At 46.8% G+C, this 102,910-nt stretch overlaps 1 protein-coding gene across 7 annotated transcripts; it reads left to right on the top strand.

Moving 5' to 3' along the window:
* Positions 1–10,801: 10,801 nt before the first annotated feature.
* KAT7 (lysine acetyltransferase 7) lies at positions 10,802–76,625 on the top strand. Of its 7 annotated transcripts, XR_014783836.1 has the most exons (16): positions 10,806–11,111; positions 15,475–15,622; positions 16,630–16,806; positions 17,380–17,619; positions 17,720–17,802; positions 20,966–21,055; positions 22,710–22,808; positions 23,804–23,914; positions 29,455–29,646; positions 30,694–30,783; positions 32,942–33,082; positions 36,370–36,463; positions 39,385–39,531; positions 42,497–42,603; positions 44,423–45,593; positions 47,645–48,124. XR_014783836.1 is itself a non-coding variant. In XM_084804784.1 (15 exons), exons 1-15 carry the CDS (start codon positions 11,097–11,099, stop codon positions 76,122–76,124), a joined length of 2,307 nt encoding a protein of 768 aa, XP_084660910.1. In that variant the 5' UTR covers positions 10,802–11,096; the 3' UTR covers positions 76,125–76,622. The 7 variants fall into 7 exon arrangements, 4 of the variants coding, with proteins under 4 accessions (XP_084660910.1, XP_084660911.1, XP_084660912.1 ...); XM_084804784.1 differs by lacking the exons at positions 44,423–45,593; positions 47,645–48,124 and adding an exon at positions 75,552–76,622 and having other exon boundaries at positions 10,802–11,111; XR_014783837.1 differs by lacking the exons at positions 44,423–45,593; positions 47,645–48,124 and adding an exon at positions 40,207–40,403 and having other exon boundaries at positions 42,497–42,585.
* Positions 76,626–102,910: the final 26,285 nt, after the last annotated feature.

Here is a 102,910-nt window from a genome sequence, read left to right as displayed (position 1 = left end):
TGTTGCTTAACCTACAGCAGGGGTGAGTAACATGTTGCCCTCCATGTTTTGGCCTACAATTGCCATTAGCCCTAGCTAATAATAAAACTACCACCATCATACTGCCCTTATATGTGAGGAGGGTTGTGGCCCTCTAGATGTTTCAACCTACAAGTTGCCCACCCTAACTTACAGAATGTACATAACACATATATTCATAGGCAGGGCTAACTAAATATGTTAAGATCCGTTATATAAGAAGCTGCCTTATACTAGTTCAGGCCAATCTAGGCCAGGACTGTCTGTTCTGTTCCAACTAGCTGCAGCTTTCCAAGGTTCCAGGCAGAAGTCTTTCCTAGCTCTGTTACCCAAGATATTTTAGCTGGAGATGCCAGAGACTAAGAATGGGACCTCAAAAGATCCCAGGTTCAGTCTTTCCTAGCTCTGTTACCCAAGATATTTTAGCTGGAGATGCCAGAGACTAAGAATGGGACCTCAAAAGATCCCAGGTTCAGTCCCTAGCATCTCTTGGTAGGGCTGGCAAAGTTCCACCTGAAACCCTGCAGAAGCATTGCTGCTCAGCACAGACAACCCTGAGCTAGATGGACTAACAGACTGATTTGGCATAAGGCACCTTCCTGTGTTCTCTCAGTTCTGTTCCATATTTCAAAAAGTAAAACCAAATAGTTACAAGAATTCCTAGACATCAGCATCACATTTCCAGGCCCACAGATACTCTATTTCGTTCACAGGGGCCTGGTAATCTTATTCTTGGGTTAGAAAGATTTCTGATTTTCATGTGGCCCTAGGTAGCAGACTCTGCAATACTCCCTCTCTCCCCACTCCGCCTCCATGGGCAATCATAGGCAGGAAAGAGTCACCCAGTCCAAACCAAATCCAAACCACAGGCCAGCACACACAGACACTCAAATTGCAGTCTATCCTGCTTGCTTTATCTGCAAGTTACTGGGTTCAGAGTGTTTGCCTAGATGCTTAGTGACAGTCGAGGGAGAAAAAAAAGAGATGAGCCATGGCTAAAAGGTGTCCCCAACCAGTCGTGTCCGACTCTAGGGTGTGGTGCTCATCTCCATTTCTAAGCCGAAGAGCCAGCGCTGTCCGAAGACGCTTCCGTGGTCATGTGGCCGGCGTGACTGAACAGCGAGGTGCACGGAACGCTGTTACCTTTCCCGCCGAGGCAGTACCTATTTATCTACTTGCAATTTCTTGCTTTCGAACTGCTAGGTTGGCAGAAGCTGGGACTGAAGACGGGAGCTCACTCCGTCACGTGGCACTCGGGTCTCGAACTGCTGTCCTGCCGACCTTCTGGTCTGCAATTCAATGTCTTAACCACTAAGCCACCGCAGCCCCCAGCCATGGCTAACCCCTAGTTATTGCCAGCCCGGAACCAATTTTCAGTTGCTGGTCTCAGCCTTGGAATTTGTGGAGCAATGAACATGTGTACATTTTCCTCAGTACGGAATAAATAGAGCCCATCCCTACACATCTGGAACTGAGAGTTCAATCCCTTCTAATATCAAGAAATGGCTGAGCTAGATAGGATGCCAGCCACTTGGCCTCACATTGGAGGAAAGATGGAACCAGAAGTCCTAAACCAGTGCACAGAACATGCAACTCAATCCTATGCATGTTTAGAAAGTATTATGTTCCACAGGAATTACTCCCGAGTAAGTGTACAAAGGATTGCTGCCTTAGGCAACCCAGCCAAAGCCATGTAACTACAAGAGGGCAGCACATCGATTCAAGGCCTCAGATGATGCCCAAGTGGGTTAAAGGAACATATAGTGTGGGAGGAACATGGCTTCTAAGTTCATTGGCTTTCGACCCCCAGTGCTAGGACTGGGATCCCATCTTGCATTTGGCTGTGCTCCAAAAGCGTAAGTGTTGACTCAAAGCACAGAGCTGACAGCAATGTACACAGACCCATAAGAGAAACAGCACAAACATTCCACAGAGAGAGAGGAAGACAGACAGAGAACATACCACACATGTTCAAGACATCCCCCAACACATCTTTTTCTCATCAACAGTCTCCAAATGCAGCCCCCCCCCAAAAAAAAACCCCACACAGGGCCCTGACCCATATCCCATGCTGTCTTTCTGGGCCAAGACATTGGAACACTTGAGCATGGGTCAGGGGACCAAACACACTTTTCTGGACTCTCTCTGAACATTTTGGTTTCATTCTGCCATTTCTTATTCAAAATGCTATTACAGCTTCCTAACCAATGAGTTATGGGGGAAATAAGAATTTAAAACCCACAAACAAGGCAAGGTTTTCTGATGGCATTTCCAAGCAAATGAAAGAACCTGTAAAGACCCCTACTTTCTTTGCTTCTGTCATGTGTCCACCTATTACAGTGACATGTCTGCAGGGGAGCGGGTGTGGTGAGCGTATCTCCTACAGATGTTACAGCAGACTCACTGAAGCCTTACACAGATAATAAGGGGGTGGGGTGAGTAGTAGGTGCCTCTATTTTGGCTGAACTCCAGCTTATCTGGAGACAACTTCCACAGACAGCACAGCAAAGATAGAGCTCCTCATCCGATTCCCCAATCTCACTCCACCAGTAGTTTGTAAAGACCCAGACATTAGACCAGACAGTCTTGCAACGTGATTCATAGCCCAGTTCAGCTTTGGATTTAAACCAACTCCCAGACTGTTCCTAAGGGCCAGAAAGTCTGTAAGACCACAATCCCTGTCATATTTGTTGTTGTTGTTTATTCGTTCAGTCGCTTCCGACTCTTCGTGACTTCATGGACCAGCCCACGCCAGAGCTTCCTGTCGGCTGTCACCACCCCCAGCTCCCCCAAGGTCGGGTCCGTCACCTCCAGAATATCATCCATCCATCTTGCCCTTGGTCGGCCCCTCTTCCTTTTGCCTTCCAATCTCCCTAGCATCAGCATCTTCTCCAGGGTATCCTGTCTTCTCATTACGTGGCCAAAGTACTTCAGTTTTGCCTTTAATATCATTCCCTCAAGTGAGCAGTCTGGCTTTATTTCCTGGAGTATGGACTGGTTTGATCTTCTTGCAGTCCAAGGCACTCTCAGAATTTTCCTCCAGCACCACAGTTCAAAAGCATCTATCTTCTTTCACTCAGCCTTCCTTATGGTCCAGCTCTCGCAGCCATAGGTTACTACGGGGAATACCACTGCTTTCACCATGCAGACCTTTGTTGTCAGTGTGATGTCTCTGCTCTTAACTATTTTATCAAGATTTGTCATTGCTGTCCTCCCAAGAAGTAAATGTCTTCTGATTTCCTGGCTGCAGTCAGCATCTGCAGTAATCTTTGCGCCTAGAAATACAAAGTCTGTCACTACCTCCACATTTTCTCCCTCTATTTGCCAGTTATCAATCAAGCTGGTTGCCATAACCTTGGTTTTTCTGAGGTTTAACTGCAACCCACCTTTTGCACTTTCTTCTTTCACCTTCGTCATAAGGTTCCTCAGCTCCTCCTCGCTTTCAGCCATCAAAGCGGTATCATCTGCATATCTGAGACTGTTAGTTTCTTCCAGCAATTTTAACTCCAGCCTTGGATTCATCAAGCCCAGCATGTCGCATGATGAGTTCTGCGTACAGGTTGAATAGGTAGGGTGAGAGTATACAACCCTGCCGTACTCCTTTCCCAATCTTAAACCAGTCTGTTGTTCCGTTGTCTGTTCTTACCATTGCTACTTGGTCGTTATACAGATTCCTCAGGAGGCAGACAAGATGACTCGGTATCCCCATACCACCAAGAACTTGCCACAATTTGTGATGATCCACACAGTCAAAGGCTTTAGAATAGTCAATAAAACAGAAATAGATGTTTTTCTGAAACTCCCTGGCTTTCTCCATTATCCAGCGGATATTGGCAATTTGGTCTCTAGTTCCTCTGCCTTTTCTAAACCCAGCTTGTACATCTGCCAGTTCTCGTTCCATGAATTGCTGGAGTCTACCTTGCAAGATCTTGAGCATTACCTTACTGGCATGTGAAATAAGTGCCACTGTTCGATAGTTTGAACATTCTTTAGTGCTTCCCTTTTTTGGTATGGGGATATAAGTTGATCTTTTCCAATCTGGTGGCCATTCTTGTGTTTTCCAAATTTGCTGGCATATGGCATGCATCACCTTGACAGCATCATCTTACAAGATTTTAAACAGTTCAGCTGGGATACCATCATCTCCTGTTATTGGCAATGCTTCTTAAGGCCCATTCAACCTCACTCTTCAGGATGTCTGGCTCTAACTCACTGACCACACCATCAAATCGATTCCCGATATTATTATCCTTCCTATACAGATCTTCCGTATATTCTTGCCACCTTTTCTTGATCTCTTCTGCTTCTGTTAGGTTCTTGCCATGTTTGTTTTTGATCATACCCATTTTTGCCTGGAATTTACCTCCAATGTTTCTAATTTTCTGGAAGAGGTCTCTTGTCCTTCCTATTCTATTATCTTCTTCCGCTTCCATGCATTGCTTGTTTAAAAATAATTCCTTCTCTCTTCTGGCTAACCTCTGGAATTTTGCATTTAATTGGGCATATCTCCCCCTATCACTGTTGCCTTTTGCTTTCCTTCTTTCTTGGGCTGCTTCCAGTGTCTCAGCAGACAGCCATCTTGCCTTCTTGGTTTTCTTTTTCTTTGGGACTTTTTTGTTGCCGCCTCCTGAACACTGTTGCGAACTTCTGTCCATAGTTCTTCCGGGGCCCTATCTACTAAATCTAGCCCCTTAAATCTATTCTTCACCTCCACTGCATATTCATGAGGAATATTAGTGAGCTCATATCTAACTGATCTGTGGGTCTTCCCTATTCTCTTTAGTCTGATTCTAAATTGTGCAATAAGAAGTTCGTGATCTGAACTACAATCTGCTCCAGGTCTTGTTTTTACCGAATGTATAGATGTCCACCACCTTTGGCTACAAAGGATGTAGTCAATCTGATCTCGGTGTCGACCATCTGGTGAAGTCCATGTATAAAGTCGTCTTTTAGGTTGTTGGAAGAGAGTGTTTGTTATGCACAGTGGGTTGTCTTGGCAAAATTCTATCATCAGCCTATGTCCCGCTTCATTTTGTTCTCCCAGACCATGCTTGCCTGTAATTCCAGGTGTTGTTTGACTACCCACCATAGCATTCCAGTCTCCTGTAATGAAGATAACATCTCTTTTTAGCGTATTATCCAGTAGGTGCTGCAGATCCTCATAGAACTGATCTACTTCTTCTTCAGCATCTGTGGTTGGGGCATATATTTGGATCACTGTGATGTTAAATGGCTTACCCTGAATTCAAATTGAGATCATTCTTTCGTTTTTTGGATTGTATCCAAACACTGCTTTAGCCACTTTATTATTAATTATGAAGGCTACTCCATTTCTTCTGTAGTCCTCTTGTCCACAGTAGTAGATCTGATGGTCATCTAATGTGAAGTGGCCCATTCCAGTCCATTTCAGTTCACTGACACCCAAAATGTCTATATTTAATCTTGACATCTCCCCAGTAACCACATCCAATTTGCCCTGGCTCATAGATCTTACATTGCAGGTTGCTATGGTGTGTTGATCTTTAGAACATCGGATTTGTCGTTTGCCACCAGCACCGTCGGCCGCTAGCCGTCCTTTCAGCTTTGAGCTAGCTGCTTCATCACATCTGGGGCTAGTTGAACTTATCCTCTGTTCCTCCCCAGTAGCATTTTGACCACCTTCCAACCTGGGAGTCCCATCTTCCGATGGTATACCGACACATCTCTGGTTGTACTGATACATTTAGTTTTCACGGCAAGAATACTGGGGTGGGTTGCCGTTTCCTTCCCCAGGGATCGTATTTAGTCTGACCTCTCTGCCATGACCTTCCCATCTTGGGTGTCCCTTCACGGTTTAGCTCATGGCATCATTGAGGTGCTCAAGCTCCAGCACCACGACAAGGTAACAATCTCCTTTGCTTGGGCATAAATTCCACTGAAACTGATGGTTCTTATTTCCAGGCAAGTGTGCTGAGAATTGAAGCTTTGGGCTTCCTAAGCACAGTTATCTGGGTATGCCAATCTCTGCTGCTTTAAATTGTTTCACAGCACAATCCTATGTATGTCTACTTCCAGGTATGTGTGCCCACTTACCTGGGAATAAGCCCCATTGAACGCAGTAGACTTACTTCTGAGTAGACATGCCTAGGACTACACTGTTAAGTGTTTTATTTATATAGTTATTGTTGTATTTTTATAGTTCTATGGTGAATCATCCTAGGATCAATTTGATGACAACAGGCAGTAAACAGAATTATAACAAATATAATAAAAATAGAGGGGTAGCCATGACAAATCTGTTGCAGCAAAAACAAAGAGCCTTGTGGCACCTTTAAAACTGAACAAATGTGTACATCTTTAAGGTGTCTCATTTATCTGAGCAGAGATGTGAAGGTCTGTGGGGAAAAAAACAGAAAAATTTTGGGGAAAATGGGTTTTCCCATTTTTTTTGTGGAACATTTTGTCCCCCTACCCCCAAATGGAAAAATTGAACAGCTTTGGATTATGAAATATTTTCTTTTAGAATTTAAGACAAAGTATTTATGTATTTTTACCCAGTCTTTACTCCCCCCAAAATGATTTCTAAAAACTATGTAATAAGAACACTTTTATAGAAAGACTAGAGATGTAAAATGTCTGGAAATAACGAAGCTATGGGAGAAAATATTTTTTGATCCTCTCTGTAAGATTCCCAGCATAGTTAGTTCTCTCATTCCTTCTTAAAATTATTGACCTAAGGTATATTTTACTGATAGACAACTATGCTTAGTTTCTCAAGATGTGAGGAGAGTCACCATTGTGCATTCTTGACAGTAAATGTGCATTCTTGACAGCTTTGGTTTTGTTCTATAGAATCCTGTGTTTCTGATACTGTAGCAGCCATTTAATGTAGCTGTAATCTATTCAGACAATAATTACAAATTTACTGTTTACTTTTAAAAGTTTTAAAATATCATGAGAATTTATGAGCAAACTAAGTTATACATAAAATAACGTTTGGAGCAGAATTTATGTTCCTAAGGCAGCCCTCCCCAACCCGGTGCCCTCCATATGTTTTGGATGACAGTGCCCAGCATTCCTGACCATTGGCCATGCTGCCTGAGGCTGATGGGAGCTGAAGTCCAAACTATCTGGAGGGCTTGAGGTGGAGGGAAGGCTGTTTTAAAGCAACAATGTGATTTTAGATCTGTAAAGTATGATAAAAAAATAAGTATTGCTTATTTTTCAATTTTTCCAAAATGTCCAAATTTTCCAGAAAAATCATTTTTTCCATGGCTTCAAAATTTCCAGAAATTTTACATCTGTCTGGCAATAATTCCCACTGAACGCAGTAGGAACGAAAGGACTTAAGGTGGGTCACACATTTGCTTTTAATTAAAAAAAATTAAAATAGGATTAAGATAAAGGGTGAGAGTGAGGCTATGCCTACACCACAAGTGTATACTAGTTCTATACAATTTGAAATATCATGGCTTCCTCCCACCCCAAAATCCTACGAACTGTAATGTGGTGCAGATATGGCAGAATGAAAGCAAAATGTTCAGAGAGAAGAGGTTGTGCCTCATTATGCTTGAGAATGCAGGGGAAATTCAAACTTCTAAGCAAAATGAGAATAACACTGACTTCAACTTCATATTGAATTGCTAAGCTTCAGAAACACTGCCTTAACTGTGCCCAGTCCAAGTTTCCACCTCATCTAAGATGGCTGCTATCGCACTTCGTCTTATACCTGGCAAGCTAGTCACTATCCTATCTTCCAACCTGTATTTGCTGTTCGTTCACTTTGCGTGCAATTCTTTTGTACTGATGATGGGCTAGTATTCCATTCCATGCCCTCTGTGCTTACCCAGCAAGGTGTGTTTGGTCCCCTGACCCATGCTCAAGGGTTCCAATGTCTTGGCCTAGAAAGACAGCATGGGTCAGGGCTCTGTGTGGTTTTTTTTGGGGGGGAGGCTGCATTTGGAGACTGTTGATAAGAAAAAGATGCTTCGGGGGATGTCTTCTAGGATGTGTGGTGTGTTCTCTGTCTGTCTTTCTCCTCTCTGTGTGTGGAATGGTTGTGCTGTTTCTCTTATGGGTCTGCATGCACTGCTGTTAGCTCTGTGTTTTGAGTCACCACTTACATTTTTGGAGCACAGATTGCAACTGTTAGCAACCTGTTCTCCTTCTTACAGCTATAGTTCCCAGGATTCCAGTATGTCTGTAGATTAGATGTGCCCATGAAGGAGGAAGCATAGATTAAAGGCAGATCCCAGACCTGAAAAGCTGGGAAAGTACTGCCCTAAGCCCTCCACACACCTTATTCACAAATGCTTTCATGAGTTTTTACACCTTGGAAGTGATGACCATTGAAACTAAAATGAAGGGGAATGCTAGAAGATTATAAGAAGATTCTGGGGTTCCAATGATGCTGGTGCAGAACTTAGGGTTTATGGGACCATAAACAGCATACGGCCAAATGCATTTTGGCTTTGCCTTATTTTCTGGATACAATTCCAAAGGGATGTTTCATCATAAAGTCTTTGAAAGCTATATATGGATACCCATTTTATATGGATAGCCATCCAAAGCTCAGGTACCCAGATAGTACACTTGACACCTATCAGCCAGATGGGGACCATGCTTATACTTACACCTCCAAATGGCAGAGCAAAAGGACAGCAAGGCTGGCAGAGTCCAGGTGCCCAAGATTGTTGGGAAACTCCCAGGCAACATTGTACCCCTCTAATATCAGCTATTTTCACCTGCAGTTCCTATTTAGCATCAAACTGCAACACCACCCATGTAGGAATCTGTGACCTGAACCCAGGAAAAGAGATGGCAGTCTGACCAAGGGTCCCATCACGATCTCTTCAGGATGACCAAGCAGTCTCTTAAGGTTAGCATGCATTCACCATTCATTGCCAGAAATGCAAGGCTATGGTGAGGATGCACCAACATATGGCTGACCAACAGCTACTGAACACCCTCTCCTTCAACATCAAGGACAGAGATGGAGAGTGAATTCACAAGTGGTGACTTACCACAGTGTGCATGCAAAAACCTGGCAATATCATCATTTGTACCATCCTGCCAAGCACCGAGGAGAATTTTACCCCTTTTCTGTACCCGATCTGAAATCTAGAAAGCAGGGGAGTGGCAAGAGTCTTGTCACTGCTTGGGAGGAGAATACAGCTTTCCAAGCAGTTACATGTACTGCGGTATACTGTATTTGTTTTTATCTTATTTTATTGAAAGGTTGGGTTTTTAATTGGGAAGCTGCCTTAGGGTCCCTTTTGGGAGCCAACGGTGGGGTAGGATTAAAAAAATATCTATCTAAAATGGAAATAAGACAGAATTTGGTTTCTCCTAGGTCACTTATTTGACATTTTGGGCCAGATGCTCTGATAGTGCACCTCATGGGTTACGAAGAATGGTGCTGATTGGGGTGACAAAGCTTATTTTATGTGCACAGGGGTTCAAATTTCAGTTTGAACTTCAAAGCTAAATGACATCAGATTCCTGAAGACACTCTACTTGAGCCAAAGCAAAGCTGTGGGATGGACATCCTACTAGTGAATCTCATAGAGGCACCATCTCTTAAGGAACAGCCATATGAGTAGGGACGGCTCAAGAGCATATTTACATGTCCAAATCCTGGTTCTGTTATACGGACTTCATCTGCACCTCTGAATATGGCACCAGGAACTGTAAGCAAATAACCTGGAACAAGCTTCAACCGCAAGAGGGTTGTGAAAGAGAGATTATAACACAGACGGTATTGTTGCAGTCTGGTCCTAAGCATATTTACACAGACTTAAGACAGTCTTTCTATGCATGCTTACATGGGAGAAAAAACACTATAACCAATGGGGCTCCTTGCAACAAAACATGCAGAGGAATGGGTTGCAAATCCCAAGTGCAGCCAGACTTACTTACCTAGTTACAGCATTATTGTAAAGGCTGTATTAAAAGTAGGGATGTCACTTAAATAAAGAATGTTAAGTATGCTTCAATTCCATATACATTTATCTGGGAGTAAGCACCACCAAGCAATGAGACTTCTTTCTGAGCAAACATGCATAGGGGTAGGGAGCTGTTCTTTGGAATGCGTCACTACATTAAGCAGCAACAGGGGTCGGCCGTTAACTGATTAACCTGCATAGGGATAAAATAATACTTCTGAAACAAATGCATTCTTCCTTTAGATTATGCATCACAGCAGCCACTATAACAGAAGTGGCAAGTGCCTCTTAAAAGAGGCAAGGGGCAATGTTTATTTGTTTTTAAGACAGCAAACGCCACTTGCAGTTTGAGTACTTGCATTAACTTCTTTTAAATGGTGTTACCAAATTAATCCAGACCACCTTTTCAATACAAAGCAAGCTTTTATCGATTAATCTTTCCTACTAATCGACTAACAGCACAATCCTATGCATGTCTACTTAGAAGTAAGTCTCACTGAGTTTAATAGGATTTAATTCCAGGTAAATGGGTGTTGGATTGCAGCCTTAATGTAGCCCAGATGCAACTGAACAAGATAATCATGCCTCCTTTCAGGACAACCCGGGGGGTGGGGAGAGACCGCCTCCCTCGCCCAAATCAAAGATGGCTTTTTTCATTATGAAGAACGTAGGCTGGGTCCCAAACCAAAGATGGCGGATCCAGCATTCGGGAAACATGCGACCCCGATGGCCGCTATGGTCGCTCTACCTCTGCTGTAGGGAACCACCGCGGTGCCCAGCTCAAAAATGGCCGCCTCCGCCCTTGAGAGCGGAGGCGCTGCCCACAACCAAAATGGCCGCAGCACTTCAAGGGCGCCCGCTTCTCCAAGGCGCCAGTCCCGACTCCAAGATGGCGGAGCAACGTTGGCGTGAGGTGAGGGTTGTCTGCGTCACGTGACAGGCGGGACGGGGGTGTGTGTATCCCCGTCGTGTGTCCCGGCGGAAGAGTGAAGGGAGTCGGCTGAAAGGTCGCAGCTGGAAGAAAAGGGAAAACAAAGCGGCGCGGCCTAGCGCTGGAGAACCGGAGACACGCCAGTCACCACGGATACAGCCGGAGCCAACGCGGCGGCCGGGGCGCAGCCACCCTCGCTGCCTCCGCCGCCGCCTCCGCCGAGGATGTCGCGCAGAAAGGTGAGAGCGCGCGGACCGAGCCAACCCCCTTCCCCTCTCTTCTCCTTTACTCGCTTAGACCGTCAGGCTCGAAAACCAGTTAAAAACGTAGGCCTTCAAGCCCCTGTTTCATCTCGCGGCTTGATTGGCTGCGGCTGCCTCCCGCCGCTACGTCAATGGCCACCTTCGCCATCAGTCAAGCGCAGCCCCCTCCCTCAACGGTTATTTGTTTCCCTCCACCCCTTCGGTGATTGTTGTATCCCACCTCCTTCCGTTCCTCATTGGCTCCACGGCTGAGCTGTCATTGGTTGCCTCCCCTATCACTTCCTACTGGCGCGGTTTTCTTCTCCCCTCCTCCCCCGTCTCTCTTGCTTCCCAACGACTTCATACTTGGCTGTGTGCCTTGGGAGCGGGTGTTGAGGTGGACGCTGATTGGCTAGGGATTCTGGTCAGAATTGGCGTCCCCAAAGTCCCGCCCCTCTCCTCTCCCTCTGCTTCCCATTGGGGCGCAGGGTGATCTAAAGGCCCGCCCTCTCGATGTATGATTGGAGGAGAGGGAAAGTGTTATAGAAGGTTCAAAACGTAGCCTAGTCCGTCTTGCTTGTGTGGGGGATGAGTGGATGGTTGATCAATTATGGTAGCAATTCTGTGCCTACTTGGGTGCAACTCCGTGGGTTTGCTTAAGTCCGCATGCTTCGGATGCAGATTTCAGCGTGCATGAAGCCTGTAGCCGAATTTCCCACGCATCTGAAGCTTATAGTATAAGCTACAGAGAGTTCTTGCAGCGGTCTGTTGAAGGGTGCAATCCTGTGCATGTTTAGGCAGACAAAAGTCCTACAACTCCCAGCATACCCCAGCCAGCCTTGGCTGGCTGTGGCATGCTGGGAGTTGTAGGACTTTTGTCTGTCTAAACATGCACAGGATTGCACCCTGAGACAGGACTTTTCTCTGTCTAAACATGCATAGGTTTGCACCCTGAGACAAACGTTTCTCTGTCTAAACATGAATAGGATTGCACCCTGAGACAGACTTTTCTCTGTCTAAACATGAATAGGATTGCACCTTAAGAGAATTGTACAAATTGCAGAGGAATTTCATTGTTAGTCTGTTGCAGCAGCAGTAAAAAGGAGTCTTGTGGAAGTTTAAAGGTTGACCAATTTATTCTGGTATAAGCTTTTGCAAACTAGAGCCCACTTCATCAAATGCATGAAGTGTCATCCACAGCTGGAAGGTATTTGTGGGTGTAGAGAAGGAAAAAAACTAAACAGTGAGGCCAAAGGGCCACGAATGTAAGAAGTACTGTCTGAGGATTGTATTTCTGGGGGGAGGAGGCCAATGTTCCTTACAGCAAAATCATCACACTTGCAAGACTGCAGCTTCCGGTGTTGTTTCTGGGGACACCAAGACTAGAGTAGAATGGTCCTAACAGAGTGAGTTTCAGAGTCCCTATATGCAGGCATCTTACATGTACATGAGTTCTGTTGAAATTAATGGGTCTTATTTCCTAGTAATTGGACTGTCATCTGGTTTTTGAGCCATCGAGTGTTGAAACTTAATATATAGCTGCAGCTACATATTAAATATGCAGGTGTTGTTCATAAGAAGCCCAGAAGGCTCAGTCTTTCAGCCCTTATATTATTTCCTTAGAACATGCATTTATTACACTCATAACCTTCTTTTAGATGGGACCCCACCTGTTCTCTTGTCCAGGGGGCTTGCTGGATCCACTCCTGTTTAAGGTCAGCATTGCTGCAGCTGCCCTTTGGTTCTTATATTAAAGTGTGCCCTTTTCTGTTAAAGGTTCTTAATGGCAACAATTGAAAGATTGTTCAGCAGATGGACTTTGTCATAAAGGCTCAGAAAAGAGTCAGGATGGCACTTGTAGTTTTCAGGGACATGGTTTCAGCAGTGTTTGGAGTTCCATCTATATAAATGAAATTCTCATCTCCTGAGACTGTACAGGTTCCCTTCTCTCCCTCCCCGGCACCTGTTACATTTGTAGTGTCACAGATACACACATCATTACTCTGTAAGTGGGGAGAAAGGATCTCAGGAAAAACGAGGAGGAGGAATTGTGATACAAATCCCAAAGCAGAACTATGGAATTTGTTCTAATGTTATAACTTAAGGTGCTTGTGAGAACTACAAGTCTTAGGGAGGGTGTTCCTTCTACGTAGATCCTGAAGGGAGGCTGAATTGAGATGCTTGCCTTTCCTTGCAGTGCATGTTTGGATCCTCTTAGAGCCATCTGGTTTGCAGATCTCTTCCCTGCAGTGCACCTGGTGTCTGCTAGTGCTGTGACTACCAAATATGTAATGTCAGCTGTATGCGAGGTGGGGCGTTCTCTGCTAATGGCCTGGATTGTGTATAGGTTTGCTCCCCCCCCCTCATCACAGAGCCTTTAATAGCTCCACAACACGTAGAAATTGAACAGATTTTCCCTGTTACAGCCTTTCTGTTCCAGAAAGCACTGCACCTGTAAAATTCCTGCCTATCACACACATACTAAAGGTACATGAACCCTGACAGAAACAGGTGGCAGCCCTAATTGCGTTGGTTGATTTGTGGTGTGGGAGGGGAATGGTGGGTGATGGGCTTTAGCCCCTTCCCATTTCATGATCTTGTAAATAGGGAGCCATTCAATCAGAGGTCAGAAACATGTCTTGATAGTAACAGAACGCGAGTGCAAGAGACTGTGCCTGTATCCTGCTGAGTTGGTAGAAAAGGGGCTGCCTTGTTTGCAAGCAGGAGATACATGGTGCTGTGATAAAGGAAAGAGTTGTTCCTGGCTTGAGACCAGCTACTGAGAAAGCAATGGCAGCAGTTTCTACAAAGGTGACAGTTGTTTCAGGCTTGAGGCAAGCCAGGCTTCCAGGCTTAAGTAGCTTACTGCGTCCCTCCAGACAAATGTGTAAATGACAGCTTCTGTTGCTGGGCTTTGCATTTGATGGGAATTGCAAAGCGAGCTTTTGCTCTGAGTATGTTGGTTCCTGAAGGGTGAATATGGTGGTATACCTGGCTCCATTCACAGGCAGCTTCTGATAAATTGGAGCTTCAGAACAGGACTCCTAGGTAGAGTTGCCACTCCCCCCCCCCCCCGTTCTGTGTCTTCAACAACAACCTGACATGCAGAAATTAGGAAGGCGATGCTTTTATCATTACCTATCTCTATGCCAGGAATAGGTTTTCATGTTCATTCTCTGCATGTCAGGCTGCTTGTTATCTGGATTAGGACCAGATAAAGAAGATGGCAACCTTGCCCATCCTAGAGTAGAGATTCTCAAACTGTGGTCCACAGACCACTGGAGGTCCATGAGCTCCATTCAGGTAGTCCACGGAAAGATTGCAGAACAGTTGAGAGCCAGCATGGTGTAGTCGTTGGAGTGATGGACTAGGACTGGGGAGACACAGGTTCAAGTCCCCACTTGGCCCTGATGCTCACTGGGTGACATTGGGCCAGTCACCAACTCTCACCCTAACCTACCTTGTATGTTTGTTGTGCGAAGAAAATGGAAAGGAGGAGGATCACGTGCCCTGCCGTGGGTTCATTGGAGGAACAAACAAATACATAAATTTGTACTTGGCTTTGAAATTGATTTTTTTTTGCTGATTGCAGTAATAGAGGCTGTTTTGACCAGGGCTGGATTATCAAACAGGCTAACAAGGCCCTGACTTTCATAAATATGATGCTGGTTTTGACAATGATACCATCGTTGAACAAAACAATGTTATTAAAATACAGTTTAGGTATGTGCCTTGATTATTTGTAGACCAGAAGACATTGGTCACCTGAGATCCTCAGCAATTTTCAAGTGGTCCATGAAAAAATTAAGTTTGAGAACTGCTGCCCTCTGGTATTGTGATAGCCTCTCCTGCCATGTTGATTAAGTGGGCAGGCCTGTTAATCTTTCCTTTTGGCTGAAAACTGTTTTGAAATTGTGGCTGGCATACAGCTGAGTGTGCTTCTTCTGATGGAATTGCTCCTGGGGCCTTCCAGGCTCAATCTGGGGGAGCTGGGTCTGTTCGACAAAAACGTCAACAGTTTGACTTAAGAGATCACTTCCATCACCATGTACCATTGCAACCCTTCAAAATTGATTGAGAGCTCCCACTTAACAGTATGCAAGGTTTGGATATCAGGAACATGTGGAGAGATGTTCTTATACGTGTATGGAGATTCACCCAAGCTTGAGCTATTTTTTTAAAAAAACATCAGCATTGTAAGATGTTTCTGGTTTTGGCCTTGTGTTATGCAAGGAAGCATTACCTTGAATTCATGATGTTTATGTTTTGTTTAAATGTGTTAGTTAATGCTGAGCCTCAAGGAGTGGATCCCAAATAAATAACCTGATTGGCTTGTGTGCCGGGGTCTTTGGTCTTTCAGAGAAATGCAGGCAGCAGTTCCGACGGAACCGAAGACTCCGATTTCTCTACAGACCCAGAACACACAGACAGTTCGGAAAGCGATGGGACATCTCGCCAGTCTGCACGCGTAACCCGCTCTTCTGCTAGGCTCAGCCAGAGTTCTCAAGGTAGATCACCCAGTCCCTTCAAAATAGTTCAGTGGGCTGTCTTATATTCCTGATTATTTGCAGGGAAAAGATGCTTGCAACACTAGAATGTACTCTCCCCCAGCCCCATGGCAAGTGAAACATGGTATACAATAAGCTGGTGGAGAACCCCATCCCCCTGTTTCTTACCAAGGCAGAGGTGAGATCTTACTTGGTGATGTCCTGGGTTTAGCCTCACACATTCCCATGGCAAGGTGCGGCTCTGGAGCCATGTATGTTGTTGAGCATTCTGCATACCCCCCTTGGGGGGCGCACAGCAAGTCTATAAGAGAATGTCCTCTTAATTATACCATCTTTGCATTGAGTTTGTACATCAGTTGATGGGTCAGTTGCTTGAGTTCTCTTTCCCTGGAAGGCTGCGGGAGTTCGCATGTTGCAGTAACCCATGGTTTGTTAAACCATGGCTTGTTGTGAATGGAGTAGAAGCAAGTGAGTGTACTAGTCCTCACCAGCTGCAGCCAGGTGGAGCTAAACAACCACCTTGTTGTGGTTGTTCAGCGCAGTGGGAGCAGGCAGCCAGGTTGCTCAGTCCTGCTCGTTCATGACTTCCCAGGGTTTGTTTACCCAGGGTTTACAGCCATGATATGCAAACCGGCCTAGCGGCTTGCCAAAGGCCATCCAGTGAACTGATAGCTGAGCTGAGATTCAAACCCAGCACATGCCACTTCATGTTTGTAACTTACACAGTCTCTCATATATTTAGTCTGAGTATGGGTATGGAGTAGGATCAGAAAGGAGCTCATCTGTCAGCTGGGAATTGTTTGCACTGTACCCCTTACTTCTGAAAACCCTGGCTATATTAACTGTCTGAAGACGTCAGAATGCATGTTGATGTAGAGAGGGCTGCCTGCACTGAGGCCTTCTGTGCAGCAAGGAGTAGATGGCCTGCCAATGTGGGCATTGAAAGTGGTGTTTTCTTCAGTGAAACATTGTTTCTCCCTGCTAATTCCCCCGCCTTATAAAACTAGATTCCAGCCCGGTTCGCAACCCCCCATCATTTGGAGCAGAGGAGCCTGTTTATTCGACTAGGAGGGTAACCCGCAGCCAGCAGCAGCCCACACCCGTGACTCCCAAAAAATATCCACTGCGACAGACCCGCTCATCTGGATCAGAAACAGAGCAAGTGGTTGACTTTTCTGACAGAGGTTCGTAAATGGCGGCAGGGGAGAAAGGGGGGCTCCTCATAAATGAGGAACTCCTAGTAAATGGGGCATCTGGGGCATGTTGAACTGATTCCTAGAGCATTCTTTGTTGGACTTCCTATACAGCAGGTTGGTTATCTTGTAGGCCAAAACATCTGGAGGGCCACAACTCCCATCAGCCCTAGCCAACATAGCCAAAGGTGAGGGATGAAGGGACTTGTAGGGCAAAACATCTGGAGGGCCACAAGTTGCCCACCCCTGCTATACAGTGCTTTATTGGTGACAGGCAAGTTAGGTTGACAGGCAGTAGCTTAACCAAGGCTACCTTCAACACCCTAGTAGCTGTGTTGATCCCATAGATGACCAGTTATAATCAAGGGCGGTTCCAACACTTTTTCCTTGGCTACCTCTGTGATTTCTTTCTCCCTTTGGAGATCATCCTCGGAGGGCATTACTATATTATTTTTTTTAGGCTCAGTATTGCCACTTAGAAGTGGTTCAGGTAGAGGAGTTTGTTAAGTTTTCCGGGGTATTGGGTTCTTTGCCCTCTTTCTGTAACATTGTCCTTCCACACAGACACTAAAAACGCAGCTGACCATGATGAGTCCCCGCCCCGCACGCCAACTGGGAATGCCCCGTCTTCAGAGTCCGACATTGATATCTCCAGTCCCAACATGTCTCACGATGAGAGCATTGCCAAGGATATGTCCATGAAGGATTCTGGGAGTGATCTGTCCCATCGTCCCAAGCGCCGTCGTTTCCATGAAAGCTACAATTTCAACATGAAATGTCCCACCCCTGGCTGCAATTCTTTAGGTACAGTGGAACCTTCCACGATCCGAGCTTTGATGGTTAGGATCTTCTGTTCCCCTTTCTGATTACCAGCCATAAGTCATGTTCTTTTGGCTCTCCACAGGACACCTGACGGGAAAACATGAGCGACACTTCTCCATATCTGGATGCCCACTGTATCATAACCTTTCAGCTGATGAATGCAAGGTAACTTCTTCTCTGTGGATGTGTGGAATGGAGGGTAAGCTTCTGAGGGCATTGCAGAAGGAAAGGAGCAAGAGGGGAAAGGCTTCAGCACTTACGTTCCCCACCTACTGCTTCTCCCCTGCAAGTTGTGCTCTTTTGACTTTGGTTTGCATCAGCAAAGTGGTGACCAGAATTTGGACACACAGCTTTGCTGTGGAACGTGTCACTTCTCCCCTGGGTGTTGAGATAGGTCATAATAAGAGGGAACTGCACTGGCTGCCAGGTTTAAGGTTCTAGTACTAGTGTGCAAAGCCCTAAACAACATGGGACAAGGATACCTGAGAGAGCACCTTCTCCATTACCAACCTGCCTGGTCAGTGAGGTCATCGGAGGGCCTGCTCCTGATGATTCCGCATGGACCTGTGGCCTGATTGGGGTCCACCAGGAGAAGAGCCTTCAGTGTGGTGGCCCCCTTTCTTTGGAACTCCCTGCCCCTGGAGGTCTGGCAGCCACTAACGCTGTGCTGTTTCTGGCGCCTCCTGAAAACAGCATTGTTCCAGGAGGCATTCCTTAACTGACCAGTCACAGTTTTTATTGGTATTCTGTTTTTAAAAATAGCATAATTTTAATCTGGTGTTTTAATCTTTTTATCCTTTTGCTGTTTTATCTTTTGTGTTCACTGCTCCAAAATCTGTTCTAGATATGGAGTGGTATACAAATATTGTAAATAAATAAATAAGCAGCGCTGGGGGCAAAATTCTTGTGAAAAGCACCGTGTTTGAATTGTGCGTAGAAGTGTTCCTTTGTATTGTCAAATTTGCTCATGGCTGTCCAGACATCGAACAAGCAGTAAGACTTGCGTTTTAATTCATAATAGCTTATTATTATCAGCAATCATTGGCTGCAACAACAATCGTATAGTCCCATCTTCCAGCTCTTACAAAGCCACAAGTCAAAAGAGGTTTGAGTTTTCAAATAGTTAATTTGAAACTTGACTTGAACTTTCAGGTTGTGGGCTTCGGGTGAGCCTGCATCTCAGTGTTCAGAGCTTCATGATACAAATTTCATATTTCCTCCCCCTGTTTTTGGTGTGCAGGTGTTAATTTAAAAAAAAGAAAAGAAAAAATGATTGAAAGCCCTGGCTCTCTAACGTTCTATGCTGTTGAACACCAAATGTTTGTAGCAAGCATATGTGTGTAATTTTTGTAATTTTAGTACAATTTTTCAGTACAATGAACATAGGCTAATCATAGCCTGTAAAGGTTAAAGGAAACAATAAAATGCAGTTCAGTGAATTTGGATGCATAGAGTACAGAACTGCAAAACCTTCAAGCTGAAATTATTTTCTCTTAGTAGGTTAACAAAAGCTTATAATGATGGGTACCACACTGCATAGAATGATTCAGGTTTTGCATAGCCTTTAACAACCTTCATATGCTGGGTAAGCTTGTCCATTAATAAATGATCCCAAAGCCTCTGAAACCAAGCCTTGATAGCAAAGTCTATTGAACTTTTCTACAGGCTTGTACTTGTTGCTCTTGCTGCTGCTAAAGGGTAAGAAATACAATCTTTATGCAGGATAGATTGTAAATCCTTTGGAAAGATGCCCAGAATTGCAAGTACTGGAGTCTTGATGATGTTTTATTTGGTCATATTGTTAATTTCTTTGAAGACTTTGTCCCCAAATGCCTTTACCAGAGGATATGATCACCACATGTGGAAAAGTGTACCAGTTCTGTGACACCCTCTCCAACATTTATTTGAAGCTGTTTTGAAAATCTTCTATGCCTTGATGGCAGTTACATGCCACCGAGAAAATACTTTGAAAGTCAGTTCCTTGCCCTTTCATTAACTACCTTCATTGAGCCAGAAATAAAACACTTGTCCCAAAGGGACAAAGCAATGTGCTTTGGATGACCCACAAAATAAATCAAACAAGAATATGTATAGCTTCAATACGACGCTCTTTAATGCTAGTGTTTTGGAATTTAAAAGACATTCAGAATTAGTCAGTGGGCGTGTTACCTCTGGCAATACATGAGGACTATGCATAAGATGACGTATTTGCATATACTGGAACCGGTCTTCCAATTTCTCCTTCATATCAGCCATGGTTATACACTGTTGAGTATGAATAATGTTCCAAAAACAACCTTGTCCCTTTTCCTTCCAAGCTTTATAGGCTGTATTAATGCAATTGTCTTTAAAAGCTGGATGAAACATAAAGGCCAGAGATGCGCAGGGGCTGTAGAAGGCACCCTTCTGCAGCATGGAACAGCTGCTGGTCTTGCACGCAGGGGTCCCAGGTTCGCATCCAGGGGAGAATCCCCCACTAGGAGGGGCAGGGAAGGGGCTCCAACACTCAGGCACCCCTGAGCCAATGAGGAGGAGTGTTGCATGGACCAATCACCTGGCAGCTGTCCCCCTGGGAATGTCCTTTCTGCCAAGGAAGGGAGAAACAAGATTTCTGTGGCTGCTCCTTCTCTGGCTGGTGGAACGGGCTGGGCTGGTCACCCGCTTGCCATGATGTTATTCCTGGGAGGTGAGGGGACAGGCAGCCTCCCAGTGGCTCTTGAACACTGGCTGAGGCCAGAGGCCAGAAAGTTGTTCCCCTTCCGCTCTGTGGTCCCAGGGCATCCTAGTTCCCTCTGTGTCATCTGGCCTGTGTGTGTGTTTGACTCCTCTCCATTGAATGCAGCAGCACACGAGGCCAGCTTCTGGTGTATTGCCTTTCACGCACACTCCTCTGTGGAGCAGAAGCTTTATCGCAACCAGTCCGGGAAGATACTAGCATGGCACCATTCAAGAAGGTGGCCTAGGAGGATGCCATCCATGCTACTTAATGTGCCTGGGCACTTTTCTCTTCCCACTGGCTCTGCATGATTCTACTTGGAATCATGTGCCAGACATTCCTGGTCAGGCAGTGTGGCTTGCACGGGAAGATGAGCACTGGCTGGAGATCGAGCCCTGCTCAGTCAGCTGCGAGTTCAGGCCTTGCGGCCACAGAACATTTCCCATCCTGTCTGCAAACTCCAGAGATGCCCAGGGTCAAGGCCAGCTTTGCTTTAGGTCCCCGATCTTGTGCCTCTTGCCTGGATCACGTTTATGTTGTCTGAACATGAACTCACATAGCGTGGGAAGGGACGGATTTATATGATCTCTCTTTCTCTCTCTGGATTTCGAGGTGAGAGCACAGAGCCGGGATAAACAAGTGGAGGAGAGGCTGCTGTCTCATCGACAAGATGACAACAATAGGCATGCCACCAGACATCAGGTAGTCTTTTTAAAAACCTATTTCTCAAGCATCCGCTGTCTTTGAAACTCTAACAGCACTATATATTTCCATTGATCATTATGTCTCAAATTTCACTGAAAAAACATCCAAAGGCCATTTTATGTAGAAATTATTTTGTCTGACCATATATAGGCCCTTACCCAACTAGCCACATTTCTGAGCAGCTTACTTAAAAAAAAATCCTTTCTTCACTTTTACCAAGAAATGAGTATATGCATCTGTTTCTAAAACTGTTAAATATAACATATCCCATTATAACTTTAAAAGAATGCACACCTTGTACCATCTTGTTCACATGACATGCTACCTGGGGTGGGGTGTGACACTGGGTATGTTCACATTCAGTGACTACAGCAGTGATGATCTGCATGTGTGATGGACATCGGCATAATCCCTTGCATCCAGCACAATCCCATGCAAACTGGGCTCCTGGTTTGATGCGGTAGTGCTAAACTGGGAGGAAATGCACAAAAGCAGATATAGTGACCTGGATTACACATAACACTTACCCATGGTTTATTTAACCCATTGTTAATCCATAGTTTGTTGCCCTACCTGGGATTTGTCTTGCAGACAACTGAGAAACTGGCTTGTTTTCTCAATCCCTGGGTTGTTTGTTTTTGTTCTCCTTTGCCCGCTCCCTCTGTGTATTCCAAATGCCTTTGTGGTGCTGTAGAGTGGCTGTGTTTTTTTTTACCACTCTTGCCCACCACCTCTGTAGCCTGGCAAAATAACCCACAAACAACCCATAGTTCTAGGTTCACACATAACAACCCATGGTTGAAACAACCCAAGGGTTCACAACCCAACAATAAACCATAGATTCTCTTTCTGGGTTGTTAATGGTTAACAAACTATAGTTTGTTAGCGTGGCCAGCTTCACACATTATGACAACCCAGAATTCAACAATCCATTCTGTGGATTAGTGTTATGTGCGAACCCAGCCAGGTCAACACTGCTGAACCATGTCCTCTTCCACCATCCTGGAATATTGCACAGTGTAGAGGATCACACTGTTCCTGCAACTTTGCAAGGGCTGATCTTGACTGCAGGGCACACATGTGTGTTAGAGATGCATCTAACTCCCATGGAAGGCTTCCAGGAAAGCATACTCCCAAGTGTTTACATTTTAAAAACCCATCGGAGTCATGGATCTCTTTGCCTGCAGGCTTGCTGGCAGGGAGTGTGCCTGCGGGCACGTGGAGAGAACCTGATCTCATCACAGCCAGCCCCTCCTATGGAATTTGTTATCTTGTTTAGCACATGCTTGATAGAAGATATTTTTCTTACACGAATTGACTGTGTGTGTGTGCGTGCGCGCACATGTAAGAAACGTGTACCCTGTTATGTATGAAATGTAGTGCGAGAATCTGATCTATTGGTAGAGCATGCATTTTGTCACTGCACACCTGAGCTGCCAAATCTACATATACTGGGAGAAAGTAAATTCTTGTGCCATGTTACACATATGACATTCCACGTAGATAAGATATAATGTAGGAAGCAGCCCTCAGCTGACAGTTGCCCTTCTTTGGGTTGGAGGAATAGGGGCTCCATTCCAGTTCAGGTTTGAACTGGCCCAGCTCCTTTTGTTTTTCTATACACATGCTCTGTCTCTTATCACCTACGTAGGCACCAACTGAAAGACAGTTGAGGTACAAAGAGAAAGTAGCAGAGATGAGGAAGAAGAGGAATGCAGGGCTGACCAAGGAGCAGAAAGAAAAATACATGGTATAGAAACTTCCTTCATTATTTTTCTCCTGGGGATGGGAAAATGGGGACATCCCTTTTTGGCTCCACAAGGTGTATTCCATGTATACAAGGGACATTAATTTTTCACCACATCCATTCCCCAAATTCTGGGATAGGTAAAACAGTCGTTCAGAACTCAAATGGCAACTGGGGAGCTTGAGCTAAAGACTTGAACCCGGTTATTCTGAATTGGCATGTGAAATCCAGCTGTACCACTTCACTTCCCTTTTCACTCATGGCACACGGACCTTCCTGTCCTTAGTTCCTGTGTGAGATCATAGAGTTGGGAGGGGCCTTCAAGACCAACTCCCTGCTCAATGTAGGAAATCCAGAGCTAGAGCATCCCCAACGGATGGCCATCCAGCCTTTCCTTGAAGACCAGCAGTGTGGGAGAGTACTTTGTTCCATTGTCAAAGTTCTCTTACCATTGAGAAGTTTCTCCTGATGTTCAAGGAAAATCTACCCTCCTGTAACTTAATCCCATTAGATCTAGTCCTGCTTCTGGGCAGCAAAGAACACGTCTTTGCCCTCTTCCATATGATAACCCTTCAGGCCTTTGAAGAGTGGGATCTCTCAGTCTTCTCCAGGCTAAACATCCCAGGTTCCTTTGATCTTTCCCCATACTACTTGTTTTCCATATCACTGACCATCTTTGTTGCCTTGTGAACCCGTTCCGGTTTGCCTCCACCCTTCTTATTGCGTGGTCCCCAGGAACTGGACAGCAGTAAATGTTTCTTTTCATCTCTTTCCTAAATCCTTGCTCCTCCAACTTCAACATCACACAGCTCTTCCTATCCATAGAGTCTATGCAAGCTCCCCGCCCCATGAAACTAACTTTGTACTTAGGTTAGAGCAGCATTTGTTAGCATTCCTGCGGCCAGCGAAAAAGGACAGAGGGTGGTGGAGCTGTGGAGATCCGTTTCTCCAAGGCCAGGCCACATATTTTTAAAAGGTGACTTCTATTGTTGCTTCAGGAACACAGACAAACCTACGGTAACACCAGAGAGCCCCTTTTAGAGAACCTGACCAGCGAATACGACCTGGAGCTATTCCGGCGAGCACAAGCGAGAGCCTCCGAGGATCTGGTAAGGTGGGCTGGGCGAGATGCACACACACTGTTCCACATTCGAGGCTTGCAGTAAAGCCAGTTGTACTTGTATTACAAAGGGAGCATGGATCCCTGTGGCTAGGTTTAGGCAGAATCAAATGTATGAGCGAGGGCTGGAGGAAGGGAGCAAAGGAGGAGGGTTGATGTATGCTTTATAGTCTGCCCTTTTATCCCAATAGTCTATCCTAATAGTCTAGAGCAGGGGTGGGGATTAGCTAGATCTCCAGGTGGGTTGGACTACAACTCCTTGCATTCCAGACCATTGGCCATGTTGGCAGGGGCTTCTGGGAGTTGAAGTCCAAAATAACTGGAGACATGCCTTCTGCCCACCCCTGGTCTAGAGGTAGACTGTGACAGTTATATAAAATTAGATGGGTTCTTGTCCTCCAAGGGCTCCAGAGTCTATGTTATGCATGGCATGGAGGGGTAAAAAACAGGATAATAGAGAAACCAGGGCAGCTATTACTGGAGGCAGTTGGTGTTCACCAGTTGGGGGCAGCTGCATAGGGAGGACAGGAGAGGGTGGACAAAGAATCAGAAGAGATGCAGTTTGCTCAGCAGGGTGTAGAACCTCCAACAGGGACCAGTGGTCTTGTTGCTAAAGGTGGTGGGGACTTTTTTGGTGTCTGAGCCTGCTCAGGCCTGGAGACAGAGAGACAGTGGCTTAGTTCACACAATCACCGTGGCGTAAACAAGCCACTGTGGCATTTGCCTAATTATTTGACAGTTGTTCCCCCCTCCAACAAGCCGTGCTGCCTGGGTTCAGCGAACACAAGCTGTGCCCAGGTGGGTAATTTGGCAAATGGCACCTGGCATGTGCTGGCATGCACCATGGCTTAAACAAGCCACCATGGTTTGTTTAAGCCTCAGTGATCATGCAGTTCAGGTCAGTGACTAGGGTCAAGTCCCAAGTTTGACAGCTGAGCTCCTTGATGGCTTTGAATCTTCCTCCACAGTCATGAGGACAAAGCACTTAAAGAGGGATGTGTGGATTTTTCTCTTTTAAGTTAATGTTATTTCACATCTACTCAGTACACTGAGCTCACAAGCAAATTCCATTTGCCCGGTCCCTGGGCATCAGAGCTCTCGACCCCAGAGCTCTTCCCCTCTTTTTTTTTTTTAAGCTTTAAGCAAGCATGTCTCTTGCTTTTACTAGCCCACCCTTTGTCTCAGGGGAACCTCAGAGCAGCTAATCCTGAAGAAATTAAGGGAAGATTGCTGCCTCTGGGTACAGGGAGTGTTCCACCACCACCACCATTTCCCATTCCTTTGTCACTGGACATTTAGATGAACATGAACATATAATGAATTGAAGACCAAGTTTATCGAAGACAAAACTTAAATGAGATAAAAGAAGGATGTGGAATTGGTTGCATGGCAAACTGGAATGCCAGCTTCTCATCAACTGTTCATCTGTTTATTTATTCACTTAATGAATGTATGTCCCAGTTCACACGATCAAACAACCCATGGTTAACAAACCATGGGTTGTTTGTGAGCATGCTGGCTCCCATCTGCTTCTCCTTTCTGAAACAGCCCAAGAACAACCCAGGTTTGTTGTTGGGTTAAAACTGGGTTGTTTAGCCCTCAACCCAGAGTGGTGGGTTCATACGTCATGGCAACAACCCAGGAATGGGGTGCTCCTGGGTGTTTTGGAAAGCTGATTCAAAGTGGAAGTGGCGAGCAGGCGGGGCGCAGCTGTCTTGCTATTGCACAGCCACACTAATTCCTGGGTTATTTAACCCAGGAATCGGTGTTGCGTGCGAATTGGTGTTGCGTGCGAACCAGGTATTTTTCTGAAATAAGGACTGTTTTAGGACAGCTTACAAATAAAGCAATAAGAGACTCTAGAGGCGCAGCTCACCAGTACTTGGAAAGCTGAAGCCCCTCTGCCTGGTGTGTCCTTGATCAAGGTGAACAAACCCAGAGTTCAAACCCTTATTCTTTTTATTCTTATTCTCTGTCCCACAGCCACAGACAGAGCTGGCTGTTTTGGCCCTTTGTTGGACTTTTCAGCAGCCAACCCTTCACTAGATTACTTAAGCTTGTTCTCCCTTCTTTGAGCTGGGAGCTGGGTGTGTCTCTCCCTAATGGCAGGTGTGAAGGACTGAGCTATTCCAGCTGTGGATGAGTCCAGATGGCTTTGGCCAATTATAGTGTGTATGGGGAGGACATGGGGGTGGGGGCTGATGCACCTAGACCTGTGACAAATGTCACATAATGGTAGGCTTATGTATTAGAAATGTGTTGGTCCCTTTTTAGATTTGTTAAATATTCAAAGCAACATACCCATAGTGTTGGATGAAACCAGTGTTTGAAAACTTACTGGAAAACAACTTACTGGCTTGGATCCAGATAAAGGTTCATGTGACTGGGCTGGTAGAAGCGGACTTCTCCGCCTCCTCTCCCATGGCAGCCCCTCCAGCCTTCTGAAATTGTGCACAGAGAGTTGGGGGGAACCCTGCTGAATGAGGTAAGCTAGGAAGATGGGGGATCCCTGAAAATCAACCAGAAGCGTCTTCCGTGAACAGAGCTCTTCTGTCCATGGAAGGCAGATCTTGGATCCAAGCCACTATTTAAAAAGTGCAAACAAAGGATGTGTCAAAATCATAACAGACAGGCAGGTAAAAATTGGACCCCTCAATTTTGTGGGAAAGCTTTGAAAATAAAGCAAGTTGTGTGTACATCTTAAAAAAAAACAGAAAAAACTGCCAATGGAAACCGAGTACTGATGTAGTCTGACGGGGGGGTAGCATGTCAGCTTGATGACAGTTTCGCTCTGGACATACAGGTTCTTCCAAAGGACCTCCAGGTTTTTTGTCTAGAGAGAAAATGACAGACTTCTATCTGTTCATGCAGATCTGGAGTCACAGGTTTTAGGTTGCCTGGGGCTTGAACCACACATTAAGCCACGTTGCATGATTCTTTTAAAATTATTTTTGCTTTGCTTTTGCTTTTGTAAACTCAAAGCAGCTCGGGACAGGCTTTGCCTGACAAGCGTAGGTGGGAAGATGTGCCTTTCCCTTCTGGTCCTTTTCCAGGTCAAAGCCACCCTCCACAAGCCACTTTTTCACCTCCCTCACCCCATAAGTGAAAAAGCAGCCTGGAGAGGGAAGTGTTGAACTGAAACAAGAGCAAAGTGCAAAGGGTGAAGCAGTAACTCTCGACAGGCCCTTTTTCCGCTCAGAGCAGACCAGGCTGCTTTTTTCAGGTTTTAAAAAAAACACGCGCACAAAAAAATACAGAGGAAAAGATAGTGGAAGCTTGTGCAGCAGCAGCATCTTTGGAAGCCAAGTTGCGCCCAGTCCCACTATGTCTGAGCCAGCACTTCTTGGCTCTGTTCTTGGGGTGGAGAAGGCGCCGCAAGGGCTCAGGCTGAAAAGCAGGACAGATCAAGACAGCTTTGTAAGTGGTCTGATGTGGAAGAAATATCCTTACAAGTGGTGACACCTCCACTCAGAATCAGCCTCTCTGCCACACCTTGCCATATTTGGCTCTTGGCAATATCAGGAGGTGTCAGACCTCCAAAAGCAGTTGCTGGAGGTACAGGCTGGACCCATCGGTTTCCCATCTTGGAGAGTGCCAGAAGCCCTGGGGCAAGAGAATGAAACTCTTCTCATGTTTGATTGCAGCTCATTGGATGCTTTCCTTGTGAGGGGCCCCCTCAGGCCAGGAAGATATATATGAGAGAGAGGGAGAGAGAGAGACTGACTTCCAAAAAAAATATATCAAGCAAACAGAGCGGATAAAATTATCTTTAAAGGGATGCATACGCTGGTGGAGAAGCAACCAAGATTTACCTTGAGAGTGGACCACCGCTTCCAAAATCCCATTTCGAAAGAGGGGCTATAATTTTTATTCAGCTGGATGGAAGGAAGGGCTGTTCCCACGCTGTTTGGTAACAGAGGCAATGGGTTAACAGCAGGTGATTTCTTCAGATCTGTGTCAGGGTTCATCAGAAAAATGACCATAATCTTTGGGATCCCCCCAGCCTCTCTGTGTTGTTCAGGTCTTGGGGGGGAAATGCACTGGCTGGGCTGTAGGCCTTCCAGATTTCCTGTCTCCAGTGGCTAATTGTGATCAAAGCTTCACAGTGCATCAGGTTAACCACCGTGATGCCCGGGGATCATAATTTACTGCCCACTTCCTCCCTCCCCACCACCCTGGTTCCACCCTCAGCATAAATGAGACGTGGAAAGAGACATGCATGCCATTCTTACCTACCCTGGTGCTGCCATCTTCCCCTTTCTCTATTTGGGAAGTAGGTGGGGAGCATTTCTGCTTCAGAGTGAGAGAGGTACTGATGGTGTGATAGCCTTGAAACAGAAAGGCAAGTGTCCTCCTTTGGATATTTCCCAGTGCCTACCAAGGCCAGGCGCAACATGCTCAAGGCCAATGAAACCCAGGTGATGCTGGTAGCTCAAACAACCCCCACGACAAGCCATGGCAAGCCAGGAGCCTGTGGACACCATGAAAAAATGGCGTCCAGCATGATGCATTGAGCCCCACAGGTAAATTAACCCATGGCAGGTTGTCATGTCAGGCAAACCAGGTCTTTGTTTGTTTTTTACCCTCAAAAAGACTCCTAAGACCCCTGGGGCATTGTGTGTGTGGGGGGGCTGGGGTGGGGGGGGCTTTATACAAGCAGTGAGAGCATTTTAACACTTCAATGGATTGTGTCATTTTTGTTTACCACACCTGTTTTCCAAAGGTGGTATTGTGTCTCCGGGTGGGGGAGGGTGGGAAGGGAAGGCGGGGACTGCATCTGCTGTCTAGAATGGGGGGGCAGAAAGTAGATCTCCAGATGTTTTGGACTTCAGCTCCTAGCATTTCTCACCATTGGCCAAGTTGTCAGAGGCTTCTGGGAGTTGAAGTCCAAAACATCTGGAGATCTACGTTCTGGCCACCCATGCTCTAGGAGACAATCTCACAAAGAATTTGCACACGCTGGAGTTGGAACTAGTCTAATTTCGGCTGCAATCCTATACACGCACTTACCTAGGAGTAAATCTAGTTAGTGGGACTTCTGAGTAGACATGCATAGGCATGCAGTATAAGTAGAACTAGGTTTCCATTGAAATCAGCGTGACAAATCCCAATGATTTCCATGGGAACAAAGTGCAATTAACTTAGTCTGGATACAAACCAGAGGTGGTTGATGCTATATTTCGCAAGCTGTAGAACTCCTACCTTAAGGCTAAAAAAAAAAAAAGCTTGAGTATGTGTGTGGCAACTAATATTTCCAGTCATCAGAGTGTGGCGTTGATGCCTTTTATATCTCTTTGCTGTTCCTCTTACTAATGAAATAATGATAGAAAATAAGCAGCTGCATATACATGTGCCAATCTTATTTATATGGGATGCAGAATTCACCTCTTCCTGATGGTGGATTTTCTTTTTTATGCAGAGGGTTTTTTAGGGTATGGTTCCAAGACAGATTTCACTAAAGGGCAAAACATTTCTCCCTATTTCTATGACGCTCTTTTTTTAATGCTACTTTCTCTTCTCTGCCAATAGGAAAAGCTGCGACTTCAGGGCCAAATCACCGAAGGCAGCAACATGATCAAGACTATTGCTTTTGGCCGCTACGAGCTGGATACCTGGTACCATTCTCCCTACCCGGAGGAGTATGCACGGCTGGGGCGCCTCTACATGTGCGAGTTCTGCCTCAAATACATGAAGAGTCAAACGATACTGCGCAGGCACATGGTAAGCCCCTAAGTGAGCATCTTGCCAGTCAAGTTCACACCGTCTGTTAGGGTGCAATCCTATGTGTGCTTAGGCAGAAAGAAGACCTGCAACTCCTGGCTTTCCCCAGCCAGCCAGCCAGCTCCTCCCTGAGCTGCTATTTTGTTACTGCAGCCTTCCCCAACCTGTTGCCTTTCAGATGCCTTTGACTGTAGCCCCCAGGACCCCCAGTCAGGCTTGGGACAAAGGCTACTTTTCCTCCACCTCGGGAGGCCTAGTTACCATCCTCTGGCACTGCCATCTTTCATTCTGTTGGGCATAGCACAGTCTAGCCACTAGCCGCTTGACTGGAAATCTTCAAGACCAGCCAATCCTGAGCCAACTTCCTGAAGTGGTAGTGGTTTACCTCATCACCCTTGTTGATCACAGCTGACAATCTCTCTCTCCCCCCCCCCCGCCCCATTCTTTAGAAAGCTCTAGTCAAGGGAGGGCCCACTCTTAAAATCTGGGATTGGCCAGTTTACTTGGGGAGGCCAACAGTGATCCTGTTTTCTCTAATCAGCAGGAGGTAAACAAATGCTCTGTACCAAAAGGCCCATATAATGCAAACCAGATGGTGGTGTAAGTATGAACCACTCTGGGAAATAAATAAAACTACAGAGTGTGTGTGTGTGTGTGTGTGTGAGAGAGAGAGAGAAAGAGAGCGAGAGAGAGAGAGCGTGCGCATTACATGTAAAATTTGGGGGGAAATGACTGGATTGCCTAGTCCGAGATTTGAACTTGCTTTCTGCACCTGGGAAGATTTGATCTGCACCCGCCTTCACGGATCAGCTCCTCTAGCCCACGCTGATGCACATTGGTCAGTCACCTGTGCTGCATGGGCACTCCATTGTTTTGATTACAGAACGGAAGAGGCGCCTTTGCTTCTGCTCCAGAGTGATGGTGTCCCCTGTCAAATAACCTTTTCTCCCCCTGGCGATTCTCTCTTGCCTCTCCTTGCTTCCAAAGCCATTTGTTGTGTTTGGTAACCCGTGTTCCCTGTAACGCTGGTCTGTTTTCTGTCCGTAGGCAAAATGTGTCTGGAAGCACCCTCCAGGAGATGAGATTTACCGCAAAGGCTCCATTTCGGTGTTTGAAGTAGATGGGAAAAAGAACAAGGTAACGTCTGTATCTGGAGCTGACTCCTGGAGGGCATCTCTTTGGGAAGGCTGGTCTAACACCTTCCCTTTTGGCGATGCTGGACTAGTAGGCCTGTCAAGCTCACGGAATTCGGCTGTGCTTCCAGCAGAATTCTTCCCAGCCCTGCAACTTCTGATCCTTGTCAACTGGAGACTAATTCCAGAAGGAATGGTGGTGTGTCAGAATATGGGTTCAAAGAAGCAGATTTGGGCCAAGGGGGATGGGATGAACTCCTTCAGGGTATTGAGGGGAGATGACTATGGATTCCTGGAGCTTGCCACTTCCTTCCAATGTCCAGACCCTTTTTGTCAGGATGACGATTCTGAGGCTGTCCTCACATCCTGGCTCAGGCATTCCTTTTCCCTGGCAGTGGCTTTAGCTTGGGAGCCTTCCTGCATGGGCTTTCTTCAGGGGCTTCCTGGAGCTAAGAGGTGGGGAACCTCTTTCAGCACAAGGGCCGCATTCAATTTCGGAGAAGCTCTTGGGGGCCACATTCCAGCAGTGGGTGGGGCTGAAGCCAAAGTGGGCGGGGTCGAAGGCAAAAATGGTGGGGCCAGAAATATATAAATACCAGCATATTTGAGCTTAAAGCTCTTACTGCCACTTATTCTTAGGAGAAGCATTTCAACCTTTTAGAATGGGGAAAAAACCGCACAAAAGCCAGGAAAACCACCAAACAATTGGAAGTTGGGGGAAGGGGGTGTGGTTCTCTGGGGACCTCAGGAGGGCCAGATTGGGACCTTGAGTCTGATGTTGCCCACCCCTGTTGTAGCTCTACTGGACTCCAGCCCTCCAGGGTCCCTCCCTCCCAACAGTCATCTCCTCATCCAGCAATCTACTTCTCCCGCACCCTCCTCTGACTCAGAATCCTCATGCAATCTGCTTTCTAAAAGGCTGGATCTGCACATGCAGTGGCATGAGGAAGCAGAGTCCTGAGACAGGAGAATGGGCTCGTAACATCAGGCTGAAGGTGGGGGAATCATTCTTTTAAATGCTTTCCTATGTTAAAAAAAAACTCCCTGAAAGTAGAAAAGTAGCTTCCAGCAAGAAGAGCTCTGGTCTAGAATGTTCCTCCCTGATGAGGTATTTTTCTAATTGCGGGGAGTTCTTAATGTGAGGAAGCCTTCAAAAATATTATTCTCCCACCTGTGGACTGAAGTAGACTCTATAGACCACCTTACTTTGTTGCATATAAGGATCTGGGGTAGAATGAGACAATAAAATAAGAAGGTAGTATTCTTGGATTGTACTGCTTCAGATTGCAGATTCCATATCCCTCATGTATTTTACAAATGCAACAGGGGAAAGGGCTGTGTTAACCCTTTATCTGTACAAACAAGGATTTGTGTGTGTGTGTGGGGCAGAGGGAGCATTCAGAAATATGATTGCCTCACATACACACGTATTTACCCCTGCAGTCTGAAGTGGTGCAGTCCAGAATTCTGCCAAGTTCAGATTACTGCCTTGTTCTGCAGAATGTCTAGAACCGCTCTCTGGCTCTGTTCATTCTCCATTCATGCCCAGAAGGGCCACAGAGAACCATTGAAAAGTGTAAGCATGACCTGTAGTGGAGTCCTTTTTCCCCTTTCCCAAGCACATCCTTTATGTAACCTCTGTGCCATGTGCATTTCTGACCATTGGGGTTGGAATGACAGGAATTGTATATAAACCATGTACTATATATATACTAGGTACTCTACTACACAGCTACGGCCTCTGATGGATTATGCAAATGTTAACATCCTAAACAGCCATTGTGTGTTAAAATCTATGCTTTGGAGAGGTTAAGTTTGAATGTTCAGATTCAGTTCATGGTCTGAGACTTCTCTGAACTTGGTTTTCAGTTTTCCATGTTCCAAAGCAAGGGCCGGGGGGCAGCAGGGAGGTCACCTGCGCCATTAAGGAATAGTGGTTGTGGAGTTGGCCTTAATTTGTGACTTGGCTTGCTGGCTTGAACCATCTGGAGTGATCTACACTGGCGGTACCGTGTGAGCTCCTTCTCTTTGTGGTCCACTGCTCTTGTGGGATAGTTTGTGGGGGTTCCTTCTTGCGACAGAGTGTTGGGAATATTTGACCGTCACCCACCTCCCAGCCTCATGATGCGTGGGTGTCTTAACGCTCCTTCTGCATCTTCCAGATCTACTGCCAGAATCTTTGCCTCCTGGCAAAGCTCTTCTTGGACCACAAGACCCTGTACTACGACGTCGAGCCCTTTCTCTTCTACGTCATGACGGAAGCCGACAATACCGGCTGCCACCTGATCGGTTATTTTTCCAAGGTCAGTCATGCCGCTGGAGGCCTGCTCCACAGGCAGAGCACTTTCCATCACGTGTGCATTAAGCCAAGAGCTATGATGGGCCCATTGTGACGGCCTCGCTTTGCGCTTGGAAGTGGCAGGACATCCAGGTCAGCCCCTGCATCGCTCTGCACCATTCAAAGGCAGGGCAGAGCGTTGACTCAGGCAATCCAGTTTACAGGGACAAGCAAGCTTGGAGTCTAAAGGCAAACCCAGGCCAGCCTGGCCACTAGAATTCAAGCGACTAGGCATCCTTACAGATGTAAACTTCTGCTGCTAGAATTGATGATTTTTGGTGTGCATAATGTTCTCTACCCCACATACAAGCGTATGCAAACAAACATATTTCCAGCAATGTTTGCGAAAGTAGCTGGTTTTTGGTGGTATGATAGCTTCTAACCAGGAAGCAGGACTTTGAGTGTGCTCTTGTACGTGTGGCAGAGAGCACCAGACGCATGCATCCTTTGGGAAACAGTGCGCTGTGTTGGAGTCCAAAGCTGCCCTCACAAAGTAGCAAGGGCTGGCTGCTTTCTGAGCCTTCTTGTAAGGGCTGGGAGGGAGCTGGCCTGCTTATGAGCTGGCCAGCCTAGAATTACCTCACGGTACGGTTCACGGATCCTCTCCATTCCTGAGCTTTTAAACAGGGAGGCCCAGCCTGGTCCTGAGTAAAGGTTTGTTAGACTGGCCAGCCAAACATCCCATTTGAGGCAGTCTTTCTGCTTTGTTCATTGAGGAATATTGGAAGCCCTAGGTTACATTGAGAGATCACATAAATGGAGCAGCAGAAGGCCTGATGTGGGACATACTGAAGATCATATCAGTCATTACTTTATGTTTGACCCGGATTTCCAGATACAATTATTGTTATGCTGATCAAAATAAGGTACAAGAGGCCAACTTGCATTTGGCCTGGCTTGGCAGGGGAAGGCCATTTTCCAAAATGGTCACTCAGGTGATCGGTGGATTTCAAGCAAGGTGGTGGTGACCTTTTGTCCTCGATATGGCTGCTTGGGGCACTGTATCCCAAATGTGTGAAAACGGACTGCTAGAAATCAGCACTTTCAAATGTTTGCTTTGTACGGTTTTATTTCAGCATTTGATAAAATATAAGTTCTTGTATAGTTGGGTGAAAATATTACAGGAGCAAATTTGATCTCTTTAAAAGAAACTGACAGCATTGCAGTCTTAATGCAGTTTTGGAAACAACACTCCAAGTAACTGTTTTAAAGTGTCAGGGTTAGCGGCCAGTGTCCTGACAAGAGCCCCCCCCCGCCGCCGCGCTGCCTAAATTGGTCAGAAGCAAGCTGCTTGCATCCAGGCAGTGCAAGAACACTTGGGGCACCCTGACAATGAAGTCAGCACTGGGGACTGACCAGGAAGCGGGACAGAGACGGGAGGCGGGAGGCGGGGGGGGAGGAACTGCTGTCAAGCTTGCTTGTGTATTTTTCCACACTGACAAGGCATGGGGCTAGGGGTATCTTCCGCAGAGCTCCCAGAAGGCAAGGACTGAGCAGCAGAATAGGAAAGCACAGGGTGGGAGGAGGGGGTTCTTGAGTGCCTTTATGCCCTCCCCGCTCAAGTCCAAGGCCTGATCTAAGGCAGAACCAGCAACCGCCATTCTGCCGCACATAAAGGCCATCAAAAATGCACAGGCACAGTACTGACAGACAAGACTTCTTGACCAAAGGGAAATCACCAGTATACACTTGGGTGTTTCCTGCTGCTTGGAAAATTGAAAAGGAGAGCTTTTGCTTCCAGACAGAGCTGCTGTGAAGAGTAGAAGTCTTTTCTCAAGATGGTTCTTCACTTGCCAGTCATGATCCAGAGATCGCAACGACTTCTTCAGACACACACAGCATCTCTGGTTGCCCATTCCTTTCAGTGCTAGGTGAATTCAAGGTCTCTACGAAGTCTGCCATAGTCAACTGTGTCTCGGTTTTTACAGAAACAGAGAGCTCTCATCTTGCTGTCTAAGCAACACTTACTGAGAGTTTTGCCTTGGTGCATGTGCTCGACACCAGCACTGCTCCAGTGATTCAAGAGGATTCTGGGTTGGTTTTCTTGCCACCCATGCTGCACCCGGCTACAACCCCCAAAACAAATGGGTGCGGTGTGAGATGTGCATTGCAAAGAGAGCCTGAAGAAGAGTGTGCAAGGGATGAGGGGACATAGGTGTGTGATGGGAAGTGACTCCCTCCACACTGCTGCTGCCCACCAACCAACCGGCTTCTTAAGCTGAGGAAACCAAGACTGAACTTGTTCAACTTCCTTACAGAGACAGTTTTGAAACATCATTGTGACAAGCTCCTAATCTGCATCAGCGTCATTCATTTTGAGCAGATTTTCTCCATGCAAACATGAAGGCGTGAGCATGAGAATAAAGCTCTGCATGTGAGGTGCTGCTCCAGCCCCTGAGGGTCACTCCAGAATTCTCATCAGGACCGTTATTCCCATATCCTAGTCCTTGCCATGCTGTTCTTTTTGTAGATTGCCACTGAACAGCTTCAGGTAGGCTTTGGTCCCGGGAAGAACTCCGGATCCATGGCTGCTGCTCACAGCATTGTAATGAAACTAGGTGAGGAGAAGATGAGGAGGCATTGGAGCTCTTCTGTGCATTGCAACATTATTTGCCAGAAAATCAGTGGGTACATTCACCCTCCTCGGCCTGGGGTTGAAATCAGAGTGGATTATTCTTCCACAGATTCAGGTCACACATCAGTGTAGATATCAAGACAGCCTGTTCCAGAAACTGTTCCTGTCAGAAGAACGAATTGCAGTCTGTACATGATTGTTCATATCCATGTTAGCATCGCCGATGAAAGCGTGGTATGTAATGCGCTTCTGAGAAAAATAACTACCTTCCAGTTACACATGTAGTATTGTGTGCATCTTGTTCCAGATGTTAAGATGGCTCACTTTATTTTCCACTCCAGCAGCTACCGTAACAAATAATTTGAAATCCATCCATCACCCAGGCAGACTTTTGGGAAGTGACCACCAACAGCCAAATGAGGCCCAATTTGAGGTTTCCCTTTATGGGCCTGGATCCAAAGAGCGCTCTTTGGCATGCTCAAGTTCTCATGAAGGCAGATGTTGGAGAAATGCAGGTCTAATTGTTCTTTGGGCATGCAGAACTAGGTATGTGATTTTATTTTTAAAGAATTGGATCACAGCCATCCTCTTTTGATCAGCTTGTAAAATCATGCATTTGCCCATGTGACCAATTCTCATCAACCATGACCCTTAATGGCGATACTGTTTGCTTCCAGGAGAAGAACTCCTTCCTCAACTACAACGTTTCCTGTATCCTCACAATGCCTCAGTACATGAGGCAAGGTTATGGCAAAATGCTCATTGACTTCAGTAAGTATAGACTGATGTGTCTGTGATTTTGTTTTTAATAACAGTTGCTCACAAATATGTGGCAACCAGATACTGGAAGAATGAATGCAGTCAAAAATAGTGCAATTGGCATTTTAAGAACATGAGAAGAGCTATGCTGGATCAGACCAAGGGTCCATCTAGTCCAGCGTTCTGTTTACACAGTGGCCAACCAGCTATCGACCAGGAAGCCACAAGCAGGGCATGAGCGCAACAGCATCCTCTCACCCATGTTCCCCAGCAACTGGTGTACATAGGCTCACTGGTTCTGGAGGTAGCTCATAGCCATCAAGACTAGTAGCCATTGCCTTTTCCTCCAGGAATTTGTCCAGCCCCTTTTAAAGCCATCCAAATTGTTGGCCATCACTACATCCCATGGTAGCGAGTTCCATAGTTTAACTATGCACTCTGTGAAGAAGGACTTCCTTTTCTCTGTCCTGAATCTCCCACCAATCAACTTCACAGGATGACCCTATTGGGTTCTAGCATTTTAAGAGAGGGAGAAAAATGTCTCCCTATCCACATTCTCCACACCATGCATAATTTTGTAGATCTCTGTCACATCTCCTCTTACTTTTGATAGAACACCATTTTTTTTCTTGATAATGCCACTTAGCCCTCTGTCCAAGCCCATAAGAAAGGGGTGCGGAACCTCTTTCAGGCCGATGGGCAAATTCCATTTCAGAGAAGCTCTCAGGGGCCACATTCCAATGATGGGCAGGGCAGAAGGCAAAACGGGTGTGGCCAAGGCAAAAGGGGACAGAATATCCCAAATATATATTTTAGCTTAAAGCTCTTACTACCAGTATCTAAGCAGAAGGAGAGTCATTTCAACCTTCTGGATTGGAGAAAAAATCGCTCGAAATCAGGTGAATCACCAAACAATCAGTGGAAAGGGGGTGGGGCCAGGGGGAGGGGCCATCTGGGGACCATAAGAGGACTGGATCTAAATCCCAGGTTGGCCAGATTTGGCCCCCAGACCTGAGGTTCTGCACCCTGTCATAAGGGCTGCTAGGTGTATGCAAAAAAATGGAGCCACCCAAAAATAAGGCAGTGGCTTTTACATACTTGGGACATGCTCCAGCTATGCAGAAGTACACAAGTTTGTCAATTAAAATAAAACTCTATTTAAGCTCCCTGGTAGATACCTGTCACGTTCATACGCCCTCTCCCTTCGCAATCAACACAATGCAGGAAACAAGCCTTCAGGCTAACACTACTTTATTAGTTAACCACTAGCTTCTTTACCAATGCAAATTCTAGGAAACTCAGACTGTATAGAACCAGCTAATGGACACATCTACAAATATCAATAGAGGGGACAAAGTGGAAGTTAGAGAACTTGCCAGCCGTCTTGGCATGAATTTCATGGCCAGACTTGCTTCGCAGGGTTGTCCCTCCTTTAGGGTGGCTCCCTCCTACGTTGGCTTCCACGAGTGGTGAACCTGGCAGAGCGTCTGAGCCCTGCCTCTAACTTTTCCTGCTTTGCTCTGCGACGAACCCCAGCATCCCTCAAGTCACGCCCCTCGCCCTCCTCCTCCAAAACCTGGGTTCTCATGGTGGAGGAAAGGGGGAGCAGTTCAGCCTGGGCCATCTGTGTCAGGGTCTTGGGAAGAAAGTCTCGCCATATCTGGGCTCACTAGGGAGGGTGCCTCCCTCTGTTCTTGCTGTTCCCATTCTGATTCCAAATCTGAGCTGCCAGACCTCGCCACACGCTCAGATTCATTCCTGGCCATACCTAAGAGCTTACGCTGAGGTGGACAACTTGTGCTCCTCCAGATGTTTTTGCATCTAGCTTCCATCAGCCCTAGCCAGCATAGCCAGTGGTGAGGGATCATGGGAGTTGTAGGCCAAGGCATCAGAAGGGACACAAATTGCCCACCCTTGGCTTACACAATGTTGATGGCAGCTGGGAAGCCATTGCATGGGGCAGGGTGTGTGTGTGTGTGTGTGTGTGTGTGTGTGTGTGTGTGTCTGTCTGTCTGTCTGTCTCTCTCTGTCTCTCTCTCTCTCTCTCTCTGAAGAAACCAGAAGTCAGCATTCTGCCAATGTTGTCTATGGCTGAGGGCAGTTTGAGTCAGGGAATGTTCATGTGTCAGATGAAAACACGCCGCACACGTGCACACAAAGGACCTTTCCCATCTCCAGAATTGCACCTCCCCCCACCCCCAGCTATAAAATACTTGGGTTTGTGGCTGGCAGCCATCTAGTGCTATATAGCACAAGGGAGGGGGGATCCTGTTCTCCGGAAACTCACCCCCACTCCTAAAGTCCTGAACAGCACCACAGTGGCTCCTGTTCCAGGCTGTCTGGAGCCATGACCAGGAACGTTCCACTTAGAGAGTGGGAATACACTGCAACATTTTGTTGCACAGCCCACTTGTTATTTTTAATATATTCACCTGCAAGCACCTCACACAGAAATCACATGAGATCATTAGAGCAGCAAGAATAGGGGCCCCTCGCTGCACCAATTTTGAGCAAATACACAAACTTTTCCATGCTTACATCAGCCTCCCCCAGCCTGGAATCCTCTAGAAGTTTGGACTCCAGCTCCCATTAGCCCCAGCCAGCATGGCCACTTGTTGGGGATGATGGGAGTTATAGTCCAAAACATCTAGAGGGCCCCTGGTTGGAGAAGTCTGCCATAAGCACTCTGCAAGCTGTGGGTGCGTTTATCACCCAGCCAAATTGTGTCTCCAGTGATTTCTGACTATGCCAAATCTCAGCCCTGAGTGACTTTGGGGAATATTTGCCCCCTCCACTGCTCTAATGCCCAGGTATCCAAAGCCCCAGGTGATGGTGAGATAGGAGATTGGTCCAGTGTATTGGGGTGTGGTGGGAATAGTAGATGAGATTACTTGGATCAGATTGCGAAGAATTTGCTTTGTTCTCTTCCACAGGCTATTTACTCTCCAAAGTGGAAGAGAAGGTTGGATCCCCAGAAAGGCCCCTCTCAGACTTGGGTCTTATTAGCTACCGTAGTTACTGGAAGGAGGTTCTTCTCCGTTACCTGCATAACTTTCAAGGCAAAGAAATCTCCATCAAAGGTGGGTTCTTTATCCCCCCCGCCACCCGTGCATCAGTAGCAAATTGCATCTCTTTTTTAAAACTCCACATTCCCCCCCCCCACCAACCATGACTTAACTTTTAAGCTTGCTTGGTGCAGTTTATTTATTCGTTTTACAATTGGACAGAAAATGGGGACTCCTCTAGAGGTTCCCCTAGAGCTCTAGTTGGGTTTGGGCAGCCATTGAAATATCTCCCCACCCCACCCCCACTGTGCTATATAGCACTAGATGGCTGCCAGCCACAAACCCAAGTATTTTATAGCTGGGGGGGGGGGGGGGGGCATTGGTTGCTTCAGTTTTACCATGTAATAGTTTATGCTGGTGTTAAGAATGTGGTCCCCCACATTACACCTGGATAAAACAGGATTTTTTAAAAAAGGATTTTACAGCAGGATTTTTTTTTAAATCCAAGAAGCTAGAGGGGAACTGAGTAGGACTTCCAGTGGTTAAAGTACTGAAGTTTCTCTTCTATCCTCCATGGCTGCTCTCTCATCCCTCAACTCCCTTTATCTGTCCTTTTCCCAGGACTTGCCAACAAATGCAGAATTCTTCAAATAGCCTGGAAATTATGGAGAATAGTTAAATATATGCTGATGTGCGATAGTTGTGAAGCAACCCGCGCCCCATCACTCCAACCTGTTTCTCTCCCCGCAGGAGGAGAAAAGGCCTGATCCTGTCAGGTCCCCACAGAATGGAAGCTTATTATTCCCCCTCCCCATCCTGTCTTCTGCTACAGGCGAAGGCAGGGTGAGCAGAGGGAAAACAGGATGATGCCAAAGTCTCTGGGAGGATCTTGGTCCGGCTCTCCTTTGTTTGCTCCAGGGCTCGGAGCTACAAACAGTTGGAAAGTTGTAAGTGGAAGCCGTAACTAAAGCTGACTTGGCGCTTCTTGATGACATCATCTGTCTAACTTTTCGTACCACAGAGAATCTTGGGACAATCTAATATGCGATGTTCAGCTGATTTTTAAGCAGTTAGTTTAATAGATGAAAAGCATTTTCATTTTTTAAAAAAAGTGTCCCCAATTTAATCAAGCAGCAATTTCTAAATTATTTTTTAATAGAGGTGCTTCTGAAAACTATTGATGGCCAGTGCCATCCTTTCAGTATGAGATAGAAGGCAAGTTGCCTCTTCCAAGAGGGCAAAGAAAAACAAAGATGGCAGCACAAAGCACATGGAACCCCGCCCCTGCCCCCGCCCCGGAGGTAATGCCTCAAAATGGCTCTGGAAAAATTATAAAATAGTTAAATGCCCTTGTAAAATACCTGATGCATTTTGGTAGGGTTTGCTTCAGAGGCACAAAAATATAGTTTTCTTATTGCCTTAATGGGGTCTTAACAAAGCAAACCATGAATTTTACAAGGCGATTTTACTACTTTTATAAATGCTTGTTTCCAAAACCATTTTGCCCCCCTCCTTTTTTGCTTTCTTGTTTTTGGTGCTACCCTCCTTTTTTCCCTTCGTCATCTTAGAAGAGGCATTCAACCTTCTCTACATCATCTGAGAACAAAGAAAATATTTTTCTTCTAAAGCTTGTTTTTATATGCACATATATGCAGACAATTAATTATTTGATTAATAAACTAAAACGCATACGGTAAATCAAATAAGATTTGTTTAATGGGCTGAAAGTTCTATTAATATATATAATTATGATAATCTTATCCTCCATGAATTTGCCAGGTTGGTGGCCATCAATCACCACATCTTGTGGTTGTGAATTCCATAGTTTAACTGTGCGCTATGTGACAAAGTAACTCATTTTGTCTGCTTTGAATCCCCTACCCTTCAGCTTCATGGGATGACCCCAGGTTCTAGTATTATGAGAGAGGAAGACTAATGTCTCCCTATCCATTTACTCTCACCATGCATAATTGTATACATCTCTGTCATGTCCCCCCTTCCTTGCCTTTTTAAAAAAAATTAAAACACCACAAATATTATAACCTTTCCTCCTTAGTGGAGTTCCTCCAGCCCCTTCATAATTTTGGTTGCCCTTTTCTGTACCTTTTCTAGCTCTACACTATTCTTTTTGAGGTGTGGTGACTGTACCCAGTATTCAAAGTGTAGTTGCACCAAAGATTTGTATACTGGCATTGCAGTACTGGCAGTTTTATTTTCAATTCCTTTCCTAAGGATCACTAACATGGAAGTCACCTTTTCCAGAGCTGCAGTACACTGGGTCGACATTTTTGTTGAACTGTCCGCCATGATCCCAAGATCTCTTTCCTGGTCATTCACCATCAGCTCAGACCACGTCGGTGTCCATGTGAAGTTAGGATTTTTTGCCCCAATGTGCATCATTTTACACTTATTTACATTGAACCCCATTTGCCATTTTATTGCCCACTGTCCCATTTTGGAGAGATCCTTTTGGAGCTTTTCACAATCCCTTGTTGGTTTCATCACCCTGAATCATTTTGGTGTCATCCGCAAACATGGCCACCTCACTGCTCACCCTAACTCCAGGTCATTTATGAACGCGTTAAAAAGCACCAGACCCAATACACCCATCCATTGTGAGAACTGTTCATAAATCCTTAATCTCTCCTTCCTGTTCTTAAACCATGGAAGAACCTGTCCTCATATCCCCATGGCTGCTAAGCTTACATTTGCTTGATCTTGCTGCTCATCTGGATGGGCAAGGAGCTATGCAGGCCACTGAATCCCTGACCACTGGAAATCTTATTCAGTCTTTCCCCTCCATCTTCTGAGATCTTGCTAGGCTTGTCCATGTGCTTTCAGCCTATCTTTGCCGCCATGATTCTCAGCATGCTCAGTTCTGTGCTTGCATGGGATCGTGCGAGACATTTGATCCAGATGCTCTTGCTTCGGTATTTAAAGCTGGAGTTAGCAAGAGACAGGGAGAGCTCCCTGGCAGTTCGTCCCATGCCTCTGCTTTTTTTTTCCTAGTGTAACACAACTTTTTCTCTCTCTGTTCCAGAGATCAGCCAAGAGACAGCTGTCAACCCTGTCGACATTGTTAGCACTCTGCAAGCGCTTCAGATGCTCAAATACTGGAAGGGCAAACACCTGGTTTTAAAGAGACAGGTAAGGTTGTGCCTAAAAGTTTCAAGTGAGCCCCCCGCCACCCTGTATCCTTGCTTGTGTTGGTATTGGGCTTTAACGGAATGCTCTGTGTTTTCTTTGGGGGAATTTTCCTGCTTTGGATTCCATCACTGTTCTCCCTAGATTTGCTGCCAGTGAAAAGCAGGAGTCTGTGTGTGTTGCTTTAGTGTAGAAATCTATTACAAGGCTGTTTTTCTGGCTGTAACCCAGGGATGGGGCACCTGGTGCCCTCCAGGTGTTTTGTTGGACTCCAACTCCCATCAGCCATACCAAGGGTGGCCAGTTGTCAGGGGTGGTGGGGGTTTGAGCCTGACAACGTCCGGAGAGCCACCCCTGGTCTAAAGCTTGGAGATTATTTGATTCCAGGCTGCTGAGCTACAGTTACTTATGAAAGATTGTAGTGAACGTGGATGTGTTGAGTGCCCCACAAATTCCGTTCTCTTTGCAGAATGAAAGTTTACAGAGTTTTACTGGGCAAGCAAAATGTACAGGGAAGATATAAATGAACTGTCTTCAAGTTACAAAATAACAACACAAACATCCTAGGCAGAACGAACATATGCCTCAAGGCCACGGGTGTTGAACCAAGAGCCGAATTCCACTTTGGAGAAGCTTTCGGGGGGCATGGGGGTTAAGGCCACGGGGCTTGAACCGAGAGGGGCTACAGGGGTTAAGACCATGGGGGCCACAGAGTTAGGGCCATGGGGGGCATGGGGTTGGGGTCATGGGGCCACAGGGGTTGAACCAAGAGCCAAATTCCACTTTGGAGAATCTTTCAGGGGCCACTTTCCAGTGTTGGGTGGGGCCAAAATACCAACCTATTTTAGCTTAAAGCTCCTACTGCCACTATTTAAGCCTTGTGAGAAGCATGTCGGGTATTTAGAATGGGGGGGGAACTGCACAAAGGCCCAGAAACCACAAAACGTTTGGTGATTGGGGGAAGGGGGTGGCATCTGGGGAAGTCCTGGAGGGCCAGATTGGGACTTCAGGAAGATCAGATTTGTCCCCCAGGTCTGAGGTTCCACACTCCTGTCCTACTCTCTAGCCTAGTATGAATGCATCCAAGATGTTACAGCCTCACAGGATCTGCTGTCTAAACATTATTTATTATTCATTAATTTATTTATTGCATTTATATCCTGCCTTTTTTCCTCTTGCAAGGAACTCAAGGTGGTGTACATTAACCTCCTTCTCTCCATTTTATCCTCACAACAACAACCCTGTGAGGTAGGTTGGGCTGAGAGCTTGTGACTGGCCCAGAGTCACCCGTTTAGCTTCCATGGCTGAGTGGGAACTAGAACCCAGATCTCCCGGCTCCCAGTCCAACACTCTAGCCACTACACCACCCTGGCTCATTTGAACTGAAGTCTGAGTTTGTCTGAAGCCTCACTGGCAAAAAAACCTCTCTAATAGGATCTGTAGAATAGAAGCAAGTTACAATGCATTTTATGAGGTTGCTTTTAACACAGGGGTGTCAAGTTCAGTTTCGAGAGAAACTCTTGGGGATGACATTCAGCCTGAAACCCGGCAGTATCCAGGCTCCACCTGAAGCAACACACACACCCAAAAGCAGGAAGCTTCCAGTAGATGCTTAAAAATTTGTCTGAAGCTGCCAATCAGGGCTGTTTTTAGGGATTCACAGAACAACAGTTCCCTTTTGTGTGGCATAAAACTGTGCCTATGTTTCTTTCAACTTTGGGGGGTCTCCCCTGAATGCCAAATGCAGCTCTGTCTTCTCTTAATAACTTTTCCCAAGCTTTTAACCAGCACTTTCTTTTTCTGTCTTTTTCCCTCTCCTCAGGATCTGATTGATGAATGGATAGCCAAAGAGGCCAAAAGGTCCAACAGCAATAAAATCATGGATCCCAGCTGTTTGAAATGGACCCCTCCCAAGGGCACTTAATTTGACCAATCTCTCTAAGAAGTGTGGACAGCCCCCCCAGTCCCCCCACCTGCTGCCTCCGTCACCACTGTCGTCATGACCCTCTTTCCTTTCCCAGCGTGAGGATCTGCCTTTGGGATCGTGGCTTTGTCACTGCTGTTGATACCAGTCCCCCTTCCCCCTTTCCACATGCCCCCAACAATGCTTCTCTTCTTTTTGGGACCGTTTTGACCCAGATCCTTTGTACCCATGGCAAGGTTGGAAAGATGGGAGGGTCCTGGATCCCTTGCTAATGTTGCTCCAAGAAGGGCTGGTAATACCTTGTCGTGTACCTGTCCCTTCACTGCTCCATCAGCCCCACGGTCCTAGCCCACCAAGGCTGTCTTGCATCCCACATTTTTCCGTCGTTTCAACCTGCTACTTCTACTGGAGCCGTGTGAGGCCTGGCCCACACATGCAGCAGAATGAGGTGTTAAAATCCTGAGTGGGAGAGAGGACTCTACTGTTCCAAATTGCAGGTGGAGGGGTGGGGCACAATTTTTTCATGTTCCCCATTTAGAAAGTTCCCTGGCAGAATAAAACTACCAGTGCCAGGGCAAAGAATCTAGCTGGCCCTGTCTCCTCTGCTAGTTTTCTACCTGCAAGGCTTTTTTATACATAGGAGAGCTTTCAAAAACCATATCCCCCCCCGTCCTCTGAAATGGTACAGTCCATTCTAACCCCCCCCCCCCACACACACACACACACAGACACACGTCTTATTCTGCTGCATGTTTTAGATCCAGCTTAGGCGTGGGTTCATGAGACCATGTCCCACTCCCCAGGTGTCAAGGCGCAACTGGAAATGACCCCACACCCCCTGGGTTCCTGGTCTGCCTCAGGATCAGCCATTTCTCACATCCATTCGCAAGTCTGAGCACTACCTGGATCCTGTGTCTGTGCAAACCTCCACACCTCTTTTTCCTTTTCTTTCCCCCTCGGCGAACAACAGGGAACTCCAGGCAAGGCAACGGCCAAAGAGCCTTTGATTTCGGAGTGTGGGAGCGCTGTTGGATTGCTCCCGTTCCCCTGCTGTCCAGAATTTTAAGTGGTAAGCCTGTGCCAGTCCTTTGTGGCTTCGGCTGACAGCTTTTGTAGCTGGCACAGCTGACTCCCAGCAGGGGAGGAGGAAGGCGCTCCAGCAGAGAAGGTGCCATGTCACCTGGCCCCGGTTGCCTGTTTGCAAAGCCTCAGTGGGAGCATGGGATGCCATCGCTCAGTGTGTCTTCATGCCGGGCAAGTTACCCCTCCTATAGCTGCTTTTGAATATACTGACCACAGCTCCTTTTCAAGTGTCAGTTGAATTCACTTTTTCTTTGTGTGGGAGGGGAGATCCCACCATGAGGTTCAGCCCTTGGCAATAGTGCCTTCTTGCTGCTTTGGCATTTCTCGCCCTTTGGACCTCCTTCCGCTCCAAAGAAAGCGCTGCCTGCAGCCTGAGGAACGTGTGTTAGCAACACAGCAGTAGCTGCATAAAATGCTGTCACTTGGAGGCTGTTCCTTTCCCCAGCCCGTTCACCACTGACGTTTGTGGGGGTGAAGCTGCCGGATCTGGTGGGACCAGACCCACGGGACAATTTGCTGTAACGGAATGGGGGTAATCTGGTGGCCATTCAAATGCCCACCGTGTTGTGGCCTGCTTTTAGGCAGTGCATTTGCAGTTTTGGAACTCTGCTAAGAGTGGGACCATCCTAGGCCAGTGGTTTTCCCCAGTGCCCCTCTGTTTGATTTGAGCAGTGGTTGTTTTAAAAGGAGTATGTAGGGAAATTGCTTTAGCTCCCGTCTTTTCCAGCATTTGTGCTCTTGCTTGTGTGGGTGATGCGCGTCCCCGAAGCCAAATTGGGCAGAAGGCCTATCACAGGCGTTTCTGAAGTTACTTTCTCTACAAATTTTTCTTTTTGCTGGTCTCTCAACCAAAACGTACCCACGGCGTGAGGTCTCCCAAAGGTGCTGGACTTCTCCCACATTCCAAGACCCGGCACCTGGCTGCACGGGGGCGTCTGTCACAAGGTGACGGTGGCCTTTGAAAATGTGTGAAGAAAGTCCCTTGAAAACAGACCTGTGGGTGGACCAAGAGTTTCAGATGTGTGCCCGTGTGTGCATAGGATCAGTGTAACAGAAACCGGGGGTGGGGGGTCCCTTTGCAAGGGGAGCCTGCCATGCGTCCCATCTTTTAAGTGATCTTTAACTTGCTGAACTGAATTGAGACCACTACCTGCCCTTCATGCTGTCTGTTGGCAGTGACTGGCAGAGGTGGAGAGAGGAGAGGAAGAGATGGAATCTGGTGTGGTAGGTGAAGATCAGTGGGCTCTCTGTTAGGGTGGAGAGTTCTTGTCCACTATAAATCGGGTGCCAGTGGGACCTTGATTTGGCCATCTAATGCTCCTTTGCCTGAAGTGTAAAAAGAACAAAGGGGAAAGTGCCATCAACACACTTCATTCATCGGCCGAACTCCACTGTTCAGAGAGATCACCCCTGGGCCTCCAGAGCTTTCACTTAGTGCGTTAGATCGGACAGGTTCACACTTCAGAGTTCCATCTCTTGTGTACACTCATTCACCACCAGCCCAAAGCCGTTGCTTTGAAAACTGAATCATTGGACAGTTCCTCCTCACACTCCCAGTGGATGATGTTTGGCTACCTCTTGTGCTCAGTAACAATAGTGAGCATTTGGGATTAAGAGCCAGCTCCCCTGAACGTTGAGGTGCTGATGCACAAAGCAGCCAGTGCACGGTGTCATGAGCCACAGAGTAAGCTGCTGGGGGGGGGGGGGTGTCATATGCAGCACGATCAAAGAGGCTGCAAAGGGGGTGTGTGAGTCATATCTCTGCCACTGCCACCACCACCACCTCACCGCAGGCTGGATCTTAGCATAGCTTGCTGTGCTTAGACAATTTTCCTTCATTGAAATTCTCTTGAGATGAGTCTTAGGTGGGCTTTGCAAATGTCTGGCTAGAGAGTGCTATGTGTTTTCCTTGTTCTTGGACTGCCTTAAGATTGGCTGGCTGGGTGTGTCTTGCATATCAACATAGTTTCCAGCTAGCGTTGGGATATGGTTTCTGATTGTCACGTTTGGTGAAACCCTCTTCCACTCTGCTCAAAGGAAACACCCTGGGGACTTCGTAGCCCTCCACAGGCCCTGCCTTTGACCTCTGTCCAGTGTGATTGCATGAAACACAACCTCTTGTTTTCTGCTGGACTTTAAAAACAGCAACAACCCACCAACACCATCCGCTCCTCTCCCACCTTGGGACAAGATGGGTTGCAGTTGAAAGCCGCTCCCTTTCCAGCATGGATCTTTCCGCAAGCACTCCTGTGGTTGGCTCTTGTGTTTTGGTTTTGTCTTTTCATTGCCATCCTAAATCTGCCGAAGTTTCTCTTTCTGTGCACATTACTGGCAACTGTCATCTAGTGCCCTCAGCTTCTAGATTATAGCAAATGGTGGGGGTGGGAGGTGGCATTCTCTTTTGCGGGGCGGGGAGGTTGGCCGTTCTTGTACAGAAGCAAATCTCTCCGTTTTCTGGATATGTTAGAATATGCTACCAGTGTATCTACTTCTCAATAAAGCATGTTCTCTGCTCTAGCTTTCTAGTCCTTGTTCTTACTCTGAAGAGAGTGCCTGCGATGTCTCGATCTTTGAGTAAGACTTTATAAGCAGTATTCCACCCTCCCCCTCGGCCATTTCTGCACCAAAAAAACGCATGCGACCAGTTACATTCTGCAGGTTAAGCCATTTGCTTATATCTACTTCTGTTGCATGTTCTCTCATGCACACACGCACAAATGCACACATGCACGCTCCTAAGTTCCAGCTGTCCAAAAGGAGGAACAGAGGGGCAGGATCATTGCTTAATGATAGACCATGTGTTGCATGCAGAAGATTCAGGGTTTGATCCCTGGTACTCTCCAGTTAAAAGGATCACTGGCAGTAAGTCTGGGAAAGTCCTCTGCCTGAGACCTGACGGAGCTGGAATAGTACTGCACTAAGTAGAAGGCAGTATGGAGAATTGGGGGCAAGGCCAGTTTAAATGCTGAGCCCAGGCCTAGCCCAAAGGAGCCCTGGGCACTGCAACTTCCTTTGGCCCCCTTTCTTCACCACCCCTTACTGGAGGTAGTACTCTGCTAGTGGCCAAGGGTAAATTTTTCCATGTTCACTTCTGTACAGTGAGCTCCTGCCACGTGTTTGACATCAACATAGTTCCTTTGTCATTAATGTTCTTAACTGCCCCTCCACCATGGCATGAGGCACATGGATAAGTGGCTCCTAACCTTTCATTTGGAGAATATCAATTTCTTATTAAATGGGAGGCACAGTGAAAACGTTAGCCATTAAATAGTTACAGATACCTGCTAGTGAAAGTTCCTGGTGGGGGGTGGGGTGGGGAGATGACCTTAAACTTCCCTTGTGATTATCTTCAGTGCATAATGGTAGCTTAAAACCTTGGGGCATCATAGTGGTTAAGAGTGTGAGCTGGACGTCATTGCTCTTATACAGGGCTGGCCCTACCATTAGCCAAAGTGAGGCGGTTGCCTCAGGCGGCAGATGCTGGGAAGCAGCAGCAAGATGTTGGAGGAGAGAATTGTGTGCCACATGGCTTTCTCCACATCCCCTAAACTAATCCTCTGCCTTCAGGTGTGGTAGAGGATGCTGTCCCATTGTTGGTATTGAAGAAAGATGTTCAGTCTTGAAGAAAGGGTTTTGTATGTGGAATTGGGGGGGTCGCCATTTTGTTCTTTGCCTCAGGCAGCAAAATATCTTGTGCCGGTCCTGCTCCCATCTAACCCCCTTCAAAACCATGCAAGCGTGGTGGACCTTTGTAGTGAAAAGAAATCTACAACAGTCCAGTGCTTGGCAAACATGTTTATCCTAGTCTAATGCTTAACAAGGGAAGGAGAGCAGTGGGGTTGTAGGACACCCAAAATACTTCTTGTTCATGGCATGTGATGGTTGAGGAGAAACAGGCAAGGCAGCAGAATATAAACTGGGGCTGTAGATCAGGGGAGGAAGTGGTACGGAATGAAGGATCTCGAAGAAGCCCATGCTGGAAGTAGTTGGCTGCCTGACCAATCCTGTGTTGGCTCTGTGAGAAGACATCTGAAGTCAACGTTAATTGAAGGGCATATTTTTGCATTACCTGTGGCACTGCTTTGTTGCAATGCATTTATTTAAAATATGTATATGCTGCTGTTCATTAACCAAATTGCAGGGTTGTATGTAATATTTGTTAAAAAAATTAAAATTGAGCTTAAAAACCCACAAGAAAAAAAAATCTAACAAAACTAGTCATTAAAATAAGCAGACAGTTGGTTAAACGAATACAACTTTTGCCATGTCAGGGTTGCTGCCTGTCATATGCCAGTGCCCCAGCTAATGCATAAAGGAAAGATGGAGCCCCAAACTAGATCCGATAAACACAAAAAGGTCAAACTGATTATATAAACAAATTCAAGCGAATAATATAAAGCAGCCGATATACAAACAAAGTCTATCAAGGTGTTTTCTATAATTAGATCTATTCTTTTTGCAGTGACTAAACTACTTTGTTGCACAGTGGAAATCACCTCTGCAAATTGATTTACGATGCATCATAAAAGGCCCCGAGAATCTCAATGTCTATTAAAGAAAATGAGTAATGTATTTCAGGATCATGTTATACCAAACAGGGTTTGTTACTCCAGGTGAAATGGGCATCATAGAGATTATATTATTTTAACTTGTACTTCCTCCTGGAGCTCAGTATAGTATGCACCTTCCCCCCTTTTTATTCTCACAATAACCCTGTGAGGTAGGTTAGGCAGAGTATGGGAGTGGCCTCAGGGCACCTAACAAACTTTATGGTTGAGCAGGATTTTGAAGCAATCTCTTGCCATTCTAAGGCTGCAGCCTTGTATGCTTTCCTTAGAGTAAGACCTCATTGGATGCAATGGCCTGAGAAAACTTGCATAGGATTGTGCTGTTTGTCCAGCACTGTCTCTATGCCAGCTTAAGCTTGAAAAACAGATCAAATCCAGATAATGTATCCAACAGAAATTGAAGGTTCTCTCCTCACCTGTAAATAAAGTTTCATTTTTAATTTGTTCTTTCAAAACACGCCATTCTTGGTTTCATTTGTTACCAGTTTTTACTAGTAACAAATTAGATGAATCTAGGAAAGAAGCAAGCCATGGTCTATGAATCTACACCCACACACAGAACTTGAAGGTTCTCTCCTCACGAGGAGGAAGGTGGTGGTAGCGTCCTAATGAAGTGGTTGCTTAGGCTATAGTTGATGTATTCCTTCCACACACACTCGCTCTAAGGTATTACCTCAAGGAAGAGGTACTGAGAGATTATAGAGGTACTGAAATCCTGGAGCTAGAATCAGTAATTGGCGTTGTAAAAATGTTTATGAGGAGTTATAATAATTACAGGTGGGGAAGGGTGATAACGTCACATCTACCTTCTGCCCACCTCTGTCCTATGTGGCTGTACAGGAGTGTGACTTGCACACCGCAGAGCGTAACACGTTTCTATGTTTGTTTAGACCCAGTCTATCCTGCTGTTCAGTCAGAGGACTTTCAATGTGGCTTAAATGTTAAAGCTGTAAGAAGTAGCTCAGCGGTGCAGAACCTCAGACTCAGCGACCAAATCCAGCCCTGTGGGGTTCCCCAAATGGTCACACCCCTTTCCCCCAATGGCCAATGGTTTGGCGGTTTCCTCTCTTGAGACTCAAGCTACGATAAGCTGGTATTTTGGCCCGCCCCTTTTGTCTTTGGCCACACCCACCACTGGGATGCAGCCCCCGAGACTGAATTAAAAACTGAATTCAGCCCTTGGGCTGAAAGCGCTTCTGCACCCCTCATATAGCTATCGAGCCAGTGTGGTGTAGCGGTTACAGTGTTGGGCTGGGACTTGGGAGGTCCGGGTTCTAGCTCACTGGGTGACCTTCAGCCAGTCCCTGACTCTCAGCCTAACCTACCTCACAGGGTTGTTGTAAGAATACAATGGAGAGGAGGAGGAGGACGACAGTGTAAGCTGCCTTGTGTTTCTTACAAGGAATAATTAATGCATACATACATACATACATAAATAGATCCCTGTGTCAGAGAAATGCGGAGTCTCCCTTCAAAATCATTTATACGGAAAAAAGAAAGCACACACGTATGTACAGTTCACAAACTTTCCGAATGTTCATGGCTTCTTCTGAGAACGAAACAAAATCACTGGGTGGGTGGGAGGTGCAAGAATCAAGGCAATCTTATGCACAACAATAAAGTCCCTCGAGAGGGATGGTGTCTGGTGCTGGGGTTAATAAGCAAAAAGAAAACTGGTTAAATGAACCCCTTCAAAGATGTATTATGGTCATACAGACAAGCATAAAATAAGCGGAAACACTCTGGTGTCCCATGGTCGATGGCTGCAGTGCCTCTAGTTCAGCTTTCCACAACCCTCGTGCCCGCCAGACGTGTTGGACTACAGCCCCCATCATTCCCGGCCATTGCAGTGCTGATGGGAGTTGTCCAAAACATCTGGAGGGCAGCCAGTTGGGGAAGGCTGCTCTAAGAAATGCAGAGTTTCAATTAGCACAGCTGTTCCCAACATCAACACTGCAGGAAAAAGCAGTGCCTTGTTCATTTTTAGGCATCACATTGCTGTAAAAAAGGAACAGAGCCTTTCCTGAGGCATCATAATGGAAGTTGTGTCCAAAACAGGGGTGGGCAACTGGTGGCCCTCCAGATGTTTTGATCTACAGCTCATAACCATTGGCTGTGCTGGCTAGGGCTGATGGGACTTGTAGGCCAAAACATCTGGAGGGCCACCAGTTGCCCACCCCTGGTTTAAAGTGAAGGGTTTGTAGCTCAAACCAACCTCCACCCCACCTGCCAGTTCCAATGCCAAAAAAGGCAGGGGGGGAGGAAGGGATTTCAGCTACCCCAGTGGTCTGAAAAGCCTGTTGTTTACTTACCTCTGGCACGTTTTCCCATCAAGCCATAGAACTGGTGGAGTTTCCCCCTCTTCACCAAGTCAGTAAAGTGCTGGAAGGCCCTCCTTTGTGGAGCTTCATCCTAGAAAACATTTGAGCAGTGGGTGGCTTGAAAGGCTTTAGAAAGGTGGGCAAGGGCCCCTCTAAGGAAAGTGTCACCAGGATCAAGGTGAAGGATCACACTCTTATCAGCTGTGATGGTTTTGGAGAAGGCTCTTGGAACCCACAGAACATATGAAAAATTGATTTTTTCATTGTTATAAGAAACAAGTTTCATTTTTAATTTGTTCTTTCAAGCCACACCATTCTTGGTTTCATTTGTTACTAGTGAAAGGGTTAGCTGAATCTAGGAAGGAAGTAAGCCATGGTCTATGAATCTACACACACACACACACAGAGTGAGAGAGAGAGAGAAATTGAAGGTTCTCTCCTCACCTGTAAATAAAGTTTCATTTTTAATTTGTTCTTTCAAAATACGCCATTCTCGGTTTCATTTGTTACCCATAAAAGGATTAGATGAATCTAGGAAAGAAGCAAGCCATGGTCTATGAATCTACACCCACACACAGAACTTGAAGGTTCTCTCCTCACGAGGAGGAGGGTGGTGGCAGCGTCCTAATAAAGTGGTTGCTTAGGCTATAGTTGATGTATTCCTTCCACACACACTTGCTCTAAAGTATTACCTCAAGGAAGAGGTACTGAGAGATTATAGAGGTACTGAAATCCTGGAGCTAGAATCAGTAATTGGTGTTGTAAAAATGTTTATGAGGAGTTATAATAATTACAGGTGGGGAAGGGTGATAACGTCACATCTACCTTCTGCCCACCTCTGTCCTATGTGGCTGTACAGGAGTGTGACTTGCACACCGCAGAGCGTAACACGTTTCTATGTTTGTTTAGACCCAGTCTATCCTGCTCTTCGGTTGGAGGACTTTCAAATGGATTAAATTTAAAACCAGAAACCTCATCACCAATAGTTTAAAACAAATGGATGTCTGTGACTTATGCCACAGCTGGTTGGCAGGGGTTTCCCACTAAAGCTGTGCACAAATGCCCCCTTCAGACTCTCCTCTTTACTTGTGGGCAGGTAAATTTGGGAGACAATTTCACCGAATTTCTCCAGGGGAGGAGAAATTCTCAACTGTTTCTCCCAGGAAGGGCTCCCCATTGGCAGGGCTTGTAGCACAGATTCTTTCTTTTTTGGTAAGGGTTTTTTTTTGGGGGGGGGGTGTCATGCTGCAACAGCATCAACTCTCTTGGCAGACTGGCCCCCAGTTTGCATCCACTGCAGTGCAAGTGGGGGCAGTTTGGTGTCTAGCTCCAGGGATGAGGTGGAGTTAGTGCTCTGCCAAAATCTGTCCTCCAATTTCCTGAAAGTTTTCTCCCCCCATGAAACAGGCTTCCAATGTTCTGCCTCATTCAGGATGGTTTATCATTTATTTCTGTGGTGTTTTTGAGCTTACCTAATCAAAGCTAACCTCCCGGGCTGCCTGCAGATCCTGATCTGAAAAAACTCCCATGGGAGGAATTACCTCATGGTGCCTTAAACAGGGCTTTAATTGAAGTGTAGGAAACAGGAGGCTACAGATAGCCAGGGAGATGATGGAACGATGAAAGACAGGACACTCGTGCTCACTCCTTTGCCACCCTCTAAGTAAGGTAAGCCCAAGAAACCCAAGCCCAACCCATGAGAATTTCTCTGAAATTTCTTAACCATTGAATGTCTTTTCAAAAGCAATTTCTCTTCTATCAAATTGAATGAGAATGGTTAAAAAAAAAATGTTGGGAGAAATTTTCAGCACAGCGCTAGTTCCCACTATGCATAGCAAACTATTTTGGGGGGAAATAAATTTACTTTTGCGTTACATGAAAGCTATTGTTTTACATTTTGGTAACCTGTCTTGTAAAGGGTTACCCTAAAAGGTGAGGCATCAATACACAACATTAAATAGATACACACTGAGAAGGAAAATTGCCTTGCGTGAAAAAGCCCTCATTTTCTGGATGTGATGCAGCACAAACTGTGGACATCAACATTTTCAACAAAAGAGGGATGAGTTCAAAAATCCGCACTCACTTTCATTGCTTCTGTCTCCCAATCTCTGTAACCATTAGTGCTCTATTATAGCCTTTCTCAACCTGGTGCCCTTCAGATGTGTTGGACTGGAACTCCCAAGGGCCATGCTGGCTGAGAATGATGGGAATTGCAGTCCAACACATCTGGAGGGCACCAGGTTGAGGAAGGCTGCTCTGTTATGGCTCTCAAAGTGGTGTCTGTTGAGCATCTTCTGTTTCAAAATCAAGCAATTATGCAAAGTTACCTTTGGGCCCAGAACTGTCCATGCAGGCTCCTCTTCCGATGCCGGCACGACAGCAGCTGCCCCTTTGAAACGCAACACTTGCAGGCACAGAAAGATCGCCACAAAGAGAAATTTAGATGTGCCCATCATTCCTCGGAAAGGATTCGTTCATTGAAGTTGTCTTTTGCAAGTTTCAAAAGAGCAGCTCTCTCTCTGTCTCTCTCATTTATGTCTAACAGCCACAGAGCTCAGACACTCCAGGGGCATCCGTTTATGTCTTCTGCTATCTCCTTTGCTCCACCCAGTCTCAGCAGTATCCCAGCTATTTTGGACTCTACACCCCTAAATCTGAGGTCACCCCCTTCTCGGCCTCTTCCATTTACCATCTCCGGCAGGGGCTGGGTGTTCCAGATGAGCGAGCCCACCCACCTACCCACCCTTGCCCCTGTGAATTGAAATGCCAGCATCACACTCTGATGAGGATGTCTGGTTTGTTTGTTTTTCAAACAAGAGCAAGGCAGAACCACATCTAAGCCAGGGACTGCCTTGGTTTCAGAACCTCTATGGGAGATCTGTTGATATGCAATTACATCTAGTCCTCAGAGCAAGGAAGACTTCTGTATAACTCAGAAGTCTGCAGTCTGATCCTAGCTGAACATAGGAAGCTGCCTTTGACAGAATCAGACCTGTTCCAAGTGGCAATGCTCAGCCACTTTGCATCTGCAAGGTCATAATGAAGAAAGCCTACAGGGCTATGGCGAGTGCTTCCCTCCCCTCTGCTGAGCAAAGAAGCAGTACTTATGGAACTGCCAGGATGGCTGACTACCATTAGACAGACAATCTCCATTGGCAACCAGAACAATCATATTACGTGGACCTCAGGCTAAGCAAGAACTCTGTGTAACTCAAAAAGCCTACATGCTGCATTGTAAACATCAGTTGATCCTAACTGAATATGAAGTTACCCGCTATTGTCAGACAATTGGCCATTTGGCCCAGTATTGTCTACTCCGATTGGCAGTGGTTTTCCAGGGTTGCAGCAGGCACTGGTCTTTCACATCGGCTTGTTACCTGAACATTTAAAACACACACACCTGGAGATGCCTTCAGCATTCAGCATGCAAAACATGCATCTGCCACTGAGCTGTGCCCCCTTCTCACAAAAGGCCGAATTAAGGGGCCTTGTTTTTTTACCAACCCTGAGAATTGTTTTGTAATGAACTCATTCCACTGTCGGAGTTTCATTTGATGAAGGTGGTGCAGTTTCAGCCACTCAGGATGGCTAGGTGTCTGACTTTACAGAGGACAGTCCTCTATTTCAGAGAGCAAGCAGAGGACAGTCCTCTATTTGAAGGCATCCTCTATTTGTAGGGGTTTCCAGTCCACGTCTGGTTTAAAGATGAGGAATCGCAAGAAGGGAGAGGCTTGGCTTATGCAAATGTTATGCAAATTGGTGTCCTCTTTTTTGGCAACATGTCAGTGGCCACCCAATTAAGCATCTCTTTTTAGAAATTCCATCATGGCTCCTGTCGAGCAAGCATCGCATATTTGGAATGCGCCACAGTACAACAAGTTTGGGTGAAAGCCATTTGGAAAGCAAAGATCATCCCTTCCTCCCACCACAACTTGCTTGTGCTTTTCTGCTCCCCCCCTGCCCACGCCTCTCTGGTTCTCTTTGCTCAGCTAGGGAGGCTGTTGCAGAAAGAGATCCTTGTATGGTCTTTGCAGGGTAGGGAAGCCTGGTTCTGTTTCATCGGACAGGAGGGAAGCCAGGAAGGCAAAGGAGAACGGATCTGAAGTAGGCAGCTTCTGGTAGCAAAAAGAAGCCTTTGAATTTCAGTGGAGGAAAAGCCCAGTTCTAAACTCTGGGCAACAATCCTTCTAAGAGCAGAAATAATTTAGTGTACCCTTTCCCCCCAATCTGTTGCCCTCCAGATGTGTTGGACTACAACTCCCATAAGCCCCACCAACTGCCATGCTGGTTGGGGCTGATGAGAGAGTACCAGATTGGGGAAGGCTATTCTATTCAGTTCCTAGAGAAGGTATATCTGGGAATTAACCTGTCACTCCAAAACAATGAAAGGCGAAACTTTGCTTGGATTGCAAAGTAAGGTTTTGGATTTTGCTGTGCCTAGAGATTTGGAACACACACACACACACACACACACTTTTTTCATTGCATTTTTAACTAACTAACTAACTAACTAACCAACCAACCACAGCCCCCCTTATGTGGGATGTAATTTAGAATAACAGAGTAGGTAAATTAAGCATCCATGATCAAAATAATCAGGAATAGTGAAAGATTCAAGAAAGGGTTGTTTGCGCAGGGCCTCAATGCTTGATTTGGTGCCCCTGCATAATTGGTCTGTTTGTAATGAAAGAAATTGTGAGGAAGACAATGGAGTTTCCTTTCCTCCAAAGCAGATGCAGATGGAAAGGAAGTAACTGCGTTGGCCCATTGAAACAAACATTAAATGCCAAAGATTTGGCGGATTATTTCAAATCAATACGCGAACACCAGCTTCACTCATTTCCATACTCTGCTCTTTCTCTCCCCGCACCCCCATTTCCTTCATCATGATTCTAGGAGGATGATCCAAAGGCTTCCCAGGAAAGGTGAGTCTTCAGGAGGAGGAGGAATGTAAAGGAAATAAGGGAGGTGATCACACAGAGGCGTTCCAGGTGCAAGGGGCAGCAAGGGCTGAACCACTTCAGGGAGCAAGAGATGCTTGGACCACTGAGCGAAGGTCCCAGGAAGCGATGTGTCAGGCTATATGAGCAGAAAGCGGAGGAGGAGCAAGGCCAGGGTGGGCTTTGAAAGTGAACATGAGAAACTCGTGCAGGATCTGGAAGCAACAGGACTTGACCTTTTTCTACCACAGTCCCATCTATAGCGGCTAGAGTGCTGGACTGGGAGTCGGGAGATCAGGGTTCTAGTCCCCACTCAGCCATGAAGTTCACTGGGTGACTTCGGGCCAGTCACAGACCTCAGCCCAACCCACCTCACAGGGTTGCTTTAAGGGTTAAATGGAGAGGAGGAGGAGAATGTAAGCCACCTTGGGTTCCTTGCAAGAGGGAAAAAGGAGGGATATAAATTAATAAGAATACCAATAATAATAACAACAACAATAAAAAATAGTCACAGCAAGGATTTGTGCTCTAGCTGCATTAGTTCCAATCCTCTGGTACAGTGTGTGTGTGTGTGCCTGTGTGTGCACAATTGTGTGTATGTGTGTACACGTGGGGGATGTACAAAAGCAGTAGCCACAGCAGCTCTTGATTTGAAGTTATGTTTCCAGGACTTTAAAAATAGCTTTTTGCGGGGGAATAGGAGCAGTTACCCTGAGGGAACATCGTGTTCTTTCTTACTTTTTAAATGTTAGTGTCTTTTTAAAAATAACTCGCTTATAGCCCAGCCCTATGGCATTGCTCAAAATCAACGGTGCATCGATCTGTTTGCACTGCTGCAGCTAAATTGGGCGCATTCGAGTCAGTTTGTCAGGATGCACCTGTTTCTTACTTTGTCACAAATGAGAAGCTTTTAATTCCGGAGCTGGCTGTTAAATGAAATGTCCTTGGCAATATCTCCACCTGGTGTTCCTAAGTTGCCTTGCAAATTGTTTTCATTGAAATCAATGGGGTTAAGTTAAAGCCATTGAAGGCTGGTGGCTCTGAGTTCGGTGGGGCTGTGAATCGATTCTGGGTTTCCCTCAGAACCAGCCAGAACTCTAAAAGAGCTATCCAAAGTGCTGAATCATATCCCCAAAACAGGTTCAGCACCTTGGATAGTTCCTTTAGAGTTCTGGCTGGTTCTGACTGAAACCCAGAACGGAATCACAGCCCCAGTGAAATCAGAGCCACCAGCCTCCACTGGTTAAAACCATAGCTATCTTTTTACATTTATTTCAATGGGGCTGAAGTTCAACCTTGTCTGGATCCAACCCATTGAAATCCATGTGAAAAACTAGTTATGACTTAGGTCTCATTGGTTTCAATGAGAACTAAGTGCAACTAAACTAGCCTGGATTCAGTCTAATGCAGGTAGCGTTTGGTAGAGGATCCATTTATCTACCCCACCCTAACACGTTTCCTGCCGCATACACATGTTATCAGTATAATGTCTCCTGTTTGCCTGAGGTGGAGGACTCACTCAAGCCTCTATGCCCCAATCAGTTTTGCTCTCAGGTCAACTCTCAGCAGAGGCTGGTAGGCTGAATGAATGTTGGGGGTGAGGGGTAGAATGGAGTGGCTGGAACAGGAATAATCTACGCTGCAACATTTTGTTGCAAGATGTTTCATTTGCCCCACTGTTTCTCATCCCCCTAGTGCAGCCAGTCTGAAACCTTTGTCAGTATCCATCTACTGGCTTGATGTGTTTCTTTCATTTCTCCTGTAGATCAAAGATTTTTTTCTGTCATAATGTATGCATTCTTCTGATGGATGAACATAAAACGTTGTTGTTGTTCAGTCATTAAGTCGTGTCCAACTCTTTGTGACCCCATGGACCATAGCACGCCAGGCCTTCCTGTCCTGCGCTCTCTCCTGTAGCGTGCTCAAGTTCATATCCATTGCATCGGTGATGCTATCTAGCCATCTCATCCTCTGCCGTCCCCTTCTCCTTTTGCCTTTAATCTTTCCCAGCATCAGGGTCTTTTCCAGTGACTTTTCCCTTCGCATTAGGTGGCCAAAATATTTGAGCTTCAGCTTCAGTATCTGTCCTTCCAATGAGCACTCAGGGTTGATTTCCTTTAGGATGGACTGATTTGACCTCCTTGCAGTCCAGGGGACTCGTAAGAGTCTTCTCCAGCACCACAGTTTGCAAGCATCAATTCTTCGGCGCTCAGCCCTCCTTATAGTCCAGCTCTCACAGCCATACGTTGCTACTGGGAAAACCATAGCTTTGATTAGACGGACCTTTGTCGGCAAGGTGATGTCTCTGCTTCTTACTATGCTGTCTAGGTTTGCCATAGCTTTCCTCCCAAGGAGCAAGCGTCTTTTAATTTCATGGCTACAGTCACCATCTGCGGTGATCTTGGAGCCCAAGAAAATAAAATCTGTCACTGCTTCCATTTCTTCCCCTTCTATATGCCAGGAAGTGATGGGGCCAGATGCCATGATTTTAGTTTTTGTAATGTTGAGTTTCAAACCAGCTTTTGCGCTCTCCACTTTCACCCTCAACAAGAGGTTCTTTAGATCCTCTTTGCTTTCTGCCATTAGGGTGGTATCGTCTGCGTATCTGAGGTTGTTGATAATTCTCCCAGCAATCTTAATTCCGACCTGTGATTCATCCAGCCCGGCGTTTCTCATGATGTACTCTGCATATAAGTTAAATAAGCAGGGCGACAATATGCAGTCTTGTCGTACTCCTTTCCCAATATTGAACCAATCCGTTGTTCCATGTCTGGTTCTTACTGTTGCTTCTTGACCCTCGTACAGGTTTCTCAGGAGACAGGTAAGGTGGTCTGGTACTCCCATCGCTTTAAGAATTTGCCAGAGTTTGTTGTGATCCACACAATCAAAGGCTCTAGCGTTGTCAATGAAGCAGAAATAGACGTTTTTCTGGAATTCTCTTGCTTTCTCCATGATCCAGCGAATATTGGCGATTTGATCTCTAGTTCCTCTGCCTCTTCTAAACCCAGCTTGTACTTCCGGTAGTTCTCAGTTCACATACTGCTGAACCCTAGCTTGTAGGATTTTGAGCATAACCTTGCTGGCATGTGAAATGAGCACAATTGTACGGTAGTTTGAGCACTCTTTGACATTGCCCTTCTCTGGAATTGGAATGTAAACTGACCTTTTCCAGTCTTGTGGCCATTGTTGAGTGTTCCACATTTGTTGGCATATTGAGTGCAGCACTTTAACAGCATCATCTTTTAGGATTTTAAATAGCTCAGCTGGAAGACTGTCATCTTTGTTGTTACTCATGCTTCCTAAGGCCCACTTGACTTCACTCTCGACGATGTCTGGCTCAAGTTCAGTGACCGCACTATCATGGCTATCAGGGACATTAAGATCTTTCCTGTATAGTTCTTCTGTGTATTCTTTCCACCTCTTCTTAATCTCCTCTGCTTCTGTTAGGTCCCTGCCTTCTTTGTCCTTTATCATGCCCATCTTTGCACAAAACGTTCCCTTGATATCTCCAGTTTATTTATTAATAGTACTTATATACTGCTTCGTACAATAACATCACTAAGGGTGCAATCCTATGGGATCCGTTGTGGGTACTCATAAGCCTCTGAACTTGGAGGCTTATGAGTCTCCTATGCAGAGCCAGAGGCGCATTGCACCCCCTGCTCTGCATTTAAGCTAAACGGGCATTTCCGCCTGTCTAGCGGAGGCTTCGGGGAGGGGGAAGGAAGGAGGTTGGGACAGGCATAGAATGTGTCGCATGGCTGTCGCCCCGGTCCCTCCTCTCCTCTCCCCCGGGAATGCCCCCTTTCACTCCCTATGAACTCACGTTTGTGAGCTTGTAGCAGCAGCCAGCACGGGTCTCTCAGGAGCATGGTTTCCTGGCTCAGAGCTCGGAGTCAGGACACTGAAATATCCTGTGTCCCCCAGATGGTGCCTAGAGGACATAGGGTTGCTCCCTCCATGGCTTTGTGTTCCCTGGTAGCACACAGACCACGAATAGGTTTTTCAGCAAATTTCCTCCCCCCCCCCCTCGGTGAATTTCATAATGAAATCTAAACGAAAAATGACAAATTCAGTGGGTTGAATTCAGGATCTGCCTTCTGTGGACAGAAGGGTCCTGCTTACAGGAAGTGCCTCTGCCTGATTTTGTGGGTTACCCCTCGCCCCACACCACAGCTCACCCAATTCAGCAGGGTCTCCCGACCCTCTGTGGTAGCATTTTCAGAGGGTGTAGAAGTCTGCTTCCACCAGCTCAGTTGCACACACCTAAATCTGGATTCAACCTAATATAGTCTTATGGAATAGAACCAGAACAATGATAAAAGTATAGATAGAACAAACACATCAATCGACACATTTAGGCAGTGGAGGCCGGTGGCTCTGATGTCAGTGTGGTAGTGAATCCACTCTGGGTTTCAGTCATAACTCTAAAAGAGCTATCCAAGGTGCAGAAGCACCTTGGATAGCTCCTTTGGAGTTCTGACCGGTTCTGACTGAAACCCTGAGTGGATTCACCAGTCCACTGACATAGGAGCCACCAGCCTCCAGGGCGTTTAAGGTGATGTTCAAGAGGAATCTAACACCAATGGAAAGCAAGATATTTTTTATCTAACCGAGAAAAACATGTTCCTCTCAACTTAGCTTACCTTGCGACTTACAGGTAAGGCTGTGCAGGGACCCCTCGATCTGCCTCGGATGCCGCTTCAGGGCTTCTGAGGTGGGCCCCCTTTGCTTCTGGCTGCTTCAGGGTGCTTCACCCTCCAGAGGCAAAGCAGGATTCGGATGGCAAATCCTGCTCCCCCCCCCCGTGACGTGCGAGCCCCCAGTTCCTTACCTGGGCCCTCAGGATGCACACTGGCAGCTGTATTCTTCTTCCAGGGAGTCATTGCCGCCGCCAGCTCCTGGGCCTTCAGAATGTGTTCCGGCAGACCTCTTCCTGCCTCCTCTTCGGCAGGGAGTCGCCATTTTTAAAATGGTGACTCCCTATCTTTCCAGAAATAGATCCTGAGCGAATGGTGCAGGATCTATTTCTGGAAATACAGGGAGTCGCCATTTTTGCCCATGGCCCTGCCCACCGTTTTTAAAATGGCGACTCCTAGAACAGGAAGAGGGCTGCTGGCACGCGTCCCAAGGACCCAGGTAAGGAGCTGGGGGCTGGGCGGCAGTGTGGCTGGGCTTCCGGATCATTCCAAAGTGCCACTGAAGCGATCTGATCCACTTTGTGCCCCCTCCGCCTCTCCTCGGAAGCGGCCCAAACTGGCCTGAAGTGCCCTGCTTCAGGTCAGGATTTGGGATTTGGGGCTGAAGCAGTGAACAGCCCTACTTAAGAGGCTGTAGAGCAGGGGTGCAGAACCTCTTTCAGACTGAAGCCGAATTCCATTTTGGAGAAGCACCTGGGGGATACATTCCAGTGGTGGGCAGGGCCATGGGCAAAAGGGCCAGGGCAACAGACGAAAAAGACCAGCCTGTTTTAGCTTAAAACTCTTGCTGCTAGTCACTGAGCCTTTGCATTTCAAGTTCTTGGAATGGGGGAAAAACTGTACAAAAGACTGGGAAACCACCAAACAGTTGGTGGTCAAGGGAAAGGGGCTGTGGCTCCTGGGGAAACCCAGAGGGCCCGGTTTGGCCCCCGTGGCCAGAGGTTCTACACCCCTGCTGCTGAGGCAGAAGGGCAGAGGGGCTGGGGGTCAGTGAGACAGGTGGGGTGGGAATAACAAGGGGGTACGCTGGGCTGAAATAGCACATTGGCTTAGAAACCAGCCAAACAAATCTCTCATTGCCATTTTTGAAGGTAGTGCAGGCCCCAGACTTTTTCCTGCCCTTGGTGAATTATTACTCTTTTATTGCATTTATAGAATCATAGAATCATAGAATAGTAGGGTTGGAAAGGGCCTACAAGATCATCGAGTCCAACCCCCTGCTCAATGCAGGAATCCAAGTCAGAGCATCCCCGACAGATGGCTGTCCAGCCTCGTCTTGAATGCCTCCAGTGTGGGACAGCCCACTACCTCCCCAGGTAATTGGTTCCTTTGTCGTATTGCTCTAACAGTCAGGAAGTTTCTCCTGATGTTCAGCCGGAATCTGGCTTCCTGTAACTTGAGCCCATTATTCCGTGTCCTGTACTCTGGGATGATCAAGAAGAGATCTTGGCCTTCTTCTCTGTGACAACCTTTCAAGTACTTGAAGAGTGCTATCATATTTCTTTACTGTATTTCTGGAACCAACACATTTTTGTGAACCACCCAGAGAGCTCTGGCTATTGGGCAGTACAGAAATGAAATGAAATAAATAAATAATAAACCGAGGTGGTTTACAAAAACTCAGAAAAACAACACATGAAAAACAAAGAAAGGCATTCTGTTTGTTTGTTTTTGTCCCTATTGCCCAGGTGCATCTTACAGTCTGTCTTGCAGCCTGAGACGCTATGTCAGCCTTTCCCCAACCCGGTGTTTTGGGCTACAAACTCCCATCATCCCCACGGGCCATGTTGGATGCAGATGATGGGAACGTATTTTATTTTATTTATTTGACTTGTACCCCACCTTTCTACCAAAAATGGCACTCATGGAGGCTTACAATCACTAATACAACTTAATAAATCAATAATAAAACAAATACATCAAACACAATCAAAAACAATTTAAACTTTTTGTACTCCAATGCATCTGGAGGGTACCAGGTTGGGAAAGGCTGATGCCTGCAAAATTCCTCCTGCATTCCAACTCAAGGTTGTTATAAACTGCAAACTGGGGAAGTAACTACACCACACCCAGCTTTTTCTATCTCTCCACACCCACCCACATCCAGTCTGGTAAGGAAGAGTTCTGGAGAACGCAAAAGCTTGCTCACAATGTTGTGACATTTGTGTTGGTCTTAGCAAAGGTATTGTCGTATGGTGGTTTTTGGATTCCCCTAATGGGCCAGCATAGCTGCCTATGATTTTTGCATGTTACAAAGGAACCTCAAAGCGTGTGAACCGGTCCTTGCCCTTCAGTGTTGGTATGTGTGCTTTTCTGGAGGGGGACCAACAAAAGGGAGTCAGCGTCTCCCCTTCCTCCAGATGTTAGGAGATATTCTAATCCAGGAGCGGAGTACCTGAGATTAGGGATGTCGGAGAAATCCACAACGGATTCAAATGAGTTCAGATTTCTATGACTCCAACCCACAGATTCCACAGCGGAACAGCTTTTCTCAAGGCACATAGATTCCGCAGACTTGTGGACCATTTTTTTTTAACTTTCCAGAATTTTACGCAAAAATACGTAAAATTAAAAAACACCAGCCAAAAATACACATTTGCCCCATAGGCCAAAGGATGAAAATGCACAATTTGGAGGGATTTGAGCATTTGCACAGGTGCGAATTTGCGCAAATTTGGGAAATTGGAAAAAATCCAGTTCTGTCAACGAGCAGACAGTGGAACAAAAGGCACCTGACAATCTATGAAATGCAGATGGAACAGATTTTACAAAATCTGTACATCTCTCCCTGCGAGCCTCCTCCAAATGTTGTTGGACTGAAACTCCCACCAGCCCCAGGCAACATTGTAGAAGGTCAGGAATGATTGGAGTTGTAGCCCAACAAGATCCAGAGGGGAGCAGTGCTCCACCCCAGTTCTAAAGTTTTGCCTCAGGCCCTGCTATTCTGGAGAATGTCGTCAATTTGTTCCATGCCATGCCGCCAGTCCTCTTGAACTCTTGATACAATTAAATTGATCTCCTTCCTCAACATTTTAGAAATCTGATAAAGAAAAGTCTCTCTCACTCACTCTCTGTCACGCATAAAATGACTCCTTCTTCTGCACTGTACTTGTTCTGCCCAGTGGACGTGTCTTTCACGCTCTCTGGATTGTCAAAAGCAGAGATTGCTAATGGATGGAGGGAGACGAACCCCTTGCCCAGAGGATAACGTGGTATAATTACCTTGATATTTGTGCCTTTGAGATCCTGTCTCTCCCAATGATCTGCATGGCCAGAGCCTGGTTTCTTCATGTCGGTCCTGATCAGTTTTTTGCCCTTTGCAGCCAAGCAGAAAAGCCAGCATTTGATCACGTTCAATCCCTCACCTCACCACCATGGTGCTTTCCAGATCGGACACAAACCCCCTCAATGATATGACATTTGCCTGGTCAGAAAGGATGCCACATTCTCCCAGCTAACAGCAACTCCCAGCATTCTTGACTGTCAGCCATGCTAGCTGGGGCTAACAGGAGCTATAGCCCAAAACATATGGAGGGCACCAGTTGCTTCCCCTGCCTTAGGAGGTCCTTGGACACAGGATGCCTTCAAATAGGAAACTGTCCTCTGAACGCCCTTCAAAGAGAGGACTGTCCTCTATAAAGTAGGACATATGGCCATTCTCTCCAGCACATTATGAAACAGCAGGGATACTGTGAAGGTCACAACATTAGAGAGATCATTCTCCCTATCTTCTTTTACAACCTGTCAGTGGCTTCTAGCCATGATGCCTAGGAAGTGAACATTCATGTTCAGGGGCAGCCATGGTGAACTAGATAATTTTAGAACCTGGACTGAACAATCCTAGGGTGCAATGCGATGCATGTTTAGACAGGAAAAAGTCCTACAGCTCCCAGCATTCCCCAGACAGCCATGCTGGCCAGAGAATGCTGGGAGCTATAGGACTTTTTCCCTGTCTAAACGTGCCTAGGATTGCACCCTTGGATGGCCATGTGTATTACTTCAGTTGTGAAGCACACAACTAACATTTCTCTTCGCCCCTTCCAGCCGGCATCCCGTGTTTTCAGACTGCTTCTGCATTCCTCATACATTAGATCAACAAGAGCAGCAAGCCTGTTTGGGAATCCTGCTTGAGAAACAAATAAAATCCCCCTACCTGAGCATGTGCAATTTTGCATTTTGAACTCACTCAAATCATATCACCATCATGACTACAGGAATAAAATGGAGTTTGCTTCTGCACTTACGTCTCTCTGGGAGGTCATTTGGGGGGCCCTGGTGCACAGAGAGCTTCAGCGAACTGTCGGAGGGCAGAGTTCTGTGGGTCGTGCTACTACCTGCCCCACTCAGCAAGCCTGCTGCCCCTCAGATGCTGTGGAGGACACAGACCCATCACCAGAGTTGAAGGAAGTTTCAGCTGCCCATCCAGTTGGCTTTTGTACATGGGGGAGGTGCTATCTTGGTTTTTGCCTCAGGCAGCAAAACGTTTTTGGCTGGCCCTGACTTACTACTCCATTACCTTGTTTCCCTCACTGTTTGCTCACTTGAAGAGGGCGCGAACAGGCAGTGATATCAAGGAGAAACAGAAACAACAGGGCCAGAAGGCTCTACTGATGGGTAATGAACCCCTCACTGGGGTGTGGGCCTCGGCAGATGCCCCATAATGCTGTGCCTTGATGCCAGCTCTAAGTTGGTCCAATCAGCTTTGGTACATGGAAGAGGGGGTGTGGTGTGGTGGAGGGTGCCATCTTGTCCTTTGCCTCAGGCAGCAAAATGCCCCTGGGCTGTGGTGACCTAGATGTTGGCCGCACGTGGTTCAAGATGCACCATTAAAAGGCAGCATAAGCTCTGATTGCCAGGCACTGGGGCCAAACAACAGGGGATGGTCCCTGCTGGAAGTACATTCTGGACTAGAGGGACCTTTGGTCTGATGTCAGAAGGGGATTCTTAAGTCCTGCTGAGGAAAGGGAGGAGTGAGAAGTCAAATGAGAAGGGAAAGCCTGGGATGCCCTTGCTCCTAACTCTGTTGTGATCTCTCTCACGATCACAGAAGAACTGGTGCCAGTCTCTCTCTACAGCCTACCCTCCTCCCTCGTGTTATTTCTGATAACACGGTGAGCCCGAGGAATCACACACTCATTTGTACCTGAGGAGGATGCAGTGACAGCGTTGTGTTGGAAAACATCCCCCCTGTAATTAAACCCACTTTTAATCTCCTCTCCCCTGCTCTCCGACTGAGGTGTCACAAGGACGTTGCGGGGGCCGAGGGCGCGGGGTGGGGGGAGAGAGAAAATATACCTTATCAGAACCTGGGCTGTGACAGCATCCAAAGGAAAGGTAGGAGGTATGTGAGTGGGAAACGAACAGAGGACAAAAATAGAGAGAGAAAATAATGACCTACAAATAATTCCCATGAGGGGGAACCAAGACCTCCCCCTTGAAGGGATTCAGAGCGGGGGGTATATCCGAGGGCACATCTGCTACTGTGGCTATGTAAATACATTGGCTCCTTCTGAATGGCCTTAAGAATTGCCAAGTGGCCCCTGGCATGCATTAAGTCCCAGGTGAATGGTGATTTTTAGGGACCGTCCACAATAGTGGACCATCCACAGATGCTGGTGTTTAGGCCACAAATGGCTGAACAAAAGAGTAGGGATATTTGTTTTAGTGTGTCCTTACAGGGTGTGCATCTAAGGCCGCTGCCTGCCCTGGGATTCTTTCAGCAGTGAAAAGGGTTCCCCCTTGCCAATGCTTGGACCCTTTTGGGATAGGGGTGGGGAAACTGGGCTCAAATGATGCACAACTGTGCTCTCACTCCCTTGAGCTCAGTTCTACACACATACACACACACACACACACACACACACACACACTGGGTCCTTTTATTGGTACAGGAAAAAGCCCCCCCACTACACTCCAAGGATCCTTTTTAGGTAGGGATATGGGGCTCCAAGGATGTACTCTGCAGGATGCAAGTCTTCTTAGCCTCGTTTCCCACCACTCTGGCATCCTCGCCCCAAGGGCTTCACATCCCAGAGAGAGCCAACTTGCCCACACAGGCAATGCCCCTGGTGAGAAATAACAGAGAAGCCATAGAGTGCTAGGATCCAGCTCAGAGGGCTGCCCCTTCAAGGCTTTGTCCTCCACAGCAAGGGAGCAGATCCTATGAGGGCTTGTCAGGACCAGGCTGAACATTTGGGTTCAGCTGGGCTCTGGTCCTTGATGGAGCAAGTGGCTAACTTGGAACTGTCCAAAGTCCTGCTACTTTGGTCCAACCCAACCTGCTATGTTGTCTGATAAATACCCTTAGGTGGCTGGGGAATGCTGGGAGTTGTAGGCCTTTTTTTCTGTCTAAACATGCATAGGATTACGCCCTAAATGACTACCTCTGGCTAGGTCTGCCTCCCAACAGCACCTCATGCTCTGTGGACTCCTGCTCCTGGTGAGGACATAGCTTCCATGCTCTTGCACCTTTCCACTTAGACTACTGTAATGTGTTTTGTGTGGGGCTGCCCTTGAAGACTGCATGGACTGCATGCAGTTAGCACAAAATATAGCAGCTAGATAGCAGAGAGCTTTGGCTATTGGGCGGTATAGAAATAAATAAATAAATAAATAAATAAATAAATGTAGATTGCTAACCAGAGCTCGGTCAAACAGAACTGCTCTGGCTACTGGCACCAAATTGCAAGCACAGTTCAAGGTGCTGTTCCTTACTTTTAAAGCCCACAATAATGCGGAGGACCACTTGCTCTCAAATGAAGCTGCCTGAGGATGAAGAAGATCATGCTCAGAGACCTTTCTTCCTTTCCTCCCTCCCCACTTCTGCCACCATCTTCTGAAATGAAGTGGGTAGGGACTAGGGCAGTGGAGGCTGGTTGTTCCGATGTCAGTGGGGTGGTGAATTCCCTCTGGGTTTCAGTCAGAACCAGTCAGCACTCTAAAGGAGCTATCCAAGCTGCGGTAGCTCCTTCAGAGTGCTGACTGGTTCTGACTGAAACCCGGAGTGGATTCGCCGCCCCACTGACATCAGAGCCACCAGCTTCCACTGGACTAGGGAAATGGTCTTTTATGCTGTGGTGCTCTGACTTCGGAATGGTCTTCCCAAAAAGGCTCACCTGGTGTCAACAATAATGCCCTTTCATTGTCAAGTGAAGACACTTTTATTGGCCTGGCCTTTTAGCTTTTTCATTCTGGATTATTCTGTAAATTAGGAAGGTGTCTGGTTTTTTTTTATGCTAAGACTCTGGAGCTGCTGTTTTTAATTTTTTTTTAAATGATGTTATTTTTGTTTTTAACTTGTAAGCTGCTCTGAAAGCATATGGATTACAGAACAGGGAAATGACTGTCTGCTAATCATCACTCTTTCTAACAACACACTCAGATGGTGAGTGCTGGCAGGACTGTCGCCAAACTGGAGCCTTTGAGAAACTAGAGGGAGGAAGCCACATACTTGGGGGAAGAAGGTTTGCCAGAGTACAAAGAATCTTTTAAAAAGGAAGTTGAAGAGGGCGAGAAACAAGCAAGCAAACAAAAAGCCTAGTTAGGAATAAGCATCCTCAGAAGCCATGGAATGAATGAATTGATTTAGTTATATTACGTGTATATCCTGTCTTTCCTTCAAGGAGCCCAAGGCAGTATACCTGATCCTGCCCATCTCTATTTTATCACCACAACAATCCTGTGAGGTAGGGTAGGCTGAGAGACGGTGACTGGCCCAAAGTCACCCACTGAGCTTCATGGCCCAAGTGGGGACTAGAACCCAGGTCTCCTGAGTCCCAGTCCAACACTCTCACCACTACACCACAAGAAAAACTGAAGATAAGATGTCATGGCCCTGGACTGAGTACCCTCAGAGACTGTCCTCCAGCAGCAGCTCAGACTTGCTCTGTGGCCCACCCACGGAGGGCTCTCCACCTTGGGTCCTGCACCCCATGTGCTAAATTCTGGGGAAATACTGCTGCACTCTGACTCTGAGGAGTGGACCTCAGACTCTTCCAGTCCCCCAAACCAGATCCCCACTGTTCAGACCCTCACCTGCCAGAAGAAGCAGGTGACTGCAAAGGCACTAGCCCTTTAAGGCAGTTAGATGCAGCACTTGAAACAGGCATGGAGCTTCCAGAAGGACTCTCCAGGCCAGGCTATAGAACCCTAACAGTTGCTCCTGACCAGTGCTGGGGCATCTTGCCTCTTACCTTAGCTGTATGATTGCTACCGATGGCCCTGGACTGAAGGCAGGCGTCTCTGGGCCAGTACCTGCGCTACTGTCCAGGGTCCTGCACCTGCTCCGCTCCTGCACCTGTTCACAGCCTGAGCTCATGCCCTCTCGCCTGAGCCATCATCACCTTGCCGGGATGCAGGAATCACAGATGGGTCAGGACAGCGTGCAGAGGAGGGGGGTGAATGCTCGGCTTGGAGGGAAGGGCTGGGTTTCAGCAAGATTTTGTTGCAGGTCCATTCCTATGATCGACAGAAAAATAAGTACATAACATAATTAATAAATTATTATCATTAATTAATAATAACAATTAGCACAACTCCCATCTGGAGAGCTGAAGGAAGCTGGCTCAAGACACTTTGCTGCCTGAGGTGGAGCCGCAAATAATACACCCTAACTCCTTTCTCTTGTCATGGTATATAGTAACAGTGATCAAGGTATTTTGGCATCTGAGGCAGAAAATCCCACAAACAATTCCTCCTCCTCCTCCTCCTGTTCTTCTTTTTCTTCACAATTAAGCATTTGCTGCCCTTTCATCAGCTGCCTAAGGCAGCTGCCTCACTCTGCCTAACAGTAGGGCCAGCCCGCCTCCCCCCCCCCCAGCAGCAGTGCTCTATGGCAGAGCATGCCATAAAGATACACGAGCAAGCCATTTTAATGCAGTTCTGCAACTCTTGGGATTCAGGAAATAGTCAACATCCTGCTAGGGTGGACATGTGTCCTACTTTACAGGGGACAGTCCTCTATATGAAGGCATCCTCTATTTAAAGGGTTGTCTGGTCAAAGTCCAGTTTCAAGATAAAGAGCTCTAAGATGGGAGAGTAGCCAGGGGCTTTGAAGCTGCCCATCAGCAGTGAGCCCCTGGGCAGTAGACCGAGCAGGTAAGCAGCTCACCTGGTCACAGCCATCCCCAATGTGGTGAGGTGTGTTGCATGTCTGCTTAAATTATAGCGTTATTTCTCAATCTGGCATGTATACATATAAATGGACACATGGAAATGTCATGCAAAATTGGCATCCTCTTTTTGGGGCACCCAACACACTGCTTTCAGGCAGTACTTTTATGGCTACATCAACCTTTCCAGGACTAGGAGAGAGCTTGGGTCTAGCTCAAGCTAGAATATAGGCTGGAAGCAGAGTTTTCTTGCTTTCTTGCATGTGTTGCACAAGTCTAAGTTTGGGGCCCAGATTTTCTAGACAGTTGGTAACAAATTGTTCCTCCTTGAGTCCTGGTGTGTCTCGGATTGTTTAGGCTGTTCCCATCACACAACAGGCTGGCCACACAGAGTGATGGCCACAGGTGATGGTGCACAAGCTTGGGAGAACACAGGATCCCCGGGGTAGTTTTGCATGCATGTCAAGGCTGTTAGATGTGGTCCATTTCTCTCCCTGCCTCTGGCTTCAGTGTACAGCAGATCCATGCTCAGGCAGTGGGGCTGTTCTTTTGTGTTTGTAGGATAAGATCTGTTAGCCTCCAGCGCCCTCTCTGCTGCAGAGAAAACTGACCCTGTCAACTCAGATGTGTCAAGCAGCTTGTGTCCTCCAGATGTTGTTGGACTACAACTCCCATCAGCCCTAGCCATAGTGAGACATGATAGGATTTGCAGTCCACAATAACTGTAGGACATAAGTTGCCCACCCCTGCTGTTAAAGTAACAAATAAAACAGGAGTGAAAGATGTAGAAACATCTTGTTTTTTAGTACATTTCCATCTGCAAGGCAGTGTGTCCTACACTTGCTAGCCTCTGGACCCTGCATCAATTCTGCCCCAAGCACAATTGTATTGACTGATTGATTGATGGATTATTTTGTATTTATTACTACATTTATATCCTCCCTGTTTTCCTCTTGCAAGGAACTTAAGGTGGCTTACATGGTCCTCATCCTCTCCACTTCATCCTCACCTCAACCCTGTGAGGTGGGTTAGGCTGAGAATCAGTGACTGGCTCAAAGTCACCCAGTGAGCTTCTTGGCCAAATGGGGAATAGAACCCAGATCTCTCAAGTCCCAGTCCAACACTCTAACTACTACACCACACAGCAGCTCTCCAGTGTTTCAGGCACAGTTCTTTCCCGTCACTTGTTACCTTAGCCTTTTAACTGGAGGTGTCAGGATCAAATCTGGGACCTTCTGCATGGAAAGCACATAGTATACTACTGAGCTGTGGCTACAAAATGGAGGTGAGCCAGTGTTATTTTCCCCTGTGAAGGTCTGAGGCCTCCAGAGGCAAGGAAAAAGGTCAGGCCTAGAGGCCTGGAGATTTTTTGTTGTGAGGGATTCCCCTGAGGGAAGTAGTTTCATTTCCCCAGTTGTTTCATTTCTTCAGGTTTGAAGCAGTACTTTCGGTTTTGAGGGAGGAGGGTATATAAAGAGAGGGAGACAGCCAGTAAGAGTCAGAAAGATCAGGCTGCAGCCAGAGTGAGACAGCCAGAGCCTGAAGTGAGAGCAGAGTCTGAAGAGTGAGCAGGAAGAAGCAGCCTAGAAAAGTCTAAGGACAGCTAGGGTAAAGGAACTTGTGTTTTGCAGCTTTTCTTTTTTTTTCTTTTAATGCCTTTTGTGTGACTCAGTTCCATTGTGTAAATATCTTTAGTTGTGATTTGCTAGCTTAAAATATACCAGTACACTGTTGTGGTTAAACCCTGTGTCTAGAGTGTCAGTGACCCCATGTCTACAGCCTAAACCCCAAGTTACTGGGAAGGGAAAGTTTAAAAGAAGGAAAGTGGGACTCTTAAGGAGGGAAGAGATCCTTAAGAGGTTGCTCAGGGGGTCCAGGCCATAAGGAGAACCTTGACAAGGTATATATGGAAGGCATAACGATGGTGCCATTTAATCCATTCCTTACCCTCTTCCCCACACAATGCACAGGCAGTCTGCCCCACCTCATTTCCCATCATAGCTCAAAGGCAGGGCTGTACACAGAACGCATGGCCTTCCCAGGTGAAGGACCTGAGTGCAGCTGCAGTGCCAATGCTCACCCACAGCCAGTCTTCAGAATCAAACCAAAGCAACTACACACTCGTCTCGATGTGTTCATGTGATGGGGACAAGCATTTCAGCAGCACACCTGAACAAGGAAGAATGAACACCACAACATCCAGGCCACTGTTGTGGGCACCGTGGACGTGATTGGTAGCTCAGTGGTACGGGGAATGTTCCTAGTACCATTGCCCAAGATCTTTTTCACTGGAGAGATCGCAGCGGCTAACTGTGGGCTCTTTCTGGACTCAGCTGGGGTATTGAAGGGTCATGTAACAAACAAGATGTCTTGAACGTTAGACCACATGGCATTGATGCAGTTTTTTTATTGTTGTTTAGAACTGGCAGGATAGGAGCTAGGGATGTTGTGGGCATCCAGCTGCGGCTCAAGGCCCAGTAAGAAATCACTGGCTTGGACCCCCAGATGCCAGTCTGTGGATCCGGCACTTGCCCGACTCGGTGTACACTGAGTCGAGTAACCACAGGAATCCCCGATTCCTCGCTGAGCTGCAAAATGGCAGCTCAGCCATTTTTGTAAAGGCTGATTTTACACAAATGGCAGCAATAAAGTGACAATTTACGCAAGATTACAGACATAAATGGCCATTTCCACCTGCAATCTTGTGTACTTAGCTGCTTTACGGCCGCCATTTGTGTAGAATTGGCCTTTAAGATTAAGGCCAAGCCTCAATTTTTATGCAAATGGCAGCTCGGGAAGGGATCAGAAGGCTGCTTGCCAGGCGCTTGCGGACTGCCCACTGACTTGCCACATGTGGCGAGCAGGGGCAGCCAGCTGATGGGGGTCCTGCAAGTCATGTATGACCTGACCGTGGTAAGTTTGCCCATCCCAAATAGGAACTCACATCCAAAATAGGAACTTTGTGGCTCTCCAAAGGCTTTGGCCTACAACTCCCATAAGAACATCAGAACATAAGAAGAGCCCTGCTGGATCAGACCAAGGGTCCATCCAGTCCAGCATTCTGTTAACACAGTGGACAACCAGCTGTCGACCAGGAACCCACAAGCAGGACACAAGCTCAACAGCGCACACACACACACGCCCATGTTCCCCAGCAACTGGTGTACACAGGCCCACTGCCTCTGGTAGTGTAGGTAGCAGACAACCATCAGGACCAGTAGCCATTGATAGCCTTCTCCAGGAATTTGTCCAACCCCCTTTTAAAGCCATCCAAATAGGTGGCCAACATGGCATCCTGTGGTAGCGAGTTCCATAGTTCAACTCTGCGCTGTGTGAAGAAGTCCTTCCTTTTCTCTGTCCTGAATCTCCCACCAACCAGCTTCATAGGATGACCCCACTGGGTTCTAGTATTTTGAGAGAGGGAGAAAAATGTCTCCCTATCTACATTCTCCACACCATGCATAATGTTGTAGACCTCTATCATGTCGCCCCTTACCCTCCTTTTTTCCAAGCTGAACAAGCCCAGCTGTTGTAACCTTCTCTCATAGTGGAGATGTCCAGGCTCTTGATCATTTTAGGTGCCCTTTTCTGCACTTTTTCCAGCTCTACGGTATCTTTTTTTAGGTGTGGTGACCAGAACTGTACACAGTATTCCAAGTGTGGTCGCACCATAGACTTGTATAGGGGCAGTATGATATTGGCAGTTTTATTCTCATGATCCCTCACCACTGGCTGGGGCTGATGAGAGCTGTAGGCCAAAACATCTGGAGGGCCACAAATTACCCGCCTCTGGCTTAAAACCAGTTTTAGAGCTAGGGTTCAATTTTGGGACATGGTTAGCTATCCTCTCATATTGAGGATTAGGGCATTTTTCTGTTCAGATGGTGGGACCTGCAGAGGGTAAGGTGGCCACTTACACATCACCAAAAGAAGAGAAATGCATCACCAAAACAAACAAAACGGGACAAAATGGGACAGGGATCCAGGGCCAGATGAACTGCATCCTAGACTAATAAAGGAACTGGCAGAAGAGCTCTCAGAACCACTGTCTATTATCTTTGAGAAATCATGGAGGATGAGGGAAGTGCCAGATGACTGGAGGAGGGCTAACATTGTCCCTATCTTCAAAAATGGTAAAAAGGAGGAACCTGGGAACTACAAACCAGTCAGTTTGACATTAATCCCTGGGAAAATTCTGGAGCAGATGATAACTGTGAAAACAATGCAGTAATTACTCGAAGCCAACATGGATTTGTCAAGAACAAGTCCTGCCAGACTAATCTGATCTCATTTTTGGATCAGGTAACCTCCCTTGTGGACTGTGGGAATGCTGTGGACATCATATACCTCGACTTCAGCAAAGCTTTCAAGAAAGTGCCCCATGATATCCTGATGAGCAAACTAGCTCAAAGTGGGCTAGATGAAACAATGATCCGGTGGATCCACAGTTGGCTACAGAATCGGACTCAAAGAGTGCTTATCAATGGGATCTTCTCAAACTGGGGAGAGGTAACGAGTGGGGTACCGCAGGGCTCAGCCCTGGGCCCAGTGCTCTTCAACATTTTTATGAATGACTTGGAGGAGGAGGTGCAGGGAATGCTGATCAAATTTGCAGATGACACAAAAGTGTGTGGGATAGCTAATACCTTGGAAGACAGAAACAAAATTCAAAGTGACCTGGATAGACTGCAGTGCTGGGCAGAAAACAACAGAATGACATTTAATAGGGATAAGTGCCAAGTTCTGCACCTAGGAAAAAGAAACCAAATGCACAGTTACAAGATAGGGGATACGTGGCTCAAAAACACTACAAGCGAGAAGGATCTTGGAATTGTTGTAGATCACAATATGATGTGGCTGCAAAATGGCAAATGAAATTTGGGGCTGCATTAATAAAAGTGTAGCTTCCAAATCCTGGGAAGTACTAGTTCCCCTCTACTCAGCACTGGTTAGGCCTCATCTGCAGTACTGTGTCCAGTTCTGGGCACCACACTTTAAGAAGGATGCAGACAAACTGGAGAGGGTTCAGAGGAGGGCAACAAAGATGATCAGGGGACTAGAAACAAAGCCCTGTGAAGAGAGACTGAAAGAACTGGGTAAGTTTATTTATTTATTATATTTATTTATATCCTGCCTTTTTTCCAATACTGGGACTCAAGGCGGCCTTACAACGTTAAAACTGCTACAATTAAAACCTATAAATGGAAATATAAATACAACTGTACAAAAGTTAAAAATGTAATTAAATCATCAATATTAAAATTGTAAAAATATTAAAACATTAAAGGACAACAATGTTTAGCCTTGAGAAGAGAAGACTGAGGGGAGATAGGATAGTGCTCTTCACGTACTTGAAAGGTTGTCACAGAGAGGAAGGCTAGGATCTCTTCTCAATCATCCTGGAGTGCAGGACACGGAATAATGAGCTCAAGCTACAGGAAGCCAGATTCCGGCTGAACATCAGGAAAAACGTCCTGACTGTTAGAGCAACACGACAATGGAACCAATGACCTAGGGAGGTGGTGGGCTCTCCCACACTGGAGGCGTTCAAGATGAGGCTGGACAGCCATCTGTCGGGGATGCTCTGACTTGGAGTCCTGCACTGAGCAGGGGGTTGGACTCGATGGTCTTATAGGCCCCTTCCAACCCTACCGTTCTATGATTCTATGATCCATATAAAATGTGCATAAGCTAATTTAGATGTATAGGCGCACATTTAGAAATGCAAATAGAAATGCAAGATGTCTCTCCATAGTGGAAAGACTGTGACCAGGTGACCTGTGTGCCTTGCTCAGTCTGCTGTCCAGGCGCTCACTGCAGATGGGCAACTTCAAGGCTCCTGTGTTCCTTTCTTATGGTACTTTAGCCTTTCCCCAGACTTGGACAGGTCAGCCCTTCAGACACAGGGTGCCTTCAACGAGAGCACCGTCCTCTGTACAGTAGGACACATAGCCACCCTTGCAGAGGCAGGTCTGAGCAATGGAACTCCTCATTTAGAAACAGGCAAGGGCACTTATATTTGCTTCACAGCTTCCAATCTTTCCAGTCTACCCCAAGGCCTCATCCTGCACCCTTAACAACGTCCTCCCTCAGTCATTCCTCTTCTGGTCCAGTTCTGGTCCAAAGGACATTCCAGCATCTACACAAATACTACGGAGAAGATTCTACTTAACCTGGAAGAGTTGCATCCTGGCCTTTGTTACTGCTTGATGAGAGGTTGTGTCCAGTAGGTGGCAATAGACATCCACCACTGGATCTCCCTTTGGTTAAACGAGGCCCCGCCCCACCACAGTTGCCCACTGAGTATCCACCAAAGGGAAAGGGAACCAGATTCCCAGGCTATAGGTCAGCCTTCCCCAACCTGACACCCTCTGGATGTGTTGGACTACAACTCCCAGCATCCCCCAGCCAGCCATGCTAGGAGTTGTCATCCAACAGATCTGGAGGGTACTAAGCTGAGGAAGGCTGAGAGAGATCAACTCTGCCAGATTCCTTTCATAAAAGGGTAACACATGATGGCATTCAGGATCAATGTCACAGCTATTATTTTTAAAGGAAGAGGATTCTTGCATTAAGACAATGACCTTGAAGGCTTAGTCTAGAAAGAAAGAAAAATGCAAACACATGTAACCAGGGCCAGCAACACTACGACCCCGCTTTAATTTTCTTTTCTGGCTGGGCACTTCAAGCAGCCACAGACAGATGGATCCAGCTGCCATCTGCATTTCCCACAATACCCCCAACATACGATTACTCTGGGGCATTCTGGGAAATCAAAATGGTCCTCGCCAAAAAGAAAATGTATCACCCAAACAGAGAACAAAAGAGTAGACAGGATTGCATTAAATCTGAGTATGCTAATTCATATGTCTATTATAAATAATGACTGGAATTTACACTTTATTAATTGATTATTAATCTAACAATTTATTATTAATTTGTTATTTATGAAAAGTATTTCTAGCCCACCTTTTAGTCAAAGACTAAACCACAGCGAAGAAGGCTGTAACCCAGTGACCAAGCTTGCATATGCTAATTTATATTATAGATGCAAATGTCAAAATAATTACTATAATTTAATAGGTTTACAAGACATCTAACCAGAGTGGGGAAGAGTGTGACCAGGTGAGCTGTGTGGCTTGCTCAGTCTACTGTCCTGAGGGTCCCATATCAACGGGCAACTTCTAGGCCTCTGCTCTTTTTTCTTACAGTTCATTATCTTACAGGGCTGTAAAGTAGGACACTTGGCCAGCCTACAGCTTATTTATATAGAGGCAACTGGTGCGAGAGAGAGAGAGAGAGAGAGAGAGAGATGGAGAAGTGCGGTTGTTGGGGGCCTCTTAAAAAAGCTAAAATCCTATCAGTCAGTTATTTGGTGGGTGAGGGAGGGAGTGACTGCAGCTTCTCAGTCTCCCTCCCAGACTGGTAATGGCTGGGATTTTAGCCTTTAGATAAAGGTTCCACACGTGCAGCCCCAGCAACTGGATTGCAGAAGGGAAGTGCGGAAGGGCACTTCATTGCACCATGTGGTTCCCCAATCCTCATCCAGCTTGGGATACCTGTGTGGCAGCCTCCCCTCATGTTCCTGCTAGCTGGATCATGGCTGGAGATAACTGCAGTCTCTGTGTTTTTTCTGCTAGGAACCAATCTCTAGGCATAGTTCACTAGACGTGAACGAGAAAGACACCAACCTTGGGGTACCTTTGGTCTCCTTCTTGTGTGATATAGGGAGATAAACAGAGCAAAACTAATTTGTCTCAGAAATTATTTGTTATTAATGATGGCGATGATTCATCAGGCATACTAGCGCTGATCTCAACTCTCCAAGGCCCCATCTACAGGAGACACTTTCTGAGGCGATTCCATTCAAATCCGGGTTTTCATGAAATCGGGTTTGCTCCTCCCGTGGCAAACATAGCCAGTAAAGCAGTGTATACATTTAAAAAAACACTTTTTCACAAGTCAGACGGCACCTGAAACTGCATTAATTGGGGGCTGGGTGGGTGGGGTCCCATGAGTAGAACAGAACGTCATCAACTGCATAGGTGCGGGGCAGCAAATGAGCAAACGCTTGCTCCCTGCCCCTCTCCTTGTCCCGTGCCCACTGAAGTGCAATGGAAGACACTGAGTTACTTCCGCTTTGACATGTTTAGCCAACACCTCTCCTCGTGTTCACCCTTTCAAGATGCAACTTTCCCTTCTGCCTATCAGTGCTGCTCCCCACAGCCCGCGCTGAAGCCAATTGAGGCCACACAGACTCCCAAACCTCATGGAGGCCTCTGCAACGGGAAAATCCAGCGCAAAACAACTTTGTAAAGAAGCGGCTTTTCGGGCAGAAAATGTGCAATTAATGCAGGGTGAGGGTTAAGTCATCTGCCATGATCGTCTGTGAGGTGCAGTAGAACCAGAGTAAATCCTCCGTGTAGATGAGGCCCAAGTGTAATACTGATAATACTGTAATACTGATCTCAACTCTCCAACACTCCGTGTGTAGCCAAACTGACACTGTCCACAGACAAGAGCAAGTTAGCAGCTGGCTTGAGGGAACCCCAAGCTTTGCAGAAGTAGCAAAACAATCTTTAGAAAAAACTACCCTATGGGAGGGGGGAGAACATAAAAAATGGCTCAATGAGGACTGAGCACGCCCAGTGGCCACAGAATGCTGACAGGACTGTTGGGGTGGTGGTGGAATGGGATGGAGTGTCTGGAATCTTGAACAGAAGCACTGCACACTGCAACATTTTGTTGCAGGTCTCTCTCGTTTATTTAGATAAGTGCTATCAATGTGCATGGTGGTTTACAGAGTATGAGAGGACAGGGCCCTGCCCCAAGGAGATTACAATTTAAACTTCAAAGTAGGGGGAAACAGAGGAAGAGGAGGGAAGTATAGTCAGGGCTAAACAGGATATATGGTTGTTTCAGTTACACATGCTTAAGTTTGGTTACAGGTTTAGCTGCAGTATGGTGTGGGGAACTAGTGGGTTGAGTCAAAGGCTTCATAGAAAAGGAGGTTTTGAGATGAGATTTGGAGGAAGTCTATCTCAGGGACAGCCCTCCCATGAAGCAGGGTGAAGCCCCTGCCTTAGTTGGCGGAGCAGGACGAGTGGTGAATTGCGCCGCTCCCCCTGCCCCCGCCAGACGGTCTGCTGCTGCCTCCTCCAATGGGTGCTCTGGAGAGGCCTGCCAGCTGATCTCCTGCTGTGACATGTACTGCAGCGAGAGAGTGGCCTGCAGGGCTCTCTGGAGCAGCCACCCTCTGGAGAGTCACATCAGCCGAGGAAGTGGGCGATCTCCTGGGATACCCCTCCAGTGCCTGGTTCTGAGGAAGGAGCCCCACAAAACCAGGCATTTTGGCCTGGACAGCTCATGCTGGCTGCTTCCTCCAGCTGCAAATGTCAGGGGAAAGGGGGGTTGGAGGCATGATGTAGTAAAGGGAAGGGGAAGGTGGTTGCGGGGGCAGCTGCACAGTGGCAACATGTGAGCTTGCACCAGGGCTGGGACTCTCTCTCTTTCCCAACTCATGGTTTAACCAAACCCTTGGAGTGGCTCACAACAGTACATGAAGAAACAATATATATTAAAAAGATTAAAATCATAACCAGACACCGGGGACAGGGAACCTCTGTTGTTTGCATTGCTTTGCTTCTCCATTGTTGGAGAAACCAGCTGCCTAAGTCCATTATCCTGGAGGGCGCTGTTGTACTCGTGTCCTGCTCGTGGGTTCCTGGTCAACAGCTCATTGGCCACTGTGTGAACAGAAGGCTGGACTAGATGGATCCTTGCTCTGATCCAGCAGGGCTCTTCTGATGTTCTTAAGTCTTAATCCCATAGAACCTAACTATCTGGAGGCACGTTTTGGTTATTCAGCTACACGGGAGGACCGCTCTGTACGCATTCCAAGGCATTCCTGTTTCTTATCATTTCACAAGTCTTAGGGCTGAGCGTTCCACGCAGGTTCTGGGCTCGAACCTCGGTAAGCCCTGGCTTAATTTAAAACTCTGCTGTTGGAGGGTCTCACCGCAACAGGCGCCTGTCTTGCAGGAACCTTCCCCGGGAGGAGGAAGTGTGGTTTTGCTGTTGCTGTGTGTCCGTGGGAGCTATTTGGAGATGTGGCCCCACCCTCAAAGGCCATGATGGATGACCAGCCTGGAGGATAAAAGGCTTTCCTCTGAAATCAGCTCTGCTAAATATAAACCATTGCTGGCTTTCATGTGTCTCGAGACCTAAATGAAACCAGCTGCCAGGGCAAGTTCAGCCTTTCCTGTTGCCGCCTCGCCTGTGGATCCAGAATGTTGCTGCAAACCTGAAATGGGGAATGGAAGCTGTTGAAATCAGATGGCTGAACCTATCCAGGTTAGTGGGGTCTAACACAACGACCTAAGAAGAGCTCCGCTGGACCAGGCCAAAGGCCTGTCTAGTCCAACATCCTGTTTCACACAGCTAGAGCCAGCCCAAGATGTCCTAGGGTGGCTGAGTGGCCTATTTTATAGAGGACAATCCTCTATTTTGGAGAGCTGGTGGGGGACAGTCCTCTATTTGAAGATGTCCTCTAATTGGGTGAGCAGTCCAGTCCAAGGCCAGATCTATACCTCATGTCATATCAATACAATCCCATCATGGTGACACCATATCCCTCTTGTGCGTGTCCACCTTGTAGCATCTGTTGTGCTATTTTGGATAATATGGAATAAAAAATGGGAAATAACGCTAGAAAAGCAGTATTCTACACCTCATGTCATATCGATATGATCCCATCATGGTGACACCATATCCCTCTTGTGCATGTCCACCTTGTAGCATCTGTTGAGCTATTTTGGATAATAAGGAATAAAAAGTGGGAAATAACGCTAGAAAAGCGGTATACGGAATGTGTAATATGCCCCAACAGTTATCAGAGCACTTCAATATCGATAAAAAGCACTAGTGTAGATCTATCCCAGGTCTGCTTTAAAGTCAAAGAACCCTAAGGAGGGAGAGCAGAAGCCCTGAAGTCACCCATCAACAATTAATACTTGGACAGCAGACTAAGCAGGCAAACAGTTCACCTGGTCATAGGGATTGTGCGAGAGTCCGTGAAGGGAGTGGAGTCTGACCGACTCCCTCCCCTGACCACCCAGACCCCACACAATGGGCTGTGGGGGGCTCACTTGCCCACTCGGTGACCTACAGGAAGCGCTGTGAGGCCGACGTGGCTGTGGCTGCATCTGTGGCTGGCTTATGGGGCAATGACTCAACATTACAGGCGCAAAGGGCCCTTTACACCTGTAATGTTGATTCATCGCCTCTTAAGGCAGCCACAGACGCAACATTAGATTTGCGGAAGTAACTGAACCGCCATTTCTGTGCACAATGGCGACTCGGTAAGGCGATGGATGGCCTTACAGCGCTTTCCAGGTGGTTGCCGAACCATCCCATAGCTCCCGCAGCGCAGCTCGTATAAGTGGGTGGCGACAGCGGCTTGTCAATCGCCTGATGGGACCAGATGGAGATGAGTCCGTCCATCCCTACCTGGTCAGTCTCTCCATGGTAAGAGGTCTTGTATTTCTATTTAAATAAAAGTTATTATTTCTAAATTTGCACCTATACGTCTACATTTGCATATGCAAATATTATACAAATTTGCCTTCTCTCTTTTTTGTTGACGCAGTTCTTCATTTGGGGGGATGCATAAGTGGTTGCCCTATTATCTGTGCCCACCGCGAGCTGACTGGACTTTATGCTTCCTGAGCTGAAGGACAAGATGGCGCCCACCATCACCATTCCACAAGCTGACTGCACCGGCAGGTGCATCCTACCTCCAAACTGAAGCCAAAGCTGACTTCACATGTGAAAACGCTCTTAGGAAAGGGCTGGGGGGCCCTGTGGCCCTCCCGATGTTGTTGGACTCAAACTCCCACCAGCACCAGCCAGCATGGCCAATGATGGAGGACAATGGGAATGGCAGTCCAACCACATCTGGAGGGCCACAGGTTTCCCACGTCTGCTGTAAGGACTGAAATCCTAAGCACATTTGTTTGGGAAGAAGCCCTGTTTAGCTATGGGGCTAACTTCACATTACTCGCAGTTGCAGAGTGGGGAGCCAGTGTGCGAAGAAAGAGTTAAACACGCCCTTTCCTGTTGCCTCTCTGCTCTGTATCCACACCCGCACCCCTCTGCTGAAGGCATCAGGCTCAGCTACATATCATCAGCCCCTTGGTTCGACTGATTTCTGAGTAAACATGCAGAGGATCAGGCTGTAAGTCTCCGTGTAGAGAAAGGGGCTCATGTCATTATGGACAAAGCGTGACATGAGAGTTCATTTTGTTACCTAATCCATGTATTTGCAGCAAACCTCAGGGCACAGAAGGAACAGTCTATCTAGTTAGTCTCCTATTTACCACACTGGTCAATCAGATGCCTCCAAGGAAGCCCCCAAGCAGGGCAGAAATCAGGGGCCTAGAATCTTAGGCCCAGGAGCCAAATCCCAGATTGCCACACCCCTTTCCCCCAGACCGGTGTTTTCCCGACTTGTGTGCAGTTTCCCCCCATTCTAAAAAGTTGCGCTGACTCTTCCAAGGCTTAGTTCCTGGCAGTACAAGGTTTCAGCTAAACTATGCTGGTATTTTGGCCTTGCCCATTTTGTCTTTGGCCCCGCTCACCCCTGATATGCGGCCCCTGGGAGCTTCTCCAAAATGGAATTTGGCCCTCAAGACCAAAAAGGTCAAACACCCCTGCTTTATAGCCATTGAAGGCCATGGCCATTACCACATTCAGTGGCAGTAAATTATTCCAAGAATCTGTGATGCGTTGTTTGAACAAGGACTTTTATCTGTCCTGAATTTATTGCCAATGCCATTGGGTGACCCCAAATTCTAGAATTAGGAGAGAGAGAGAGAGAGAGAGAGAGAGAGAGAGAGATGATCTCAATTCACCCCCTCCACAATATGCATCATCTTATTTATTTATTTATTTATTACATGTCTATCCCGCCTTTTTTCCTCCTTAAGGAACCCAAGACGGCGTACATAATCCCCTTCCCCTCCATTTTATCCTCACAACAACAACCCTGTGAGGTAGGTTGGGCTGAGAGTCTGTGACTGGCCCAAAGTCACCCAGTGAGCTTCCATGCTGAGCGGGGACTAGAACCCAGGTCTCCCAAGTCCCAGGCCAGCACTCAAGCCAGTATACCACACTGGCTTTTATTTATTCTATGGTCCTCCCCTTCACTTTAAGTCATTTTTCCCTAAAGGGTAAATCCTCAAATGCTTTTAACCTCTGATTATCTGGAAGGTGCTCCACATATATCGGGCTATATATGCTTTTCCTACATGGAGTATTTGGTATATGTCAACATGCTAGTCCCATACAGTAACAGCAAACTCATGGTCCAAGTGCTCTGCAAAGAACTGATTTTTTAAAAAATGAAATCTTACATTTTGCTGATGTGTTTCAGACAGTAATATTATTTGATATTTCCTGAATTCAAGGCCTTTCCAGTTTGCTTCCCATCCCACCATCTTGCAGGACAGCGAGTGCCGGTGAAGGGGAAATCAAATTAGGCTGCAGGGCAGGGGAATACTGGGAAGGGGGAATCAAATTAGGGAACAATCAAGTTGAATTAGGATAATAAATGTGCTTGAGAATCCCCCCTCCTGCACACAGTTTGCCCCAGATCTACAGGTGGTGCACAGTGGTGCAAACGGGTAACCTTACACACACCCTTTTAAATGGCCATGTGTATTACTCCAGTTGTGAAGCACACAGCTCTTCCCACCTACCCTCAACGGCCATTCCCAGGGGCAGCCCTAGATTAGCTGCCAGCGATGGGCACCCTAGGCAAACCATGCAACCGGTGCCCCCACCCCCAAACCCCAAGGACAGATCTAGGCTGAGGTTTGGGGTAAACTGGGAAACACTTTACCCCTATTTTCAGTTCACTGTTTTTAAAGCCTATTTATTTAAACAGAGTCATCATTATTTGGTTTTCCCATCTGTCCAACCAATGTTTCTGAGATCAGATGAAATAAACATAAACATTCGTTTTTATTTGTATTTTTTAAAATTTATATTCCCCCCTCAAATTTGGTGCCCCACTTAGCTTGCTGCCCTAGGCGACCGCCTAGCTCGCCTATATGGATGGGGCACCCCCGGCCATTCCATGCTTAAAACTGCTTCCCTGTTCCTGATTATGCTAGAGAGTTTGCCAACCCTGATTAAAAAAAGAAATAAATACTCTGAGCATGTGCAGTGTTGCATTTTAAGCTTGCTGAAATCATGACTGTGGGAAGAAAAGGGGGTTTGCTTCTGCTGCCCTCTGGGTGGTCAGTTGGGTGGTGGTGCTGGTGGGGGGGGGGTGTCCACTGGGCTGTGGGGCCCTGAACGGTGGTCCCAAGGCCCAGCCTTAGCTGCATCGTGGGTAGTGCAGAATGCGAGCAGCAGGCCAGAAAGACAGTAGACGCCAGTAGCTTGTAGGCTGAGGCCACCTCCGACAGCCAGAGCTGCAGCAGGGGAAGAGAAGGATCCGCCTGAAGCATTTGTCCCTTGCCACCAGCGAGCTCCACTTTGAACTCCAGTCACCCTCTTCCTCTGTAATTACGCTTTATTTTTAGGCTCCCCTTCCTTTTTCTATTTAAAGCCCAGCAGCCTCCTCGGTGCAAGGCAGCACAGAAGCCTTGCGCTGAACCTGTGGTGGGCAGGGAAGGCAGCACAAACGAATCCCCTAAACGTGGAGTGGGAGGCACCAGCTCCCGCTGGCAGGAAGCCCTTGGCCACAGCGCAGCCTTGATAGGGTTGCTGGGGAGCAGCAGGCACAGTGGGCCCGGGGAGGGGGTGGGAGGGAGTCTCTCTGGCCTCTTTTCATCCAGCGAGTGGGCACCGACTGGAGACAGATTTTCTGTTATCGTACGGCACGATCTAGACAATTATAGGGTTGCCACCTTTGTCTGTCTGTCTGTCTTTCTTTCTGGCCCAGCCCCTGCGCCTTTTTAAACAGCCGCGGCACCCACTGACGAGCTGAGCACTTTTCCTGGTACAGCAAGAAGTGTGGCAAAAGCTTCGTCTGCTGTAGTTCCGTGTGGCGGGTTGGTATCAAAAGCGCAGCTGTAAAAAAGAAATGTGGTAACCCTAGAGTAGCCTCCCCTGACCTGAGGCCCTCCAGATCAGCTGGAGTACCACTAGTCCCACACACATGGTTGGGGGAGGCTGCCCTAGAAAGGATGCTGTGCAGCACTTCTGAGCCAGGGCGTTCACACAGGACACCTGCAGAGTGCCTCTGTAAGCAGTTGGAGGGGCGCCTGGAGGAAGTTCCCATTACTCCGTGCTCGTGCTTGGCAGCAGGCCATTTACATTAGTGTGACACCATTTTGGTGGTACTAGAACATTCAGTTCTGGGGCAAAGATCATGCCTGTCCAAATATGCACAGGAGCTTTGGAAAGCCTTAGAATTCTTGCAGTATTGATATGGCTGCTGGCTTCTTAAAGGCCCAGGATATAATGATGATGATAGACAGACAGACAGACAGACAGACAGACAGATTTAGGGTGCAATCCTATGGATATTTAGACAGAAAAAAGTCCGACAACTCCCAGCATTCCCCAACCAGCCATGCTGGCTGGGGCATGCTGGGAGTTATAGGCCTTTTTTCTGTCTAAGCTTGTATAGGATTGCACCCTTATTCATTAAATTTAACCATAAAGGAGAGCTAAAAACAGTCCAATGATGACTGAGAGCAAGCTCAGTCGTTACAAAATTTTGGCTGCCTGGTGTGTGTGGGTGTGTATGAGAGAGAGAGAGAGAGAGAGAGAGAGATGGAATGGAGTAACATGGAAGAGGAGATAGCTGGCTGGTTGGCTGGCTGGAACACAAAACAGGAGCGTTCCAACCACAACATTTTGTTGCAGTTCCCACTTGTATACTAAGAATACCCTGTCTTTCTTTCATGATGGAACTCAAGGTGGTGTACACAGGCTACCCCAGACAGTCACCCATTCAGGCACTGAATAGATGCTGACCTGCTTGGCTTCAGCAAGGTTGGGTATGCACCATGTGCCTGCAGTCCATGCCCTGGGAATGTAATAATTCCTATACGAAATATGAGATTTTTAAAAAAGTTATTATCAAATTATTTATGGGAATAGAAAGCCATCTCTATTGTTCATAACCAAGTTTATGAAGCCAACAACAGTACCCTGACTCATGAGTTGAACTGATGGTTTCGGACATTCTTCCAGCTGACCACACTATGATTTAATTCCCCCTTCATACTGGAGCTCATGTCAAGGTCCTCCACCAGTGCATAATAACCTATGGGAGGGGTGCAGAACAGGCTCTCCGGGCTTCCTCAATGCAACTTTATGCGTGCCTACTCAGAAGAAAGTCCCACTGCCATGGAGTGTTTGTTCAGCATTACTTGTCGCACGCTGAACTGTGGTAAGGGTTCAGTGTACCATGCAACTCACCTGAGTCAAATCCAGCTCCCCTGCAACTGTTTTAGAGGTAGAAGCCAAATAAATACCAACCTTTACCCCAAACTGATCAATGGAGACTGACACTGTAGATGGGTCATGATTGAAAACGTTGGTGTAAAATCGAATTAGGAGAATATGCATTTAAATCAGGGAGAATTTGAATAGAATTTGTCAGCCTCTCACCCTGAATTCATCTGAGCTCTACTTTTAGGAACACAATACTGGTTTATAGTGCGGTCTTATACATCTTGTCAGCGCCACGTTAAGACTTTCCTCTGCTCTCAGGCATGTGATGGCATGTGATGAAGCTTTTAATGTCTGTGTTTTATCAGGTCCCAATATTTTATTGTAACTGGTTTTTAGATTTTAACTGTTTTCAAATGTTTCTACATTAAAGTTTTTATATTATATATTTTGTATTGAAATTTTTGTGAACTGTCCAGTGAGCTGTGGCTATTGACCGATATAGAAATGAAATGAAATGAATGAATGAATGTTTACTCAGAAGAAAGTTCCACTCTGTGGTCAGTGCGGATTGCTCCCAAGTAAGTGCACAAAGGATTGCAACCTTAGGCTGCAGTCCTACAATTACCTGGGAGTAAGTCCCATTGAACTCAGTGGGACTTTCTTCTGAGTAGGCATGCATAAGATTGCTCTATCTGAATCTGTTCCACCATGTTAGTAATTTTTTCCCACGAATCTGAATACTCTTTAAAAAAACAAAAAACAAAGATGGGTGTAGAAACATTACTCAAACACATTAGTGAATCTAGAATAATAGAATTATAGAATAGTAGGGTTGGAAGGGGCCTACAAGGTCATCGAGTCCAACCCCCTGCTCAGTGCAGGAATCCAAATTAAATCTATTAAATCTTTAATCTAATTTAAATTTAATCTATTAAATCTTGTGGCCCTAATTATTTCTGGAGTACTTTCAGCTGAAGACTAACCCTTCCTGTCCTTTCCCCATTCCAGCCTTTACTACATTATTCCCATTTCACAGATGAAATTGAGGATATGAATTGAAATGTATGGCAAGGATATGAATCCAGGTCTATGTCTGAAAAATTGCCCATGGGTCATACTGGTCTGGAGAAAACGTGTTTATTCTGTCAACTCCTTTTCCTTCATAAGCATCCACGTTTTGGCATCTCTTTCGATGGCATGTGTGTTGGCTGAAGACCTCCCAGTGAAGTAGCCCCGAGGCTGTGGCGACAGACGCTGGAGGAAGGGGTTGGTAGTGGAAGCATCTCCCCCAGTCTCTGAGTCTCTTGTCCCCACAAATTGCAGGTTCTGGCCTGTCTTTTGAGAAGGGAGGGATGATGTATGTGTGTAGGGTGCATTACCAAGGAACACCCCCCCTCCCCAACATCCACCTCAGCCACTTCTAAGCACATAACCCTCTGTTATCTCTCACCGCTAGGTAGTATCTTGTGGTTTGAGGAGAGGGGGATTTAGCAAACCCCGAAGAAAGGCCAAAGTGATGTATGCATGGAGCCAGTGGGTGGGCGGAAGGCAACGAAGCCAGCTCACCGCAGTCTCCCCTTCTCCTCCTCCTCCTCCTCTTTTTCCAGGACTTTCAAGCAGGGACATGTTGCGGTGTCTCCACCACCCGGCAACAGGTAAGTTTGAGATGAAGCGTCTGAGGTGAAGAGAAAAACATGTGCCCGTGGAGCTACCTGAGTGACATATTCTTTGCTTCTCTACACAGCAGGAAAGTAGACAAGGGCCTCATGTGACCTCCAGCACGCTAGGGTTGTCCCTGCTTGCTATGACCGGCCTGTACTGTGGCAACAGAACGCTGGCACAGGCCTCCTCCGGAGGACAACATTACCGGGCAAGAACCGGAGATGAGACCATTGTCTTCCCACAACTGTGTTGATCCACTCATCTCCTCTGTCCAGCTATGCTAAGAAAGGAAACTGGCATGGGAAGAACTGGGAGGTTTGAGGCTTTACGGAGCCAGGGAAGTTCCCTCCAAGGAACAAATATCTTTTGAAGGAAGGTACAGCTCCCTGAACAATTATGCATGCACTTGAAAGGATAGGACAGCAACTGTTGACGTAACCAGTAGGGCAGCTAGGTAATTTCAAAGCAGGGTGGGCATAATGCAGCCCATAGGCTGCATGAGGCCCCTGTCAACCCCACGCCCCGGTACAATTCTTTATTTTTTAAAAAGAAAATAAATCACATCCACAGCATTACGGAGTGCTACAAGGGTCAAATCTAGCGTGCTTGCAAGCTAAATTTGACCCTCGCAGTGCTCTGTAGCGTTATGGACACCATTTCCCCTCCTCCCAACGTGGCCAGATTTTGTGTGTGGGGGGAGGGCAACCCACTGATTTTTTTCCCAGGGGGAGTCCAGCTCATGCGTGGAGGGTTTCCAGGGGGTGAAAATGGCCTCCATACCTCCCGCAGTTGACCACCCTTGTTTTACACCCTGGACTTAATGGCCATGTTAATACTTCAGTTGTGAAGCACAGAACTAATATTTCTTTTTTCCTCCCCCACCAGCCACCATTCTATGCTTTACAACTGCTTCTATATTCCTGATATGTTAATACAACAACATTTTGCCAACCCTAATTTTGAAAAAATTACTCTGAGCATGTGCAGTTTTGCATTATATATTTGCTTAAATAGTCGCACCATCATGACTACAGGAATTAAATGGGACTTGCTTCTGCTTCCTTGATGCCTTCATCACCTGCCACTCCCTGCGGGTAATTTGGGGGCCTCTGGGTTGCAGACCCCAGGGTCCAGGCCTAGATGCACCACTGGTGGTAACTCACAGGTTGCTTCCAGGGAGAGGTCCCCTAGTGCTACCAACCAAAAGACATTATGCAGCTTAGCTTTTCCACCTTTTCCTCCTTAACAGATTTTTCTGTGGCAAGAAAAAAGATGGAAGAAGCTGCAGGAAAACAAGGGAGGGTTACAAATGGAAGATGATGTCATCTGGACCCCTTCTGTAAAATCCCATGAATGAAGCAGGGTGATTGCACAATAGAAGTTGTGTCTGGAAGCAGCCAAAGTCTTTCACTGTTTGTGTGGTAGATACCACAAATGCCTGTAGCAGCATTACGATTTTGTGTGGCTTTGCAGATGCATTTGCGGGCAGAGCTGGCCCCAGACATTTTGATGCCCAAGGCAGAAAATCCAAAATTCTCACCCATGTGGTGAGGAAAAACAAAATAATAAACTAAATAATTGACCATTTACTGCCCTTTATTATTTAGTCATTTATTTATTTGGACACTGGTATCCTACCTCTCTCAAATTCAAGGCAGCTTGCAATTAAAAATATAGATCAAACAAAATTTAAAACTCTCCTTCAAATAAGACAAACTAAGCAAAGAGCAGTAAAAACAGCATCATCAAATCCATAGCAGCAGCAGCAGACCGGAACAGAATCGTCTTAAAAGCCAATTAAAAGTGGTCAGAGAGGGGGCCCAGAAAATCTCTTGGAGGCTATTCCACAGTTTTGGTGCTTCTTGAATTTAGGAGAAATTCCCAACTGCAGTCAATGTGGGATTCCCCCCCCCCCCCAACTTGGTCCCCGTACCATGCAAACAGCACTTTCAGAGGAGTGATTTTCTTCAAGACTAAAACCATGGAGGAAAGGGTTAAATTTCCCATGTGTTCCCAGCAATTCTCTCTCACACACAAGCTGCTGATGCTATTTGCATTTTTAAAACCCTGCACATTAAATGCAAAGATGCATTTAATATCATGTATCGTTTGGCCCTTAGTCATGGGCAGACTTGATCCTCACATCGCTTCAATCTGGATTTGGCTCTGAGCTTGCTTGGCAAGCGTTTGGAAAAACGCTTGTTTGTTTTCTGAGGGTTTTCTCCTGTCTCATAATGTTGAACCATGCATGCTAATTAACAATGTATATATGCACATTATCATTTTGCCTCCTGGGAATTGTAGTCTGCTTTCACCTAACCATCCCACAGCACAAGCCAGGGTGGAGAGAGACAGCCAATAATCCCCAACAAATACGCCTGGGAACAAGAGAAGGTCTTAGATCCAAATGGTGGATAACAATGGCAGTGTCCTGTCCTGATCATGACCCCACAGGGGATGCCAGATGCCAGAGGGTGGCTTAGTCAGTTTGGTCCAGACTGGAGTTGCAAGATCTTGGATAGCTCCAACCTAGGGTGGCCAGGTGTCCTACTTTACAGAGGACAGTCCTCTAACTTGGAGAGCTGGCAGAGGACAATCCTCTATTTGAAGGTGTGTTCTATTTGATGGGTTGTCCAGTCCAAGTCTGGTTTAAAGTCAAAGAAGTATAAGGAAGGGAGAAACAGGGACCTTAAGAACATAAGAAGAGCCCTACTGGATCACACCAAGGGTCCACCTAGTCCAGCATTCTGTTCACACAGTGGCCAACCAGCTGTCGACTAGAAACCACAAGCAGGGCATGAGCATAACAGCACCCTCCCACCCATGTTTCCCAGCAACTGGTGTACATAGGCTCACTGCCTCTGGTACTGAAGGTAGCATATAGCCATCAAGACTAGTAGCCATTGATAGCCCTCTCCTCTGTGAATTTGTCCAACCCCCTTTTAAAGCCATCCAAATGGGTGGCCATCACTACATCCTGTGGTAGCGAGTTCCATAGTTCAACTCTGCGCTATGTGAAGAAGTCCTTCCTTTTATCTGTCTTGAATCTCCCACCAACCAGCTTCATAGGATGACCCCACTGGGTTCTAGTATTTTGAGAGAGGGAGAAAAAAGTCTCCCTACCCACATTCTCCACACCATGCATCATTTTGTAAACCTCTATCATGGCTCCCCTTACCCTCCTTTTTTCCAAGCTGAACAATCCCAGCTGTTGTAACCTCTCAGAGGGGAGGTGCTCCAGCCCCTTGATTATTTTAGTTGCCCTTTTCTGCACTTCGTCCAGCTTTACAATATCTTTTAGGCCTTGAAGTTGCTCATGGGCAGCAGACTGTGCAGGCTCACAGGTCACCTCTTCGGTCTTCCTCACCATGGTCAGATGTATTGGATTTCTATTTAAATTATGGTTATTTCTAAATTTGCATTTATACATATACCTTAGCACATGCAAATGTTATGCAAACTGTGTCCTCTTTTTTTGTGATGCATTTCCTCTTTCCTGGCAATGCATAAGTGGCCACCCTACAGACAACCTGCTTCAACAAGGTCTGGTACTCAGCTGAGGCCTTTTATCCCTTGTAGGCCCCACTGCTCCTCCCAGGCTCAGCTGCCTTCCCAAAATGCCGGAAAGGAGCAGTCTTCTTGTCTGAGCCTAGCACTCTGTCTCTTCTCCCTGGGTACATTCTTTGCACGGGTGAGAGTGTGCTGAAGAGGGTGGGAGTGAATGGGGAAGTGTGCTGAGTGTGCCAAGCGGGGAGGCTTTTCTCTCTGCTCTGGTGCTGCTGTTGCCCCAGGCTGGGCTGCTTTGCTGTGGAAGATAGTCCTGGTTATGCCCCCTTCCACCTGCCGCAGCACCAATAACAAACAGCTGCAGCAGAGTGTAGGGGCAGGGCCGAACCAAGCCATTTTGCAGCCTGAGGCAAAGGACGAGATGCCCCCCGCCCCACCTCCATTTCACATACAGGGGCAAGCTGGACTGGCAACTGAATTTTACTTCAACGCTGGCGATGGGGCAGTGTCCTCCACCGCACCTGAAGGCAGCAGGCTACTTTAGGGAGTTCCGGAAACACACAGCTCTGTTCCCCAGCAGACAGGAACGATCAGGGGGCTCAGAAGAAATGGGGCTGCCACTGCTGTCTCTCAGCGCTTGCCGACTGAGGCAGTTGCCTCACCCTGCCTAATGCTAGGGCTGGCCCTGTGTGGAGGAGACGGCGTCCTTCCTTCGCAGGGCCAAATGTGTCACTTCCTGCTGTTTCTTTTCCTTCTTCTTAACAATAGCAGGTGCAGAAGGGGGCGATTTGCATTCGGACCATGGGATGTGGGGAGGGAGGTTCGACCCTTTCCTCTCTCACCGTGGCCACCCCCACCCCCCGCTGTTAGCTCCAGGAGGGAAGTTCCTGTTGGAAGCTTTCTCATATCAGCAGGGGAAAGGAGTGATGGGGGAGGAAAGAGCTATTCCCCCCTTCTCACATGCTGTGGTCCTGACAAAATTTGCTGGGGGGCTCACACCTGCTATTAATTGCAGCGGAGGGGTGTTGTAGGTTTTTTTCCCATGAAATGTTATTTTGTTTTGAAACAAGATTAACAAAATAAAGAGGAGGAAGAGGAGGAGGAGCATAATTATAAATCACCATCACTAAAGAAACAAAGGAATTCAGTAATTATAAATCTAAGTAGGAGCTCAATTTCTAATGAAAGTACAAATGCAAGTTCTACAACGTATGAAAGGAGAGTGTGCAGGTGTGTGTCATTTTGTGTGCTTGTGCACAGTAGTCAGAAAAACATATAGGCAACTGTATTTTGTTGGAACTTCATCAAAAGATTGAAGTGCCTCAGCGTAGGAAATGAATGGAAACCATGGGGCCTTTATTATTATTATTATTATTATTATTATTATTTGCATTATTTGCATTTCTATACCACCCCATAGTCGAAGCTCTCTGGGAGGTTTACAAAAGTTAAAGCAGGAAATACAATATACAAAGTTTTAAAGCCATTTACAAAAAAGCACATAAAAGCACACAGACAATATACACAAACAACATATAATTAAAAACAACACTGAGCTATCAGACATAACTAAAGACACATCCAGGACTGATTAAAACTCATCATGTGCTGAGTTCATTATTCTTATTTATTATTAAATTTATTAATCGCCCATCTGGCTGGTCACCCAGCCACTATGGGCGATGTACAACGTACAATAAAACAGTTTAAAACAATAAAATTCTACAATAGAAACATTTTCTAAAATACCCTAACCCACCCCAAATGCCTGCCTGAACAACCACGTTTTTAATGCACGACGGAAGCTCATTAAAGAGGGGGCATGGCGGAGTTCCCTAGGGAGGGAGTTCCACAGAGTGGGGGCCACCACAGAAAAGGCCCTCTCCCTCGTCCCCACCAGTCTAGCTGTCCTGGCTGATGGGACAGACAGAAGGCCATCCGAGGCTGATCTTGTTAAGCGGCCTGTCTGGTGCTGCTGGAGGCGCTCCTTAAGATCATTCTTGAAGTAGGATTCCTTGCTTGCTGCACTTGCTAAGTTGATACATACTCATAGTCTCCCAAATTTTATTAATCCACTGCTTTTTTGTTGGTTGCTTTGGAAACGTCCAGTTACAAGCTATACATTACTTTGCCGCTGTATACAATGGCCTAATAAGGACCTTACGCAGGAATCCAGGATCATGGGGTTGGGAAAGATGAAGCTGCATTGCTTTAGGAGCTACCAGTGGTCTAACATGAAGGGCTAAAAACAAACAAACAAGGGATGCGTTTAGTGTCATGTTTAGTTCAGCCCTCAGTTTGCCCAAATGAATTTGGGGCCACCTTTCTCCAAGAGTGCCACTGCTGGGAAATTTGAGTGGGAAAGTTGGAGGGTCTTGTAAGAGAGCAGAAAGGGGGAAGCCTTGCACTATAGTTAAAGAAGGGGCTTCTTCACACAGAGCTTTTATCTTCCTATTGAGATTGGTTACCCATGGAAGTTTGTGGGTCCTTTGGATGTCGTCATCAACCTCCAGGGTGTGTCCTGCATGAAATAACCTTTATTTTGTTTTTTAAAAGATTGGAGAAAATGAGCTATCAAATTACAGTTCTTGAGTTCCGCTTGAGTTCCCTCATAAAAAAGGAAAACTCGCAATAAGAGGAGCTAGACCACAGTGCCATCTAGCGGCTGTCTAATGAAACACATCGAAGATTCAGATAAGGGTGGAAAGGAAGGGGGGAAGAAAGCATGTGTAAAAGGAATCCGTCATGATCCTGCATTTAAAACAGAAGCAGACCCCAGATGGGGGTGGGTTCGCACATCTCTAGTCTCGTTGTCTGAGGCGAGAGAGAAGATGCATTGCCGCCTCCTCTCTTGTCTTGTGACTCCTTATCTGTCAGGAGCGCCCTAGCGGCCTCTTTCAGTCTACTCCAACAGCCAACTCAAGACACAGACAAAAGGATTCTTTTCAAGGCTTTAATCCTTTTACAACTTAATGACTCTTTCAGATGCTAATCACCAGCGACTAAGCAAGGAACAGCAGAGTAGCCTATGCTCCAGATTAGGCAGTTGGTCCCCATTTCAAGGAGAATCACTTGCAGACCCTGAACTTATGGGCTAGGGAGAGTTCCTCCCTCTTTCCCTTGGGTCCATGGGACGCGACCATTGCTTGCACGCCAAACGGGCGCTACGCCTCCTTTCCGCGCCTTCCATCGCTCGTCGCTCCCTGCGTCTGCGTCAAGCGTCTAGCAAGCCCCCCTCCCGCACTCTCTCACTGCCAGGGTCACTATCTATCTCAGGAATGCTGGCAGGAGGAACCTCTGCCAGCTGCTGTGCCTGTGAGGGATGAGTGGGCTTCTCTCCCATGGATTGCTGTTCCTCCTCAGAATCAGAACTGCTCTGGGGTTCTATGGGCTCAGTTTCCACCCTGACATCACCTTTACTTTTGTTGCCACTGCGTCAGTTCCACAGGGAGTTCTGTGGCTGGAAGAAGTGGCCCCAAGGCTCTCAGGGGTCTCGTGAGGCCTTGTGGGGCTCTTCTGGGAGTTTGCACGAGTGTCACGGGTGCTCTGTAGTCGCTTCTTCTAGCTACACATTACAAAGAAAGGAGAGGCTGGGCGGCTGGTCTAGAAAGCCCCACCAGCTGCACTCTCGCAAATGCCATGGTGGGAAAGCAGCTGGCAGGGCCGTTCAGAGCACCTGCCGGAGGCCAATGCAGAGGTGAGACAGTGGAGTGGTGCAATTTGCTCCTATCTCCACCACCTGATGTGGATGCCTCTCCCTGCTTCATGGCTGGGCTGGCCCTTGGAAGAAGGTAACTGGCTTGCAGGATGGTCAGTACTAGCATAGTCTTTTCCTATTAATTCTATCCTAGAAAAGCCCTTGACATTTGTCTGTATCCCGGACTAGTACACATACGGGAAGATTGACCTTTCAAAGCACAGAATTGCTTCTTCTAGGTTTCTGGAAAGAAGTTCAAGCAAAAGTAATACAGACTAGGGCTGTGCACTGCTTTGGCCCAAGGCCCGAATCCTGAGTCAAAGCGGGCTGCTTCGGGCCACTTTGGGCCCCTTCTGAGGCAAAGCAGAAGGGGCACGAAGCGACCTGGAGTGGGTTGGGGGCTCTCCGAGGCACTTCAGTGCACTTCTGTGCTTCGGCACCCCCAGCCCAGCCATACCGGCACCTCCAGGTCCTTACCTGAGCTGCCCATCACCGCTGCCTCCTCCTCCGCTGCCTTAATCACCACCGATGCCATCATCAGGTCCGCCTCAGAAGCCACAAAGCGGCTTCCGAGTCGGACCAGGGGGTCCCTGCACAGCCCTAATAAGAACCCAGCGTTCACTGACATTATTTCTGTAACCCCCCCAGAGAGATTCAACTGTGGAGCAGTATAGAAATGTTATTGTTGTTGTTGTTGTTGTTAGGTACAGGGCTTAGTACCACCCGTGCTCCTTTTTCCTTCTGCCAGGTTGCTTAAAAGCATCACCATCTGGAATGAATAGAGAAATAGGCCCTCCCTATTTAGACAAATCTCTAAGCTAAACACTCTGCCTGCTTTGCAGAGAGCTTTTCTGCAGGATGGTTCTCTTCCAATTCTACTGCACTGTGGTGTAGACTGATCCGTGGTAACCCCTCCCTCTCAAAAGGCAAAGGCAAAAACCTTCCAGGGTCTTATAGGGCCACTTATAAGCCAGCCAGCTCTTAATGTTGGTTGGATCCGGATTGTTAGTGATGACTTAAGTCTCATTACTTTCAGTGAGACTAAAGCATGCCTTAGTCTGGATCCAACCTGTGATCTCTAGAGAAAACACAAACACCCATTAATAACATACACTGCCTCTGCCTGTTATAAATTGGAATCCTCTTTTATCACAGCTGGCAACTAACTATTTTGGCAACAGGCCAGGCTAGTAAAGTGAATGCTGCCGCCACTGAAATCAGCTGATCAGACCATGACATGCCCAATTTTAAAATATTGACAATGGTTGCCAGTTTGCTTCCATGCCAATTCGAGGTGTTAGTTTTAGCCTTTAAAACCTTAAATGGCTTGGGGACTGGGGATTGTAAGGATAGCTTTCTTTCATATTCCAGCCCACATTCTCAGTTCATCATCTGAGGCCCTGCTCTGTCTGAAGCCTGATAGGAAGCAACATGGAGTAGGGCCTTTTTGGTGCCAGCACCCAACCACTGGAATGTTCTCTTGGCTGGAATTCGCCAAGCCTTGATACTTTGTAGTTTTAGGCATTTGGCCAAAATCTGATTGTTTTGGAAGGCATTCTGCTGAAAAATGTTTCCTTGTCATGAATAAAACCTGTTTTCCTCTCTCTGTGGGTTCTTCCACTTGAGGTTTTTATCATGCCATCACACTGCCTCATTCACAGAATTTTAGGGGCAGGAGTGGTAGTGTCCAGACATCATCGTCTTCCACTCATAACCTTCCCAAGTTTTCCTACTGCTTCATCCATCTTTTTCCTCACTGCAGAAAATCCTTGAAGGGTGCAATCCTATGCATGGCAGAAAAAACATCCTACAGCTCCCCAGACAGCTATACTGTCTGGGGAATGCTGGGAGTTGTAGGACTTTTTTCTGTCTAAACATTCATAAGATTGCACTCTAAAAAGGGAAAGACAGAATAACCGCACAATGCCTTCTGAGTGATAGCTCTAGAAGCTCTCCATCTGGAAGCACACTGTGCCCTGGTTCGCACAACACGACAACCCACCGTGAGTTATCACCCATGGTCGCTTGTTGTGATGTCCAAACTGGGCACGGTGGCTTATTTTTCATGCACAAGCCACCCTAAGAACCCATGCATTGTTGTTGGGTTGTTCGGGCTTGCTTGTTTTCAAGGTGGTTTGTCATGACATCCAAACCCAGCAGAGTGGGTTCTGCATGGCTTGTTTGAAAGGGCCACAGAGGCGCTTGACAAGAGCAGTAAAAAGCATGTCTGCTCCTCACAGGGCCAACTACCCTTCCTCCTCCAGCTCGGTGCCTCCTGAGCCAAGTTAGCACAGATATGTGTTGATTGACTTACCCCTGGGTATGTCCGCTTGCCCCCAACTCGGGACCTTGGCAATTCAGAACGGTGTGGTTTAAGCCTCCTCCTCCTGCGTTCATGCCTCCCACCCCCATGGGGAATGGTTAAAAAAAGGGGAAAGTCTCATATTTCCTCTTTTTAAACCATTCCTTGTGGCGCGGGGGGTGGGATTTCGGTATGAAAACAGGAGTGGAGAAAGCTTAAATCCCCCCCTCCGGATCACTGAATCGCCATGGTCCCAAACTGGGGCATGTGTGCTTACCCAGAGGTGAAGTCAATCACACATACATATGTAGCTGTGCTAGGAGGAGGAATGGGCTGCAAGGAGAAGCCAAGGAGGCTCTTTTTAAGCATTAAAGAAATAAAATTTAAAAAACTTTCAACTACCTCATCCTAAAAAATAACACCTCCCCCCCCCCAAGATATGGCATATATGTGACAATGCAGGGGTTTTGCCAAGCAAGAAAGAGAATCTCATCATAGCAGGAGTATAGATGAGTTGTATCACAAAGGCCTCTGGGATACGTGCAGGGCTCAGGCTGGAGGAGTAAGTTGGAAACAAGCCATGGTAAGCCTCAGAGAGGCTGGTAGCCGGCACTATCATGGGTTAGAGATTGAATAACCAACCCATGGTGGCTTGTTCTCAAGGTGGCTTATCATGACGTGCGAACCAGCCCTCTGTCTTTACTTGGTTGTTTGGGGGTTTATGAATGGCTGGTTTGGGTGATTTTGGATTTTTTCTGCTAGCTGCTTATATTACATTGTGTGGATTTGGTTTTATTTTATGTATGTTTTATTGTTTTATGTTTATAAAGAAAAAGTGAGATAGATGTTTTCACATAAACAAACAAAAGATATCCTCACTAGCACAAAAGGATTTGTGAATATCACACACACATGTGCATCGAAATCACAATTATTCTTCAGCCTCTGTTAGGGCCAATGTCTGCAATCCTGTTTCAGACAAAGGCTCTTGATCAAATCTGTTCACCTAAGAATCCTTTCTCTATCCATCCATCCCTTTAATGTCCTCTGTCTCTGTGCATATATCTATCCATTCATCTTCCTCTCTGTTTATTCTTATTTTATTCATTTTCTATTCCCATCTACCAATTTATTATTTTATGCTTGCTTGAGTCCAGCTTCAGACAATAGTAGCTGTACCTTCTGCTGATGATACTACACAAGAGATTTCTAAGGCGGCTGTTCCTCCTCACTCTGGCTGCCTGCCCTGCTGGCAACTTCCCATTAGGGTGAGTGATTCCTTCAGGTTTCACTGAGTCATGTTTGTGGGTGAAATTTTGTACCCCTTACTTTATTTAGAAACCAGCCTGACTCACGCATTGGGAAGGCAACCACGAAGCAAGAAGAAAGGGATATGCATCTGTGAGATGACTGAGATGCGTCACTCAAAGCTCCCAACGCTTGCTTTGTTTGTTAGGCTGAAACATATTTGAACGTGACTTCTGCCTGACCTAGGTAGCAGAGAGGTGTTTGGGGGACTATGTTAAAATCATAGAATAGTTGGGTTGGAAGGGGCCTATAAGACCATCAAGTCCAACATCCTGCTCAGTGCAGGAATCCAAGTCAAAGCATCCCTGACAGATGGCTGTCCAGCTTCATCTTGAATGCCTCCAGTGTGGGAGAGCCCACCACCTCCCTAGGTCATTGGTTCCATTGTTGTACTGCTCTAACAGTCAGGAAGTTTTTCCTGATGTTCAGCCAGAATCTGGTTTCCTGTAACTTGAAGCCATTATTCTGTGTCCTTGTCAGGGTTGGATCGGAGCCCATAGAGCCCCAAAGCAGTTCTGATTCTGGCAGGCAGGGGGAGGGACAACTGGAGCTTTGGGATGCTAGGCGCCGGAGCAGGGACAAGCAGGAGATGGAGGGTGCCGAGAGGAGGCACTCAGCCCACTTGGCGCGACATCAGCAGCTGCGCCCCGATCCCCCACGGGAAAGCGGTGGACTTTCGCCTCCTAGCCCTTAAGTTCAGAGGCTTCCCGCCTTTTCCCTCCAAACGGAAACCAACTGATTCCCTAAGGCTAGAAACCCTGGATAGGCAGCTCTCTTAAGTTTCCCTCATTAGGCTCAGGCAATTAGCATCTGTAAGCATCATTAGGTTGAATGGAAATAAAGCCTTGGAAAAGAGCCCTATTGTCTGCGTGTTGATTCTGGCTACTTGAGGATTTCAGAAGGCAGCAAGGGTGCTCCTGACAGTCCTGCATTCTGGGATGATTGAGAAGAGATCCTGGCCTTCCTCTCTGCTTCTCTTAAGCTTTATAGTCTGTGACTGTAAAGTATGTGACTGTTCTGTCTGTGGCTTTCTTCACACGGAGCTTTTATCCTGAGATTGAGATTGCTCCTTCACAGAAGTTTGCGGGTCTTTACACGACGCTGTGAACCTCCAAGGCGTCTCCTGCACTAAATGCCTTTTGTTCCATTTTTAAATAGACCGCAGATAATGAGCTATCAAATTACCCCGTTGTGTTCTGCTTGAGTTCCCTCCCTAAAAAGAGGGAAAGCGGCGAGAAGAGGAGCGAGATCAATGAAAAATAATGGAAGACTCAGATACGGGGAGAAGGAGGGGGAAAGGGGAAGGGTGAAAAGAAACGGGTGAAAAAGGGAGTCGTCGTGATCCTGCTTTTAAAATGGAAGCAGAAAGCCCTGTTTTAAATGCAGGATTTTAGGCTGGTGTAGAGATACTCTGTGACTATAAAGATCAAGAGAAGCAGAGTTACCATTTGTAAAGCAGTAACTGATGATAATATAGTCATCCAAGCTTTCCTGTGTTAATTCACAGTTGTGGGACAGGAAACCATTGTCTTAATTCAAGCCCAAATGGACAAACTTCTTGACGAGTTCTACTTCAGCAATTTCATTCTGGAGAATTGAGACGAGGCCAGAGATAAATATTTGCTGTAAGGTAGAGTATATCCAATGGGTTTATACATGGTCACCCAACCCTGGTGCTTTTGCTGCATTTATCCATGAGGAATTCCATGTGCAGCTGATCCTAGCCCTGTTGCGGGGGGGGGGGTACACTGTTGAACCATCCATGTTTATGCCAGGCCAAGAGAAAGGTGGGAGCAAGGGCACAGAGCAGGTGGAGCAGAATATCATGCCCTACTAAGTGCAGAGCTGTAGGCAGCTGGGATACAGCTTTCTCCTGCAGAAGGTCTAGGGTAGCCACTTACACACTGCCAACAAAAGAGGAAATGCATTGGACAGAATATACGTATATGGATATTTATATGCATGGGTGCAAATTTAGAAATAGCAACTATTATTTAAATAGAAGTACAAGACATCTCACCAAAGTGGCGAGAGACCAACCAGGTGACCTGTGTGCCTGCTAACTGGTGATGTGCAATTTGAAGGCCCATCCTTATGGTCCTACCATACAGTTTCTCCTCTTGGTTCTACGACTTCAAACCAGACTTGGGCTGGGCAGCTCATCAAACAGAGGACAGCTTGAGATAGAGGACTGTCCTCTGCCAAGCTGGACATCTGGCCACCCTAATATTTCTGGCATTTGGCCTGCTGCTGGCTCAGTACTTCATCTTCTCTTTCTGAGCCAGGCTGATTGCAATCATGAGGTTTGTAACCTGGGAAATTCCCCACTTCTCAGAGTGTTGTGACACTGTTGGCAGGACGGACCTGATGAGCCGGCTTTCTAAAGAAGATGGTGGCACATCAGTGACCAATGCTAGGTTTGGGAAGACCTGGTTTTGGAAAGGGAGGGAATACTCCCCTGGATTACTTCTCCAGGTTCCGTGGCTCCTTGTGGGTAGCTTCCTGGGATTGCTGCCATGTTTCTTGATCCAGCATGCCTGTGGTTTTAAGCCATTTAGATTCTGCTGGGAACATTATGAAGAACTAGGAGGCTTACAGCTGTATGAGACCTTGGAAGGTTCTCACCTTCCCCTTGTGAGGCAGGGGTGATCCATCTCCCAGCCTCTCACTGTCCAATGCATACATTCTCCCACACAGTGCACCACAGTGCACAAAGCAATCGCTGCCAATTGGGAAATTTCTCCAGCGCAGAAAGCTCCAGATGACTCGAGC

Source organism: Heloderma suspectum, chromosome 6, assembly GCF_057233095.1.
Source record: "Heloderma suspectum isolate Gila_16-S chromosome 6, 16-S_ref, whole genome shotgun sequence".
In the NCBI taxonomy this organism is placed as follows: Eukaryota; Metazoa; Chordata; class Lepidosauria; order Squamata; family Helodermatidae; genus Heloderma; species Heloderma suspectum.
This window is presented reverse-complemented; position numbering and strand designations above follow the sequence as displayed.

Bases quoted from the DNA above. Each gene is read 5' to 3' on its own strand.
- KAT7 (XM_084804784.1), top strand. The intron at 36,464-39,384 runs GTAAGTATAGAC...TCTCTTCCACAG, and splicing joins CAAAATGCTCATTGACTTCA to GCTATTTACTCTCCAAAGTG. The intron at 42,604-75,551 runs GTAAGGTTGTGC...TTTTTGGATCAG, and splicing joins ACCTGGTTTTAAAGAGACAG to GTAACCTCCCTTGTGGACTG.